This window comes from Tauraco erythrolophus, chromosome 6 (assembly GCF_009769465.1).
Source record: "Tauraco erythrolophus isolate bTauEry1 chromosome 6, bTauEry1.pri, whole genome shotgun sequence".
NCBI lineage: Eukaryota > Metazoa > Chordata > Aves > Musophagiformes > Musophagidae > Tauraco > Tauraco erythrolophus.
In genome coordinates this window covers 24,148,775-24,272,787 of record NC_141470.1, presented here as the reverse complement: position 1 = coordinate 24,272,787, position 124,013 = coordinate 24,148,775, and the positions used below count along the sequence as shown (strand labels likewise).

Sequence of the window (124,013 nt, the reverse complement as noted above, 5' to 3'; positions counted from 1 at the left end):
GGAGTTGGATTCGCTCTAAGATATTTCTAACTACCTCACTGTCTCGTATTTTTTCATGTCACAAATTGAGTTCAGATAATAAAACAGTTTGATCACTAATATTCACTTTATTTTTAAGATAGTCTGAAAAGAAGCTGATGTAAAAATGAATAAGGAATCAATGATAAAATTTTGTAGTTAAGTCTTCTGGAGAATTTGGAAATAAAATAGAATATACTTACCAAATAGTGTCTTAAACAGATTTCTGGTTCGGGTATGTCGGCAGATGACTGTCTCTTGATGTCAAGTATATTTAAAGACTACGGAATTGGTTTAGTGAACCTCTTAAATGTAACTTTAAAATAGAGCTTCTAAGTAACTTAGAAGCCCTTTTATTGTCTCAGTTGATGTCACTCTCAACACACACCCTCCTGACCCTCATGTACCCACCCTCAGATGCTTTTGTTAATTTGGCATTTACAAGGAAAAGAAAGGTCTCAGCAAAAAGGAAGTATCCTGGGTAGCTGTGAAGAAGTTTGACTTTTAAATTTGGATTCCCTATTACTTATAGATTTGTGCCCAAAATAACGTGATCTCTGAAGCTGTTAGAAGGATTTGCAGAAGAATCTTTTTGTTGTTAAATGCAGACAGATAAAACTTCAATTAGGCCGTGAGGTTAGTGATCTACAAATGTAAGATTAAAACAAAATATTGAAAAACTAGCTTCAATAATATTTATGGGAAATAAGAATAGTCACTCCAGGTCAGATACTAGGCTTCTTTGTGAAAGAATATACTGGAGAGTAGTAGAAGGTCCAAGATGATAGAGGATCGTGTTTTTAGTGGTGGTACTGAGAAGTTGTTAAATACGGTCTTAGACACTCACTGTTCAGTTATACCTATGAATATCCCTGAATCTCTCAAATACACTAGGTAAAATGGAGGCATTTGAAGAGGCTGCAATATAAATTAGTCCTTCATAAATTTTGGAAAAGAACTATACAACTCTCTGCCTACGTTCTAAGAAATGAAATATGTAAATCAGAAATACTTTCCCAAATGTATGAAGACAGATTATTTTTGCCTGCAAGATATTTTTCCTATGTTAGATGCCTCTTCTGGGTTCCATCATATTTCTTCAGAAAAAAAAAAAAAAAAGAAAAAAAAGAAAATGTTTACATCTGCACATTTTAACTCACCATTTGGAAGCTATTATTGCTTTTACCATGAATGCTTTTTCAGTGACACTATATACATGTTGTATTTCACAAAGAGGTAAAAAAGATATCTTTTAATATTGATTTAGATAGATGGTATTCTTATGGGGAAAGGAAGGAAAGAACCAGAACCTCCAAAAAGCTCTAAAGAGGTCTCATGGATCCCCTAGTAAATAGTAAACTGAAAAGTAAAGAAATAATCCACTTAGATCTGAGTTCAATAAACCAGGGTAGAGATGGCTTCCAATATTATACTGTTAGTCGTCAACATCATTCCACCGACACAAAAGGGAAGCACACAGAGGTTTATGGGGATGATGTTTTGTTAGGAGATTCGCATCTGATGTGGCCACGAGGGATACTAACCTGAAGGCATTAGTGACTGAAAATGTACAATGGACATGGCATGCCAGGAAAGGTTTTGAAAAATCTCTATGTTAAACAAGATGTAATTTTAACTGGATTATTTACTGCATACCTAGTCTTTAAAACAACTCTGAAATAGGATTTCTTATTCATTGTCATTTTTTATTCAAAGGTACTAAATAGGTTGTACCTAAAAGCTCAAACAAAGATTGCGGATCTCGATGCTTTAAAGACATTCATGTGGGAAAAAATACACAAGACAAATTAGCATTGCACTGTTAGCCTCAAAAGAGTGAAGATACAAAAATAATAACAAAATGTGAAATATATACCCCAAACAAACAGACCCTGTGATGGTAATTAAAGGAATTTTAAATTGCAGTTCAAAATTGGCAGTTTTATCTGTATATGCAGAAAAAAAACCTTATTTGTTTTGGATTATTATCCCTGATATCCAGAAATGATGTTATTTGAAAACATAGCTGCTAATAATTACCCCATGTCATCTATATTTGATAAACTTGACATATTAAATGTGGGAATGACAGATAATGGACCAAATGAATGTAGTTCTATTACAAAATACTCTAATTATGTACATTTTTGTTTGGACACAATGTATCCACTGTGTAATGATCAGCTCAAAATGGTATTGAGCTCTTCTAATGTTTCAGGAAGATGAAGATTCATGTTCAGATTCAAATTTTTCTCTTTCGTAAGCAACCCTTCAAAAAAATTGAGTCTCTTTTGGGCACTGCTTAACGGAAGACCTGAACCCAGGAAACCAGGGCTAACCTGCTAAAATGCTGTTCAGTAGGAGGTTTAAGACTACCTGAATTATAGACACTATGGTGAAAAACAGGTATATAAACTCTTGTGACAGAAAGAAAAAATGTTATCTCCTCAATGAAAAGGCATTTCATGATCCTTTGTAGGTATAAGACTGTGTATATAAATACAATAGCAAAATATGGGTGAAAAAAGCCCTAAGTTTCTGAGGAAATTACGTTCTACTAGTAGGGTACATTGCTAGTGCCTACAAAAGAGGACTGACCTACAGGAGATGATTTTTGCTTCTCTTGACATAAGAGGAAGAAAACCACAGGGAATTCTGAGTTTCCATATTGTGAAAACAGTGGGCTATGAATAAGCCAATGCATGAAACAGTGGGTACAACTGAATACAGCAGCCAAGAAACTATAAACCATTAAATGTTTCGGGTATCTACCAGACAAAGGCAACCGATTCAGAAACCGATTGCAAACAATTGCTGTATATGTTACATTATCAATACCAAAATTTATTTTCTTTTGGAAGAGGAATAAGTGAGAGTGGGTAATTTTTTATGAGACTTAGGCTGAAATACAATAATACTTAGAAGATTGTATTTCAAATTTGTGGTTATCTCTTCATGCACACCAGCAAACTGTCTCAGGCTAGATCTAAGCTTGAACTAAGTGTTCTCTTTTATCATCATCTGAAATCATAGAATGTTATACTGGAAATGAGACAATGTAGCAATATACTCCAGAGTTTATTACAGTTATGTCTTCTCTATACCATGAGGTATTATAGACATCAATCAAGAGCATGGCACTTCTGAAGAAGAGGGAGAGGGCTGAAGAGAAGATGCTGGAATCACAGGGTGTGAGGGAAGAGCTGACCACAGCCTTTTCCTCTCATAAGCCTTTTTCTTGATCAGTCAGAGATCTACCCTTCCCTGACCTTCCCTTATAGATTGTACAGATACTTGAATCAATTGTGCATGAAGAAATCTCTGTGTTGCTTTGTTTGCAGGTGGGGTGCCACTTACCTTGAATCTGTGCCATTGAATGTGATCAGACTCCAGAGTTGAAAACAAGTGAAAAGCAATCAGAGAGACTTTTTACAGCCAGGTAGGTGAACAATGGCCATATTCTAAAAATTCTGAATTCTTTATAATCTACTTTATATATTCTATTAATTTTGTCAGAGAAAAAGATTATACTGCATCTTGAAATTAAACATATCCTGAGGTATGTTACTGGAATGTGTCTAGAGGACACAAAGCTTTCTGGAATTATACTCTTAAGTGACTAAAGCATATTTTCACACATCAATTATGTAATCTGGTGTATTAATATTCCTACAGAATTCTTCATCCTCTAGATTTAAGACTTAAATACTACAGTCAGATTATTTCTGTGTTGTTTACAAAATCAGGCTTTTTCCACTTTGCTTGTTCCAGTGCCTAGTTCCAGATAAAATGCTTTCTAACTGCAACTATGGCTAAGAAAATAGTAGGAGATCATTGAGCAAGGGAACAAAGTAGTTGGGGACACACCAGATGACTGGTGAGGCAACCTTTCTAAATGTGTCCAAGGAATGTTTCTGCCTTGACACAATGAAAATCCAAAGTGACAGTCAGTAAACTCTTTAGAACTTCATTTGATTGACAAGATTTGTGGCTTTTCAAATACCACAGCAGCGTGTTTAGTAATTTATGTAAGCAATGTTGAGTATCTTCAGGTGCTTTTGGGGTTCTTGCAGCTAGATGAAGCTTCAACCACATGGCAGTTTCCAATTAGATAAAAAACAACACAGAGACTTATGTGAAAATCCAAAGGTGGCCTATTGCACTTTAAGTTTGTGTTCAATCTGCTTCATACAAAGTGTTTTTAGCAGCTACTGGCAAATATGAATTTGGGAATAGTTGCTTGCCAGTATATTTTTCTCCAGTTACATAAAATCTTTCATATGAGAACCAAGATGTTCCTGAATCTTCCTGATTTCTTTCTGAGGAGAGTATATACTTACGATGTTTGTTTCTAGGTTATGGTCGTTTAGGCAAAGACAAATTAAATGCAAACATCACTGAGAAAAAGATCAGAGAGAAAACAGAAGTTGGTAGATTCTAGTCCCGGTCACCTCGCTTCAAGCACATGTGCTTACCTAGGGGGACAAACTGGACAGTGTAATGATAATTGTGATCCAGATTATTTCTAGAATTTTCATCGATTAACTCAAACATACACAATGTCTGAATGGACACGTCCTTTTGCTCTCAATGTAACTAACTTAGCCATGTTATCTTAGAGAACTATCCAGTTTATCATGGAATTTCTCTGTTGACCTATCATGGATATGCCAGGTTTTGGTGATATGATCATGAATGTATGAGTGATTGCTCTTTGCATGCCACCCTATACCATGGCTGCATAGAATTTCACATAGCATTACATGGCTGTTTTGAAGCCTAAATGGAGAGCCCTGCTTACCTCATCTCTCTCTCATGAGAAGAATCTGAAGCTTGATGAAACAACCCAGAGCAGCCTGGAGGAATGCTAAAATGGCTGTTAAGGAAAGTCATGAAGATGAGGTACCTTTTGGTCTCTACCGAGACATATTGCAGTGGTCAGTAACAAAAATGCTATTATGCATCATGATCAATAAGAAAAGCCATGGTTAGTTTCAACACATACATATTGACACATTTTTAAAGTACCGTTAGTGAATTGTAAACTCAATATGGAAATATTTATAGAATTCTATGTGAAAGTATAGGATTTACTTTGTATTTAAAAGTTATGGTATATTATTTTACAGTCAATAATTTCTCAGTCAAAAGCTGTCATTGTTTTGCTGAATTAATTGCTATAATGAATAATACAGTACTTTATGACCTTTGTCAGTAGATAGGAAGCTGATACGGTACTCAAACTGCTGTTGGATTATCAGATTTTTGAGATCAATACTGAACTGAATTATGCATATGCATATGCACATGCACACACATATATAGCCATATATAGGCCAGAGTGTTTATTAGCCTCTTACTGGCTCTAAATACTTTGAGCAGGCTTGACTTCCCTTTTAATGACATGCAGTGTAGCTGGACCTTTAATGAGGGCTCGTGTTCTTTTTTTTGTCATCCTTGAAACCAACATGGCATCCCCGAAAAGCCACACATGGAGACTAGTTTTGAGAGCACAAGTTATTCCAGAGGGAAATGTATCTAACATTGAAACAGGCGTGAGTCTAAAATCCAGCCCCCCTTCTTTTCCAGTCTGAAGCACCTCACTCAAGACTTCAAGATTCAGGAACTCTCTCTTCAGCATACATCTGCACACACAGGCAGATACATGCACATTCTATAAAATCATAATTTAAAAAGCAGTTAAGACATCTACTAAAAAAAAAAAAGAGTAGTTAAATATTAATGTCCACTTGATCCTGAAAGCGGGAAATAGGGAGCAGCAGATTGCTACAAGTATCATGTTTGACCTAAAAAAAAGGTCATAAAAATGAATGTGCTAGCTCTGCATAAAATAACCATGAAGACTCAGAATGATACAGCATGGAACAATGAAGGTCTGCATGGTTTATGCAGGTAGCCACATATTTTTCTATCCTTTCTACTGCAAAGACATTTCAAGTTCATATTCTCATATTTTTTGCAGTCACTGCAGATGAGCAGATAGCATCCAAGTAAGCAATCTGGAGCTTGATGAAATCTCATGGGAATGATGAGTACAATTTACAAACGAATGATGACATTTCAGACCTTTCCTTCAATCTAGTGGATGTCCTGAAAAAAATCTTAGTCCACAGTTAGATGAAAAACTTGAAAACATAAAGAACTGGCAAAAAATAATTGTTTTGCTAGGGTTTTGAAAGAAACTACTGTGCTAGGTGCTATGAAAACATGCAAGAAGATGCAGACCCTCTAATAATGGTATTACTAAGGACAAAAAATGTGTTGTATTTTATAGGAAGCTTTTCATTCTTGGAGATATTAACTACAGCAAATAAAATGGTTTAAGTTATATATTAAAGACCTTATCCCAGAAATAAAGTCTTTTAGATGACAACTTCTAGAGACAAGATTTATTGAAGATTAACTCGGCAGTTAAATATTTTGATCTGAAGTTTCTTCAAGATTCTCTCTTAATATATTTGTATGTATATTTACGCTATTTTCTAAAGGGATAATTCTTTTTCTGTGTTTTCCTTGCTTTATTTAATGCATCTTTTTAACTAAATTATTGGCCAGATTATTAATAGTTGTCAAAATAAAAGTCTTGAATTAATAATTTTATTTTACAGAACTCAAAAGACATTTTAAATACATGCATTTTATTTGCATTACATGTGTATTTTAAATCCTTCTGTGTTGACCTGTAATTTTCTCAGAACTCATTCTTCTTCTTAGACCTTTCTGAAATATCAGTACTAATATGAAATTCTTATAGTAATTCTCATTATATTATGAGAGTTAAGTCAAGCACCTTACATGCATTTTGAGCATCAGTCACTTCCTGTTCTGCTTTTTACTTCATTCTTTTCTGTAGTTGGATTTGACAATGTAGTCTATGAGAAAATGCACTTTATGCTAAGATGTAGGAGTTCAGTGCTTAACAGTTATTTTCTTTTGGTTTTTTTTTGTTTCTCTATGTTTCAGTCTCTGTGTTGAGCCATTGAGATCCAAAAGAAGAAAAAATTGGAGTTTGACTTTACAGATTATCACTCTGGCCCTTTCTACCATGATCTTCAGTAGAAGAGAGTGTTATTATAAACTGTAGTGGTAGTTCCAGTGACTTAGGTCATACTTGTCGATATGTCTCTTTTAGATCTTCCTTGCTGACGCGCCTAGTTCTCCTCTCTCACAAAGCTATACAGACTATCTCAATTTACAATTTTTCTTGTTAAACTGTTTAGTTCTCTGTTTAGCCTCTGCTGAAATCTATTCCTAGGCTGCATCTCTCCCTCCATGTGAAATTCAGACTCCTCATCTTAATTTTCTGGGCTTTTTGTAAAAGTCCTAGATCCCCACTTTTGTGCACCGCACAATGTCATTTTAATCTATCCAGTTTGGGCTAGGATACGAACAAATCAACATTTGCTTAGCTTGCACTGTTCATAAATGACAATACAGAATGCTGAGTAGTGAAGGACGTAACCCTATATTTCTGCCCTCATTTTCTGCTACCCTTTGTTTTACATTGTCATCTTCCTGTCTCATAAGATAGGCTAGTGAAGGTGAGAATTAACTAATTCTGTCTTCGGCTATTCATCACTTGCCTAAGCAAGTCACTTTGTTTTCCTTGCTTCAGAGTCCTTATTAAAATGGTCACACTTATAGAGTCCTGTCCCTAACTAGATTTCTTCTGTGGTAACCCCTATGTTAGGAATAGTCTTTCCTCCACTAGCCTGATAGCTTTTCTCGTCTTATCTCCTTTGCCCTCTTCTTACCACTCACTACCAGAACAATTGACTGTTTTTTCAATATTTATGAAAAGGTAACAGTGACTATATATAGACAAATATATACATATAAAAAAGCAGAATCTATAAGAAGCAGCCCAAACTTACACTACCCTACTGCATACTGTTGCTTCCCTTTCTGTAAGTTGTCTAATTCTGCATGACCTCAAGATTGTGAACTCTTTGGGTATGGACCATATTTTTTCATTAATTCTTATGCGCATTTATCATCCTGTACCATTAACAATGGGCTTCATCGTTTTACAGTGACCCTACAAATGCATCTTAGAAAACAGAGTCATGTAAAGGAAGGATTCTGAGCCATCATCCCTAGCAGCCTTGTGAAATTGGCTAGAAGAATAATTTAGGCAATTCCTGCATAGTTTTCTCAAGATTAGTGCCCCTTCTCCTCTCCATACACTGGGAAGCTCCTTTAAAAGAAGTGTCTGCATGTCTCTGTAATGCAAATGACCTGAAAAACGGTACAAAGGCACAGTCAGAAGCTAAAAGAAAATAGGACATAATAATGTGCAACAGATGCTAAGGCAATAGTAGCATCCTAGACCCCAAAATCTCTTTGCATCTGAGAGATCTATAAACATTTGTGAGAGTATAAATTTACCAAGGCGCACAAAGGAGATGGCTTGAGCTAACAGTTTGTTTTGTTTCATGCTAGCATCTGTGCTGTAACTATAGGAACGGACTCTATAAATAGCCCAACCCAGTTACCTTTTTCAGAACTTCAGGGATGGCTGATCCCCAAAATAGATGAATTACATAACCCTGTTCTCTAAACATACTTGTTCACTCTGCAAATTGGGTTCTTTGTGCACCACTGTAAAATTAATGCTTCCCTCTAGCTTACATTCAATACTTACTGGAGCAGTTGTTCAGTTAACATAGTCATAGAATCATAGAACCATAGAACCATTTAGGTTGGAAAAGACCTTTAAGATCATTGAGTCCAACTGTAAACCTAGCACTGCCAAGTCCACCACTAAACCGTGTCCCTAAGCGCCACCTCTATGTCTTTTAAACACCTCCAGGGGTGGTGACTCAACCACTTCCCCGGGCAGCCTGTTCCAGTGTTTGATAACCCTTTCAGTAAAGAAATTTCTCCTAATATCCAATCTAAACCTCCCCTGGCGCAACTTGAGGCCATTTCCTCTTGTCCTTTCGCTTGTTACTTGGGAGAAGAGACTGACACCCACCTCGCTACAGCCTCCTTTCAGGTAGTTGTAGAGAGCAATAAGGTATCCCCTCAGCCTCCTTTTCTCCACGCTAAACAACCCTGGTTCCCTCAGCCGCTCCTCATAAGACTTGTGCTCTAGAGGAACAATGCTAGTTTTCAGCATCTGAGGATTTGGACTTGGGCTGCAGATTTGTGTTGAAATGCATTCAGAAAGAAGAGCAAATCTGAAATATCAGACTATAACACTGATTATAAAGTTAAATTAGGTAAGAGTCAAAAAGGCTTGTTTTTGACGCACCAGGCTGGATGCACACGGCTGTTGTATGAGGGGGAGCAAATGTTCAAACTGAATCGTGCACATTTGCAAGACTGTCCTTGAACTTAATGTTACAACAGAAGCCAGAGAAGTGCTTCTTCCTCTGGAAAACAACAATATTTAAGAAGTACCTTACATTAAAGGAAAGATCTCATTCTGGAGTTTTAACGTCTGGCCTTAAAGGAGCAACTGTACACAAATCTGGACCCAGTGTATTAAAAGTGGAAATGCTATTCTTGGATCAAATGCTAATGCTCCAAAACTCTAAGGGCCTTTTACAGTCAAGTTGTGTATTGGCAGTATTTGCAAACAGAATACCACAGGAGTCCTTAATGTATGCAATTTTATGCCCAGTTACTGCCTTCTCAAGCTGAACAATCACGTACATCACTGCTACAGTGGCCTAGCAGCCTAATAATGTGAAGAGAGGACACTGCACTGGAATGGGCAATCTGAAGACACGCATGCTCAAATATGACCTCGTAACATTAAGAATATACTTAGAGGCAGGAAAGAGTGCTCTACAGCAGTGTTATCACTAATGCCTGAACGGGTCTCTTGCTTATGGTAATTCTCATACCATCTTTGAGGGAAGAGTTACTTCACTGATTTTATGGATGAGCAAACAGAAATAGGAAAAACTATATGCACAAATCTCAGAGCTGAAATCCACCTAGAATGAGATGAAATACCAGCAAAAGGCCCCTGCATCACTGCATGTAAGTGGAGATACTTTCCCATAAAAGTGGTCCACACTGTGTCATGTTCCAGTTGCAGAGGCCAAAAGCTGAACAGGTTTGGTATGTGAAGTCCTGCATTCCAGGCAGCAGTGCAGACCACCGGCCTGCAGGTCTATTACTGCTCTATTATGTAATGGTTACAAGCACTCTTCACCACAAGTGATCTAACACCTGCAAGAGGCGCCTGTTTCCCACTCTACTAGGGTTGCAATCTCATCTTTTCTTCCCTATATTGATCTTCAAAGAAGTATAACACAAGGTATTGCAGTCTGGGTTTTTTTAAGCTTCTTGGGTGTTACTAGATTTTCTCTCTAAGTGTGTCTCATGTTTTGTGCTTTCCAAACATACTTATTTTCTTTCCATCAGTGTTTGCTATTTTATCCATTTCTGTTGTGGTTCTGTCCTGGGGTTTTATTCCCAATTTATAATCAGTCATATGGCATGCTACCTACCATATTTCTGAAGAAATACAAATACATGTTGTTCTGCTTAATTGATAGCTTTGTTCTGTTGAAGCATGAAGTAAAAGCTCTTTGCAAAAGTGTGAACACTGAATTGAATGATTGTCATTTTTTGGATTTCTGGGGAGGCTCACACTGACAGCTGTTATTGCTGGTGCGAGTCCCACCTCCATGTAATAAAACACTTCTCTGTATTATCTCACTGCACAAGTATGATAAATACTTTGTTACAGGCATTACTTACATCTTAGTCCTTCTGTGACGGTGAAACACAGGTGTTAACAAGTCACTCAGCTTTTGTGGCTGTATTGTAAATAGCATTAGACTAACCAGGTGATGATATCCCATCAATATTTTGCATTTCCAAAGAAATATCTTGCATTTTTATTTTTTGAGTACAGACCATGAAACAATACAAAGGGCTTTTCAAATTTCTCAATGTTCAGAAGAGACTACTATCCATGTAACTTTTCTAAAAGAAGAGGCTTCTAACTGTCTCCTGTTTCACAGAATCATTTAGATCATCAGAGGTCTTGTAGTCCAATTGCTTGCTCAAAGCAGAGACAACAATGAAATCAGATCAAGTTGCTCAGGGCTTTATCGAGTTGGGTCTTGAAAATCTGCAAAGATAAAGATGCTAGAAGCTCTCTGGGCAGCCTGTTCCAGTTTTTAATTACCTTTAAGGGGAAACTTTTTTCCCTTATTTAGAATCTCACATTATTTCACAGAATCATAGAATAGTTTGGGTTGGAAGGGACCTTAAAGATCATCTGGTTCCAACTCCCCTGCCATAGATAGGGACACCCTCCTCTAGACCAGGTTGCTCAGAGCCCCGTCCAACCTGTCCTTGAATGTTTCCAGGAATCGGGCATCTACCCAGCTCCCTGGGCAACCTGCTCCAGTGTTTCACTACCCTCGTTGTAAAAAATTTCTTCTTTATATCCTATATAGACTCTCTCTATATATACCTAATCTGAATATGTGCTCTTTTAGTTTAAAAGCATTACCCCTTGTCCTATCGCAATGTGTTTCCCTCTGATCGTTTTTGTGGCCCTTCTCTGGACCCACTCCAACAGGTCCATGTTCTTCCTGTGCTGAGGACTCCAGAGCTGAACACAGTACTCCAGGTGGTGTCTCACCAGAGTGGAATAGAGATGCAGAACCGCCTCCTGCAACCTGCTGACCACGCTTCTTTCAATGCAGCCCAGGACTGGCCTTCCGGGCTGTGAGCACACATTGCCAGCTCATGTCTAGCTTTTCATCCACCAATACCCCCGAGTCCTTCTCTGCAGGGCTGCTCTCAATCCCTTCATCCCTCAGCCTGTGTTGATCCCGGAGATTGCCCTGACCCATGTGCAGGACCTTGCACTTGGCCTTGTTGAAGCCCATGAGATTCACACAGGCTCACTTCTTGAGCTTGTCCAGGTCCCCCTGAATGACATCCCATCTCTCAGATGTGTCAACCACACCACTCAGCTTGGTGTTGTCTGCAAACGTGCTGAGGGTGCAGTTGATCCCACTATGTCACTGATGAAAATATTAAACAGTATTGGTTTCAATATAGACACCTGAGGAACACCACTTGTCACTGATTTTCATCTGGGCATTGAGCCATTGACCACTACCCTCTGGATGCCAATTCCTCATTCACCAAACAGTCCACTCATTGAATCATATCTCTCCAACTTAGAGAGAAGATTGTTGTAGGGGACCACATCAAAGGCGTTAGAGAAGTCCAGATAGATAAAATCCATAGCTCTTCCCTTGTCCACTGGTGTGGTCACTTCACCACAGAAGGCCACTAGGTTGGTCAAGCAGGACCTAACCATGAAGCCATGCTGGCTGTCTCGAGTCACCTCCAGGTCCTCCATGTGCCTTAGCATTTCAGTTTGTTATTATGCCCTCCTAAGCCTTCTCCTGGCTGAATAAGCTTTTATCAGCTTCTCTTCATAGGACAACTGCGTTGAGCCTGTGACCATCATGGTGGTCCTCTGCTGGATTTGCTCAGCTTGATCATCTTTTCTGTACTGGCGGCCCCAAAACTGGACACAGTGTTCTAGACACAGTCTAGTGTGTGCTGAGTAAGAGGAGATAATCACTTCTCTCAGTCTGCTGGCTCTGCTGCTGTTGATAGAGCCCAGTGTGCTGTTTGCCCTCATTGCTGCCAGGGCATACTGCTGAATCATGTTTACCTCATTTAGTACTTTTGTCACGCAATATCTTGGCTACCAGTTGGCTTTGGCAACTTTCATAGAAAATTATTGCCTCTCAAGGAGTTTGAGCAAGTACTGGCAAAACATTCAAATACAAAAGTTTTTGAAAATCCAATGCGTTTGCAGTATCTCAACAATATGAGCTCCATTATAATTAAAACTATACCATTAGTCATGAATATTTGTAATCAAGAGTGGATCAGCTGAGATGGGTGTATCACAAAGGTCATTCTTTGCCTAGCGTGCATTTTCCTTGACTCATGTTATCATTACATCTATACAGCTAAATGATTTATTCAGAGATCTTTCTTAAAACAAGAAAAACGAATCGAAGGCACAAAATATTATGTGAAAGGAGGTGTCATACTGTCTAAATCACACATACAACAAGATGAAGCAGCACTTTATAATGCTTTGCTGTTCAGTGTATGGACACATAGTGTTCAGTATTTTTGAATATATTCAGTATTTCTTCTGACCCAAAAGAGCTCTGAATACACTTTCAAGAGTTCAGTAGCAGTGGCTTCCTTCAGTGGAAATTAGACAGATGAAATTTTCTTAAGTGGCCCTTCAAGCCAGACTGCCAGGATGGTGTTTTTTTTTTATCATTGGCAGTTTCACAAGCACAGAACCTCCTGTAGGTTTCCTCAGAGAGCACTGCTCTTACATGCCTAACGTTCTTACTGGGGAAACTCCCTTCACCTGCACCAGTGATCCTAAAAGGAGAATTTGGCCTACAGATCACATTTCCTACCTCCCAGCTTTCTGTCCTGAGAGGCAACCAGGCATTCATTAGCAAGACCAGTTCTTTTACCATTGTAAAGGTAGGATGCACAGAATGAAATCCTAGTCTCAGTGAAGTCAATTTTGTATTAAATTCTGACGTATTGATATCGTCAATGGACTTAAGTTTTATTCAAAAACATGCAAATTTAAATTTAAAAAAGGATCTGTAAATTGTGCCCCTGCAGAGTTGGTAACGTTTTAGGGAGGCCATGGGTTTCTAAGAGCCTCCCTCCAACTCCTAGCATAGGGGTAAGTTCTGGAACTTAGAGTTTGACCTGGGAACCTTCTTTTCTATGGCTGTTTCCTTTAATAACATCCACAGTAGAAGGTTCAAGTGTCCCATGTACTGCCAGCAAGGATAGGGGTTTACTTGCTGAAAAAATGAGAAAAAATGGTAAGAAGCTTAGGGGGGAAATTGCTTATCATCTTTACATGGATATTCTTTAATTATTGCATATATTAGAAAGCTGAACAAGATCACTTTGTTTGTATATCAGGGACTAATTAGTTTCATATCGAACATGTTTTTTCCAGATTTTAGTACTAAAAGGGGACATGATAGATTGTAAAATACCTATAAAGAGAGAACATTTTCCTGTATATTTTATTTGAAAGATGTTTCTCTGTTACGCACACAAAAGCTGCAGAACAAATAGTTACCGAGTGCCACCTAAAAAAGCCGCAGAGTGCAGGCACAGCGCTGCAGCTGGGCATGCCGTTAGCACCGCTGCCCTCTCCTGGAGAGAAGGGAAAGGGTGTCCTTAACGGAGCTGTGCGGCCATCCATCCCATCATCGCCAAGAACGTAGAGAATGGGTTTGGTTTTGCGATGGAAACAAAAAACGTGGGGTTCCTTACTCATATTATTGAGAAGCGAATCTCTCATGTGTGAGAAGAAAACAGATAGCTAAAAGACCTACTCCTAAGGAAAAATATCTGAACAATTTGCTGTGCAAATAATACAGAATATGACAAAACCTTTCCATGGTCATTAACAAAGAGAAACTAGGCCAAGTTAACCCTGCAGTAATTCTGATGAAGTCAATGAACTGCAGTTGCACAAAGGTTGAATCTGGACTGTGATGTGGTTCATTTCTGTGCTCAGTTTAAGTGTTGACAGATGAACTCTTACAGATTTAAAAACAATGCTTTAGGATGTTACCACTTCACCTGTTGACCTCTTTTTCCAGCCAGATGCCACTTCCACAAATATTGAGCTGCATGAATTAGGCATATGAGCATTTCTAAGCAGCTGCAGAGCAAAGACTGTTAGATTTCTAGCTGGAATAAACCAACAGAAACCAGCCCTGTATGAACAAAATTTGCAGATATTTGAGATAAATCAAGTGTAAGTAACAAGTAGATGTAGCAATACTGAGTCACACAATATGTTATTCACACAATAGCACTTACGTCGGTATTCCAATGCGATAATACAATCTTAACCTCCAAAATCATCTATCTCCAAAGATCTGTTCATTACAAAACCAGACTGCTAAACTGTTCCTTATTCATAACTGTGGCGTGGTTTTCATGAAAATAGAACTTTAAATACTTTAAAACCACATAATTAAGAAACTTTTAAAACATTTATCTTTCACTTTTTTAGGACTTGGGCTATATCATGTGATCCAACATATAAGAATTGAGAACCATTGATCTATGTTAAAGTAATTTTCCACTACTTAGTTCCTCCAGTACAAAAAAAAAAAATACCCTCCAAACCAAAACATACAGAAACCAAATACTCTGACAGCTTTTTATTTTTCAATGAGAATAAATTTTACTTGTATATCATTTAGGTTGATTTCCCTAGGAAGATTCACATATATCCTCAAGGATATAATTTGATCCTTAGAATATACTTGGTTTCAGTTTCTTCTGGTATCATTAGACCTGGAATTATCCTTCGAGTAGATTTCAGCTGCAATCCCAGAAAATTCTTAACTCTCCTCTAACATCCAAAGCTAACTTTGTCCTCTGCTAGACTTACAAGGAGCGGACACAACTGAATTTTGTGACGTTTTGTCAAGTGACATTTGTTCCTAGCACAGGAGGCTGAATTCAGTCAAGCTGCACAGACAATATGCTATGTATTCAAGCCTCTGCAGGTGCTGTTTTCAGGCCACAGGATTTCCAGACATAAACCTAAAAGAAAAAGTAATCCCTGACCTCTTAGATTTTATTCTCATTAGCAAATGCTAAGGAAGCATTGAAAGTACAAAAATGTATTTTAATAATAAAACTAAGACCTTACCTACCCTAGGAAACTTCATGATGACAGAAAACGAGCTAGTGACATCCCAGAGAAGGAAAGAGGCTGAATAATTGGAAGAATTTTTTCACTAAAATGTCATTAAATTATTTATTTTTTTTAGCTCCTGTTTAACCACTGGAACCAATGAATCAACTGGAGAAGGAAACAATTGTTTGAGATTTGTCATCTCACTGCCCATATGTACAGTGCATGATCAAGAAAAGGGGACACACCTGTCTCCAGGAAGAGATTGTGCAAGACCTGATAAGGTTGGTAAAATTGAGGGGACAGGGAGGAGCACAGAAGGAGAAAGGAACTCTTTCACTTGGAAAAAAAAGGCCTTCTATTTTTCCTTTAGATAATGTAAAGTAACTAAAAAGAATAATTACAGTTTTGTCCTGGATTTGGCTGGAGTTAACTTTTTCACGGGAAGCTGAGAGGAACTCCTGCAAGCAACTGACCGAGTCTGGCCAATGGCTATTCCGTAGCATGTGACGTCATGCTCAGAGTATATATTGAGGGAGCAGCCAGGGAAGGGAGTCCACTTTGACGGTCAGGAGCGGGCTGAGCTCCGGGTTCCGCACGGTGAGCGATTGTAGCGGTCGGTTCAAATTGTTCTCAGGGTTGCACGTTTATGCTTGATTACCCTTTTCTTTCCTTTTTCCTGGGATTATTCTATTAAACTGGCCTTATCTCAACCCACTGATTTTGCCCCTTTCATCCCGATTTTCTCCTCCCATCCCACCGGAGGGAGGAGTGAGTGAGTGGTGGCATGGTAGCTTAGCCGCTGGCTAGGCTAAACCACGACAGTCCTTTTTGGCACCCAACGTGGGACACGAAGGGTTGGGATAACGACAGAATCACCTAAAGTGTGTTAAAACAAATTTGTTATACGTGTTTATCTTATTGTGTTCATCATCATGGATCATAACGTTGTTTTGTTTGCTCGTGCGGCGGTTTTCTGTAATTCCTTATATGCCCTATGTACTCTTTCCAATGTTGTTTGTCATCACTGGGAGAGGGCTCAGGGCCCTCATGGTGCTGCACTGTGTGACTATGGCTTATGACATGATCGTGGCGCTGCCATGTGGCTGGGCTGCTCCATGTACCCGGCGTTGGCATCATGCCCATCTCTCGGGTGCAACCTCTCGGAATTTGTTGGCAATTGCGCCCAACCAATGAGGGATGCAGGGGAGCATCCCGTCCGCCGGCTCTTCCCCCTGCCCTTCTTTTTCAATTACAACAGCCTTTGAGGATTTTGAATGTCCTGGAGGTGGCCTAGCCAGCATGGTCCTACTGCTGTGTGTCTTGAAGGTATTTCAGGTCCTGTCTGGGGTTAAAGAACTGTTCAAAAAACTCACAACGAGATCTGCCCCAAGGCAGGATAGTTACAAGTGACACAGTGTGTGTGAAAACTTGGGCAAATTCCTACAACAGTGGGCACCTTGAGTATTTTGAGATTTCACCCCTGAACAAGTACAGAGCCCTGACAAACTGATAGAGCAATTGGGAAAAGTATGATGTCACCCTGGCAATTCCAGGGAGACACAGCTCGCTGCAGTGTGCTGGAGCCTGGCCCACACCTACTGAGCGGCCGTGTCTAACACCACACACCGTCTCTCCTGGCCTGAAAGTCTGTCAGGACCAATGGAGCCCTGAAAATCATGGACTAAATGAACTCAATGGATATGTTAGAGGGATATCCCATAAATTAAGAGGATTAATTGGAAAATGTATAATCTGAGCATGATGTACATGGTATAGAATATCCTGGGTTTGGCTGGGAAAGAGTTAACATTTTTGCAGGAAGATGAGAGGAACACCTGCAGGCAGCTGACCCAGTCTGGCCAGTGACTATTCCATAGCATGTGACGTCATGCTCAGAGTATATATTGGGGGAGCAGCCAGGGAAGGGAGTCCACTCCAGGGGTCAGGAGTAGGCTGAGCTCCAGGTTCCGCACGGTGAGCAATTGTAGCGGTCGGTTCAAATTGTTCTCAGGGTTGTACGTTTATGCTTGATTACCCTTTTCTTTCCTTTTTCCTGGGATTGTTCTATTAAATGTAATTGTTCATTAAATTGCCCTTATCTCAACCCACTGGTTTCGCTTGCCCCTTTTGTCCCGATTTTCTCCTCCCATCCCACTGGGGAGAGGAGTGAGGGAGCGGCAGTATGGTAGCTTAGCCGCCAGCTGGGCTAAACCACGACAAGCTTTTAGAAAGTCCTTTGCTGGCCACCTTTAAATGTCCCTTACAGTAATTTACCCTTAATTAAGTATGGAGAGAGGTAGAAGGGAATAGAGTTACAGGAAGAGAAAGAGCAAGAAGTGGAAAGTACAAAGGCTGCAGAATCAGGGGGCTGCGTCACCCTGGTTTAGAGGAATCCTCATAACCACTGAGTATTGCTGTGGTATCAGTGGGACTACACTGAATTTATAAAGTAGACTGTAATGCCATAAAATGTCTATGTAGTGCCTATCTGCACAGCTGGGCGACGTTGCAAAAGCAATGTGGATAGGCACATTTGAGCTCTTGACAATCCAGCTACATAATACAGCAAGCATAATGAAGGCCTGGTGGCAGGAGCTTCATCATGGCGTGGCAGCACAAAAACAAGCTCTCTGGCGATGTTCTGATTGACGCTAGTGTGGCTGGAGCTAACTATAATATAGCTGGTGTGGATGTACCTATCAGGCCAAAATGACACTTTCTCTGGGCTAGATAGGCACAGGTGATTGGTCAATTGCAAATTTCATACAACAGTGTGATTGAGAGGGTTTGTTAATTTGGGAATGTTTATTAAAAGCATATTGAACATGACTGTGAAAGCACTTAGAATAGAATTCTGAAAGAAAAAATAATTACCTAAGGAACTGGTATGTAATTATACCTAAGGAAAACATGTATTATTAGGTAACAGCTATTTTATGAGGATTTTTCCAGTTTTTTAATGATATCTGAGCTTTATGCATTTCCTCCATACCTAAAGAAGAGTACCTTTGTGAAAATATCCTTAGCGGGTCTAGGATGCAGAACTGAACTCAAACATGATTTTTCCATGACAGAGATGTAGTCATACTTTGTGATACTACACAGCCCACACTAACTTAGGGATGCGGTCATCCTGATGCACTCAGAAACCATGTAGTTAGTACTATTGTCTGTGTCTAACTGGTCTTTCCATGACATCTGTGCATATTTTGGAATTGCTTTAGAATCTTACTGATGCATCTGACAGTTGTTAAGACAGCAGGCTCCTTGTCCTATCATATAAACCAAAAATATATAGACACAATTTTCCGCTCACTTATGTTGAATATTGCAGCATCTTGTGTTTCTTTTCACAAGGTGAAGATGACCCAAGATGTCTTGCAGTGAAAAATCAAAATCCTCTAAGGAATCACAAACATGTCCAGTCTTCCTAAACATGAAGTTCTGGACACAGGGGTTTTGCTTTATTTCTAATTCATTGCAGTTTAAACCAAGGTAGTCTACAATTTCAGTGGGATTACAAGTGGTTTGCCTGTGCAAAAGAGCTGTTAAGCCATGTAATACCTAGCCACTCCAGTAATGCTCTATCAGATATCAACTATATAAAGCACAACATCACAAATAATCAAAATAGAAACAAATGTTTTTTTACTATTGTGAAAGGATGTCTCAATGCACTCAGGTGCTAATGGCGGAGAACTCTAGTATGGACTGTTGCTGGAAGAAATCTTTGTATTAACACCTATCTCAGACTGGGGCAAACAAATATCATATGTTTCAGCATGTAGAGCAACTGTAATCATGCTTCCAGAGAACACCATTCTTCAACCATGAGTGTCATGAAATGACTGTACCTTTTTGACTATTGATTTCTCACATTCTTCTCTCTGCATAAGTCACTGGAGATTTCACACCGATTTGTTCCATTCACAATAATAATCAGTGTAGGAGAAAAAAAATATCCCTTAATACAGAGAATTTTGAGATTATTTTCTCAAAGCATTTTCAAATCAAATTCAAAAGCAATTTGTCAGTTTATTGCGATCTTGGTTGCACTTAGCCTGGTACAGGGCATGTTATTTGCCTCTAGATGGTGCTCCCACGTTGAGATTAAAGAGGTCCCTCAGCTTTTTTATTACAGCTTTCATAATTCTCTTAAAATCAACAAAAACCATTTCAAAGGAGCAAGGAATTGCTAGAATGCATAAAAGGGTATATTTGTTAGTTTCAGATAACTGATATCCCCCAGATTGTATGAAAAATGGATTTCAATTCTAGGAAAATCAGCACTGAAGCCACATAATACTCTTCTGTAATGTAAAGGTGCAAATTCTATAAACTTTAAACCATGTAATGAGCTGTCATGGTTCAACCCCAGCTGGCAACCAAGCCCAACACAGCCACTCACCCACCCTCTCCCCAGTGGGATGGGGGAGAGAATCAGAAGAGTAAAAGTGACAAAACTCTTGGGTTGAGATAAAAACAGTTTAATAGGGAAAGCAAAAGCCGCATATGCAAGCAAAGCAAAACAAGGAATTTGTTCACTGCTTCCTATGGGCAGGCAGGTGTGCAGCCATCTCCAGGAAAGCAGGGCTCCATCATGCATAACGGTTACTTGGGAAGACAAATGGCATCACTCCAAACGTGTCCCCCCCTTCCTTCTTCTTCTCCCAGCTTTATATACTGATCATGATGTTATATGGCATGGAATATCCCTTTGGTCAGTTGAGGTCAGCTGTCCCAGCTGTGTTCCCTTCCAACTTCTTGTGCACCCCCAGCCTACTTGCTGGTGGGGTGGTGTGAGAAGCAGAAAAGGCCTTGATTCTGTGCAAGTCCTGATCAGCGATAATGAAAACACCCCTGTGTTGTTAACAATGTTTTAAGCACAAATCCAAAACATAGCTCCATACTAGCTGGTGCAAAGAAAATTAACTCCATCTCAGCCAAAATCCAGGCACATTAGGATTAGTTAATTAATATCTTCATGGTTAAATAATATCAGTTCCAAACAGGCAATAGTCCAGCACTATGAACTGGAAAACAAAGGCAAAGGGATTACATGTTTTGCTGAATGTCTTGAAAATTGTGTGTGTAGGTCATTTAACACTTGCTCTTTTAGAGACCACAGCTATTGATTTCCATGTTGCTAAAGTGTCCTTCCTTGACATCTTTCTAGAGAGGAAGCATGACTGTGATCAGCTTTGCAGCAGAGAATAAACATAGTGTAAGAGCACAGCCAAGGGCCCCTCAGTTGAGAAGCCATATTTTTCCTAGGGAAGTAGGACAACTACATATTGTCACAGCAACACCAACTTGTACAGCTGTGCAACGTGTCCACATTTCACTCTTTTTGTTTCTACAACTGCTCTGGTGCTGGAATTGCTCCTTCACAATAACCACCACTACTGCCTGCACAAGTGCGATCTTTGCGTGTCTCAAACTAGTACAGGGCTTGGGTCATAACTTTGGCATTTTAGCAATGAAACTCAATACTTTCTTCTAAGAATGAATTCCACTGTTGGTTGTGTAGTTTGTGTGGATATGTACTTGCATATTTCTACTCAGCATTCTCCTTCAGATTGGTGCAAATATAGCAGAGGTGATTCATGTGTCTCAGAGATTACTGACAATGTTCATTGTCTTTGAGCAGAAAGCAAGTTTTTACATCGTTTATAAATGCTGTGCATTCTTTTGGGTTCTTTTTTTATTTTCAACAAGCAACTCATCTTAATCTTGCATGTTCTTTCCCAGAGAGGGCTCTAACTGAGGTGGTATTCTACAGTAAGAGGCTCTCTTGGTCCTAGTAGTTGCTTCCTATTTCTTCTGCCACATGCAGTTGTGACGCACAGGAAGATTCTGAAGGCAGCACTGTCTTGCTGATAAATCTGAAATTTAGATTTACCCTTAGGGAATGAGTAACTTTGCCTACTTTCTGTAGTAATTAATATCCATCCTGAACTTTTTTCTGTCCTCTCTCCCCTGTAGTGACAACTATGCAAGGTCCATCTTGTTCCTTTCATTCTAGGCTCACATTACAGTAAACACTATTGCGACATATCATTCTTTATCCTTTCCCTGCCTTTCCTTGAGGTTAAGTCTCTGCTTATATGAGCTGTTCCAGTTCTAAGTGAAGTGAAGCACCCAGGTCATGGTGAAGATCAGGATGTCAAATTCTTTTTTGGCAGAGTCAGTGTTCCCACACGTAAAGGATCTATTTATTTTCAGATAGCACAAGATTAGAGCTATAAATTATCCAAAGCTGGCATTTAGTGTGCCCTTTACCTTTAATATCCAAATGCATTGAAGAAAAGCAACTGAGAGTCTAGCTTGTGCTAACCCTGGTTAGCAAAGAAAATGAAGATGAAACTTGGATGTTGCAACAGGAGAGATTCTAGAAAATACTGTGTGAAGCGTTGTTTCATGACAGCTGGCTCAACAGCTGCTTTTCTAACCTTAATGTGACACCGTGAATAAAGCTATAGAGAGAATGCTTAATAATATTAGTTCACTGTGGTTCTAGTACTGGATTTTTTTGTCCTGTAAGACCTGATATTAGGAGTAACTTGGCTTCTGTTGTCTGCAATCTGCTCCATTAGCCACTTTTAAAACAGATCACTTTTGCTCTATGTTTTTCTGCCTGCAATACTTTAAAATACTAAATCATTTAAACATAGTAAAATTGTAAAAGAACTCTCAGTAAAGTCTCGAAGTTACTGATGCATTAAAAAGTGTATGCTTCTTGCGAGCATCATAGACATCTCCTTAACCCAACATATACAAATCTTTTTCATCTTTCAGGATTCAAACATGTCAGGAAATCAGTGCATATAGAACTGTTAAAGTCTATGCTCCAGTATTAATATTTCCTCCAGTAGTGACTTTGATGTCAGAGGAGATATTACTCTGAATTCTTTGTTTGAAAAGAAAAATCAAATGGAAAGTGCACATCTATTGAAGTATTTCCACCTCTCATAGTTTTATCTGTAGAATTACAGGTTTAGTTAACCAAGAAGTACTTTTTAGAAAACTTCATTAAGAGTAAGGGGTACAGATTAGACTATTTTTAACAGTAATATCTTTAGCATAACATCAATCTATTGCAGTATCCTCCATAACAGTAATTTTATTAATCACCTTTCAGAAATGCTTTAATAGTTTTCTCTAAATGAAAAACTAAGATGGCAGATGGCACTTATATGACTGAAATGCTTATGCCACTTCCTCAACATGCTGCTTCCCAGATTTGCCTCCAAACTGCTCCTCAGAATATTATCCCAGGGTATCCACTGGCATAAGCGTTCTTGTGTTCCAGGCTGGAGTTTGTCCAACATTATGGCTTCTCTAATGGTGGTTTCTGTTTTATTAACCCCACTGTTTTCTCTGTCTTAGTGTCCTCTCCATCCTCTCTGTCCTCCTACTTGCAGCAGAGAATCACACAGACGTTATGGGGTGAAAGGGTTAAATGCCAGTCACATATTTCTAATCTAGCAAGTAGACTGTGCAGAGGGAGGAAGTAGGAAGAAAGGGAGTAGAAGAGAGAAGTGAAATGACACTAGAAGGCTGACTGTGTACTGCTGCACCTGCACTCACCATCAAAACTGGTCGGTCAGAGTTCATCATACAGTAGCTGTAATCCATTTCCCTAGCTGGGAAAGAAAGCACAGGTCTGAGGCAAGTGTAAAGCTCATACATATAAGCCAGATGGACAGAGGCTAATTAATGAGGCTAATTAATGACTTTAAATTACAGTAAATGCAGACTCCTTGCGTCTCTCTGCCCACATATGAGCATAACGCATTAATGCATAAACTTCACACTAGAGTCGGTCCTCTAGCTTCTTATCTTAAGGTATCACCACCTTGTGCAAAATATATACATTTATCTAGGTAAAGGCAGCGTGGTTCATGTTGTCAGTGGCAGCTTCTCGCAGTGAACTGCTGTTCGGCTAACAAGTTGATTTAAAGTCAGTGGCAAAGAAGCAGCCGAGGTCTGTACACCATGTTAAGAGTTGCATGAATATACTTTATGATATGATATGCATAGCCATTTCTGAGTCATCTTTTTGAACAGAAAGACATTTCTTTTCTCCTTTCTAAGAATGAAAGTCATAATTTCCTTGAGAAATATACCATTAGTACTCAGCATTTAGCATGACTCATACAGATATTTAGGTAGCCATTTCATTGGGTTCCATTTTCCTATGATAGTATAGAGCATCATTAATTGTCATTAGTATTGAGTTTTGTCACCGGCAACAATCGACAACATAAACTTTGCTCTACTTGTGACTACCACATTCATGAATATGTAGTATAATATATATATTATATATGTATATATATACATATATTATATATGTATAATTTTATATTATATAATACATATATATTATATGTATAATTTTAGGGGCAGGTATGATAAAAAAAAATTAGGGTTTAAAGCTATCCCTGTAGATGCATCCATTTTGCTTACAGAGCTCCTTTAATGTAATTTGGACTACTGCTGGACCATGTGCTAACCCCAAATGTGGGAGAACTAAGATAAATGTAAAGCAAACTATGTCCACACAATCCCAGTTGTGCACCAGAAGAAATATAACTGAAAATATAGACCAATATTTCAATCGCAGGTGCACACTAACATCTGCAGGGCACAACAGAATGCACAACACCCAGAGTCACTTCATTTGGGAAGATTTGTAAGTATGCCATACGTATTTCTTTTTTCTACATGCATCTTCTCTCCAAGGCTATAGGACTTTGAGCAGCAGCCTTTCCATGTACTCGGCTTTTCCATAGTCATGGCTACATTTGATGAAGCCATTAGATAAACCTAATGCTACAATGTTTTGATACGTACGTAGGGAAGAGTTGGATGCAGTTTGGCTTAGAAAAAAAAAGAAACAACTGTGGATTTAGGAGATTGAATCTTATTCTTAACCTTGGCAGGCTGTTTAGCCTTCAGCAAGTCAGATAACGTTTCTGTGCCTCAGTTTCACTATCAGAAAAACTGAAGTACTTACCTAATTTCTTTATAAATGTTGCTGAGTCCAAGGAACCACAAAAACACTACAGGAGCCTGTAATTTTACAAGTCCAAGTAATTATCACCTATCTAGAGTATGGAGTCTCACTGAAACTACAGTCACTGCATGCTATTTACTTTTGTGCAGAATGGATGAGTTAACAGAATACAGTTTATAGCCCTGTTTCTGTGTCATTCTCTTTGTAACACCAATTTTCCCAATTTCTTTTTTTTTCTAATGCCTAGAAGAAATATTTCATCCTTCTACAAACATCCACAATGAAATGGCTTTGTTTAGACATCCACAACAAAACCAATGTTTGCAATGTATGCAAACCAACACACTCTAAAAAGGAATCTCATGCTTTTTCTCATATGTACTATTTAGTGAGTAGAGATGGCAAGTGTGGTTACACATAGACGCAAATACACACATATATCTGTGACTGTGGCCTTGTTTGTATAAGCCAGTGTCGTGGCACAGCAGAACTGGATCTGTAAAGTAAAGCAGTTGGTTCTGTGGGCTTGATTTCAGCCTGTATATGTCTTGGGTGGGGGTTACTCCAGACTAACTCTAGTGCTGTCAACTGCATTAGTTGTTGGGACACGTTAGGAAGGCTCCCAGACTAAATTCCTAGTTTCACATTTCTCCACTGCATGAACCAAAGCGTGGTAACTGGAGAGGATCAGGAGATTTACTTTGGAAGTACATGCTTAATCTGAAGTAAAATGCTAATGTAGCTGCACCCTAAATAATCACAATTCTTACTGCTTTTAAATGAACACCTGAAAGTGGAGCTGAACAAGATTTGTTTTGATCTACACTCTCCAGAGGAAACCTAAATGTCACATGCCATCATCCTTTGAGTTATAAAATTATGCCCTGAGCTCTTAATAAGAAAACAGGTTTCCAGATATCAGAAAGGTACATGCTGAGTTCTAACATACAGTAAGCAAATCTTACTCAGTGGAGTTGTTAACATGCAGTTGGCTTTCTCTGTTACTTTCAGTTTGGACTCCGGAAAATGGCTTTGGATATGGCATATAGGATCCTTTCTGATTCAGTTTTTATATTTATTTTTTTCCTCCTGGCAGAAGTAGTCAGCTTACTCTTATCTTCTTACATTTCAAGCCTACCACGAAAAATAAGAATGTGAGTCCTCCCTAACTTTGTCACTTCTTCCATCACAGAAGGATTTAAACAACTTTAGCTAAAGAGAAAACATTTTGTGAACCAAAAACCTCCTTATCCTCATGCAACAACTTGAATATCTAAGAAAACAACATTTTTTGGTAACTTTCTAGGCTCTTTTATTGTTTAGAGCTTCCTGTTTCAATTGTTCTCCATGGGGCACTCTGTGCCTAAGTTACATGTGTACACCTTCCTTTTGTAACTGACAACACCGAGAATTTCTCTGTGAGGGAGGAAGTTTTCCTTTCACTTAGAATTAGCCTGAACTTCTTTACGCTTCCCTCAGTGTGAACTATGCCAATTCCATCGCACAGCCATAAGCAAAAAAACATATACTGAACCATGACATTTTTATAACTTTCCAAAATGAAACGAAGGCACCAGATTACTGGATCTTTAGACTTCTCCAAAATGAGATCACAGCTCAAAATTATTTCTCAGTCCTTATGTTGGAGTAAGGACTATTGCATTTAGACTGATATTTTTAGGTTGGGGCTCTTTTGTCTGTGCCTGGATAGAAGTATATATCCATCTAGCGCTTAAATGGTGAGCCTGACACATTCAGGCTGCAGTAGACCACCTCTACGTATTCATCATGGGCAAATAAAGCATTTTCTCTAACTCCAACACACATGGAGTTCGCTGGATTTGTGGTGTGTTTGCAAACCATTGCTACAGTACATGCACATGAGATCTGAATCTTCTAGGAAGTGCTGTAACTACTATGTGTTTGTTACACTGTTTGGGATTTCTGAACATCCTGCTGTCTGCTTAGAACTGAATGGTGAGACAACCAGAAACCCTTGACAAATGTCCAATATCCTTAAATTCTGCTCAGTCAAAATACCTGTAGAATATTCCGCAAAAAAAGGCTGTATCCTCGGGAACCTGAAGACTGATATCTCGGCTTTAAGAGTCTGTTGGAGATTGCAGCAATATTGTAGCAATATTACAACTGCAATTAAATCATAGACTATAAATTCAAGTGTCTTAAAAAGAAATAATTTCATGGCAGCAAGTGTTACAACAGTGCATTTGGTGGAGTTTAAGTTTACTGTGCTGCCAATAATATAATTTTATGTTCTAATATGGCTAATGTTAAGGTGAAGGTTAAGCAGCTCTCTAGCATGTGGCTCAACTGACTGTAACTTATTTGAACAAAGCATTTTTCAGTGTTAGAATTCATATAGTTCATTGCTTGATAAGAAATTAATCTGAACAGAGGTGTCTCAGCATCAGTAGCATCTCGCAACCATGCACCATAAACTCAGATTACATTGCTCAACAGCTGTAAATCTGGTCAGTGGATATTAGTGAAGACAATGACTGCCAAACTGAGCCAATATTGTCTTCTCTCAATGTTACCCTAAGTATGGCCAGTAGCAGACACTTAAGGAAATAGAGTGTAAGAAACAAAGGCAGGGTTGCTGTCCTTGATATTCAATTTCTGTCTTCCAATGCTTCGTACATGTCACAAATAAATTCAGCCTGAAGAAGAGGTGGTTCCAGGAAGACCTCTGGCAGCCTTCCAGTACTTAAAGGGAGCCTGCAGGAAAGCTGGAGAGGGACTTTTTACAAGGGCATGTAGGGATAGGACAAGGGGCAATGGATTTAAACTGAAAGAGAGTAGATTTACATTAGATATAAGGAAGAAATTATTCAGTCTGAGGGTGGTGAGGCAATGGAACAGGTTGCCCAGAGAAGCTGTGGATGCCCAATCCTTAGAAATGTTCAAGGCAAGGTTGGACAGGGCTTTGAGCAACCTGATCTAGTGGAAGGTGTCCCGGCCCATGGCAGGGGGTTGGAACTAAATGATCTTTAAGGTCCCTTCCAACCTAAACCATTCTAGGATTCTATGATTCTATAAAACTATCAGGAAACTGCATATGGCATTGTGATGATGGCTTTAAATCAGTGTCAAATATTATATTAGAACCACAGTAGCGTCTTAAACCATGTATGGTTCCTGGTCTGTACAACTAACAGCATAAAGTAAAATTCAGACAAAAGAATATGTCACAGATGAGTTAATTGTAAATTCTAATCTTACACTCAGTGTTCATGAGCCCCCACTATCTTTTTTTTACTATTGCTGACTTGTGGCTCTACATAAATAAATAAATTTATTACTTCTGAATGCAATCTCTCTTCTGCTGCTACCACTATTTTTCTCATTTTTAATTTCTAAACATGTTCCAGGTCATATCACTCAATGACTCACAGGAGATTCTAGAGTCAGTCTTAGGCAGGTGGAAAAAAGTGAAAAATGTCAGAATGGGTACTGGCATCATGCCTAAGAGCCCAAAGATGAGCACATACTAGATTGATCCTTCCTTCCTTGTGCTGCTCTATCTGCTGCAGTATCATTTAGGGATAGTTTCCAGGCTCTGGCCAGAGATGCTGGCAGAGAAACCATTTCACAATAGCAATAGGAATCACTTCAACATAACATTTGCTTCATCATGATGTAGTTTCCTAAGGTAGGACTTGCATTTGTCCCCTACAGGCCCAGAAGTGCAGGATTTCCCTATTCTCTGTCACTTGAATTCCTCCAACAGTTTTAGCAAAGACTTTCTCTAGACATCCCTTCCCAGCTCTCTCCCCAATCCACATTCCCCTCCAGGGACCCATACCTGGAAACATTCAAGGTCAGGTGTGACTGGGCTCTGAGCAACCTGATCTAGTTGAAGATGTCCCTGCTCATTGCAGGGGGGTTGGGCTAGATGACCTTTAAAGGTCCATTCCCACCCAAACCGTTCTATGATTCTATGTGTTTTACAACCTGATATCTTCAGCAGGGATCTTGTTCTCAGTCATTTGTTGAAACTGTAATTTGCCATGAGTCTGAGGCTGTTCTTATGGGCTATTTGTGTTATACCAGCCTGAAAACCTTGATGAAGAATAACAAAACTTTGCTCAGCAGCATAACTACATCACATGAGTGCTGACAATGCAGCTGTGGGATAAGGCATGTATTTTCCCTCATCCCATTCAAGGATTCACACTTGAAATAAAGGAAAGTTTCCATGGTTCTTCATTTCCACGCCTGGCGACATTTCTAAACACCTTTGTCCACCTCTACTATCTGAAAAGTCAATGGCACATCACAAATCCATTCAAGATTCAAGTATCATGTCAACAACTCCATTTGCTGTTGATGGCCAGCCTTCCGGTCTTCCTCATCCATCTACACACCTTCATGCTTGAAATCATTTCGCCTGCCCTATTTCTGTTGCCATTCCCTCCTAGCTGATGCCCTTCTTTCTTTTATTACTTTTCTTTTTTTGCTCTTTATCTACTTCCTTCTGCCATGTCAACAGCTATCTTTCCAAGTTTAGAGAAACTTCAGAGAGGTGTAACCAGGAGCCTTAAGAAAGGCTTGTGAATCTGTGTCAAAAGCAAGCCACAGGTTTCTTGGATAGCAGGATTACCCCATGTCAGCATCAGAGGGTTGCTAACCTCATAACAACTGCTGGGTTTGAGGGGACTGTTGCCTCAATAACTTTACAGGAACAAAGGCTGTGTTCTTGAAGACTAAGAATGATGACTACACTTCGGGGCCACACAACTGATGGAGCACTGACAGAGAGCTTAAAGTGATCCTCAGGTGGGAACACCCTACCAAGCTGGCAGCTCATCGGGGCTTCTGTACCCTCAGTCCCAAGAGGGAGACACAGGACACAGTTTCTTAGGTCACCATCCTGGCAATGGCATTGAGGTAGCTTATCACTACTAGACAGATCATCGTCTTCATAACTTGACTTCACCCATCCCTCTCATCAGATAGTCAAGGTAGAAATAGCTCTGTCCCATTTCTTCCAAAACTGAAACCTGTTCTTGAGAAACTGAACCAGGACACTGTGGTGACAGAGACCACGGGCAACAGAACAGTGCCCTGTATTTGACAGGCTTGCTTTCCTCACCTCTGCATATTTCTTTGACGAAGAAGGGCCTCAGCATGGATTGCTTCAGTCTTCTGATCTCTCCCTGCCATGTCAAGTTGCAATGAATATAATGCAACATATCAATCAAAGGATAAAAGATCCAGTAAACACAAACTGCAAACTTCAGAAACAATGACTGACTGAGAAAGAGATACTGTTTTATATCACAGCTGAAAGCATGAAATGGCTTATTTTGTACAGTGTAAACATGGGAAATACATTAATTATTTTGAACCTACAAAATCAGAAACACTAAGCTAAAAATAAATCACTTTGGAGACAATAACATTGAGGGAGGGTGTTCTGCTTATATTAAAGGATATTATTAAACTGCTTAATAGAACAACGGCAAAAACTATGAAGTAATCATTGTGAGCAATAAGACAAAAACTTGTATAGTTTATATAATTATACAGATACAGAAATGACTGTTTTTGTTTATGTGAGCTAGATATTGATTGTGTGTAATCAGTCCTTGAGGACAAATTATGAATCTTATGCAAGAAAAGGATAACCGAAATAGAAGCAGAAGGTAGCACTGACCATGAATTCAAAAGTATCAAATCTCAGGGTATGTTAAGTAATTACTAAGCAAAAAAGAGTAAGCAGATTTCAACATTTTGATATGGAAAACTAATTAAGATACAGAGGAAAAGTGAAGCATGAAATGAGCTGACACAAAAGGAAAAGGCTACAAGTAACGTTTACATGTGGATACATGCTAATGACATTCACTGATAAAATGAACATCATGAACACAAATAATTAATAATGACCAATTAGAATTAATACTAAAAGAGCCTATAGCCCAGACTAATAGAAATGAGAAGAAATTTCATTTATATAGAAATGTGTAGTTTTGTGCTTGAGAACAAATAACACTATGTGCTGAAACCTCAACAGTTTTACATGACAGAAGAGGAAACCAAAATGTAGTCATCAAAGTCACACTTTTTATGAACTGCTGACTTGAGGTAGTTATGAGAAAAACAAATATAAGCTTAAGCTGCCATCCAGAGATCTGTTTTCAGTAGAGATATTAAAATATTTTTTCTGTATAAGATCTCAGTAAAACTTCATCTGGAATACTGTGTAAAATTATGAACTGATTCAGAACAAAATGCAAAGGTGGGCTCCTGGAATGATTAAGAAAGAGACCTCTCCACAAGAGAAAGCTTGCAGAATATGGCTACTCTAGCCCAATAAAATGAAAGCTGAAATGGGATAAGATTGCTCTCTACAAATGTATCACTGTGGGAATGGATCGGTGAATAAAAAGGCAAGTGCTGGCAGAGAAACAAAGGTGTATATTGGTAAATGCATTTAGACTGCAAATTAAAGGCGATTAAAAGAAGGTTAGAAGAAGCAAAGTAAAAGTGTGTTAAAAATGGAACACAATCATTTTACAAAGGGACTTTGTGACCCAGTGCCCGTGATAGCTGGGCATCAGAACTATGAGCCCATGAGGGTTTCTTTAATCCTGTGTTCGTAACAGGGCTACCTGTCTTATAACTTTTTTCAGCCGGTCTGCTGTTCCTAATCAAGCAACAACCTTCGTATCTTTAATATCTGGTTCCTTTCCACAAGTCTATCCTGTACAAAATTTGTTCTTTACTGAGCTGTTTTATTTTAGTCAGATGATCCAAACAGCCACATTTCTTAAATGGCATGATGACCTAAGCCTCACACGATCAAGTTGTAACTAAGCCTCTGTCCTTCCTCTTAAAGGATCAGTTCATGCTGCAGCACTCCTCACAGAGATCAGCCATTCCTAGCAACTGTTCCTACCACCCACAGGTTTACTGGTATACTCAGTGTACTAAAATGCAATTAAATGCATTGATGTGCCAAAATGCAATTCCATCAGAAAATTTCAATAACAAAGAAAATATCAAACATAAACATCACTAATATTGAGCTGCCAGGACTCAGCACGGTAGCTAGTAAAGAGATGTTTTAATCAGTTTTTTCAAAATAAGGAGTATGAAACTAAGCTTCATATTTTGGATCTCACAACAAGTATTTCTGCTGCTTTTAAGTGACGTGGCAAGAATACAAAAGGAGTAGTGATATTTGTGCGTAGTCATGCAGCAAAAGATAAGAATCAGCTGACAGGAACCTTGTAAAGTTCAACAAAGAGAAATACAAAGCCCTGCACTGGGGAGAAGAAACCCAATGCTCCAGTACAGACTGGGGACCAACCAGATGACAAGCAGCTTTGTAGAAAAGGCTGTGGGGATCCGAATGGACAGCACGTTGACCATAAGCCAGCAATGTGCCCTCATGGCAAAGAAGGCTTCTTGGACTGCATCAGGAAGAGCATTGCCAGCAGGTCGAGGGAGTTGAGCCTTCTCCTCTAGTCAGCACTGGTGAGACATTTCTGGAGTCCCAGTACAAGAGAGACTGGGACATACCAGAGCAAGTCCAGCATAGGACCATGAAGGTGATCCAGCGACAGGAGCATCTCTCGTGTGAGGACAGGCTGAGAGAGCTCAGACTGTTCAGCCTGCAGAACAGAAGGCTCAGCAGGATCTTATCAGTGTGTATAAGTACCTGGTTCAGGCAGTGAAGAAGATGGAGCAAGGCTCTTCTTAGTGGTGCCCAGTGGTAGGACAAGAGGCTACAAACAGAAATACAGGAAATTCCATTTAAACAAAAGAAAAAAAACTTTTTTTCTTCTTTACTGTGAAGGTGGTCAAACACTGGCACAGGTTGCCTAGAGAGGGTGTAGAATCTCTGTCCTTGAATACTCAAAACCCAACTGGACACAGCCCTGATGAACCTGCTCAAGGTGGCCCTGCCTTGAGCATGGGAGGTAGACTAGATGATCTCCACAGGTCCCTTCCATGCTGTGACTTACTGAATATACATATTAATTCTAACAGTTACTACCAAAAACTAAAGAACTAGCACATTAGCGTGAAAAACATACAGAAGGTAGCAGAATGTATTCAGTCACAAATAATATATTTGTTACCCATCCAATTTGTACCCTGATACCTAATATGTACTAAATATATTCAGGATTAAATTTTAAAAACACTCAGAACACTAAGTAAGTATGCTCAATCAGTTAATTCATCAGTAAAAGACAAAAGCAGCATTGGACCAAAAACTATGTTAGTTCTTTGGAGAGTAATATTCCCTCTCATGAGGTGTTTGCTCTGATTTGAATGCGAAGATATATTTAAATATTCTAACTAGCTTTAATACACAGCTGAAAATAAGTTCCTGGACTTTTCCTAAATTGGTTTAACTAGCTTTGATCAGCCCCTTATCTTTGAACCATAGTACCTCAAATTAGAAAACATAGTTTTAATTGTACTAGGTACTGCTCACACAAAGTCCCATTTTGACCTCCTGTAGAACTGTATCTTCATATCATATCACATACAGATATAAGTTTGCAAATTCCAGCCTATATTACTGTGACTGGAATGCACTATAGCTCGAGGATAAGAGCTGTTAATGCTTGTAACATCATAAATACACCCTTTACAAACACCTTCTCTAGGTATGGCTGTTAACTCCTATCAGCGTGAGCACAAATGAAATGTTACAAGAGTGTAAGTTTGCTGAACAGAAACTGCCTGTGCACACGCATACCTCTGACAGCACAGAAAGTAAGTTTTAGTTGACTAATCCTTTCCTTAAATGGGTTGCATCTACCAAGAAATAGAAGTCAGCATCCATATACCTCTCACAAATAGCTAGCCTATGGTAAATACATGCCTTAGGTTATGGAAAAAACTTCACCCTTCACAGTATGCCCACAGCCTACTGAAATAAAGATACGCGACTCTTCTTTGCATAAACCTAGTTCTGTTTCTGAGGTATGTAGTGACGAGTTTATGCACAGAGAAAGAAAGTTTCTGTATGAACACGGTGTTCCTGTAGCAGGGCAGTCATTTCTAGTGATACTTCATGGTTTTGGTCTGGCACGTGTCCTCTCTCAGTTCTGCTGGTGACACCTTTCTTGGTTTCCAAAGTAGGGAGACTGGTGAACCTAGTCCAGGCAGTGGATGCAAAATTAAAGATTTCTATGAGTTGGTCAATAAAAGGAACAAAGTTTTTACAACAGTTGGCCTTGCTTAAAATTGGAGAGACACAGTGAAGTAATCTCTGGAAGATTCTTCTGAATGAAATAACTTGCTAGTATTGCTTGGAAACATGGACCAATTTAAAGACATCATGAACTGGATCTGTTTGTTTGTGGTTGGTTTTTTTTTTTCTTTTTTGTGATTGTGAGTATGTAGGCATTTGTTTCTTACTCTCACAGATAACAAATCAAGATTTGGCCTTGCAGGTACTTATTTACCTATAGATTTCTATAACCTTGTGTCAGACTACCTCTTTGCGTTGGGTGTTAGAGATTCAAATGTTGCTCACCAACCTGGGCTGCAGCATCAAGGACACTGTTACATCCTCCACAGCCAGGAGGAAATGGCCTGCCTTTTATAGGCAGGATAGGTACCTTGAGTTGAGTAATTAGTTCATTATCTCAACTCAGTCCAGCTGGGTAAGAATGATTGGTGCCATAATTCCCCCTTTTTGTTTTAGTATTTTTTGTTTTCACAAAGGCTTTATAGGTGAGCAGAGACCCGGCCCATTCATCCAACTCCAGCACACTTCCCTCCCACGAATACCACGTCGGGGCTTGCAGCTTTACCTTCTTCTCCAAAGGACTCTCGCTCAAGCTCCCGGCTCCAGCTCTGGCTCTTTTGGCTCGGGCTCTCGGCTCGGCGAGGGAGTCGGGGCTTCCCAGCGTCTCACAGATGTATCACATTGGGGTCACCAGTTGTTGCTCACCAGCCTGGGCTGCAGCACTAAGGACACTGTTGCATCCTCTGCAGCCAGGAGGAAATGGCCTGCCTCTTGTAGGCAGGATAGGTACCTTGAGTTGAGTAGAGTAATTAGTTCATTATCTCAACTCAGTCCAGCTGGGTAAGAATGATTGGTGCCATATTCAAATACTTTTTTTTTTTTAATATTAGCTAATGCTAATTTATTCAGCATTCCCAGACTAGAGCACATTTGTGTTTGTATCTTCTCAGTTTTTCCTGGGATGAAAAATTCAACCATATGTTACTACATTAAAACACAAATGCATTTTGATACTATGTCACTATGATGTTTTTCTTCTGATAAATAATTTAGGAGGGATAAACTAAATGTGACTTTGAAAGAGCAATCTCTAAAAAAATCAGGTCGTTATGTCTCATGGTATCCCCATAATGTCTGAGGCTCTTGAGATCCTGGAGAAATTTTACAGCGTTGTGAACTCACGCCGTATCACTGCGATATTCTGCTTTATCAAGACATTTTGTCCTAGTGCAGTGTAAGACTGATTCAGACAGGTAGCAAGCAGTACATCGTGATATGTTGGTACTTCGAGTTCGCTGAACAGAACTGCATATTGCCATGATCATACACACAAACTGACAACACTGTGCTCCGAATACTCTATTTTTTTAATGTTCTGATGGCATCTGAAAGAATTTTGTTATACTGTGCTCTGCTACGTTGCCATTAAGTCATCTATGGCAATGCACACATTTGATGTATGATGATGGCATAGTGATCTTGTCATCAGAGATATGGAGGTCATAGAACCCACAAAAAGGAAGAAAATTCATGACTCTCATGCTACACTCTACCACTGAAGTTAGAGACCACACTGATTAAGTATTTTTGGCCTACGGAATACATGCTTGATAACTTTTACATGTATTCTTCTGGTGTTCCCCTATTCTGCCAAGAAACTGAGTGTAAAATTCTGACACAAAAATTGCTTAATTATTATAATAAACAATTTACATTGAGCGCATCAGTTAATGCACTGTCACTGCATTTTTACTTATTAATGAGCTATGATAATCATCAGATGGTATGGTATTTATTATAGATGAGGTTTATAGCCCTACCATTTTTTAGCTCTTTTCAAAACTGAGACTGGACAAAATAAACACATATTGAAATATTACTGGTATCTTCCCCATTGCTTCCATTTGGTGTCATGGACACATTTTACAAAATGACTTCTGAAAAATGTACCCAAATTTAACTTCTGTAATAATTTCAGAAACTTTAATTTGCATATATCCAATAGAGATTTTCTAAAAATAAGTTTTCTGAAGAGTTCATGGGCATTGACTGCAATTCTGCATCTGCATCTCTCTGCTGCAATGCACTCTTCCATACTGGGGAATCTGAAATGAAAGAGCTTCATCCCTATAGTCAGTAGGGCTGCCTACCGTATGTCAGGATTCCACTAGAACAAAAAAGGAAACACTGGTGCCACAATAGCATACAACAAAACTGTAAAACCTTTCAGCAGGAACGTGGGAGATTTGGACTCAAATCTTTGCACTGCCTGAGTTGGTTTTCCTTTACGGCAGATGATCAGATAAGGCGTCAGCTTCCACGAGCAGGTATTTTCTGAGGAACAGTGTCTTTGAAAAACTGTCCACTAACAGTTACGACAAAAAGTTTATACAGTTACGTGATTCTAAGTACTCTTTCAAGAGGTATGTAGGTGCAAGGTTTAACTAGCATGGAGCGGACAAACCATGAGAGTACACGTCTAACAATGAGGACAAAATCAGCATTGAATCGCTGCAGATTATGTGAGCACAGCTCCCGCTCTCATGGCCTGGATCCGGCAGAAGCCGTTCTGAAAAAGTATTGTGCAGTTGCATATGCACAGACTGTGTTTACAACTGTTCTCATATAATACTTTATATGCACCGTAATCTGAAATAATATGGGTTGTGCAAGCTTACATAGGGTGTTTCCTAACTTTTGAATGCTTGATTATTTTTTTTTAATCTGATACATGTCCACCTGTGCAATATTTAGTTGTGAAACAAATGGCATACGGTGACAGGGCATGGCATAACGGCGTGTTGCTTTGTAGCCCAGCAGTATTTGGCAAGAAACGGTGAGGCAAGTGGAGCGCAATGATTTTTGTAGCACAGGTACGTTGCCTGTCAATAATATGCTGATGAAATACTCACATTGTGCGGGTAACACTGCACAGGGTCCTCAAACATTTGGCATGCAGGTGCAAGCTGCTAAAGAATTCTGGTGCTGCTGCTGTGAGAACAGTCCACCTCTGCCCGAGGCGTTCTCCAACTCCCCAACAACTGGGATCGCTTTTATGGAGGCCGTGGTTGCTTCCTACAGCCTCAGTTGGTTTTGGACCTTTTGGCTGATTTCAACCAGAATTAACTTAGTTTCTCAATATTGCAAGTTTTAGAAACTGAACAGGCACAAGCGAGGTCACTGTGACAAGTGATGAGCTGCCGGGTACCCATCTCGGGTGTCCGACATACAGAGCAGCCGCGCACACACCCGTGCACATGGCAGCGTGACGGGCCCGCACCCCGCTCGTGTGTGGCGTGAAGCGTGGCAGAGCCTCTCCCGGGCACGGCGGGTTCCGCCGGCGGCGGCCTGCCGGGGGGTAGGGACGCGCCGCCACGCTGCGATGGAGCAGCTCCGCGGGGCGGGCGGGAGGTGGCGCCGGCACGGGCCTGGGGATAGCGGGCGGGCCGCTGCACAGCGCCGCCGGGCCCGGGCCGCGGGCGGGCGAGGGGCACAACGGCGGCGCCCCTCGGCGCGGGGCGCGCGGCCGCCCGCGAGCGCGGCGGAGGAGTGCGCGCTGACTCGAGGCGGCGGCGCAGCTCCCGGCACCCGCCGCCGCCCCTCCCCGCCCCGCGAGCCCCCTGCACGAGCCCAGCCGCCCCACCCGCCGACCCGCCGTACTGGGTGGGGCTCCTGGAAGCCGCCAACCCCCGGCGTCCTCGTCCCACCGAGCGGCGGAGCGGGCAGCCAATAGGCGGGCGGGTACCGTGTGCGCAACGGCCAACGGGAGCGGCCCTCTTAGGACCGCTGCCCGAGCCCCTCGGAGCGGCGGGGCACGGCGCGGGGGTGGGGCGGCGAGGCGCGGTGGCGAGGCGCGGTGCGGCGCGTCGGAGGACGCCACCCGGAGCAGGTAGCGGCTACCCGAGCTGCGGCGGGAAGTCGGAGCGAGCTGGCGCGGCTGGGGGCCGCGGGCCGCGCTGCTCTGCTCCATCCTCTCCTGCGGTCTGTGAGGGGGGCGCGGAGGTAGACGGCCGCCGTGGCGCGTTTCCGGGAGGCTGCCGAGAGGGAGGACGGCGGGTGCGGCGGGGGGACGACGGGAGGGAGGCGGGCAGGCACTGGGGACGGGGGAGCGCTGAGGTGCGCTGTGGCGGCGGGCAGGCGGCCAGGCCGGAGGCGCGTTACGGACGGAGGCGCGTTACGGACGGAGGAGCTCGGTTGCCGGGATTGATGCTTAGAAGAGGAAAGCGCAAACGGTTCTCCCGGCGGCTGTCTCGGTACTGCCGGGCTGCGCTCTCGCGTGGGCGAGGCCGAAAGCCCCGGGGTCCGTAGCGGCCCGCTCCACCTGCCGCTGGGCCCGGAGCCGGCGGGTACCACCCATCTCCCCGCGCTCTTCCTCGCCCGCCCGCCTCTTCGCCAGCTCTGTCCTCCCGTCGCTGGATGGGCCTCTTGCGAGCAGTGGCGCGCCGGCTCTTCCTGCGAAGCAGCTCCGGCTTCCCCCAGCTCCGGTCGTGCTGCCGCAGTAGTTCCCCTTTCTCAGAGCCCGTGTAGTTGCGGCTAGTGCAAAGAGTAGCCTTACAGGAAAAGGCCACAAGTTTTTCTTCCTCTTACAAGAATGTAGGGGAAAGAGAACCAAGATGGTCTGTTTCTTCAAACAGAGGTCCCAGTTCAATGGGTCCGTGCATCAGGAAATAGTGGATTGAGAGCCGTGCTAGTGCGTGCAGCAGCCCCTGACCTGGTAGAGCCTTGGAGTCCTTGTGGAGCAGGAGCTGCGTGTGTCTACAGAAAAGACTTTCTTGAGTGAGGTTTAAAGCGTGGCTAATTGCAGAGATACACCGATTGGTAGCAAACTTGTAATTGAAACCAGTTTGAGTCTCATGGAAATAGAAAACTTTGATTTCATTTAACCTACTTCACAGCTTTAGCAACTGGAAGTTTTTGATATCTGAATAGCTGTTTCAATAATAATTAAACCAGAAGTGGATGTGCAGGGGGGGATTTTTATTATCTGTGATATCCGTCTGTATTGTAGCAGGCTACAATTTCTTGACCCCCATCTTCCCCAATTTGTGTATCATGTCAGTGCTTCATAACTGAGATACTGTTATTTCAGCAATTTGAAGATTATGTATTAGGTATATTTTTCTAGGATCTCTACTCCTCAGCTTTTCTACCTTGTTTTTACACCCTCCTCTCCAACTGGATTAAAAATCAGCCCTTTCCCCATTCAAAACTGCCCACAAATGGATATGAAAGATTGACATTGCCACTTGTTTTTTTTTTTCCTTTCTAGCTGTTGCAGAACTATAAAGTACTTTGCAAGTCTAGATCTGTAACTTTTTACTACAAGTATTTGGTCTTTATTCATTTGCCGTATGCTGGACTGCCAGTCTAATGAAGCTTTATTAGAGACAATAATTTTAACAGTAAAAGCACAGTGGTGCAGCTGTTTTCCATTAAGTGTGACTGTCTAATGTAGAGTTATGTTTTGGACATGATAAATATTTTTCCTTCCTATAGTTACAAAAAACCTAACCTGTTGACATCTTAATCATCCTAAGCAATTAATACTTGTCAATAAAAAGTTAGCATCGAAGCAAAACTGTAACTTTTATAATAGAAAATAATTTATCCTCATTTGGTATTTAGTATTCCTCAGACTTTGAAAATATACACAATGTCTACTAGCCATATGTGAGCAGAGAGCAACACTAAGTGTCAGTACAACTCCTGACGGTATGCCATGATTCTGCTTAAGAGATTCGTCTTTGAAAGTTGGAGTAATAGATGTCTTGAAATACCTGTACTAACATTTCCCCTGCAAAGGGATAATCAGTCTGTCTGTAGAACCTCTTCATTCCTGAGAGGCCAAACTGAATCTCCTGACTACTGATAAGCAAAGGGTCTTTTGTCATCTTCCTGTTTTTGTGTTCTAGCTCTTGTGGGAACTCACGGTTCCTTACAAGCGCTGTGCTTCCAGTGCTTGGAAGGGGCGTATAACAAACTAAAATGATTGTACAGCGATTTGGAAAGTTTAAGCAAGTGCTAGAAAATGGATTAAATGATGAAGACACGGCTGTGTCACTGCAGTGAGTTTGGGTTTGGTTAGCTTCTTCAGCCAGAAATTATTGTGTGTGTTTTGAGTGTGTGTCTGTTTTTGGTTTGTTTTTTTTTTTTTTGTCACAAAATATTCAGTGTTGGGGGTGGTGGTGTCTTATGTTCAGTACAGCATGCCTGTTACTTGTCTGTAGGAAGCAGAGCTTATGGGTAACTTAAACAAATAAAAACTTCTGTAAAGGAACCAATATCATCAAAACCTGTACTTGGTTACTTTGATACTTTGTCTGTAGGGAAGGACTTAACTCATGTAATCATTTAATGGCTGGGCATGGTTATTACCTTCATGTACATCCATAGTGTTTCAGTTCTAATTCTGAGCCTTGCAGCAACTGGGCAGTAATACAGTCCTTCAGCTAGGCTTTATTTAGCCTCAACACTTCCAAAGTTTGCAAACAGTCCTAACAAATACAATCTCTGAATAGACTAGGTATTCCTGTTTGTTTGTTTCTTTGTTTGTTTTTCTGAGTGCCTCCAAGCTGGGGTTTGTATGGAGGCCCTTTTTTAAAACTCTTCTTCTTTGCCGTTGTTAAGCTTTTTCCAGACGTTCTCAAACAATGTGTGACTCCTTTGATGTACCCCTTACTTTCTTCCTTTGGGTGTGGTTAGAAAGACTGTGCTTAGTAGATCCTGCTAAGCTGCTGTTTGGTGTTGGTAGCTGTATAGTCACTATATCACGCCAGCCTTTCCATGTCACTTTTCAGCTTGATGTTTGTAAATCTGTAGAGTGTCTTGTGCAATAGACATAACTGATAGATCCAAATAACACATCCATTAGTGCAAACAGGACTTAAGATCGGAGGATTTAGTGTTCATGTGATCAGTATCAGCTATGGGAGTGGAGTAAATACCTCTTTTCTTCTGAGAAGGGAGAGGCTTCATGCATCTGATTTAATTGGTGTGCCCTTTTATTTGCTCTGTTTGTAGGACAAGTAGGCAATCTGTTAGCAGAACTTGCCTAGACTATGTATGTGTTTAAAAATAGCTTAAAGATAAGAAAGTTGTGAAAATAGGCTTTTAATTTTTTGACAGGGTTTTGTTCTACGTGTATTGGAAAAAAGGAAAGGTTAACTTGTGTGTTTCTTTTTTTAAAGAAGGTGATTAGGCTTCAGATATAACTTGATAGAGTAGTTGTCAGATACACAAATTATCTTTAAGTTTCACGGGAATTGTTGGGAATTTCTGCAGGAAGATAATGGGAGAGGAAATATCTTTATTGTTTTGCATTGGAAAGCCACTGAATTTCACCATGTTAAGATTTTAAATTATTTGGCTGTGGTTTTGTGTGAAGAATTTTGAAATGGCTTGCCTAAATATTAAGGAATTAAGTTTTTGGTTATAGTTATGGAGGACTTGACTGTAATTTTAACAAAGAGTTCAAAAATCTGAACTCTTTTTACAACTGTTCAACAATCAACTCAGCATTAAGTATGCTTACTGTGGATGTGCTTTACTACAAAGGCACTAGAAGTTGGGATTTAGTGAAACATGATCAAGGGCATTTGAGGATTTTTCTTAGAGAAGTATAGTTAGTGAATGAGTACTAAACATTCATGTGTATTTATCAAATAATGCATTATAGTGTGTTGGTTTCCACCCCCCCCCCTCCCGCCCCGGTAAATATTTCTTAAACTCCCTGAAACTCTTCAGTTGAGAGGAGGTGAGAAGATCAACAGGGTTGCTCATTTTCGATTTGTTTTCAATTGTAAAAGGTATGGGAAAGCGTGGAAGGAGTCTGGAAGTGTTGATACCTAGGATTTCGAATTCATTGTGTAATGTTTGCTGTAAATGTGACTCAAGCCTTCTAACTCTGTAATAATACATATAATTTAAAACAAGGGAGGAATAAGAGTTGGATGTTTTGTTCTTGATTAAGTATTCTGATTGTAAATGCTTTGTTAATAAATCTAATCATACATGCCAAGCCATTTGTAGTGACAGACTAGCTCAGCTTATCCTGTTCTTCTGATGTTTTGAACAGAATGTAATTGCAGGTACAGTTTTTGTGTAGTTACCTTGATCCTCTCAGATCAATATGATGAATGTGAGTCTGGGTTTTAATTACCTAGATTTGTCTCTCACCTGTGAAACTAGACAAACTGATGAGCCACTTGTTTGTTGTTTGTTTTTCCTCCCCCTGCCCCTTTTCCTCTTCTTGGTTTTTGGCTTTCCAAAATACTTGAAAGAGCCATAAACCTCCCCTCACATCCCTTCCCAGCGAAATGATGGTATCACAGTAACAACTAGAGCAATAATCCTGCTGCTGCTAAGGCTTTTCCTAGTGATAACCTGAACTGGGTATCTACATACACATATGAAGGCTAAATTGATGCCTTTGGCTAATTTTCTTAATGCAGTGAATAAGATTTGAGTAATCTTGTAGCTTTAGCAGTTTTCGTAGTAGTCAACTCTAAGTGTTACCCTGTTCATTGTGTTGTATGTAGGTTCTTCAGACAGGGTCTGTTCTCCATATAGGGTTAACTCAAGAGCCGTGATTTATGCAACTACCTTGATGAACAGTAAGGCTCTATCTTCTAATTCTTTCCTAACCAAAAGTGCAAGTGAGGCTTCTAAAGCAGATTTCTAGTTAACTTGGATACAATGATGGGAACTATGATCTTGTTCAGCAAATCTTGAATCTATCTGCCTCTTGTTTTCATAGAATTGTAGAATTATAGAATGGTTTGGGTTGGAAGAGACCTTAAAGATTATTTAGTTCCAACTCCCTGGCCACGGACAGGTACACCTTCTACTAGATCAGGTTGGTCAAAGCCTCATCCAGCCTGGCCTGGAACACTTCCAGGGATGGGGCAGCCACAACTTCTCTGGGCAAGCTGTTTCAGTGTTTCACCACACTCAGAGTGAAGAATTTCTGCCTTAGATCTAATCTGAATCTGCCCTCTTTCAGTTTAAAGCCATTGCCCCTTGTCCTATCCCTACATGCCCTTGTAAAAAGTCCCTTTCCAGCTTTCTTGTAGGCTCCCTTTACGTACTGGAAGGCTGCTATAAGGTCTCCCTGGGGCATTCTCTTCCCTAAAACTCATGTGAAAGCTCTCTGAATATAAGTGTTAAACGTGTTTCTACATGAACTGGTGGTGGAGTACAGTAAACGTTCTTGTGTGGTGTGTGCTTTACTGTAATAGCTTAGTTTCTGGACTGATCTATGACTTCTCTGCAACTTGGAAAAATTAGGTTAATTATACCAAAAGAAATGTTTTTTTTTTCCTTCAACATGCACTTGAAGACTAAGCTCAAACAGTAAACAATTCCTAAAACCATCAACTTATAATCTAATTATAAAGGGATAGTAAAAACCTTTTACTCAGCTGCGCTAAACCATTTCTTAAAAGAACTTTTGTTTTAATTCATTTTCAGAGGAGAGACTTACTACAAAAGAAATGTAATTACAGCAAAGCAAGGGGTCGATCTGGTACTTTGTGAACAAAGCACTTGCTACTCAAAAGTAACTTCAAAGTCAGCTAGTACAGAATCCCTCTGAGTAGAAGCATAAGAGAAAAGAAATTTCTAGTAAAATCAGAACTTTGGCTGAAAGAAGGTGCATGAACATGTGCATAAGAAGTATCTCTGTAACCACGTTTCAGATCCCTCTAATATTAGACAAAGTTGTACTGAGCTCAACTCAGCAGTGGCCCACATTGAGGTCAGGTTTCCCTCAGTGAGACTAAAGGATTAGAGGTGGTTCAAGACCCCACGATTTTAGGCACATCCCTGACTTCAAAGTGTCTTTCACAAGGGTGTCTTCAAATGGCAAATGAAATATTTTTGTGGATTGTGCTGAATTCTGCTAATAAATTAGTGGGCGGTTATGGGTTAGTTGGTCCAAATTCACTGCCTTGCTAAAGCAATTGAGTGAATACTCGGTGTTTGTCATTGTCTTAAAGGCGGTTACAGAACTACTTCAATGTTTGGTATCAATCTAGATTTTGCTATCAAAATGCTGTAGTGCTGTTAAATAGTTCATATGCAATATTAGTTCAGTCTCACCTAAACCGATGTAATAGTGCTGTTTACCTTGAATGTGTATACTGCCAGAGGTAGTATTATATTCAGGAGGAATGTAACTTGAGAAGCATACAGTCCAGGAAAATCTTTCAGTATCTAGCATATTTCTGTGGTTAGGAATAGTGAGGAGAAGAATTGGGTTTTTTTTAGAGCAGATCTACTTTATTTGTGGACATAAGGCTATACATTTAGTTATGTAAGCTTTGACCTAACTATGTTAGTTACTCTAACTGGTATAGTGTTTCAATAGATAAATGATTTAAAGTAGACAAATCTCTTCATGGGTAGCAGGTTAGTCTTTTTGAACATCTTCAGGGTTGAAGAATCTAACTAGTTTGACCTGTCTGTTTTTCAGAAATTCTCTAATATACTGTCAGCCACAAGTTTGCCATATTTCACATACAGCTTTGGGTCTTCTGGTGCCCTTTATACTGCAGTTGTGATGACTGAGGTATAGTCTTTCAGATTGATTTAGGTTTCTTGTGTTTCGCTTATTTGTAGAGATCATCAATAAAGGCATGTTGGTGTACATGAGAACTTACTGTCACCCTGAATCCACTCCTGTTACTTGTCTGGAAAGTGTGCAGGGAGGCACTTGCCATCTGCCATACTACCAGGCTTAAGGCAAAGCCTGGCTGCCAAATATTCAATTAGCAGACCCATTTTGATAGTTCCTCAAAACTTAGTTGTTCTAATTAGCTTCCAAACCTGGCAATGTGTTTTCCAGCTCCTGGAGATGTGTAAAACTTTCTTGGCAGGTTTATCCTGCTGGGGACTGTGGTGTACAGCTAGTAAAGAGAATGACCTTGCAGAGAGTAGATAAGAATGTTGATGAAGTTTAAAACATGGATAAGCTTGTCTTTCTGCTAGCTTAGTGGGAAGAATCCCAAATCTCCCACGTGATTGTGAAGTTTGGAATAGGTATGTTTTAAGGTTAACTTACACCAAAGCAGTCTACAACAGGAAATACTCTGTTCCATCATTCCAGTCTCTATTCATCTTCTAAAACAGTATCTTTCACAGATAAGGTTTCTCAATGGATATAACCTTGGACCGTGAAGACAAACAAACTATCATCCTGTGGTGATATGCTGGATAGGTATTGTCCAGACAGGGCAGATCATTGACCCTTGTGGCTGTTGAAAATGTGGATGTTCTGCTGATAACATTCATTGATTTACTCTTGTGGGAACAAGGCACCAGCTGAAATGAGACATGATAATGTGATATGACCCAGGCTTGTCTTGCTGGCAGTAACCTTGTTTAAATGAGTTAAATATTACTTCCTTTGTTGCCTGAATCTCTCCAATCTCTTCGGTTCTTAGTGGTTTTTGTTTTGGTTTTTTGTTTGCTATAGTGTCTTTCCAATGTAGCAGTTGAAGCTCTATATGAGGGACTTCTGTAGTGATTTTTGTCTGGGGTGGATGCGTGTGTGTGTGTAGTTTAAAAGTATTGATTCATTCAGATTTGAAGTCTAGATGGACTTCACCTCCTGAATATACATAAATAGAGTATTTTTTTCTACCTTACTTTTTGACCTTTTTTCTGTTGCACTACTACTAGGTTCAAGCTGCTGGAGGGAAAGGGGGAAATCAGTTTGTCAGGCTGTATTTTTGCAGAACTTTGTGGCTTGTTGCTGACATTTGAGAGATTGGAAAATGTGTTTCCTATTTCCTGTGAGTGATAATATGATTGAATTTGGAGGGAACATGTAGTTGACCTAATGTTTGTCAGTGATAAACTATAAAACACTATTTAGTCTCTAACAATGACATACGTGCACACTCTTTCTAGTTGCTGGATTTAGCATTTAAACATTCAGTGAAACTGCAGCAGACTTTCCTGGCACTTGGAAAGCAAATTCGTAAGCATCTCGATCTGTGTTTGGACAAATCTGAGAATTTATCTTTTTTTGTTAAAAACAGAATTGTCCTTGTTTTGAGAGTCATAGAGACTTCTGTTTGAAGCAATGAGTTAAATATTGCTGCAGTAGCTCTGAAGGCAAACAGAGCTGCTGTTGTTTGCTCCATAATAGCACTTGCTCAGCCTTAGACACTAGAATTTTTTACAAGATGGGGAATGTTGGCTAGGATCCTGCAGTGTGGGTTGTCTATTTTTTTTTTTTACTGACGTTCTTAGGAGCTCTTGATTTATCAAAGGACAGCACCCTTCAAATAAGCAGTATCTTCAAAGCGTCACCGTTGGCTTAGCCCTGAACCTGGGAATTCAGAAGTGTCCTAGCATCAGTTTCTCTGTAGCAGCTTAACAGAAGCTTCCTCTACCAAAGGCTGTTTATCCCTACAAGTCGTCTGGTGATTTTGATCATCCCTGTTCTAGAGCAAGAATCCTTTACAGAACTCTTACTAATTCTTTCAACTGTCAAGTGTTTTTTCTTGACTGTTGTTACTTATAGCTCAGAGTAGCTACGATACAGGGATTCAGGTATTCCAAAGTGTGCATTAGACAATTTTGTGTTTATAGGAGTTATCTGCATATTTGAAGAGGTAGGTGTTAACAAGTCATAGAATCATAGAATCGTTAGGGCTGGAAGGGACCTTCAAAGGTCATCTAGTCCAACCCCCCTGCAAGGAACAGGGATCTCTCCAACTAGATCAGGTTGCTCAGGGCCTCATCCAACCGGGCCTTGAACGTCTCCAGGGATGGAGCATCCACCACCTCTCTGGGCAACCTGTTCCAGTGTTCTACAACTCTCATGGTAAAAAATTTTTTCCTAATATCCAACCTGAATCTACCTCCCTCTATTTTAAAACCATTACCCCTTGTCCTATCACAACAGGCCCTCCTGAACAGCCTCTCCCCATCTTTCTTGTAGGCCCCCTTGAGGTACTGGAAGACCGCTATAAGGTCACCCCGGAGCCTCCTCTTCTCCAGGCTGAACAGCCCCAACTCTTTCAGCCTGTCCTCATAGGAAAGGTGCTCCAGCCCTTGTATCATCTTCGTGGCCCTCCTCTGGACCCTCTCCAACTGGTCCATGTCCTTCTTATGTTGGGGGCTCCAGAACTGGACGCAATACTCCAAGTGAGGTCTCACGAGGGCAGAGTAGAGGGGGAGAATCACCTCCCTCGACCTGCTGGCCACGCTGCTCTTGATGCAGCCCAGGACGCGGTTGGCCTTCTGGGCCGCAAGAGCACATTGCCGGCTCATATTGAGCTTCTCGTCCACCAGTACTCCCAAGTCCTTCTCCTCAGGGCTGCTCACAATCCATTCTCCGCCCAGTCTGTATTTGTGCCTGGGATTGCCATGACCCAGATGTAGGACCTTGCACTTGGCCTGGTTAAACTTCATGAGGTTGGTACGGGCCCACCTCTCCAGCCTGTCGAGGTCCCTCTGGATGGCATCCCTCCCTTCCAGCGTGTCGACGGCACCACACAGCTTGGTGTCATCGGCGAACTTGCTGAGGGTGCACTCCATGCCACTGTCCACGTCACCGACAAAGATGTTGAAGAGGGCCGGGCCCAACACGGACCCCTGAGGGACGCCACTCGTGACCGGTCTCCACTTGGACATCGAGCCATTGACCACTACTCTCTGAGTGCGGCCATTGAGCCAATTCCTTATCCACCGAGTGGTCCATCCATCAAACCACAAGTCCAGGTAGATGACATCCGTTGGTCGACCCTTGTCCACTGATACTGTCACCCCATCGTAAAAGGCCACCAAGTTGGTCAGGCACGATCTGCCTTTGGTGAAGCCATGTTGGCTGTCACCCACCACCTCCTTGCTCTCCATGTGCCTTAGCATGGTTCCCAGGAGAATCTGCTCCATGACCTTGCCAGGCACAGAGGTGAGGCTGACCGGCCTGTAGTTGCCCGGGTCCTCCTTGTTCCCCTTTTTAAAAATGGGGGTTATGTTCCCTCTCTTCCAGTCATCGGGGACCTCGCCAGACCGCCACGACTTCTGAAATACAATGGCCAGTGGCTTGGCAACTTCATCTGCCAGTTCCTTCAGGATCCGCGGATGGATCTTATCAGGTCCCATGGACTTGTGCACCTTCAAGTTCCTCAGATCTTCCCGAACCTGCTCTCTTTCACCAGTTGTTCAAGTCATTGAACAACTGGTGAAAACTCGTATTGCTGGTTAATAGCTATAATTCAGCTATTTCAAACATGCAAGTTGTTCTACTCTAAAGCTAGATAAAATAATTGGCGGCACTTAAATATCAACCTTAAAATGTTAAATTTGATTGTGCTGTGTTGTCTTGCATGGTAGGTATCTTTCTCTGAACCTGCTCTACCTGTTATGTGTTAGAAGTCAGACTAAATTTACACTATGTCTGTTTCTTAACAATTTGGGTTTAGGTTTGTTTGTTTTTTTTAAAAAAAAACAACCCACAATTATGATGGAGTTCTTCAGCAATTTGCTGCTATAAATAACTTCAAAGTAGCACAGTTAATACATTATATGTGTGACATAGGCCCTTCTGAGCTCGAAATTAGGAGTTGCCATCAGTGCTATGCTAACTGGCATGTGGAGATGCATTCTCAGACAAGGCAGAGAAAGGTAGGTGGAGAATGGAAACATTTCTCCCTTTTCCTGCAGCTGAGATAACCTTTCTTTCTAGTAGGGTAGAACATAGGCTGCTTTTTTCAGGCTTTCTTTGTTCACACCTAGATTTCATACTTTTTTTTTTTTTAAACCTTAATTCAAATTTGGTGCTTCTAGGCAGTTCCCTCACAGTCCCAGTATTTATTCTGTAACTTTGGCAGCAATGCATACTTCTGAAAAGGTCACCAATTGTTTTCTAGCAGGAATCTTCTAGAGAAATGGAAGTAGAAGGCAAACTTACTGTGGAAAAGTGCTATGAGTAAGTGTACCAGAGTCTAGGCTAGCTGTCAGAGAACAGAGTAAAGGGAAATGATGTTAAGAGTTTCTCGAAGGAAACAATTCTGTCAATCCTTAAAAAAAAAAAAAATATAATAGCCTACAAGCATAGAGGTGTTGCTGCCTCTCAAGTGTGAATGTGAGTATGTATGTTTGTGGTTTTTTAAGTGAACCCATTTCATCATTATACTTAATCATAGCTTTGGGTCTGGATGTTTTGTAGGTCTGGGATTCCATAAGAGTTTCAGGAGAATAATTATTTTTTATCTATTATCAACCTCAAAGGAGTATGGTCGGAAATAACTGAGGCAGGAAACCTTCAGATGTATTCTGGCTTCTAGTTTTCTTTACATCGTGTGACCCCACATATTGTCAGATTTTTTTCAGTTAGCTAAAAAGTTGGACCATAGCAACACAGATGGTTCCACTGGTAGCATAACTTTTTTTTGTTATTTTAGAAACAGATGTTGGCCTGTAGCCCAGGTACTGGGTGTTGTAGCAAGGGTCTTGTGTTTACGTAGCCAAAGACGGTCTCTGCCCATGTGAACAGGTTTACAGACTAGAGGGTACGGTGTGATGTATCAGAAGTAGTATTAAGCCTTCCTTTGTGGAAGGGCAAGTGAACTGATGGAATTAAAGTACTGTCACAGAGTCTTAAGGGGTAAAAGATACGAATTATGGCTAGGCAGGTAAATTAGTAACAAGATTATGTAGGAACAGTAATGAAACTGAATCTTGGTGACAAAATTACTATGGTAATGGTTGCATGAGTTTTCTCTTCCCTCTTTGAGGAAGCGTAAGTTTTATCCTATATGAGGGAGCAAACATGCAGATTTTTAGGAGGAAATGGAATTGAATGACATACGCAAAGACCAGGAAAATAAAAGTTACGGGGAGGACATACTTGGAAGTCACAATTAATGCTCTCTACTATTCAAGAGACACAGTGAAGACAATAGGCCTGTGTCCTATATTGAATGGGAGAAGATGACTCATAAGCATGCTCTATCTTGCTCTCCATGCCTCGTTGCAGGAAGCGTGCTTTGAAATTTGTATTAAAGTCTGTTAATTATGTGGCAAATGTGGTTTAATGTAAATAAGTTTTTCATTCCGTCCACATCTTTCAGTTTCATCAGCCTTCAAAGGAACAATTTAGGATAATGTACTGTGGCCAATGGAAATAGTGCTGCTTCTGTTCTAAACTTGTTATTGTATCCCACCAGCTGTTTTTTAGATGCTTCACTTAAAAATGCAGGAGCTAACCTTGTCAAAGAAGGGACTGTTGAAACTGGGGTTTGTGCAGGTGATAAGTCGGTTCTGGCAGGTAGTTGGTTTGGGCTTGTTCAGAGGCTTTGTCATGATATGAACATGTGAAAAGCACAGCACAATGCTTTAATATGACAGGTACCTGAGATGTAGACAAGCGTTCAGAAAATATTTACTTACTTTTCAGGCAAAATGCGCGAATTGAGTTTGTAGTTGTTCACTCCCAACATATCGTGTATTCCCTGGTAAGTTCCTGCTTGCAGTAGCATGCTGTTTCAAAAGAACTAAGCATATTTAGAAGTTGCATTCCTTTTCTTGGGTGGTAGGTGAAGAAAAGCTCTCATCCTGTGTAGGTATTGAGTGTTGTAATTCTTTCTTGCTTAAGAAAGACTCTTTGTCTGTTTTTAAAGAGGCTCGTTTTTCTTGATTTTTTGTTTTAGTACTGTGGTTTTATGGAGTCTGGCCCATTTGGTAGGTGTTTTGATTGTGATGGTTTGTGTGTAGATCTGCTACAGGAGTCTACAACTAGACTTTCACTACGTCAGCTTGTTATTTTTATAAGCCTGATTGGAAAGATTGGTACAGCGCAGTGGAACTGTATCCGTATGCTACAGTCTTCTACAGTAGAACTAAGCTGTTTAAGGGTTATGGCAAAGATATTGGTATATCTGACTTAGCAAAACGGTTTGAAGTTAGTCTGAGGCACCAGTTGAGTTCTAAAGGTCACGAAAGTCATGGTCCAAAGACCACATTAGGGTAAAAAATAGCAGTATATTTGTTCTTAAAGTCTTTCGTTTTCCACTATCTACTTTCATTTTCCACTGTCTAGAATTAGACATAATCTCCAAGTGGTTGATTAAAGGAGGGAAAAGAAATAATAATTCTCATAGTTAACTTTATAACTGAAGCAAAACCTACAAAAATTTTGAGCTTTTTGCTGGATTTGAGTAACAATTCCTTGCCGTTTGTTGCATTAGGAGGCATATTTGTGGCCAACTCAAATCTTTAGCTTGTGTGAGAATTCTAATCACTTATTTGGGGAAAAAAATACTCGATTGATAAAAAGGTTAGAAACTTGTATCACCTGTGAAACTGTGTGGGGGTTCTGTGAAACTGTGTGGGGTTTTTTTTGTAATCAATGTAAACCCAGCAGGTGGCATACAAAGAAACTAAGTATAGCTTCTGTCTGGCCTAGCAGTATTTGTAGGAAGGCTCAGCCTAACACTGACAGGGGACTTTACTGGCACAGGCAAAATACCAGGGCCAGCAATTGGCAGATGCCTGGCTCCCTCTCTTTTGTAAACATATTTGAAGTATCTACTTGTGATGATATTTTAATGATACAACCTTTAAATTACATGGAACAACCACTTAAAGTGGTGAAGGACCATGCACATAGAGATAAAAATAGACTAAAGTTGAGCTATTTTCCCAGACTGAATGGGTGCCTAATTCCTCAAGACACTGCTAACAGGGACAGTTTACAAGAAGATCTGGGATGACTGTAGTGATCCTGTGGGACTCTTGGAAAGTGGTGAAAAAATACATCTTTAAGTACTGGTTATAGATTAAAAAAAATGGCTGGTAAGCATTTCTTTCATGTATGAGGTTGAATGTTTGCATCTGTGCCATTTATTTATATCTTCTGCAAATCTGAACTTCTAGAAGTTCTTTAATGTACTTTTGTCTTTAACTTTTGTTAAGGTCATCATGGTTTCCATCCCTGAATACTATGAAGGAAAGAACATCCTCCTGACAGGAGCCACAGGCTTCATGGGAAAAGTGCTTCTGGAAAAGCTGCTCAGATCTTGTCCCAAAGTGAAAGCAGTGTATATATTGGTAAGGCACAAAGCAGGACAGACACCTGAAGCACGAGTAGAAGAAATTACCAGCTGTAAGGTATGTATTGTCTGCTCGCAAAGTACATTTTTGTCCTTTATAATGTTCCCACTTCATTTTGAGAACAACTTTGGTTTGTCTAAAGCAAGATACTTTTAAATGTTTCTCATTCTAAGAGAAATACAAAATCCAAGACCTGGCAGTGCTTCTGTGGCTGGTTTTCAAGCTGTTAGTCTCTAGTAAAGTCAGTAGTGGAAAACTATCCTGTGTTTAATTCAGGAGGAGGATGTTCAGCTGTAATGCGGAATTGAGAAGTAAAACACCTGAGTTAGAAATTCTTAAGAGAATCTATAATCAAGTGCAAGAGGCAGTGTGGACTGGAAGTTGTAAGATGCGATTGAGTCCCTTCTTTAGATCTCAAGCAAGTCACTTTTTCTTCTTTTGCCTTATTTTCTTTTCTGTAAGATGAGGCTAAGTATTTCCGTTTTCTTGCATGTGCTACTTGATCTACCAGAAAGCAAAAATATGTGATCTAACAGGTTGTTTAAGTAGCTTATGTTTGTAAATAGAACGTAAATATTTGTCTTAATAGATTCTATTGCAGATTTCTGTTAGTCATACAGATTACTATAAACCTATGACAACAAAGCAAAGGCACTGAAAGTCTGTGCTGTGGAAGTTTAAAAGTGGTTATCTAAAAGAATTTCTGCATGCTGAGTGGAATACTTTCCTCCTGAAAAGACTCATTACCTTAATATTCTGGTGAGCTAGGCTTACTACTGCGCATGCAGAACTATCCATCAGTTGTTGCCCATCTCTCTAATACAGAGTATCCTGTTTATGACAAGAAGGATGAACAGGAAGGGGACAGATTTCTAGCATGAACTTTGCTAAAGCAAAGTTGTCCAGTTGTAAGGGCCCCGCTGGTAATTTTTCACAATTTGGATGAGCTCGTTAAGTGTTCTACAGATGCTTGGACATCTCATTTCTTGAAGAATTTAAAATCTAGATGAGTGAATGTGATAATTAAAATAACTCAGGCTGCAAATAGCCAAAAAATGTTGAACTTCAGGTATCTAATTCCTCTCTTGCTTTGCTGTGTGTATTGCATGTGCTCTAGATGTTCTTCTTTGTGCTGGTGTCAGTGCAAGTATGAGGTTTGTAGGAGTAATGAATGGCTACGGATGTGAAAACAACGTCCGAACTAAAAGTACCAAACTGGTTCTTTAAGTGCTTATTCATGGGACTACTTTTCTGGTACAATACATACCGCACACTAATATGGTTAAAAGGTAGTTGCTTCAGTTCCCTGAAGGCAGACACCATAATTCGAACTTAAAACATAGCAGGTTTGTTTTCAAAATGACAAAAGGCTTCCTGCCCTTAGGTAAGCACTGTTTACTGTGCTGTGTAAGGTAGGAATTGCAGAGATTTTAAATGGTGTCTTGGCAGCTTTGTCCTTTCAAAGTGAATCTTTATGTTTGAGAAATCGATTCAAGACCTCTGTGACTGGAGATGTCCAACTGTAGCATTACCACTACTTCTTTAGGTGGCCACTCAGTGAGCTGCATTAGCTCACAGTTGAGCTGAAAAAATAGTCTACAAAGCCCCCTAGTTTTTCAGCTAGACCAGCAAGCTCGTATGCTCACACAGCCATCAGGCTACTTGCTACTGCCACTGCAGGAGAAGCAACACAGAAATGAACAAGTTAGGAGAGGGACCGATCTGTTTGTTAGCAGTACAAACTTATATTGCCTTAAAAGTCATGAAACTGCACCTTTAGATGACTTAATTTATAGTTGAAAACTAATTCACTTCTCTTCCTTCTGCAAGGAAATGCCTTTTAACTATTTGTATTCTAGTATAACTGCATGCTTGGAGGGGATGGGAAAAAAAAGTACTGCTGTGATTTTAATACATTTTAATCGACTTGTGTTGGAGCAGTTGCTAAGATATTGGCCTCTGTACAGTTAAGGAGAGAGGTCTACGCTGGTGCAACTTTCAAGTGTATTTTATTCCCACAGTACTATTTTGCTCAGAAAAACTTGCATGCTAATGAGTGTAAATAAGATGAGGCAAGAATTTTTATCTGTGTACGTTAAGCCATATGGTTAGAACTCAATTATGGAGAGAATATATGATGGAATATAGTATGAGTGAGAGATATTTCAGAGAGAATAGTTGAACACCAGTTTGGTAACACTTGAATGTTACCACATTCTAACACAGTACACAGCCTTTAACCCTGCCTTTTTCTTAACTAGCCAGAGAAATGATTTTTTTTAATCTGTAAGTTCCCCAAAACTGGCATAATTCCATTGTGGTGTTTCTTGAATCACTAGAAATTTTAAAAGCTTGATGAAAGCTTTCTAAACATAAAAAAACCAGTGTGACTTGTACAAGTCTACAGGAATTTGAATAGTTGTTATCAAGCTTGGGAAGTAGGCAAACTTCCCTTCTGTTGAAAGAAAGATTACAGTGTTTAGACTGTTACTTAAAAATTCTTTGAGTCCTAGTGTCTAATAGAGACTATTCTTTCTCTCTTCTGATATTGATAGAGATCTAGTTTTAAAGATAGGGATGAGTATTAAAAAAAAACTTGAGTGTAAATTGAAGTCTTACTAACTTTCTGTACAACACACGCAATAGTGCTTTCGCTGTATGGGATAAAGTGTGCCCAACTTCATCGCTGAATACGCTCATGGGAATTCAGTAACATGCTGTCATAATATTCCTAACGCACTTTTCTAACTTACAGATGATCTTGACAAGGGAAGAGGTGTAACTCTGTATAGGCAGAAAATACGGGTTTTTTCTTCACTTAAATGAAACATATATTTCTTGTCTTTACTGCCTATTAGTTTTGAATTTTTAGACTTGTTTTTTTGACAGCTCTTTGACAGGTTGAGAGATGAGCAGCCAGACTTCAGAGCAAAAATAATAGTAATTACAAGTGAACTTACACAGCCGGAACTGGACCTTAGTGAACCAACCAAGGGAGAACTCATAGAATGCATTAATATTATATTTCATTGTGCTGCTACAGTCAGATTCAATGAACCACTGAGGTAAGTCTAAAATTCTACATAGTCTGGCCTGATAAACCAATGGTACTCAAAGGGAGGAGGGTAAATCAGGTGTCTGCACAATCTTGCAGATATTCAGCCTGTCAGGCTTCTTCATGTACTGTCATGTTTGCTTGGTCAATTACTTAAGGTAATAATCTTTTCCCCAAAACTGATCTTAAGCTGTTGAGTTTTCGTTTACTCTTCTTACAAAGATGGAGGCATATTAAACCTGCTTTGCCAGAGTTTAGAATTGCACTATTCAACATGGAAAAGTTCCTATCTTTTTAAAGCTTTAGGCAAAAAGAAAAATCCATTATTAGCACTTAGAAACTAAATAAACTATTTTTGTACTTTTGCTATAGGCCCCTCAGATTTTTGTGTGTTTGGGATTTGTGTGGTGTTTTGTTGGTGTACTTTGGTTTTTTTTTTTAAAAAAAACCCTAAATCTCTATGCCTGAATTTCAAAGTGTTTTTGAAGGGAAGCGCTTGAAGAGACCAAGGAACTACTGTTGTTGCTATAGTGTTGCTATTCTGAGTCTTTCTAACATCAGGTGTTGCTCTGACCTGTGGGATGGGTAGAAAGGATATGAATAAGCTGTAACTGTATGTACTGTACTCATTAGTAATGTTAGAGCTTTTCGTAGTGTGTGAAAGAGAACACAAACTATTCCTTTAGCTTTCCTTGTTAGAAGGGGAACACGCATTTTCAGAGGATAACTTTTTGGCAAAACTGTTATATGGGGAAAGTTCTAGCACTTTTGCTCTACCTGATAAACAAATAGGAAATAAATACTGCTTAGCTTTTTCCATGTCTTCAGAAAGTCCTTCATGAAGAAGAACTAAGGAAAAGTAGATGCACAGGGAGAAAGGTGAAAACTAAAAGTTGAAGACTTCTATGTTGTGTAAAGAAATCTATTAAGGAAATACTAGAGAAAGGGGTACCAGAAACAAGAAGAGATTATATTTGCCTTTTGGCAAAAACAATGACTTGATTTAGTGTTGAAACACTTGAATAAATATGCAATTTGGGTAAATGACTTTGTGTGGAATAGCTCAAATTTTTATGGGGAGAGGAGTAAAGCAACTTTGAGATAAAACGATTCTCAACTCATATTTTCATTGAGTTGTTGTTACAGAGATTGGCACTACCTCTCTAAGAATGTTACACTGTATGCTGAAACATAAGGTAGCCTGTGTTTGTCAGTGTTTCATGGTCTTGCAGTAATAAAAAACTTCCAACCTGACAAAAGTCCAGAGGGACTTTAAAACAATTTGAAAGACTGGTGGAATGGGGTCTGAGTACAAAAAGCCTCTGGCAGTTTCCGCTTTCTTGGCAGGCAGAGTATGTTGTTTAGCAAAATAGAAATTGCAGGCATTTCTTAGGTGCTATGGCGTTAACTCTTTCAGAACAGGCGTACTGGAATGATTGGAGGAACCTTACAAATCTGAAGACCACCTAGAGCAGCCTTCATCAGATATTTAACAGGAATAACTAGAGTACAGTTTAAAATACTTGGCTAGGAGCCAGTGGTAGGAATAAAGTCAGGAAAGCAAAATACTTGGGCTTCTTTTGGAACTTTTCCTAATTTGTATTTGCTGTTCACTTATGTATATTAAAGTGGTGCATACAGCTCTGATTATGAACTCCTTCCTTTTGACTTCTTGAATGAGGCAGTGAAGGCTGAAAATAATAGCTTTAAAAAAAATATTGAGAAGTAACATTTTCCATTGATGTTAATTTTGCTGGGGTAGTGGTTCCTCCCCTCCTGTCCCGTCAACACTTCAGTAATATCGTGTTATAAAGCAGTCTTAAAGTGCTTGTTTGAGGGGACCAAGATTTTTTTTTTCTTAATGTAACACTTTATTGCAAAGACTTTGATAAAGCTTGATTCAGCTGTATACTCGAAACTTAATTGATTAGTACACTGTTCAGGAAAACTAGTGCCCATAGTAAGCTTTATAGGCTGGAGAGAATATCTGAATTGTATAAAATAATCATAGTAGCTAGTCAGTAAGCTGTGTTCTGATGGGAATTGTAGAGATATATGTACTCTCTTACAGCGTCCTTAAGGACTCTCTTTTAATGAGAAGCAGTGAAGTTGGAGGATGAAAGTGTGGTTCTTGGTGGATTTCCTTCTCCCTCCCTTCCTATAATCCTGTTGTGCTATTGAACCTTGTGCTATCTTACAAGAAGATGCCAGTCTCCAACTTACTAGCCCTCTGAGCCATCTGAGTTGTTGACCTAACTCAACTTGAACTAGGAAGTTCAGAGATGCTGTTAAAACTGACACACAGCTCATGAGGCAGCTAGGTGTTGTGTTAGATTATTTCCTTCACGCTTGATTAAAAATGTAGGCTTGAAATTTTGCTTGAGGAGATCAAAGGTATGCTGACTTTCTCACTGTAGTGATGGAGCGTGAGGATAACAAGAAGAACAGGGTAAAACTTAGGAAAATTATCCTGGACATTGAGAGATGTTCTAGATCAAAACTATGGCGTATTGTTCTAAGTGGAAAGTTAGGACACTCTGTGATGTTTTTTTGGGGAGGGTGCGGTGCTTAGGAATACTTTATATACCCACCACTGAGCCATGTAGAAGTGAATTGACTAGTTACTAATTTTTTCTTGTTTTTGTCTTGCTTTCTACTAATCAAATTTCTTTTTAATCGACAGAGATGCTGTTCAGTTAAATGTGACTGCCACACAACAGCTCCTCTTCTTGGCACAGCGAATGAAGAATCTGGAAGTGTTCGTGCATGTTTCGACTGCCTATGCATATTGCAATCAAAAACAGATTGAAGAAATAGTTTATCCACCTCCTGTTGATCCCAAGAAACTGATCGATTCTCTCGAGTATGTGTTATATTTTGTGAAGCTACTTCAGTAATCTGTAATCACTTGTTTCCTAGTAATGAAGTAGCAAAAAATGGTTAGGAATCTGAAAGTAGCTGTCAAACCCTAACTGAAATAGGTGGTGAATATGGGATAAGTCAAGTGTAATGTAATAAATAATAATCTTATCTCTAAATCAGTCTCTCCCGTCTTCCCTGTCATACAAAATACCACCCTTTGTAAGAGAAGCAGGAAAATGAAAATAACTGATTAAAAAGTGAAATATCTTCTTTAACTTGTTATTATAGATGGAAGAATACTAACATTAAAAGTAAATGAGCTACTACCTAGCATGCACATTGAGCCAAACTTTTTTATAATGATGACTTTAAATACACTTTCAAATCAGATATTCTGAAATAGTCATATTTTTGTGTGTCTTTTCACAAACAGGATAACTAAAACTGTTTGGTTTGGGCTTGGACAGCTGTCTCTGTTTTAGAACTCATGTCAATGAGGGAAGGCTTTTGTAAACTTGTACAAGAGTGATCTCTTTAGCCAACAGCTGAGACACGTAGAAACAGATCTGTGTCCTTTTCTGGGCTTTTCTACTGCTCTTCCTGCCCCAGTTTGTATCATGAAGGCAGTCTGATTCATGTCAGTTTTGATTGTAACAGAACAGTGGTGAGTAAGAATAACAATGCTGGCTAAATTCCATTTAGAGGTTGGGTGGCGGAGACAAATAAAATCCGAGTCCTGTTTTGAAGTGGAGAACACCAAAGTAGCAATAATTGAAGAGGCACACCTCTATTGTGCTTGTGTGCTATGACTGAAGGTTATTACAATTTTAAGTACATACTGCTAATGAATTGGGAAGCAAGATGAAATTGCAAGACTTAACTAAATTAAGGGGAGAATCATGGTGACCCAACTTGCTTCAGAGGTGTTGGATTGCTTAACACCACAGAGGTGGAGGTGATGCTTGTAATGCAGCTGGGACTCCTCCCTAGTGGCATCATTTTCACTTAATACTAGCTGAGAAGCAGAGTGCCTGTGTCCCAAAGACTCGCTTGCTGTGTCTGCACTTCATGTTTGAGAACTTAGTAGATAGAATTAGGATTATTGTAAAGGAATGTACTACTCGCTGTATATATTTGGTGTGTATTAAATGAATTACTTGGGCAAAAAAGTAAATAGCAGTATACTACTTTCAGTGGACACTGAAAATGCAACCCTCTTCTCTTTTATTGAGAAACTTGTTTTTATCTCGGTCTGTATCCCTTTTACTTTAAAGGAGACAAAAATTCATGGTAACTTTAACAACAAAAGGAAAAGAAAGATTAATATATGAAATTCGTAATATACTTACTTTCTACAGTACACCATATGAAATATTCCAAAACACTTTTGGAACTGGGCACATGTTCTGGTGAAACATATTTACGCTTTATGGTTTAATTTGAAACAAAGTGAGCACGAAGTCAGTATAAATAGTTTTCTGTAAGTTGCTAGTAACATCCTTAAACAAAACAGCCTGACTATACTGCTGTTGTGGGGTCTCAAATATAACACTCTTCCTTAAGATCCATTTTCAGAAGGGTTCTACGTATGCAATTGCCACCTTAATTTAAATGGCAGTGTATAATCAAAATGAGTAATAGACAAGGCTCTATTAAACTTGATTTTTTTTATGGCCTTTGGGATTAGCATTCAGTTTAAATATGCAGAAAACCTTAAGTCTTACGTTTTGATGAATGGTGTTTTAGGAGACTACGTGATTTTAAAGTTAAGCGCAGTATAAGCTGTCTGTAGATATTTATTGTTTGATATGCAAATACTTAGGGAAATGTTTTACAACTTCTAACTGTTTAAAGTAGAAAGAAGTATATGACATGCTAACTTCAGTGGGAGTTGGTGTTAAATTCTAAAAATCAAGCTGAGATTTGAAGTGTACTAATTTAGTGTTAGATACTGGGGTCATTGCAGAAATATGAAATACAGAACTGAGTTTTTAATTATTGCCTGCATATCTTCACACAATTTCTTTTTCCTCTGTGCTTAAGCATCTTCTAGGGGAATGCTAATTCTTTGCTGGTTTTGGTTTGGGTTTTTGTTGAGAGTTGTTTTTTTTTTTTTTGCCGTGGATGGTGCTCTGAAGAAGAGATGAGATTTTGATTTTACTTTCTGAAGTATTTTTGATTTATTTGGTTATCCTTTTTACATACCGCTTTCACCGTGCGCACCCTCCCTTCCCCCCGCCCCCGTCTTCCCCCAGCCCAGTGAAGCAGCATGCAGTAATTTACACTTGCTTCTTATTTTGTTTCTTTAGGTGGATGGATGATGACCTAGTGAATGATATTACTCCTAAATTGATAGGTGACAGACCGAATACTTACATATATACAAAAGCCTTAGCCGAATATATAGTACAACAAGAAGGTGCGAAATTAAACATAGCCATTATAAGGCCATCTATTGTTGGTGCTAGCTGGAAGGAGCCTTTTCCTGTAAGTCATTGAGTTTTTACCTGACCATCTTGCCTGTAAACTGTGGTACATACTGACAGCCTGTTTATCAAGTGACCTTTGTAGAGGAAAATCTTTTAGACTGAAGTTGTGGCTCGGTTGCTTCTGGATAACAAGCCTGATACAAAAGCTGCCAAATACAGTGTTCTTGTGTGGGAAATTTAAGGGTAAACTACTGCTAGTCATAGAAAAAAATACTTCTATCACAGTGGGTAATAATGTTTCACACATGAAATAAATAGCCAACTTTTACTTTGTGATTATCTTCATCTGCTTTGTCCCTCTGTGAGATGCTTTGGTATGTCAGTAGCTGCCAAGAATGGCTAAGAAAACTGGGGACTGCAGGACATTATGTTTTGTCTCTGCTTGTTTCAGTCAAACCCTGTAAGCTTTGCAGGGGATGGCATAAGTTCTGTGTGCTGTAACCTATATTGGTGTATAGCATATATGCTGTATGCCCCCTTCTGTATAGGAGATTGGTATTGGAATAGCTTCTCCAGTTCAAGACGGAATGCCTCACAAGCTCTTAAAATCTCTGTAATTGACTTCACATGTCTTTTTGAGTAGGTACAACGTACGTGTCAAGTCAAGAAGTATATAGTGTCTAAACCCTGTTGCTGAAGATGAGCAGGAGTGTCTTTGATAGCAAAACTGCTTATCTGTTTTCTCTGAATTGCTAGAAGCTAGCCTAAAAATACTCAAACTTGAATACTTTCAACATAAACATATTTATACAGACAATGCCCTTCAGTTTATTCACCAAGAGATAAACAAGCTAGCATCTCACTTAGAAGGACCAGTGAATCTATCAGTAGATGTCTTGTCTGAGTCATAGCAACTCATTACTTCAACAGATTTTGCTATGGGAGAACTTCAGTTAGAGACATGGAAATTAGTATCTTTCTCCTCTTTATTCTCTTTTCCCTCCACCCCTTATGCTTATAGAAACTTCTCGAATTTTCACTTGAAACTGCTGACATCAGTATATTCTAACCAAATCCTTTCCCTCCCCCCTGTTCATAATAGGGATGGATTGATAACTTCAATGGACCTAGTGGTGTCTTCATTGCTGTAAGTAATGAATATACTTAATTTTTTTCCTTTTGGACAGCAAAGCTTCATATGTTTTACTGGTGGGTCTTCTGTCTCTTTTTTTTTTTTCTGTTGTTCTTTTGTTCTTTAAGGCAGGAAAAGGAATTCTTCGAACAATGAGAGCTTCCAACAGTGCAGTAGCAGATCTTGTTCCAGTAGATGTTGTTGTCAATGCGACACTGGCTGCAGCCTGGTATTCTGGAGTTAATAGGTATAACAGGTGACAACAGAGTACTAAGTATTTTGAAATGTTGTGTATTTTAATAAATCAGTCTTCCGTTGAACTTCTAATCAATGTCCTGCTAGTCTCCCAGAACAAAGAAATCTGAGGTTCTAACAGCATTAGTCCCTCAAAGTGTAACTTTCTTATGCCAAAGAGGAAGACGTCACCTGCTGATACTGTTGTACAAGCTATATCTGAAAATTCTTTTCTGAGCCTTGTTGTAATTAATACAGTCTATAGTAATGTAGGTGACGCCTTCTCTGAAAGAAAAGAAATACGGTAGTTAAAGAAGGAGGAAAATACTGGAAGATGATATAGGAAGCAAAACATCTAACATAAGACTGACTCTTTCTGCTTTATATAAATGATGTTGTTGAGGGCAAGGATAACTGGTTATGTCTTTTGTCTGTGTTCTCAAAAGGTTGTTTATCTTCTAACTTGCTCTTTTGTCTTTTTCCCCCCAGACCAAGAACTATCATGGTATATAACTGTACAACAGGTGGCACCAATCCTTTCCACTGGGGTGAAGTTGGTATGTCATGTTTCTCTTTTTTATAAGCTTTAAGAGGAAAAATAATAAAAGCACAGGCTATAACCAGTAGTTCATATTGCATTTTTATTGTTGAAACTAGTATAATAGCCATACCTCTTAATTTTGCAGTGTATGTGCTTTTTCATTATCTTCTGTTGTTAATTCTCTCCCCTTGTAGCGTTGTCACTGTTTCATTTTGCTCATGTCTTTTTTATTCTGTTACAAGTTAAACTATGGGAGAGCTGAGTTTTCTGTTTGCTGCTGCCGTGACCTCATCTTCAGAGCGTGGGTAGGGTGCAAAAAAAAGCCTTGCTCAGAGGAGCAGTAGCAAGATGTTGGATTTAAAGCCAACTTTACTAAATATGTATGGATAAACAGCCCACAATTAGATGTTTTATACATCTGCATAATTGAGAGGTATGATAATAGTTTTACACTTGTGTAGGTCTTTGTTGTGTTTGGCTTAACTGTTGGTCGAGGTGGCATTTTTAATCTTCAGATAGCTACATAAGACTTCAACTATTCACATACAGGGAAAAGTTGTCTTTAAGAAAGTGCGGCCACCTATTTTCGACTCTTAGGTAACCTAGCTAGATTGTAACCGATATGCCAAAAGCTTTGTAGTAGTTTTTGTTATAAAAAAGCAATGCAAGCTGACCAGCATGGTGAAGCTGTTTGTTTCTAAAAAACTGAAAGCTAATAGAGTTCTTAAGCTCAGATAATTTTTTTCTTTCAGTTTACTTAAATCTGTTTTATTTCTCTTGACTGCTTTCTTCATGCTTTTTACTTGCTTTTGCCCATTTTATAGGTATCTGTGTATATAAACTTTATTGCTTCAACCAAACTTGGAAAATTGCTGACTTTGTTTATATCCTGGTTTGAATTAGGATATTTAAACACTGTCTATAACAACAGCATGAAGTTAGAAGAGATGATTACAAAGATGATGTGAATTTCTGTGTAACTTTTTGAGACACCGATTGTGCATATCTGTCATGTACAGAATTTTCAGGTGTTAGTAGGAGTTTATTATGGAGTCCCATCCTAATAGCTTTTTTCTTAATGCTTAAATATGGAGAAGTTGTTTAAAGATGTCATTGGAAATGCTCTTCAGATGCTTGCAAAGTCCTCAGTCTGTTTTTAAATTATTCTTCACACAGGAGATTAAAATAGCCTTCTTCATGAAATACAGATGACTATTTAAATAGATTTACATGCTATATAAACTAAAATTGCTGTGGATTTTTGAAATCAACAACTTCTAAGGTAGGGAAGAACAGAAAGAAAGAAGCTACAATAAAATATGATACTGAAGATGAAGTCATAAAAGACCTCTTGATTATAATAAGAATCAGTTTAACAGTATTTTAGGTTAAAAGCTTATGCCTGTTACTTTTTGTGGATTGTAGAAGAGTTATGGTGGCTATTTAAATAGCATACTGAGGTAAATACGCTGTAATGTACTTTTAAAACCATTAAATTTTACATGGTTGTTATTAAAGCTGTTAACGCAACTTTTCTTTCTCAGAGTACCATGTAATTTCTAGTTTCAAGAGGAATCCTCTCGAACAGGCCTTCAGACGGCCTAATGTAAATCTGACTTCCAATCACCTTTTATATAATTACTGGATTGCTGTAAGCCATAAGGCCCCAGCATTCCTGTATGATCTCTACCTCAGGATTACTGGAAGAAGCCCAAGGTAATGGTGACTAGCTCTTTCTTGTCTGTTCCTCTGACTTTTAAACAAAACTATGTTTACAGTATGATATATATTGATTTTTTGTTCTTCCCCTGAATGTTTTGTGTCTAAAACTCAGCCTCTTTTTCCTGAGAACAGATCCTTGAATTCAAAGTGGCTTTGAACTTTCTAGCAAAAATGAGGATGCTTTTGTTGGATATTTTGGAGGTTTGAGTAGTCAATGTAAACAGAATTGGAAAGTCTAGCAAGTGATGTTTATTCTTCAATAATAATAATCAAAATATGTTGATGCTTATTTTTTTTCCTACGGGATACCGTGTTACGTTGAATTTCAAGAAAAATCCTTTAGAAAGTGCAGTAAGGAAATCTAACCTCATTTTACAATCCAGTCCTCTCTTGTGTCAATATTGGACTGCAGTCAGCCATACAGTGCCTGCATTTTTGCGCCATCTTTTGCTCAGATCGACAGGTCATAAACCATGGTAAGAAGGACAGGGCTGAAAATATCTTACTAGTAAGGTGGTGGAGGCTTGCGAAGAAGACATGGCATCTAGGTTCACTAACTATAAACAGTAACAATCCAGTGGTGGTGTTTCTAAGAGATTAATGACTGGCTCAGCAATATTGTACAGGATGTTTCTTGGATCAGAATCCTAGTCAGTCCTTAAACTCTAGGAAGTGGCTTACGTTAAGATTGTTGTTGCTATTCTAAACTGAAAATGGAATGGGTGATGGAGTTAAAAACTGCGGGTTATACCCGTAGATACAACTTGATCTGGTGTGTTGGTTTGTATTATCTCAACATTCCATTTGGTTTATAATATTTATACTAGCATCTGACTAACTTATTAAGTGGTGAAAATGGCGTAGCTCTGCTAAATAGGCTAAACTAAATTATGTAGAAGGAATATAAGATGTCACTTCAATTTGTTTCAGATTTGCCAAACCATGTGATCTTAACTCACTGCATATGTTATATTTTCAAAAGTATTTGTTTTCAGACTCTATAAAATCTCCACTGTGGTGACAGTATATTAACACAAGTGAGTATTCATTTATTGTCCTGTAGTCTAGGTCTGTCTTGAGGGGAAAAGTTAAGTAATAGACTTGGCACTGGATCAGTAGAAGGAAGCCATGGAAGTGGTTTGTAGGAGAAAACTTGTAAACTGCCTTGGGTTCTGTTGTTCCAAGCCTACTCAATAGTGTAATGCAGCAACAGTAGTGGCAGGAGGCTGTGCCTGTGTAGTAATCTTCCTGCATTACAAAGATGTGGGGGCTTCAGATCAAAAAAAGGTATGGAACGTACAAGTTCCTAGCTTTTAGGTTCTTTTGCAATTTTAAGTTGTTGTTATTAATCAAAATTGATAGAAATTCCCTGACATGTGAAGGCTTCATAACTACTATAGATGCCAACCTACTATCTTTCAAAAGATTGGGAAGTAGTACTGCCAGGTTCTTGTCAGCTAATCATGTTATTTAGAGCATTTTTACAGAATCATAGAATCACAGAATGTCAGGGATTGGAAGGGACCTCAAAGGATCATCTAGTCCAATCCCCCTGCCGGAGCAGGACCACCTAGATCAGATCACACAAGAACGCATCCAGGCGGGTTTTGATCATCTCCAGAGAAGGAGACCCACAAACTCTCTGGGCAGCCTGTTCCTGTGTTTTAGCAGTTTTATATTATAACACTGGGAATATTGAATCTTGTTTTTGCTTTTCCTGGCGTTCTTACTTGATATTCAATCAGAACTAGTACAATTGCTGACATTACATATGTATTTTCTAGCCTGTGAAGTAGTACTGATATGAGTATTCCTAATTAGTTTAATACAGCAGTGGTGGGTGAGTTTCCTATCATGAACAAAATTTCCAATTTGGAGGAAAGATGGGAGATGGAACTAAAACAAGCTATTTTTCAGTCAGTAAGGTTACTCAAATGCACTTGAAAGAAAAGCTTTTAAATTTGATACTAAGCCCACTTACAGGAATATAGCTTTCATTATATAATGTTTTTTTTTTTTAAACATTTAAAGAATGGGAGCCCGCAATAGGAGCAATAGAAGCAAGTGAATATATAGATGCAAGCAAGACTTGCAGTGTTAAATCCTAATGGGCTCCATGTGGTGTTTAATAATAGAAGAAACTTGAGACAGATCTTTACTCTTGTACTTTTTTCTAGTCTTCTGGCTGAAAGTACTTTGAAAGTTGCTTTAACTGATGGACTGGAGGCAATCATGATATAGGGATGTACTACTGTTCTGTGGTCATTCTGGCCAGTTGACAGAATGGTTTTATTACTAGGTAGCATGTACTAGGAAACTTCTAAAGCCTTGGAAACATTAGGAGATTCTTAAACTCGATATAATGCTATTATTCTGAGTGAAGAATGGCTGGCTTAATATAAAATGTGACTTTTTCCACAACAATTTAGCAGAAAAAATTGAGCAGTATAGTAAAAACGTAGTAGAATTGGCACAAGAAAATTCAAATACTGTGCTAACTTGACTTGACATGGTCAATGGTCTGTGTTCTCTGTGCTGAGTCTGAATACACTTCTGAGGTGTTTATTGTGTACAATATAGAAAAACTCTAAGTAGTGAAATTATTGTGTAGGTTTAACTGCACTGTTGTCTTACTGTCAGGCTATTGTACAGCAACTGAATGAGAAATTTTTAACAAGTGGAAGAAATAGATCAGGCCTATAACCCTTCAGAACTAAAGGATTATGTTCATAATAATAAAAATCTTCCTGTTCAGGGTTCTTTGAAAACTTACCTGTTGAAATCTTTCTGCAATATGAAATAATTCTTTTACACCTCACTTGTGGAAGCAATGTTTTTAGTGAGATGGAAATCTTTTTGCTGTTTATGCATCTAGTTGAAGGTTCTTGAATTTTACGGTTTTCTGATAATATTAACAGTTAAGAAAAGAGAAGGAAGAAATAATGAATATAGTATTTCTTCCAGTTTTTACAGAAAGAACATGTACAGTAAGGATTGGCATAATGAAGATTTAGTATTTTATAGTAAATACTTAAGACTGTTATAGCATTGTGCAATTACATAAATAGTGGTGATAATCCTTAGCATCCAAGTTTAAGGATAATGTTGTCAGTAGCTTGCCATACTTAGTTGTGTAGCAAAGCTTATTAGTTGTCTAATTAATTTTAATGTAAGGCATAGTTCTCTCCTGTAACTTTGCATAATGCTTAGCACAACAGAACCATATGTTACTTAAAAACAATTCGGTATATTTGAAATCTTAAAGCCTTTAAAAATACAAACCCAATAGATCTTCCCAGTTACTCTGGAAGGACAGAATGTGACATGAAATATTTAAAGTTGTAATTTGGGGATTTCTGCAGCAATTCATTTCCTGTTACTGCTTCTTAGAAAGGTGAAGGGAAGGTATGGTCGATATATGTAGGGAGGTGTAAAAACCATAATTTCATATCTATCATTTCAATTTAAAGCTGCTTAAAACTTAACATGAAGCACCTTTCGCATAGTTAACTGTCTTACAAAGCAGAAATGAATAAAGAGTACACGTTGAGTGGATTAATATGGCTTTTCCTCTTGGAAACACTTGTGCACTTAGAGGAACCAAAGAGCTACTGGAAAGATAAGAACTCTAGTAGTATGTCTTACACTTCAGAATTTACAGCCAAATGAAAATCTGAACAAAGACAAATCTGAAAACTTGTTTTATGTATTTTAAAGGAATCATTAAAAAAGAATATTTTTAGTGCTTATGCAGAGACTTGCAGATTGGCTGCCTGTAGATCTTCTGAAGGATCAGTCTGTATTTTATCATCAGAACTGTTTTTAGCCTGGAGGCAAAAGGTTGTGTGTAAGACTTCTTTGCAATGCAGTCATAGCCTTAAGCCGAGTTGCTTCCAATTGTCTAATAGAAACTTCAGGATAATTGAATTAACTATTGCTTAAAACTTAGTTCCTGTGATGAGCTCCTCAAACCGTTGTAATGTATTTCGTGTTAATGGCAGTAAGGACTGCCTAGTAGAGGCAAAATTCTGCTTAGTATCTAGGTGAAGGTCTTGCATGCTGTCACACTGACTTGCTGACTGCTGCTAGAGTTTGGTTCTTTATGGTGATCAGCAGGTCTGACTTTTTTTCTGTCTTCAGTTTATGAAGAAGGTGTGATGCAATACTTGACATCATACTAGCTGGCTTATATATGGCTTTGATATTTATGACTTGTATCTAATGGCTATCTCTGGAACAACCTGTGAATTATGTATTTCAAAACTTCAGGTTGAGAGATAAAGTTCCATTATGTGCATTTATGCTCCTTTTTGGGTTGTGCGTGTATTCCCATTTGCAGGAGGAATATGATGCTATTGAAGTTATAGAACTTAGTCTACCAGAGCTACTCAAGTGTCCACTAAATGATGCTTATTGCTGACATCTCTGAATATGCGAGGCTGTCACCTTCTTCTCAAAAAAAAGTGTATTTCATGTTGATGTAGTGCAAACTAACAAGCTGTCACCAAGAAAGTTGGGACTCTTCTGCCAACTTGGTAATGGATCTAGCAGTTGAGAGAACGTGGAGACATTTGATCCTTTTGGCTGATATATCAAGGAACTAACCCTACAAAGAAAAAACAATTTTCCACTGATGGTTTGAATCAACTGGCTCTGTGACCAGTCACTAAATCCGAGTTGGAGGCAGGGGGAAGAATCTGCAGCTGAGGTAGAACAACTTTTTTTAGCCACTTAATGTATCTTTTTTAATCACCTTAGCTGTGCCCTAAAACCATGTCCATAAGCAGAGACAGCAAGATTCCTAGCAGAAGTTAGTCTTCACATTAGTTTAAATTTAGCTTTTGCTTACAGAAAAGAGCAAAAAAAACAATGTCAGTGACCAGTAACAAGCTCAAATTCTACACTTGTCTAATCAGATATTCATTTGCGCCATTTAGTATTTTGCAGGGCCACTAGTTTTTGTGAGCTGTAGCACTGTAAGCATTCTAACTAAAACTCGGCTGGTCTTCTAGCTTAGCGTAAGAACACAAATTGAGAGGCACAAACAGGCAAGTCAACTAAGTTAAATTATCTTAAGACTGTCAGTGATCAGACCTATGCAAAAAGTCCAAGGACTTAGCTGCCATGTCCTGTTTGGCACTATTTTTATCCAGACCATTTAGCTATGAGGTCTTTCTGGCTTGTCTGATCAGTGATATCTTTGCTTTCTGGGTTTTGAGTTCTTTTTCAGAGGTGGTTTGTTTTTTTTTTTTTACTTAACTATTATGTGTTTTTTAATGTTCAGGTCAGTCTTGTTAGCACAAGATATGTTTTGGATGTATAGTCTATATTCCTACTTATTTTTGAATTGGAGAAACTCTGGTACAGATGTTTGAAAGTTTCTAGAAATGTCTACTAATAAAATTAGCTGGTGGTCTAAAATTTGAATACAACTCTGAATTTTACTCTGTAGATAGGATCTTATGGGATTTAAGGAAAAATACTTGTGCTTTTTGTTCTTTAGAGATATTCTACTTGTTTAGTGGTCTCTGCAATTTGTATTATTTCATTTCATGAGAAGGAGACGATTTTGATATTCCCTTAGATACTGAGATGTCAGCCGTTAGTGACAGCAGGGGACACTAATGTGATGCAAAATACTTTCTTTAGAAGAGTTTCTGGGACAATGTACTATATCCCTTCTACAAGTATGAATGCATCAAGGCAGCTTTCAGAGAAAAATCAGTGGTTTTTATTGCTTCTATGAACTTTATTGAGCAAAACTTACATTTCCTGTTAGTACTGAGTTGTTCTGTTTTCTTTACCCCCCCCTTGCCCCTGCATGCTTAAATTATCACTGTGTCCTGCTATAAGGATCAACTTGGAAGCTGTTGTGTGAGATGGAAATACCTTGAGCACCCAAAGCAGGAATTTAATAGCATTAGGTTATGTGGTACTAGTTAATACTTATTAAAATTGAGAGACCATCTCTAGCACTGTAACACTTGAAACAATTTCCGTGTCATAAATGTGAGAACTTTGCATCTGAGAGACTGGATGACTCATGCTTTTTGAGTCCACTTCAGATAGTCTGATGAAAGAGAATTGCCCAAATTGATCCTTCAATTTCTCTGTGCTCTGAGTGATGGTTTTGTAGAGTTGCTTTCTCTACATAGTGAAGGATGATGGAAGGTATTTCTGCATATTTTGAAGTAGCATAGAACTGATCACCTAACTAGGAGGATCTGCTATGGTCAATCTGTGCTCTTTAATGTTTTCTTGCCCTTTGCAGCAGAAGCAGCAGGGTTAAGGGGCTAAGCTATATTTCTGGTGGTTTTAAACCTTGATCTCTTAGTGACCCTTTAGAAAAAAAATTATTTTGTTATAGAGATCTGGTCTTGCACCAGATGTGTGGGAAGATCAGGGAAACTTACTCTTTTGCTTAAAGTCGTCAGTCATATTCTTATGTTCTGCACTGTGCAATTTGACTCTTTCATCAAGTCAAATTGTTCAGCACAGCTAGATATTCTGGCATGCTGAAGTGAAAACTGTTTTGTGTCCTAAAATAAGAGTCAACAACAGAAGACAACATTTTACTATCTCTTTTTTTTTTTTTTTTTTGAGGGAGCTGGGGAGGTTAAGAAACTTACTATTGCACTGGAAAGTAGGATTAAGAAAAAAGGACTGTCCTACAATTTGATGCTATATAAGATTGAAGAGCCAAAGTCCACTTGAAGAACATGCAGAAATATCCTGTTGATCTAATATAACATGCTTTGGGTACAGAGCAAGATGGGATATGTTACCATAGGAGTGTGGGGTTGGAGGGTAAAAAATTTACTATCTTACTGTCTGTTTTTCTTGTTTGAACTAATCTTTACCACTATAATCGGTACGTTCCATGCCTTGGACTGTAGGATGATGAAAACAATAACACGTCTTCATAAGGCCATGGTGTTATTAGAATACTTCACAAGCAATTCTTGGATCTGGAATACTGAAAATATGACTATGCTAATGAACCAGCTGAACCCCCAAGACAAAAAGGCAAGTATCTTTGTGATGTGGGCATGGGGACTGCAAGTGAAATATAAGCTCATTGATTTTAAGATTGAATAAGGACATGAAGTGGAAATGCTGCTTGCTCTAATGTAGAGCTAACCCTACCACTAACTCAGTGCTGGAGATTGCTGTCACATCCTTTCGGTTGTGCCAGGGCTGTGTGTTGAGCTCGATCAATGATGTGGTCAGAGGTGAGAAAGCGCAGGAAGCCCCTTGAAGGAGGCCTGGCATAAAAGAGGGAGTGGCCTGATCATGCGATCTGGTGTTGCCCATATATCAATCAAGTGGCCAAACTGTTATGAATAAAACAAGGCTTTACTTCTTGACCACTGTTTCTTTTCTGAGGAACAGAAGGTGGGTTTTGAGGGACTATTTTCTTGTTTTTAAACTAGTAACAACAATCATGTACCTTTTTCATGCTTTGGCCAGAGAGCCCATATATTCAAAGAAATGTAAGCGTAAGTTCTTGCTTCTTTCTGAAGCACACTCTTGCTGTGTGACTAAAACTGCCCTATGCAAGGGGAAAAGTGTAACAAAAGCAGGATGACAGGAAAGTCCTGAAGATTGTTGAGGAAGAAGAAGAACTGTTGAGTTCAGGGTCTGAGTAAGAGTCAACGAAAGAGCTCAAAGAAAAGTCTTAGTTTTCCCACTGTGTGTGGTTGTTGACCATCTATGTGAGTCTATTTGTGTGCTTTATTTTTGTGTTTACCAATCTCAAACTAACAACTGCCTGGATGTGGCTAGCTGATTCACCCTTGTGACTAGTATTGATGAAAGCTGCCTTCCATTCCTGCATGCATGCCTGTACTTTCAGATTCCCACCTCCTCACCCCTCATGGCTGAGAAGTTATGCAGATTTTACTGGATTAATTCCAAGTTATCAAAAATGTATTTATGCAAAAGTGAAACTGTATTGGACTTGTTGCCTTTCCCCAACCCCCCGCCACCCCCATTATGTCTCAGGAAGATACATGTGCATGTTAAAATATTATTGCAACTGAGACAAATTTCTGCTCCCCCTCCCATTTAGCTGAGTTCAAACTTCTTTCTGCTATAATTTTGTTGGTTAATACTCAGCAGGACAAAAATAATCAGTTATAGTTTTGAAAACCCAAATTCTCTTATGCATTTGGAACAGTTTTGTCATCTTTTAAGATGTCTTTCCTGTGCAAGTGTTCTCCAGAATCTATTGTTGAAGAAAAGCTGCCAAACTTCTAAATAAACTGTCTGAAAGTAGGAAATAAAATAGCTTTTGGTGGTTCTTACGTGGAGAGGATTTCTACCCCTTCCCCTTGCTCTCACCTCCCCCCAGCAACTTGAGTTCAGGAAAAGTAAGTTTTAAAAACTGAAATAACCCCAGAGCTTTGGTCTGTTAGTATTTTCCAATTACTTAATTTTCAATAAAATGTGCATACAGCAATAAAGAACTAGTTAAAATATCAGCTGAAACTTTACTTCCTTTACTTTTACATTCTTGCTATGATGATATATTGTGGAAAATAATTTGGTTTAGTTTAATTGAGAGATTCTGATAACTTACCAGTACTAGTAGGCTTTTTAGCTTGTATGTGTTACATCGTGACTAGAACTACGTGCTGATGTTTAATTTACAACAATGCTAAATTACAAAGACTCACGGTAAGGGATGGTCTTCAGTACTGTAATGAGTTTATTTTTCATCATACCTTACAACACACCTGCCTTGCTGCTAAGCAGCTCGTTTGGAAGAATGGACTTTGGGATTTAGTGTATGTGTTAACAACTTCTAAAGCTAAATAGAGTTTCACTGCACAAAACTGTTTACTTATCTCTTGTTCCTATACCGATCTTGCTTTTTACCTGAAACAAAATCAGCAGAGTTAAACCTGCTAGGAAAAGATATTTATTGAGACTTAAACAGCTGTTATTGTAGCATCTTGGGATGAGGAAATCAATACATCAGTGAAAAACTTCAGTTGTGAATTTACTGTAGTAACTTCCTCTCCTGAGGAAGATACTCACATGGTTCTTTTAAAATATAGCTGTACAACTGTAAGCACAGCTAAAAACCTCTGTTTATCAAACAGTGAACTCTACACAGAGCAGTGTTTATTCGATAGCATATTAGAATTATTTTGTTGCTTGAAAGGAAACAATGTAATAGAAAATAGTTATTTCTAGAGTGGTGTTCCTTACAGAGAGATGAAATGAGACAGCAATGCACTTGGAAGCGGAGGGAAGAATGTTAGTGCTGAGGAGGAAAAGTAAGGCATGAACTGGTTGAAGTTTGGAAGAGATGGTCTAAGAAGCTGTTGGTTGAGTCAGAAATGGGATATAAATCTGGATCGTTCTTATGATTTAAGGACAACATAACTTTCTTGCATCAAAGACAAATTGCAATTTTCTGGTATAAAGGCATTTATTCTTTTCCTTTATGTATAGCAGGTGAATTTCTAGGCAACTAACAGTGAAAGCTTTTATTTTATGTAGACTTTTAATTTTGATGTTCGACAACTACATTGGGCGGAATACATGGAAAATTACTGCATGGGAACGAAGAAATATGTGCTGAATGAAGAAATGTCTGGCCTCCCTGCAGCTAGGAAACACTTGAACAAGTAAGTGTAAATTTTTATTTTCCTCTGTTTATATTTTCTGTGTTTTCCTGCCCTTGTCAAGTTTTACTTTTCCATATTATGACATAATTGTTCTTTATAGCACCCTCCAGAGTTCTTCTGTTCCAGTCCAGAGGTCGAAGCATTTTCTTAAAAAGTCAGATGTCATTTTTCTTGTTCTGTTTGTTGCTCCTGAGTTGTTCTTGGTATTAATAGTTAAAATATTAGTCTGGGATTATGGTTGTAGTTCTGATCATCAGTGTGTACTGTAATCCAAGTTTCTGATTTTACCCAAGTATCTTTTGGAAGGTAAAAAGGTACACAGTAACAGAAGGTCGGAATGGCTTGTTCAGTTAAGGACATTTAGTAGAACAATAGTTGTTTCTTCTGGGAATGTGTTCTTTTGACGAAGGCGAGTAAACAGGCGTGGACTCTCCACCTCAGAGCAGGAAGCTTTGATGTTGGTGCTCTAGGATGACTTCCCTTAGCCTTTTATCTGTATCTTAACTTCTGTGACTTGAATGCATTGTTACTGTCCAGAATTTTAATGGCACAGTTGCCCTTGTTTTGTTCTTGGCTGATTCGTAATGAAGCTGCAGACTTTTTGACTTGCCTCTTTAAAGAGTAAAATAAATGTGATTAATCTTGTTCTGCAGTACTACCTCACATCTGCTATCCTGATAGCACAAAGATAAGTGGACTGGGTCAGTACTTGTGTCCTTCTTCTAAAGACAAGGATTTGCAGTTTGGATTGGCATGGTGTATTACAATCTCAAATATACTTTTGAAAAACGATAATCTTTGATAATGCTGGGGATAGCTGAAGAGGTGTACACTTCCGATTTTTTGTAATTTAGATGCTGTCAAAAAATGCATAGGAGTTGTTACACAGTTGCTGTTCTTTGTACAAAGAATTGTTCCTAAACTAGTTGTATTGGAACAGCATCTGGTTGCCCCCAGCTCTCTGTCTTTAAGTGGATTATTTTGCAAGAGGTTTAGATTCTAATATATATTTACTATGAGGTATTAAGTTGGTCTCTCATGTTACCATCTAGCTCTTAACTCTCACTAATCTGAACTTGAGGAGTCCATTGCTTCAAAATTAACTGGATGTGGCAGCCTAGGAGACTGTCTTCTCTAGGACACTTCTGAATAGAATTTTTCCTCAAACAGAAAAGTGAGCTTTACTTTTTTTAATACGGAAGTTTAGACTGTTTTTTCTACAAGTAAGATAGGTAGAGGAAGGTCTGGCTATAGTAAGACCCAGCCTACCTGTAAAATAGGATAAGGGCAGTGGCTATTTCCATTAAAAGAGCTGTGCTTAAAATACAAGTTGTCATGATCTACTGAACCAAAGAAATTGCTCTAACAAATCTGAGCAAATTCTGGTTGCTGTTTGTCTTGAAGTTTCCATCTTTACATGTGAGAAGATTGCTAAAAGTCGCAGTTGCCCTAAAAGAACGCTTAGTTTCTCCTAATCTTTAAATATTGCTCCAGAGAAGGAGTGAGTTTAAAGTTGCAGCGAGAACTCTGGGCTCTGTGGCTGGAAAATCCTGTGATAGTTTGCAGATTTTTGTTGGTAGCAGTTGGAGTTACTTCTACATATATGAAGTTTTAAATATATGGAGGGGAGTTCATAGTGTTAAATTATTTCCTTGATTTTGGGGTGGATGGCAGCCTTCAGTAGGTAAGTTACCATGTATGTGACTTTGGCTTTAAGAGGTTTTTATCAAGCAGCTATAAAGCAGAAGTGCATGTGGTTAGCTACAGGGCCAGCTCTGATCTGTAGTTTTCATGTGTTCCCATCTTCAGCAGTGAACTATAGAAAAGCCTTCTCTGTTTGGTCCTTCACTGACCAGCGTAACTCCATCATTCACTTAATACCACTCATCATGTATCTTGAGATGTATAGATGAACAAATTAAATTCTACATTAGAAGTTAATTTTTAGCATGTTCTTTTTCCTGTAAGTCTTGGTACTTTGGCTTTTAATTACTTCTCTTGTTTTTCCTTAGGTTAAGGAATATACGCTATGGCTTCAATACACTTCTTGTGATCCTGATCTGGCGTATCTTTGTTGCAAGATCACAAATGGCGAGAAATATCTGGTACTTTGTGGTTAGTCTGTGTTACAAGTTCCTCTCCTACTTCAGAGCCTCCAGCACTATGAGATACTGAAGAAGATAATTTAGCATTAGGACATCTATGCATATGGTGGTCTAACTGCACAAAGCCTGTAACATGTAGTCATCTCACATTTTGTAAAAGCATAATTTCATCTTAAATTGGAGTGCGAAATACACGGTATGGTATATGTAACGTTAGTTGTGTATCTTCCTGGAAACAGAGAAAATAAAATGCTCAAGTGCCAGGTTGAATTGGCATTAGACAAGCATTTAAATAAATTTAACTCTTTGACCACTGACCAACATAACTGTGCAATTTGGAACATGTTTGATTGAAATCTGCCTTAACATGATTTTTTTTTCTTTTCAGTTTTATTCCGCATTGAGCAAGATAAATATTGGCTTAGTAGTTGCTAGTTGGTATAGACCTATTTATTTGAAATTCTTCTAAATTACAAATGGTTTTACAAGTTGCAAAAGTGTATAAATGTCTCCTAAAAAAAAATATTTGAGGACTTTTGTAATTTGTCTTTGCCATTTCTTCCCTTCTCAAAGTAGGGATGCAACAATGGTGCCTACTTTGCTTTAAAATAAAAAAGGAAAAAAAAAAAACAACCACCAACCTTCCTTTATTACTGAAAGGCCTTTTGTCCGATCTGGTCTTCATAATGCACTTAGTGATTCAGTTCTGTGCTCAAAACTGGCTGCATCCAACTTGCATTTATGTCAGCATGAACAACTTGCTTTTCTGGAAGCAAAACTGATCCTATCATTGAGTAGATAAAAGGAAATGTAACTCTAAGGGGGGCAAAAATAAAGTCGTCTTTGGACCGTCCTCTTTTTTTAATGATTTTTATTGAGAGCACAGAGCCAGCACTTGATTGTTAAGCTTTTGACTTCAAAAGGTTAATGTATTTAAAGAGTTTATTATGCTTAGTTGCTGTTTATATTGCTGGTAATAGTAGTTGGACAAACTTTAGGCTTTCTTTGAGATATACCTGTTTTTAAATTCTAAGCAATGTTAGCAAATACTTCATGAATTAATAATTTTTTTAATCTGAGCTGTGAAATTTGGTGCATGGACAACACCAATGCGTAAGCACACTTTCTCATCTCTGCCCCAGTAGTGCCTCACGTTTCGCTGGTCAAGCAGAGCAAGATGCACCTTGCTTCAAAATGAAAGTTTGTGAACAAATCTTCCACCTGTCTTTTTAACTTACTAGGTTTAAATCTGAAGAAATCTGTTTTTTCTGCATGTTACTTTGTTTCAGAAGGGAAAATATTTGTAAAAACAGCAAGTTGTAAGAAGAGATTGAATCCTCGTTTACGGCAATACATGAAGATCCCTTTAAATTTTGGTTGCACAGAATTCTGAGAACACTGTAATGTTCCTCTAATTGATGCACTGACCAGCACCCTTGCCCAGTGTTTGTTCATTAAAATCAGTTTGTTCTGATGAATATGTTCTTGAATCTTCTTGGAAAGGCAAATAATGACTTAATTACACAAGAGCTACATTATACTTGCCCTTGGTAGTTTTTGTCCTATTTGAATTAAGTGTGTAAATAACTTCCTTTGGTATTCTTGTGAAAACACTTACTTTAAAGAGAACACCTTTCATGCAGCTGTTTATCTCATTTTTGAAGAGACGATGGCTTCCTTGCTGAAGCTAAATATGCTGTAGTAAGTAGTTAATCTGTAATTCATTTTTAAATTACCTGTGTATATATAAAGCTAGTGATGAAAAGCTTAAATGTTCTAGGACCACACCTTGTGTGAGAGACCTCTGACTGTGGCTGAGAATAAATTATGGCTTCTGTGATTGGAGATGTTACACTTTAACAAATACATTAGCTGTATTGCATTTTTGGTTGCCTCTCCGAGTACCTTACTAGACCCGGAAGTATGCTTAAGCATTCCTGTGTTGTAGACGTGTTTTTTCCAGAGGTGCCTACTATCCAGTGACACCCCTTGTCCCATGTTGCCATGTGACTGAAGTTTGCAAAAGGCAAATACATCACATTCTGAAAATGATTCTGTGAAGCAAATCGCTTATGAATTTTGATTGTTTATAACTGTTATACATGATAGTTTTCATGTTGATTTGTTAATACTGAGAATGATGAAGACAATGAACCGATTATTTCTGGTCCAAAACACTGCTTAAAAATCTATTCTTTTAAAGAAATAACGAAGAAAAGGATTACTGTAAACAGAAGGATATTTAACCTCTACTCTTTGCCAATTTAGAAACTCAAATATTTTCCCTCTGTGGAGACCATGGTTCTGTTCACTATTGGTGTCTTACACAAATTTATCAGTCATCCTATTTAACTGACAGTAGATTCAGTGTCACATTTATTACATCAGTTTTGTCACTTCCTGTGGTCAGTCTGTGAAATTCTGAAACTACTGGGTTTTTTTCCATATCAGAACCCTGCTCTTGTGCAGTTCTTCATACCAGTGTTTGCACATAATGGATGTTGATCAAAAATGTACTGGAACTATATTTTGATACAGTAAGCTAGACTCGCTGTACTGACTAGCAAGTTGCAGGATGTGTTCCAGTTGGTTAAATAGGAAGAGCAGTCTGAAACAACATGATCACTTAATTGTTACTGGTATTTAAATTTGGGACCAGGAAAAAAATGACGTTTTCCTATAATGTTTTTCTCTGCCTAGGAACAGATGTTTGGAAACAAATGCTAAATCCATGGGCTTTTATAAGACATAAAGAGAAATATTGGGTGTCTTTGTTTGTAAACAAAACCCGAACAAATCCCTTGGAAGTGTTGTTATAGTGTTTCTTGTATTTTTGCATGTTTTTAGTCTAATTTGTGGAACATAACTGGGTAGTGTAAATGCGCTATTAGTATACATGAACATGCTGTGTTTTTTTTGTGAGAAACTTTGAAAATGAAGTTAATGACTAACACTGCATTTTAAAAAGTTAAACAGAAAACCCTTCACAATCACAAGATTGAAAAAAAACATGAACAAACCCCCAACAATCTAAACCTTCATGAGGTGATACCAAAACACATGGTGAGGTGTCCTTGGTCATGGTGACTTTCTTGTATGTCAGCTAGTTTTCTCCTCGCTGTCATTGCCTGTTCATTTGTAGCATTAGTTTCAAGTTTACTGAAGTAGATGGGTGCTTTTTCATGTGATTTAAAAGGGGTACTGTGGGTTTGCTGTAGCTTTTGGATTAACACCTCAAGGAACTGCAAGCAACAACAGCTATTTGTAGCATCTACGTTTCGCGGTGAGGGAGGAAAAGGTAGCATTAAGTTAGTGCAACACCAAAATCGATTGGGTGGTTTTGGCTTTTAACCTTAACTTTTTGCAATCTCCAGATTTCATGGATTTCTCCTTTTATTAAGAGCACAATTCCAGGGATGATGCATGATCTGTAAGCTGTAGTTTGGGGTCTACCAGCTTTAAAGCATAACCTTTCCTTTACTTGACTTTAAGATTTAAACTACCAAACATAGATGGTTTTTGTTGGTCTCTTTAGTTGATTCAAAATTGGAAGCAAGGAACAAAAAAAAGTGTTAAGATGTTATCCCTTACATGTCTCGTGCTGTTAAACATCTTGCCCTTTCTTCATAGTACAGTATTACATCATGCATTGTTCGAAAACAAAGACCAGATTTACAGAGATAACTTGGATCTGAGAAGTACCCTGCACAGAGCTGGGAAGTATAAGTTTCCATAATATTTTTACATATTTCACAATCTGCTAAGCAGACCTTAAAACAGAAATGAAGAAAAGTTGCCAAAGAATGGCTGCTCTGGAGAAATGTAAGTGAATTGCTTTAAGGTGTGTTCTTGCTGTTTGTCAGTTTTTGTGTGCTGGAGTATGTGCAATTTATTTTGTCTAGCCTGGTGACATTCGCTGGATGTTTGAGTGTATCTCTTCAAACTGTAAAATAGTCCAGTGGAGCTGATATGAATTATCTGCTCTTAATTTTTAAGATGTGCTGTACGATCATAAATTTAGAAGCAAAGGTTGACAGGTTTCACCATGTTAAACTCTATGTTTTCTTGCTCTCTTTCTAGAACATTCTTCAGAGGTGCTTCAGACAACTTTGTCCTCCCTTCTGTCTGCAGATGACTGCAAGTTAAAGGTTACTTAACCAAAGTCTGAGCTGCTTGTCTGCAACTAAATTTAACCCTGCTTCCACTTTCAAGATATTTATAAATGCTTTACTCCTTAATATTATCTTAGTACTTTTCTTCAGTGCAGAGTTGACATTCACTTTGGCTTTCCCTGCTCTGCCACAAATGTGACTCACTGATAGTAATTATGCAACTGTCCTTTCTGGAATAAGGAACAATGACAGCTTTGAGCAGCTTTTATTCTTACTATGAGAAGCAAGAGAAGCTGTGACTAATTGGTGAAAGTGAAAGTTCCAACACATTAATGCACTGAATAAAACTGGAATGCTTAGAGCTGTGGGCTCGAGGTAGGGTGAATGGAACTTTTTTTACTTTTGATTCAGTTATATCCGTTAACTGCAAGTGTAGTGATTATTACCAGAAACCTTTAATTCCATTCTGATTGAATTGTTACAGCTTTCAGGATGGTAATTCTGTAGCTACTGTCACTTCTGAAAAATTAATTTCCTGACATGTAGAAGCAAGGCCTCTCTTGCTTCTTTATGAGCATGTGAAAAAAGTATCAACTTACTATAAGATTCTTTGAAATGAAAAAATTAAAACCACCACTTGGTTAAAATTTTCTGGTATGTAGAACGAACAGTAAATCTTGAATTGCTCTTGCCTCATGGTAGGAATTTCTGCTACATCCTCTGTGTATATCCTGTCTCTACTGTAAAAACAGCGATTAAATCTACTGCCAGGAGTGTCAGAAAGTAGTTGTGGTGGTCTTGTTTTAATCAACAAACATCTGATTTACCACTGAAGTGAAAATGATTCAGTACTTAGCTACTGCTAACTTTTATGTATCGTGCCAGCCTTAATCCAAATTGAAGACAGCATCATCTTGTTGAATTATTTTTATCCTACGAAAGTCAGTATCTCATCTCTTCCTTCATTCCTGATGAAATTATCCCAGAACTGGATGTCTAGGGACACAAATAACTACACTTACTGTTTTCGGAACCTAACTTTGGGTGGAATTCAAGAATCTAAAGTTGGGAGGCTTGCTTTCTTCTAGTTAGTTTTCTCGGTATGATTCAGAATCATAAGGCAAGTGCTTAAAATAAGCAGAGACTTCCCAAAAGCAGTCACATGGTGGAGTGGAGAGAGAAAGACCTGTGGAAATGAAAGGAAATGATTAAATTATGGGGGCATGCTGAATATTGTTAATATTTGTTCTTATATTGGTATCTATGTGGAATTGAGGCTGTATTGACACTGTATTGTGTCATGTGACTCATGATCTGCATTGTATATAAAACTTGTGGTCCAAACACATCAGACAAAGTTAACTTTTGAGTCTAAGTGAGCAAGTCTGTCATCTAGCACTTCTCACTTAAGCGCTGTCCTAGGAGAGTTCGTTATTCCGCTTAAAGATTCAGATTCAGTTTGGAGAGGGACAGCAGCTTTTTTGCTGCAGGATGTTTGGAATATTGATGACAGTGTGTGAAAGTTTGTAGAGTGTGCGGAAGATGAGTTTTTTCTGCAATTTACAGAGTAGAAATCTTCTTGCAATTTAAGTTATTTACATGGCATAAAGTGCAGCAGTGTGGCCCACAAATACACGTTAATCACTGCCATGATTAGACTCCCATGAACAGACTCTGTTCAAAAAGGCTTTAGAAAAAATTTTGTACTTCAAGGAGGTAATTAATTTTGAAAAAATTGCATGGGCTAGAACAAGAGGACTTGATAGATACTGTAAGTCCTTAGCAGGAAGAATGGAAATTTCCTGATCCACTTGCTGTGCTGTAAAATTTCTTGCTTTGTGTTCCTTGAAGGACTCTTTATTTGATAAGCTGAATTTTTAAGTTGTACCTTGTAGTTAACTATAATTCTCCAATTGTGTGAAGTTACTCCTAATTTGAGAGACTAGTTGTTTTTTTGTTTGCCTTTGTCTTTCAAATCTGTCTTATCTTTCCTGTTTCATAAAGGCTCTCCCAATTTAGGTCAGAGACCTGCTATTTGTTGCATAAAGCACACAGCGCAAACTTTCAGAATCTTGTGTCTAGTAACTAGGGCAAGGACTCCAGTCTACTTCAGGCCAGAGCAGCACAGTCTTTCTGAAGCTGTGGAGCTTTCACTGAGTAACTGTGAATTAACAACATACACTGTTCTGACGGTTAACACAACCTTCTACCAGCCTGCAAGTGAAAGAGGTCTCTTCCAAATACAACAGTGGAGGACCTGTAAACTGATTTCCCCTGGCGTTCTGTTTGATTGCTGGCAGAGCTCCTGTCTATAATCAGCTGCTTAACGTGATCCAATGTGGGACTCATATTAATCACCTTTTTCCTCTGTATCATGTTGCAAGAATGACAATCCTGTAGGCTGCTTCACTAAGATATGGTATGTTTGGAGTATTTGATGGCAGGTTGGTTTGCACTGAACAAACTCTTAAAGACTGTTGGCTCTTTTCTTTTCCTCTCCCACCCAGATGCTCCCATTGGTTCCTCTACTCTTGCCACCCGCTCAGCTGACTGTAGTTGCAGTGCTAGGCCTCTTGAAATGAAAAAACTGTATGCTTTTGGTTGTAAACGCTTTATTAATGCCAGGCGCTGTAATATTCTTAAAAAACCCAAATGGCTGTTTCCCTGACACCTAAATTCGGATTCTTGGAAACAAATGAAAGGCTTCTAATTTTCCACTGTCAAGGAATATCAGTCTAAATTATGTACTCGTAAAGGTTACTTAGAGAGTGGAGCATATCTCGCTACTTCTCTATCTGTGTGTGGTTTTAAGCCACAACTAATCGTTCCTTGTCAGTGACACCTGTGGTTTTCCCTGTTAAATATTTGATTTGGAAAGAAAAACATGCAGGGTAACTTGTTTGTGACTCTAATTTAAAAGCAAGTCTATCTATTTTTAATAGGAATGAGCTGCACTTAGGCCAGTGTCATGGTTCAGCCCCAATGGCAGCTGAGCTTCCACGTGGCCGCTTGGTCACTCCTCTCCTCAGGGAGGTAGAGAGGAGAAACATGGAACGAAAGGTCTGAGGGTGAAGATAAGAACAGGGGGGATCACCCACTGACCATGGTCCCAGGCAAAACAGTCTTGGCTTGGAGACAAATCAATTCAATTTATTAACAGTTACTTGAGAAGATAAAGAAAAACAAAGCCAGATCTTAAAAACAACACCTTCTCCCCTCCCGGCTTTCCTTTCTTCCCAGCTCTGCCTCTCCCTGAGTGGCGCAGGGAGACGGGGAATGGGGAGATACAGGTCAGTTCCTCACACGTTGTTTCTTCTGCTCCTTTTCTTAGAGGAGGAGGACTCCTTACACTCTTTTCCTCTGCTCCAGTGGATCCCCTACTCATGGGACAGTCCACAGACTTCTCCAATGTGAGTCCTTCCTGCAGGATGCAGTCCTTACCCATCAGATTGCTCCAGTGCAGCCTGTTACCGCAGTCATGGCTTCTGAGCGAGCTGCCACCCGCTCTGGCGCGGGTCTTTCCACAGACTTCAGATGCGTCTCTGCGTCGTTGTGAGTCTCATTCTCTATGACATCCCTCAGGCTCAGCATCTCTGCTCCCGCATGGGCTTTTCCACGGGCTGCTGCCCCACCGAGTCTGTCATGGCTGCAGGAGGCTACTGCTGCCTCACCACGGGCTGTGGGGGAATCCACTCCAGCACCTCCTCCTGCTCTATCCGCACTGACCCGGTGTCTGTGTGGCTGTTTCTCTCAGATCTCAGTCCTCTCTGGATGAAGTTGGTCCAGCGGCACCCCGTGAGCAAGGCGGTCCCAAGCTCTCCAAGTGTTGCTGCCACAGCCATCTTCCGCGGGCAGCCGCTGCCTCCCCCTTCTCCTCACTGCCGGACGAAGCACATTTTTGGGCTCTTTTGCCCCCAACTTAAACTGGGCATTGGCAGAGGTGCGGATCAGCTCAACATGGGCCTGAGAGGATGGGAGTCCGACCTGGCCAGAGACTGGTCTGACTGGTTTTGGAGCTCGGGAAGTTGCAGGGGGTGAAGCCCCTCTCCCGCTACCAGAACCCTTTCATGTAAACCCCGCACAGCTCATAAGTCACCTTCTGGATGAATTGGCCACTTCTGTGCATTCCGTGTGATTTCTGCTTTTCAGAGCCAATAGGTGCTTAGCACCTATGTATGAGTTCAAAGAGCATGAAATTTGACTTGAAATTCTGCAGAACATTAGGTGGCTGAAGACATTTTAGGGATTTACACTCCAACAGTATTCTGTCAAGGCTTTCCTTGTAGCAATCGCCTCTTGTTAGAGACAAAGAACAGTTCCATTTTTTTTAAAATGTTAAGCGATATCACTGTTATATCGTTCTCCACTATTACTGTAAAGAAAAAGGAAAGTACTGATGCAAGTTAAACCACTAGTAGGAAATAATAGCTATGTCTGAATTAATGAGCTAAAATATTTTTTAATCAGACTTAAATGAAAGAAAAGTATTGGAAAAACTCAGAGCCACGGAATATAGAAGCAGTCAGTGCTTTCCTCTTAGAAGATTGTGCTAATACCCATCGAATAACCTTGCTTCCAATTAGAACTTTACCGTGACTTTTGTAAGCAAAAAATGCTAAGACCAGAAAGCAAGTGTGGAAAAAAAAAAAAAAATCAGCCAGTTCTTCTTGGCACTTCTGTGTGTCTTTGTTTTAGAATTAAATGCAGTCTTGTCATTTTAGTAATTCTGTTGGAAACGCTTGGGTTTTGTGCTTCTTGTTTGTCTTTTGTAGAAACATCAGGAGTTACTTCCCTGGGTGCCAGCAGTGATCAGTATAACTGGCATAAAAGCTGAATGAGGAATCTGTAAACAGATGCTCCCTTCACTCATGGTAGCTTTACAGGTGCTTGGCGTGCTGGTTTAGTAATTTAACCTTTTTAAGTCAGGCATGTTTTAGGGTAAGTTGGATATGTGGTGGTATGGTAAGATAGCTTGCCTGTCTCTTCAGACACTTAAAAAACCCTCAAAAACCAAAAACACACACAAAAAACCCTCCAAAACCAAAAACCAACACCCCCAAAAAAATCCAGAAAAAACATTCTAAGTGGAAAGCCAATGTCAGCTGTGTACTTAGAGTAATACCCTCCCTAAATCCTGGGTTATTGTCACCATGTTAAAATGTTTTTTGCTTTTTTTTTTAGAAAGCTATTAAAACATGCCAAGTGAAGGTGATGACTTGTGTCTTGATGAATGATTATAATCTTTAAAGCATGAAATCTGCCTACAGGTCGTCTTTCCCTACAGGTTCCTCTTCCCACCTATGAAACATTGGGTGGCTCCTATTTTAAGATCACCTTCTTAGAAACCCAGGTTGGAGGGTTTAGAACTGGTAGATATTAGCATGTTAGGTGCAAAAAACCACAGGTGCTTCACATTAGCTGCCTGGGGCTTTGGAGCAGAACAACAAGCTCACTTGGGCCTCAAGTGATGGTGAAGGAATGGGCTGGCACCACTTTGAACTGAGAGACCATTAGTCTTCTTGCTGGATCTGCCTTTAGTTCTTTTTGTGGGATCTTCAGGGTTGCTTGCTGCTGCATCTTCTCAATCACTCTTATAGAAGCTTTTGCTTGCTCTCTTCATCATCAGCAGTTTCATAGGATTCCTTAGGAAGTTGGTCAGGAGATGGACACAGACCTCAGGTAAGAGAAAAGCACAAATGAGCAGTTTCCGTAAAGAGAGAGTAGTGGCTTGTTGGAACTGACCCACAGTGAACTTGCTGCTCTACTTGTTCATCTTCTCTTCGTTGTCTGTGTGGCCCTCCATGCTGACTTGTAAACACTTGCTTCCAGAGGGACCGCTTGCTTCCTCCACTTCACAGCATTTAATTACAGCATTTGTTCTCAACCGCAGGCCTTTTGCAGCTGCGGCTCTTTTGATCTCAAGCAGTAATTTTTCTTTTTTTCTATTGGAGCATATATAGTGTATTAGCAGGTGTTCAAATGTGTTTCAGGGCTTCTGAGTTTTGTAGAACTTCTTGAATGTCTTGAATGTCCTCCTGTGCTGCAAATGGCTTCCTTTGTGTGGTGCTTTGACTCCTCAGTACTTCAATATCCTTAGCCAGGGTGCTGTGAGGGGGCTGGTGCAAATTCCTAGACATAGCTCACCAGGAAAACACTGATGTAATATCATATGCACATAGTCAGCCCTCCAACTTGTAAGGTAAAAAAATTAGTTGTTTTTTTTTTTAAAGTAAAATGAAGTGTGAAGTGAAAAATTACTGATGTTCTTAATTTTTTTTTTTTCTTCCAGCTATCAGTAATACTATACTGTCTTTTAATTGTTGGATTTTATAGGACTTCTCAAACTATGTATGCAGTGCATATGGCTTCTGTTGTTCAGCCTTCTGGTTTATTGCTGGTTTTATGTTCCCTGGAAAATACTTTTTTTTTGACAGAATTCTATTTAGAACAGACATATCCACAGCAGATTTGAGTCCTGATGTTTCTTTAAAGTATTATTCAGTTGCGTTAATCACATTACGAAAAAACATAGTAATTTGCAAGCATTGTATAATAATTTGAAAACTTTCCAATGTTTAATATCTCATAATCTCCATAAACATATACATATGTATAAAGAGTTTTTCCCCTTCTCTTCTGCTTTTGTTCATGACTTCTGATTTGCTGTTCTATCTGCGGCTCCTTTTGGAACTGAGGGAGGAAACAGCCATTACTATTTTCAAAACATAACTGCTTTACAAGAAGGCTAAATATAGAATGCCTGTGCTAACTTGTGCCATCTGTTGGGTGCTTGGCCTGCATCAAAACCACTAGTCTAGTGCCTTCGTAAGTCCTTTTTGCTGTGTTGATGCCATGGCTTTATGCTGGCTATATGAAAGAGCACAGTTTGGTGTGAGGAGAAGACATGAAGCTAGTCTGTATACAGCATTATTTGAAATTTTTTGGGGCTGCTGACTGATGCTATGCTATAGAATTAAAAACTCTTAAGCTTGTGTCTGCTGGTGAATTTCTAAAGGCGGCTTTCGAAGTGTACAGCAATGATAAACGCTAAAATGTTAGTAGATTTGACAAGCTTATGATCTATTGGGGGCACCAAACTCAAGTGGAGGAGCACAAGTTGTCACCAATGTCTCAACATAGATGTGGAAGATGGGAAGAAACGTTTCATCCTTATTGCAGCAATTACTTCTTGAGACTCATCTAAAGCCTTCTGCCCTGCTGCCTTGTGAAAACAAGAAGCATGCATGCATAAAAGAAATGGGAAAGTGGTAAAAAAAAGTGTCAGATTTTATAAAACTAGATTAAATAAAACGTGCACAGTTTGTGATAATATTTGCACTTGTCTGAAAGAGAAGTGGAAAATGAGAGTTGAAATGGAAGGTGGATGATGAATCACTGCTCTTAGGGCAACAGTAGAAATATTTTTTTAGGGTGGAAAGTAGAACTGCTTCAGATATTGTGTTTCGAAAGTAAACACTCACTAAGTTATTGCAAACACTGATTTTTTTGCTCCTGCAGGAATTAGTTATAGTTTGCTGATAAAACTGCTGTAGGGTGACGTTTCTTGGGCTGTTTAATTCTGTTCTGCCAAAATGAAGTATCTGAGGAAAGACAGAAGGTACAAAGTTAGCTGAAATGTTGATTGTATTGCAGCTTTTGAACAACAGACTGCTGGCTGCTGGCTGGGATGTCTTGGAGCTAAAGTAAGCTGAATGCATGCGATGTTAATTGGTAAGCTCTGCTCAGATTTAACTGCACTGTCACTTTGAACTGAGTGCATTAGCTCACTAGAAAAGCAATATTCAGTGTTCTGAAGAAGTGACAGACAATTACTCTCTTTATGTACTCAGACTGGAACATTATTATAGCAGATTTTCTGACACTCGTGTTCTTTCACCTCTTTTTCTTTAGAAAAGAAAGACTGAAGATTAGGTGTTTGTTGGAAACTAAGAAACACAGAGCCCAGATCACTCTTACCTGGCAATTAACTTCTTTAGGGAAGAGGCTTGCCTCAGGAGACTGTTAGTAAGTGGTGCATGTCTACCAATAGTGTTTTAAAAAGTACTGAAGTAATGAATCTACACAGTCAATACTTTCCAAATCAATTGAATTTTAACACTGTACAGACAATACCTGCTATATTGTGATATTTAGGCAGACAGTTCTGATTGTAATAGAATCGGACGTTTTCCATGTCATTATTGAATAGATTAAAATACTAGCTCCAACTTAAGTACTTATTTCCAAATAAAAATTCTTCTCTAAATTACATGATTTGCTTGTTTTTTGTGTAAACTCTGCACACGAATGTGTGAATGGCTTTTCAATTTCAATCTTTACAGCAAAAGCTTAAATGCTCGCAGTGCAGGTGAACGAGAGGATTTTCACTGCTTTACAGAACTAAAACGTTTATCATAGGTATATTAAATGTAGTATGCAGTTTGGAGTCTTATAGTTCTTTTTTTAAGTTAATAACTGCACACAGAGAAGGTAGTGCATGTATTGTTGGTAAGTTCTGCTCCAGAGCAGTTGAGTTTTGAATAGAAAGGATTAATAAAGAGACTGAAAAATAAAGAACTATGTAATAAGAACTATTTTTGTGACTGCATGAAGATGTGTAGGCTCTAGTTTGTTTACTGGGGGGTTTGAAAGCTGGAGGACGGGTAGATGAACTTGAAAGAGACCGTATCAGTCTTAGATAGCAGTGAATGGAAGGGTGAGAGAAGAGGAGCAAGTTCAGTTGTTTTACCTGAAAGGCACTTTTCTCCTGCTAATTAATGAAAACAACCTGGGAGCTTGTAACTGCACACATTTGGGGGGGTGTGTGTGTGTGTGTGTAAATTCTAAGTTTGCTTTCTCTCCAGCTTTGTAGGAGCTGTATTCTAGAGTTAATTTTTAGAGCAAACTTGAATGCACAGCTAAGCAGCGTTTGAGTGAAAGTGCTGATACACCGTTAATAACAATATTGCAGATGCTGTTGCTTCGGAGAGTTCATGGACTGACAATTGGTACAAATAGAGAGCGTAAGCCAAAAGAGGAGGTTTTATAAACGGGGATCGTACAGTGGACTGTTGTTGCACGCAGACTGTTAGGTAAGCAGTGATAAATAAACGAAGAGTGCATGTTGATAGTAATTGTGTGCTCTGTTTTGAAGACTTAATTGTGCCTTCGGACAAGTACAGCGTTGCGAAGGCAGGGGCTGCCGTTAGCCTGTTTATCTAACGTGACTTGTGTAATACAGTTGCGGTTAGATGCCTTCGGAGAGATAGCTAATCTTTTGTTTCACACATCTCTTTGTCTCTCTTGTTACATGGTAGTGCTGCACACTGGTGCTGTTGGCACTGCCCAGAATGCTCTGCGTGCACAGATAGGAAATAAAGGAAGTTCTGACGACCAGCTCTGAGTTGCTCACATTCCTGCAACATTGCTCAGAGCCCCTGTTGTTATGAGACTGTCGGTGTTTCCATAGTAAACTGTCGGTCTGCAGCCTGAAGCCCTTCAGGGTGGAACTTGGCAAACAGGCCGGGCCTGATTTTGCTGCTGTTGGTCTCAACTGCAGAATTGCAGACTGAAAGGGCAAAGTGAGTCTCGGACACACACACACTCACACGCAGTTTTTGTTGGGAAGAGGATTGTTCTGATTAAAGGGATCTTTCCTGAGGGGGGAAAAACGACTAAACAGGCAAATGACCTAGCTCAGATGCTATTTGAGGTGGCTACACTGCAGCAGGTGATTTTGTACACAGCAGAACTTTAATTCTGAAAGCAGTGGGTTTTTTTTAACTTCAGTGGTTTTTCAACTTCAAGAATTGTTAGCTCTCTATAGTAGAGAACTTTACACTAGGGAAGACTGCAGTGCTTGCTGGGAAGTTTGGGTGCCAGTAGCAATCTAGCTATGGGAAAACGGAGCTTCCTCTGGGCTCAATTGCTCTGCCAAGAAGTCAAGATTATTAGCCTTAACTGAACTCAAGGAGTGTCAGATACTGAAGTTTCTGGGTGTCCAAATGGTCAGAAATGTGTAAAATGTGTAACACAACAGTGGCACTACAGAGGTTCTGAAGTGTTTTTGGTTTTTTCTTCTCTCTGTTTTTAAGTTAATCATTCTGCTGTTCTATCCTTTGCAGTGGTCACTCATGCAATGTTAACATAGATGAAATTCTGGTTTTGTTTGTTTAATTGTATCACTTAATAATAGACTTTTGTGCAGCAAACTAGGTATTTCAGAGTGATGAATGAATGAGGGGAAAAAAAATTTTAAAAAAAAGAATTTGAAGAAGTTTTAGGTCAAAGTGTGCCCAAATTCTGTTGTCAAGGTTTTTGCACATTTATGAAGCCTAGACGGTTGCTTTGTGCCTGTCAACTTTATTTTTAACTTAATCAGGAAGTCAGAGAAACTTGGCTAAACACAGCTTACAAGTGATAAAGGCTGTGAAAGCACAGAAAATCAGACTAAGCAGAAGCTGCTTGTGCTCAGTGTGTTGAATCCAGGTCCATAGGATAGGCTTTGTGGCAGTGCAGTGTTAAACTCTCCAGTTTTTCTGGTGTATAAAAATGACTCAGCCTGAACACACCTATTAAGTAACCAATAACTTCTTGCATGATTGATTCCTGCCTGTAACAATGAAAATATTGGAGATTACTTGTATTATTAACTCTTTGTAGTCCTATATCTGGCATCCTTCCTGCAAGTTGAGAGCGGGTCTGAATCTGCAGCAGCCTTTAGGTTTGCTTTTTTGCTATCTGGGGGCAGTTCAGGATTCCAAAGGCTATACTAGGCCCATTGAGGACGTGTAGCATCACAGGTAGAAATGCAGTACAGAAAGAAACTGGCTCTGTTCGTCTTGGTGGAGCGTGCAGAAGCTGCTAAGCTGAAGGAGTTGCCTGTTGGTAAGATCTTGAATGTCAATGGAAGTGCTTCTGTAGGCTGGCTTGTAATGTTAGTCCACAGCCCTGTGAAGTGTCCTGTTCTCGACACCACACGACTTCAGCCTCTGGAAGCTTTTTTTTTAATAGGTTATTTGGGAAGTTAAGATGTGTTTCACTGAAGTCTGTTGTACTTAAGTTGCAGATTTATCTATCCCACCTCCTTTCCTTTCATCCATCTGTTCATACACACATGTAAGACTCAAGCTTAATCTGTTGGGGAGCTTTTTTTTTTTTACATTAAAAGATACCAAAAACTACAGTTTACCTCTGACCTCTGCTGTGGAGAAAGTAGAGAGTTCCTAAATCATGAATTAGTGATGTAACCCCATGCATATTGCATTAGGGCAAGGAACAGTGCAGCAAGTGATGTGTAGTAATTCAATATAAACTAGCACAGGGTGGCACAAAACTACAGTATTCTGCAGTATTTGTGAGCTGCAGTGTTCTGAGGGCTTGACATGGCACTTTACTACATAAAAAGGATTGCATTGTGCACAAAGTTGTGAAAGAATCACTGCTATTCAGTATGTTTCAGCTGTTTATCTGTAGGGAGTTAGCATTGGCTGTCTAGTTTTGGGTTTTGTTTTTTTAAACTGGCTGGAGGTCTTGCACGATCAGCACAGTGCAGCTCACAAATATGTAGCCTGACCTTATGGCATTGAAGTCTTAAGTGTGTACGGAATTTGTAGGTGATTTAGGTCTACCTCCTGTTTACATCAACTTAAGAATAATACTTGTTCATTTTAATTTAACACTGTGTGTGTAAGGGTTGAATTCACGTGTCTTTGAGCCATGAATAAACGTACTGACCAGTCTCCCAGTGCCACATACCACTACGCTAGAAATCGCTGTCTTGAAGGAAGGGAACTGACATTAGAACTTGCCTGCTTAGCTTAGGTGGACTGTATTGCAATTGTTCTGAGTGGATAGAATTTAGCAGCTTCCACTAACACTGATTGTGTGGAATATCATGCATCTGCTGATGGAAGGCAAAAGCCACTTCCTGTCTTTGACCATAATGTGATTTCTACAGTATTCTGTGACATTTATTAAAGACCTCTAATTTCTGACTGTATTGCTGCAAGAGAATTGACCAGTGGCATAGTTCAGTTTTCTGCCTACTAAAGTTTCATGTTGGCCCTGCAACCCCTTTAAATTAATTTTTGTAAGCAATTAAGACTCTTCTATGATCATTTTGTTGCAATGTGCTGCTTGGAGCTTGCTCTGGCATGTCATTGCAGATGTGATAGTAGTAACCTAAACCCTCAAACTGGCAACTTTGACAAATCTTGCAGTTAGGTGACGTTTATCCCTTCCAAAGCAAATGTGTGATGGAATGGCTGTACATTGATGTCTCTTCTTTGCGATATGCGTGGCCACATTACAACAATGTTTTTTGAGCAGATCCATTATTTAGCTTTTTTGCTTTGACTCTTTTTGCCTCTTCTCATCACAATTATTTTTGCAAAGACTTCAGTTCTATTTGCACACTCAAAGTACTGAATATTTTGTAAGGCAGACTTCTCATACCCTACTTGGTATTTAGAGCTACATCTACTGTTGCAGAGATGGGGAATCCCCTCAATTTCAACAGGAGTTTTCTGCTTCCCCTGTTTTATCCTACCGTGTGGTATTTACTGTAGCACAATGTATATTACCTCTCCCTAAAGGAGAGAACTAGTAGTTTCATTGCTGGCTGGTAGCACCCAAGCAGTGAGTCCCCTGTAGCTGAAGATACTGCAAAGTGGTTGCATTGATAGGAGCTGCTTGCTAGGTCTTTGCTGCTTGGAAGCAGGAGGCTAGTTATGAAAGTGAGAAAACAGGTGTACTAATTCAACTTGAGGAATCTAAGCTAGCTAAAGCTTAAACCCACATGATTTTGTGTCAGTGCATATACCTGTACTAGGATGACTCCTACTTAGGTTTGCTGTGGGGCAGAAGGGGCTTGCAAATTACTCTCCCTTGTACACACAGCATGGAGAGTGAGATACAAAAGTGGAAAATGCTCACAAAAATCATGCAGCAAGATCTATGCTGACTGTGGGTCACTGTTACTCATAATGCAATTCCGTATTAAAACAACATTGCAGATTTCTTGGTTTTCTTTAAGCTTTCTCTGCAATCATGAAAACAGTTTAAAGTTTTTTCTACGAAGTCTATTAAGAGGACTGTGAACTAAAATTTCTGGTATGACTTTAAATATCTTACTGGGTTTGAATGAGGCTTGTCTTGCAGCACAGAGCAGAAAGAATTGTTTTTTATTTCTACAGCTACTTGCATGGCTGCATGTTTACTAAACCAGGCACTATCAAACTGTGAGGTGTGGAGCAACTGCCTCCACGACAGAAATGGTGTTGCTCTGCCATCTTATGGCAGAGCTGAAAACAACACACCCCTTCCTGCTTCAGTTTCCGTGAAGATTACTGTGTGCATATTAATGTGGAGCAGCTCTAAGAATAAATATGAACGCAGTTGGTTCTGCTATTGGCTGTATTTTTATTATAAATAAAGAAAATATCGCATCTTTGTTCAGTAGTCCCGTTTGGTTTAGCTTTCCCCATCTCTCTGAAATGGCTTTCTCTTTGGGCTTGGGCTGACTTTGCTTTTGCTTTCTGCACTCCTACGTTACTCTGGTAGTGTAAGATAGACAAAAGACTAAGTTCTGGTTTTAACTTTGTTGCAGGCTTCCTCTCTGGCTCTGTTTTTTAATCTGTGCCTCCCTTTCCATACTTAAAGGTGGGTACTGTGAGTCTTGCAACCTTTCAAAAAGAAACAAAACTCACTGCCCAGATTTCAGCCTGAAACGTGCCCCAAAGATTTTTAAATCCACCTTTCTACAGTTCTGGCACAACATAAATAGCTCTGTGAGCATGCTGCTTTGTCACTGTTCTCGCCTCTTTTCTGGCTCGGCCTTGCAATCTAAATCAGTAGCTGAGGGCTGTGAACCTGCCCTCTGATGCTCCCTGTGCTGACTGCATTTTTCCCGAGTCCTGGAAATAAGTTGTTTAGCCATGGAGACCAAGCCTGGCCAAGAGCAAACAGACCACGGTCATGTGCCAGTTTTCTGTAACAGCGGAGGCTGGTCTCTTGACTGATCAAGAGCAAATACCTGGGTTACTTTTGGACTTCCTTCTTCTGGATTTTTAAGCTGATTTGACAAATCGTTCCTCACTAATCACTTACCATTTGGACTCAGTTCCATCTCCTTGTAAGGCAGTGGTACCTCTGTGAAATAGGCTGTGCAATGATACCAAGAGTTTTGGACCAGTGCTGAACTAGGCAGGCACCTGGAGTGCTGTCCTTTATGTCCTGTTCATGATGTGACGTGATGTACAGCTGCCATTGTAACATCATACACTTTTATCTTAAGTATGTTTCTGAAAAAGCATCCAGGAATTCATCTTACTGCTGTTTACTTGAGATGGCATATTTATGTTTTTGAGCATATTCTTTAAGCACTGTAAAACTGTAAAAGTTTTTCCCATGTTAAAATCAGACGTTCAGCCCAGAGAAGAGAAGGCTCTGGGAAGACCTTCTAGCAGCTTTCCAGTACTTGAAGGGAGACTACAAGGAAGTTGGAGAGGGACTTTTGACAAGGGCATGGAGTGATAGGATGAGGAGCAGTGGTTTTAAACTGAAAGAAGGTAAATTTCAATTAGATCTAAGGAAGAAATTCTTTGCTCTTAGGGTAGCGAGGCACTTCAACGGGTTGCCCAGAGAAGTTGTGGATGCCCTGTCCCTGGAAATGTTCAGGGCCAGGTTGGATGAGGCTTTGAGCAAGCTGGTCTAGTGGGAGGTGTCCCTGCCCATGGCAGAGGTGTTGGAACTAGATGATCTTTATGGTCCCTTCCAACTCAAACCATTCTATGAATAAACTGTATTCACTGTGTTCTCCAACAATCAAGTAATTTCTTGGATTTATTTTGGACCATGTGTCTGTTATGCATCAATTTAATAAGAGATATGCAGTTGATTCAATGTACATATTATGAATATCTTCTATGTAGAAGACAAATTCTCCTTTTATACCTTACTCTATTATGTTTAGAATCTTGTTGGAAGATAGTATATAATCAGAGCTTGCTGGTTATATACTATCAATGTGTATGTACAAATGTGTATCTGGGGCAAGGGTACCTAAAGTTGGGGAGGAGAGACAGGACTGTAGTCTCGTTCATATTTGTTTCACACCAATGACAGGGAAGAGGTTGTATGGTCTCTTCTATCTGGTGTTACTGTTGCACCTGTCATTTATCAGTATATATCTCATTTATGGTGCCAGGTATAAAAAAAAAATAGAGTAGCCATCAAAGACTATGCCAAAGGTGATTCTTTATGTTCACGTCTTATGTTCAGGAGCTGGTTTTGTGTCATGATAAAATGCTAAAGCCATCGTAGAAATGGTTGATTGGAATGGACGTTTAGACATTGAAAATCTGGTGTGTCCAATTATGATTTCCTAGTATCAGGGCCAAAGATGAGAGAAGCAGTAAGCAGAGCGTGAGCTGATACTTGTATAGGTGAGCTGAAGATTTATTCCTACGAGATGGTCAATATAAACATATTGGGATGATTCCTATCAAGAGGACAATGAGGGAACAAATGATAAATCTTAATAGAGGTATATATTTTTTTAAGTGACTTAACTAGTTCTACTGGAAAGCATTCTATTCTTTATCATTGATCAGACTGAGAGAAGAAATTACACTCTTGGAAAAAAAAAAAATACTGTCTCCTAACCTACAAAGCCTGCTTGATGAAAATTTGTTAAGCCAAATCATGCCAGATTGCACTAGGAATTAATTTCAAGGGTCCTTGTCAAAGTGTGGTATGATCTAAAAATGCGCTTGTTAATTTGGTGTACTTGTCTCGGAGCAGTTAGCTGTATGAGGTGTCCTAAGAGTTCTTCTCCATATGCACAGCACCGACAGTGGGAGGGAGATTGAAGAGGAAGGGAGGGCTGGATGGACTCCGTTGTCTGTACACAAAGCAGTGCCGAGCAGCTGAGACAGCAGGCAGCAATGGAGGGCCTGCCTCTCCGGTGCCTTACATCTCGCCTCGTCAGGGTGCCTGCTGAGTGAGGAGAGCCAGGACCTCACACCCTTTGTAATAACTTCTCTGTGGTACAATGCCTTGTGAGCTCAGGTGTGTTGCATTTCAGGCTTTGTTCTTCTGGATGTGAGAGGCTGCTAAATATAGGGTCTAGGTACCTGCAGAACAAAACCAGTAATTGCTAGTATGTTAGTTCATTATAAACCAGTACAGTTACATGAAACTAATGCCTTAATGTACCTCTATATTTTTATTTATGTTTACATTGATGAGCTGCCACTGCGCTAAAGACTATGTATTTCATTAGCAACAAACCATTTCTGAGGGGATGCTCTATGTTTGGGAGCTAAGCAACCAGCATACTTCTGACTGTTGCTGATCTGCTTAATCCATATGCCAGATTTTCCTTAGCTGAAAAGTTAGTGTTGATCTTCCTTTACAAAGCATTTTGAGATATCCAGGTCAAATGCTTGATGTAAGCACAATTTTTTTCCCTTTCTCTTCCCTTGTTTGTCTTTTCCCAGTTAATCAGTTATGCTGTAGATGTAAGGCTGAACCCTATCAAAGCAGAAGCTTTGGCCTGTATCTTAGCACACTGTGCTTTTCGTAGCCTGCAATATTTTTGCATTTGTTGACATTGTTCTTGTTTGGTTTTGGTCTCGTTTACCTTGAAAGGTAAAAATCTCTGTCTATGAAAAGACTTAGCTACAAAAGGAAAATGTATGTCATAGCATTACGTGTCGTAGGTGCAAGTAACAGCCTGTACCTACATTTCTCATATATTGGTGAGCTCTGAAAGCAGGAAAAACTGAGCTGTTGCGAAAAGTGGGAAAAGGTCAGCAGGCGTTGTTTCTTTTAGTTCCTAGTTACCAGTTACTTTTGCAGTTTACCTTGCATAATGAAAAAGAGCTTGGTGCATTTTCCCCTAAAGTTACCCTCCTTTTTTTTTTGCACAGGAGACTCAAATAGATCTTGATGCATATCCAAAAGCCTGAATTAAAGACCAAATGTTCTGGGAAATGATGTCTTGGGGGGTTTCTGTGGGTTCTTATTCCACCAAGTACTCTTTTGAACATTCTTGCTATTGTACACTTTGTTCTGTGCCTTGACAGGTCAACTGAAGAATTTAGGAGGATGTAGCAAGTTGAAGTAAAAACATTATCAAAAGCCAACCTTTCTTGTTTTACTGCTCCCTCTGAGTCCTTGCTCTAGTTAATTAGAAGCAATAAAACATAACTAAATGTCTCTCTGTGAGGCAAGAATACTGGCCCTCTCTGTTAAGCAGAGGGCTGTAATGGGAACACAGTGGTAGCGGGGGAGGAAATGTTAAAAGCACAAAGTAATTTGCATCCAAGGGAGTCTGGTATATTAGGCTGACTAATACTTGGGAGGATGTGGGGTGGACGTAAGTTGTGCAGGCGTGGTAGCAACTTTCCTGTTTGAGCTATGGAGTCACTAGGTGACTGTATCTTTTCACTTCCACTATGCTGCTAAAAGCCTATAAAGATATTTTGCCCTTTCAGGGGTCTTTACACCTTAAGAACAGGGACTTCATAATCCCCAGAGTGTGACAGTTGATACTTTGATGTTGCAGAACATCTCGCTGAGACATATTTACTAACCGGAACCCGACAGGAGGTCGTAACAAAGCTTGGAATAGAACTGAAAACTCTGGGTCTGTTTTTAGGACAATGTTGTGTCTAAAACCTAGTCTGGCTGAAGTTTCATGATCACTTTAGATATTTTAAATTGTGAATGGAGGTTGCAATCAAAAGGAATGGACTGATCTGTCTAGTGCATGGCTTCATTCTTCCTCCTTTGCTTTGGCACTTGCATTCAATTTTTGAGTAACAGCTTTGATTAAGAAACCAATCCAGCTATGAAAGCCAATCCACATAAAAAAGAAGCGTATTCAGCTCTCCACACAGCCTGACCAGAACTGGGGTTAGCACAAGGGGAATGGCAGCAACAGGCACTTTCATGGGAGATGGGTTGCAACTACCTTCTTGATAGCAGCCTAAACTTGGGTTGGTTTAAAGCTATCAACCTACAAGCACTGTAGGAACATACATCAGATTTTTGGATCAGTTGTGAAGTATTTGGCTTGTGTGTTTTTCACAGTTACTGTTTGTCCTTGGTATGGTAGCAATCAGTTGTCAGCACTGTTAAGCAAATGGTGCTGGCTCAAAACCTTTGACTCTTGATGGTTTTATAAATATTTATTTGTTTAATTTTCAGGCAAACATTTTGCTTCCCAAAAAATGTCTCAGTGACTGAAAAATCACGGATATGAATCTTTCTGGAAAATGAATTGATAGCATTTTGAGCGTTATTACTGCAAAATTCCAGTTTGCCGTTCTTTTTTGCAAAGTTTACTCAAACCAAGTTACAATCCTAAACTATGAAACTAGCTTAACTAGGGTTCATGTGGAAATGTTGAGGTGAAATTCTGCGATTTGTCTTTTGCAGGAGATCAAGCAAATTTATCAGTGATCTCTGCTGGCCTAAAAAAGTACACAAATCCCAACCACATGGTGAATCCCAGTTGAAAGCGTAACATGGCAGAACAGCATGGTTCTGCTCCGAGATGAGACTGTATTTGTGGAGAAGGAAAAACATGTTTGTGAGTCATAGAGTTATTTAATGTTTTGATTCTAGGAATGGAGAATTTTGAGGGGGTAATTCCCTCAACTTTTCAATACATTGATCTTTGAAGTAACATGAGGGCTTTGACTGAAAAAAGGGAATGAAAAGTTAACCTTTCTCAATGTGTGGGTGGATAGTGGTGGTGGTGTTTTCTAAAGCAAATTAAAATCGAAGTGAGTTTTGTGCTGGTGCTATTCAAGATCTTAAGCATCTTAATGTCCTCTTTCATTTTGGGGAAATGGTAGGCAGTAATGGACATATCTTGAGAACTTGATTTTCTTGTTACATCAAACTCAAGCATAATTTGCATCAAGTCATTGGAATTATGGTAGGCTAAAACTGGTGAAAAATAAGTTTGTTGGAAAATCAAAATTCATGCACAACTATCAAAACATAAATACATTTATTTAATCCCTGTTAAAACTAAATGTACTGCATTCATAAATGTAATACGTGAATGATACAATTTATGAAGTTTAATATTTCAAGACGTTAAATCTTGTTTAAAATACAAAACTGTTAATTTTATTGAGCTGATAGGTTTTCCAGCAGTGACCTTGCAAATGGTTTGGATGTGATCAGTGACCCTTTAAAGCACAGCTCGTTGCGTTTAAAAAAAACATACCCAACACTAACCCACAACTAAACCCAACGAAACCCACTCAAATTTAAATGTCTCTTTTCTTCTGATATTCTAACAGGTTAATTACTAACCAGCATTTGCAGCTTGTTTTACTGTCCCCACTTTCGGTCCTTCACTCCTCATTCCCTCTTCTCTTAAATGTCACGTTGTCACTAGGTGAATAAATTTTCCACCTTTCTTCCTCCCTGGACAGGAGGAGCAACATGAAGCAACTTTTCTAGCAAGAATAGAAAGTGGCTTTTTATGTCTTGCAGTCTGGCCATCTCAGTCCACTAACCTTCACCGAAAAGCAAACTGTTCCTTCACACCAGCCCCTGACCCCCTTTAGAAACCGCTCAAAACCAGAAAAACAGAGCAACCATTCTGGAACGTTGTGATGATGAATATTATCTATATTCTTTGCTTTGTCTTGGTCTTAAACTTATTTGTATGTGTGCATGTTTGTTTTTTTAATAATGTCATAGGAAGGAGCAGCTATGTACGTTTCTACAGCATTAAGCATACTTTGATTTACAAGCATTTTATCTCCAAACGCACAGCAAAAGAAGGGACAGGCCAGACTGACTAGCATCAATTAGCACTGTTATTTTGGGGCTAAGGACTGGCTCTACCTGCTAAAATATGGATCAGGCCATTTTGGACATTTACTGATTTAATGGCTGTGTTTTTCTTACTACAAAGGTGCAGGACACTAACAGGATCCGAAGCCAGTTCTGCATTGAGGTCCAGAGCACGTGTGTGGATGGAGATCAAGTTGTTAAGATTTGACCTTTGCCTACCTTTGAGGAACGATGCTGGCAGTGGGAATGATGCTGGCAGTGTTGCCTGCCAAAGCTATCCAGTGGGGGAAGGAGGTGAAGTCATTAGTGCCTCTGTCTGCCCACAGGATGAAGAGAACAGCTTCAGGAGAAAGATAAATAGGTAGCAAAATAAGAGAACAAAGAGTAGTAGGACGAGAAAGCCTATACTTCTGTTTTGCCATCCCAGACAAGGAGCAGGTTGTACAGAACGTGCCCTTCGATGCTTTTCCTTTCTGACCTCTTTGGCTGCTGCACAGCAAGTGTTGCCTCTCTGTCATGAATTTAAAATGAGCTGATTGTTTCTTCATTTGCCAGTGGGCTGGATGTTTTTGTTTCTCATCGGTGATGACACAGATGTGTTTTGCACAGTGTCACAACTGCAGAGATTCTTTATTCTTGTTTTTTATATCATCCTGTTGGATGGCATCATTCCAAAGGATGTCATTGTGGGGTTGATCAGAGTGCTCTGCTGGTGTACATGGAATTGATTTTTCAGGGGCTGGGGTTTTTGTTTTGTCCCTGCAAAATACAAATTAATTAATGAAGGTAAGCAACCTTCAGAGTTGTTGATTAGAGCTGGAATGATATTGGTGATGCAGGTTTCAGAAGTTGCAGAATTAGGGATCTCCACAGGACCAGTAAAACTGCAGTCTTAAGTTCTGTATATTACTAACAGAAAAAACAACTGCAACTCAGATTTTCTAGGACAGCGTTTGTATTCAGTTGTTTGTTACAAAATTGCATATTCAGATTAAAAGCTGTTTTTCGTTATCTGCTGACAGAAGAAAAGGAACAGCAAAAACCTAGAATTGAATAAATATACAAATGATTGTTGGTATATTGATTGATGGTGAATTGAGGGAGTATTGTGAAATCCTCGAGCAAATAATAGAACATATTCAATAGACTGGGGCTAATGGGTCAAGATTGTTCTCTTTGGGAGCCTGAGCAGAATTACAGAACATAAGTCTTGTCCATTGTGATGGTAACCACAAAAAGGGGAACTGTTTAATTGCTGTTGCAACTTTTAAAAGAATATATATTTTGCATTTACGTGTTGGGACCTTGAAAAAAATGTAACTTTGGTAAGTTATGACTGTGAAGGTGTTCAAGACTGAAATTTATATTAATATGCATGTATTGTTTACCCCAAGTTTCAGTCTTCAAAGTTTGATGCGTTTCCCAGGTGAAAATTACAGGTTTTGCGGGAATATTGAAGGTGGAAATACTGAATTATTTTTTACAAAGAGAGAGGAAGCTGAGGATCTCAACAACTTAAGCCAAGAAAAAAGAACCACAAGCAAACAATGTTTTTCCCTGTCTTGTGTAAATATTTCTTTGCTCCTAGGTATAAATATCCTGTGCCTTTTCTGGTACAAATGAGGCTTGTGGCTTCTGTCATGCAGAGGAAATCTGTTGCTTCTTTTGATGACTCTAATGTCTTGGTGCTTATATATTTCATATGAATTTAAGGTAGTTTGGATAGTATTTTAATTGTTATTTACCACCATGTTCGGTCATTTCCAAGTCAGGCAATACTTGCTAAAACTGATGAGATGGAAGCTTTAAGTGGTGAATTTGGAAGGTAATTTAACTTATGCTTTCCATTTTGTGAAATCTTTTAATTTAGCTGCTGATGTGTTCCTTATTTAGGATTTGAGTAGCCTTCTAAGAGACTTACACTTAAATTGCTATTAAAAGTGCAGCTTAGCCATCAAAGTGACTCAGAATTGGCACTGCTGATTGGAACAATACTGAAATATTTTTAAAAAACTGAGTCCTGTCCTTAGTTGCCTTTCGAATATGGGATGTAAACACTGACATTTTGATGCAGAGACCTGTCTTTGTCTTGTACAACACTGAGCATGCTGCCAACAAAAAGATGAACTTTTGGTGTGTTTCTCAGGCCTGTAAAATTGACTAAATATAAAGTGTGTAGGAAATATAAAGTATTGCCTCTTCAAAAGCTGTAGAAACTGTAGGGGTAAATAGCATTTGATGTTCTGTGCGTGTGTATTTTCTTTGATGTGCAGATCAGCCTGGGTAAGAGTTGCTAGCAAAGCAAGCAATGGTAACTTTGTTTTGTCATTTTGCCTGAAAAAAATAGTTTTAGGGAGGATTTTAGCTAGTGTTTTACAGCAAAAATTTCAGTCGTGTATAAAAGAATCCTGCTCCATTAAATTTGGAAAATTTATTTGTGCAGGTAAGTGCTTAATGACTAGATTAATGAGTAACTTCTACTTCAATTAGTTGCTGTTCTCCAGCAGTGTAGTATTTGGTCGTCTTTTTCCCTATTAAAACTATCTTGTTTTCACTCAGTCATTTGGCACCCCAAGATGCACACTGCCCCCAGTAAGCTGCAGTTACTCCTGATCGGAATTGTTTGTATTACAGAGTTTCGTGCTGTACCTTCTGCTCTTCAGAAAGGTAGGATGAAAATTTCACATCTAAGCACTAACAGATTTGTTCTTAGGCAGTGACAAGCATGGGAGTCAGTGCTGAAATGAAGAAGCTGCACTAGTTTCATCTCATAAGATTTTGACCCTAAGAGCTCGTAGACTGGTCTAGTTTTCTTTCTTTGCTTTATTCCAATCCAAGTCTGTAACTGAAAGTTATCTTTTAATGAGTAATTCTTATTAAATTTTTGGCTGATTCTTTGATGATTTAGAATGAATAACATTAAATAAACATGATTTATAATTATAAAAATAAATACTCTCAGATACGTAGCAAGGTAATGAAGATCTTGGTTTAGCCATAGGCTGCAAACAACATATAGTGAGCCCTCTCTTCCATCGTCTTCCTTCTTAAAATTCAGAGTATTATTTTTTTTTTTTGAACAATATATGATGCAATTGTTCCTGTTTCCTTCATGAAGATTTACTGATTTATAGCGAACTGAAATGGAAATCAGATCTTGACTGTTTGCATAACTGTTTTGCTTCCATTTTAAATTTACAGTAGTAAAGAAGGGAAATTCACAGCTTGATTTCCTAAGTTCTGCAAATGACTTGTTTTCACTGTAGAAACTCTTATTTTGGCTGTCAAAACAGATGTGGTATCTAAATCATCATAGTAAGCTGCTCATTTAAGCAGTCCAAAGCACAGTTTTCTGTAGAATGGTTTTCTATTCCTTCAGCGTCCTGCCATGCAGACGGGTGTGATGGAGTTTGCATAGGAATCTCTCATCTGACCAGTGAACAACAGTGGTCCTGAAGAAGTCTGTACATCAGGCAGGAATCTCTTAGACTTACAAATGCCATGGCGCAGAAGATTTTAGTTTGTCAAAATGCAGATAATACAAGTTTGGTATAATATTAATATTAATATCAATATTGACTTGTAACTTTTAAACTAATCTTACATGTGTTAGGAGAATAGACTTTTTCCTTTTTTCTTTCAGCATTGAATGTTTTAGTTTGTGGATCTGGTTTCTGAATTTTATTTTTGTATATTTTTTTGTCCACTTACCCAGTACCAAATTTCTTTTGGTAAAACCTAAATCCTATTTTTTTAAATTTTATCTATGTTTTCTCTTTCTCCTCTCCTCACTGTATCTTTGCACATGGGAGAAAGGTGGGTGCAGTGACAACTAGGAAAGAATGGAAAAAATCAGATAAATTAACCAGATCATTTCTATATAAAGCCTTTTTTAATTAAAAGCTAGGGTAAATAGCATTGTGTGAGCATTATTGTGATGCTGTAATCACTTGCAGCAGCCATGCTGATCTTGGGGATGATTACAAACCCCTTTTTATAGGTGTTATAAGCTGCATTTTATGGTTTGGAGGACTCCATATTATCCAGACAGTGTATACAAGCGTATCCATCCTTTCACTACAGCCAGCTGCCAGAACAACAACAAAATGTTCCAAGTTTATGGATGATGAATTTTTCCCAATGTAGTGTTTAACAGAATTTGTAGTAAAATGTCTTAGAGATGTGTATGGCTTCAATGAGTTTTCATATAGCTTTAAGAAAATATTAATTGTGGCTGCTGTTGGGTTTGGGAAGTACGCTGCAAAGAACTCCTCTGTTAAAATGTGCTGCTTGGCAAAATTGGTTGCTTTGCTTCTATCTCTCTTAAAATAGTACCAAATCAGTAGTTATCACAAAAAAAATATTTGTTTCTATAAATATACTCCTTTACAAATACATAAATATTGTCATCTTCACTTAGCCATAGTAGATGATAATAACAGTGAGTCAAGAAGAAATTAAGTTGGCCCAGTAATAGATGTTCTGGAGAAATTCAGCCACTGTTGTTGGCCATCAAGGTCTGTATATTTTGTGTTTTGAACCCGTTTGTCCAAAATATTTCAAATACAAATGCTAGATGTAAAGAGATTTCTGAAAGCAATAATGAAAACAGCGATTTAGTCCCAAAGTAATTCCAAAACCTTGCTTGGAAGAGAATGTTAACATTCAGAAAGTTGAAGTAAGCATGGACTTAACAAGAATAATATATACAGACACACACGCATTTGCTTATGGAAAGCAAAATTTAATATTTGTGATACAGGTAAACCAAAAAGTGCTCATTTGGAGAACTTCTGCAAAATAAAGTGCATTGCCTTTTCCTTAGCCCAATTTAGCCTTAGTCTGGACAGTTTGTATTAGGAATTACAAGAAGGTTCCTGTTGTGGCAGAGAGACTGCACTGACCCCTGTGCCAGGCCATGCCTTCCAATTCTGTGTTTCTAGAAACCAGAAAAAATTAAACTCAGACTAAATCTTTACTTTTTTCCCCCCTTTTACTCATCAGATGCTAAGTGTGGGCAGAAAGTTGAAGAGACAAAACCATGGAATTATTTTAACCTTTTCACTCGGATTGTTGGAGGAAACCAGGTGAAACAAGGCTCACACCCATGGCAGGTTTGCACAAGCAAATGTGATTCTATCTTCAGAACAAAGTCCTGACTTTTCATAGAAATGACAGAAAAAGAAAACGGGTGTATTTTCTGCTTACTGACACTTACTTATGAAAAGCAGTGAAGCAGGTGGAGAGGACATGGACAATGACCTGCTCTCTAAGAAACCTTTGCTTATAATTTATGATTTCATTTATCATTCTTTCTGAAAGAGCATCTGTAGAGATTAGTCTGTTGTAAAGAAGCACGGGTGAAACTGCTCAAAAATGGAAGGACAGCGAACGACACCACCCCCAGCCCTCAACTGTTGTCAGGCGTCATGGATTTGCAGTGCTCCCAGTGACCTGCAAAGGAAAAATTCTCAACTAACTAGTAACCTTTGCAGTGTGCCAAGTACCTTGGTGACTTGGCATTTATTACACATATGTTGCTTTTATCCAAGGACCAATCACAGCTGAGGGGAACAGCAAGGTTTAGGATGCCTTAGATTCAAGGACCGTAAGAACGCCGTGAAAGTGCGTGTGCTTGATGATAAATGCAGCATGTACTTTAGCTGTGTGAATCTTCAGAGGGTACCTGTATATACTCTCTCCTTTCTTCCTCAAATGCAATCAGAGCAGATAAAAAGATTTTCTCTTTTTTTGACATGTCTTCTGTATGTGATGCAGGTTTCCTTGAAACGACGGCAAAAGCATTTCTGTGGAGGCACCATTGTTTCTGCTCAGTGGGTGGTCACGGCAGCTCACTGCATCTTAGACAGGTATGGATGTGGTATTTCAGGAGCAGGCTGCAGGTGCAGAAAAATGTTGATTGTAAATGTGTGTGTGTGGTTTTTGTAGCAATTACTTACAGGTGCTACCCTTTCATTTGTAACCAGCATTTTCCATGTTTTAACAGAAATGGAGAAAAAACTAAACCTTTAAACATCTCAAAAATAAATAAGAATAAAATAAACTTACAGGGAATTGGTGGAGACTGATTTTTGGAAGTGTAGGTTAAAATCTGTACCCAGCTATAATTATCAGATGACTACAATTTTTTTTTTTTCCCAGAGGTAGCAACTGGCAGAGTACGTGCAATTAAATGTTGAGCGGATGTGGTACTGACCTCTTGCATGCTGAAGATTTTTGGCCTTAGTGCCCAAAAAAAAAAAGAGGTCTGTGAATGTTGTACAGAAGGTTTCAGTTCTGATTCTGTGGTGGCTTCACCGAGATTCTAATTGCCTTATAGTTAATACTGAATCTTTGTACTAATGGATTACCTGGAATTATAAATTTGACCTGTGTCTGGCATTGTATGTGACCACGTCTTTGTCAAATTAGCCAATAACTGCAGAGTTTAGATTAACTACAGAAAGATAGGTGATATCTAAATCAACATAAAGCCTCCTGACATGAAAGTAAGTCTTCAGGTCTGGTGAATAAATTTGAAGCAGAATAAAGAGTTTATAATGATTTGCTTTTGTGTATGTGCTGCACATCTGATCTGGTAGTAGGAGCCCTCAAGCAGCATTCACTATGTTTTTAAGGTGTAAACTGAGAATGCTAGAGGAAGTGGTCTTATTTTTTTCTGTACTTTCCTCCTCCTTCAAAAAGCAGTATAATTGAACGTTTTTTAAACACAGTAGGAGAACCTGATTCCTTAGTGGACCATCAAACTACATTCAGGAGTGTAGCTAAATGATCTTTCTTCTCAGTTCTTTTATTTCCCATTTCTACTGCGGGGCATACTCAGCTCTTGCTGACTGTACATATTAAGTGTAAATCTGAAGATCAAAGGTATTAGGTATAAGTATTAATAACTTTTCTGCTTAAGAGCAACTATATTTTTTTCTTTCATTTTGAAGATTCTGTAGCTGAACTTTTATTTTTCTATCCTATAGAAACCTACTCCAGTACTTGAATGTCACTGCAGGAGAGCATGATTTGAGGATCAGAGAGAATGGCGAGCAGACACTCCCTGTTAAATACATTATTAAGCATCCAAATTTTGACCCCAGAAGGCCGATGAACTATGACATTGCCCTTCTGAAGCTGGATGGAGCCTTCAACTTCAGTAAGACCGTAGTTATTTGTGATCTTTTTCGGTGGGGAAGGTAAGGCCTTTGTTTCTCCCACATGCTGTGAAAAGTCTTGAAACCCGTTTAAACCCATTTCCCAGCTGTCAGATCATACCACTAAAAAATCTCCAGAGTATTTAGCAACCGAGGTTTTTGAAATAACCAGAGGTAAGTCTGATATTCTTCTTACATAAGAAAAATGTATCAGTTGAATTAAAGGTCTTCTTCAGACCTAATACTCCCTTGAAGAGAAAGGTATTGTTCTTTGTATGCAGGAGATTAACATTTGACCAGATAGGTGGTTTTATTTTTTTATCTATGGTGTAGGTGGAGATTTCTGCCTCTGGTGAACAGTAAAGCTAGTCAAAGGCAGACCAGAGCTCAGCGTGTACCGCAGTACTGTCTGTACCTTACTCACGCCCACTCTGCTATTTGCCCTCCTTCCTCTTCCTGGAGGCTGCAGAAAGGAGCATGGGATTATCTTTAGTAGTGGTAGAGGGGTCTCTCTGGGGGCTGTAAGGGAAAGGGGAAAGTGAGGGGAGGACAGCTGTTGCTTCCTTGTTTCTTGGCTTGTGAGACAGTCATTTCTCAGCTGTACGCCAGCTTTGTCTGACGGTCAGGTTTTCTGGAAGGCTACATCACATCAGTTTTACATAATATTGAGATGCATAGGAGAGTCCACCTGATCCTTTGCTCTTCCAAAGACTCTAGCTCTTATCATTAGGTTGCTTTTTCTTTGCCTCCACAAAGGTGAGCAACTATTTTTTTTCTAATGGAAGTTTGGATCATGATAGCAGCTGAGTTTAAGTGAAATGGCAAAGCCTGGGCTGGAGCTTGTGGTGCTCATGGCTTTCTGTTTCCATTGCAAAACACTATGATGTGGACGCACAAATAAATTGTCAAATGCCAGATTCATTTTTCAGATGCCATAAAAATAACAATGCTTTTTAGTTTTAAAAAGACTAACTCAGAAACGAAGCTTATTGTTGTTCTTTCAAATACTTACCAATAAATTTCATGTCTGTGTGTGGCAGGTTCATCAGTTTTGCCAGCATGTCTTCCTGATCCCGGTGAAAAATTTGAAGCAGGATATATCTGCACTGCTTGCGGTTGGGGCCGTTTAAATGAGAGTAAGCCACTCAAATTGTTTTTTGACATTCAGATTTCTCAGTGTCTTATTTCTGAAGCTAAGAGCTTGACTTCATAGGTCATAGACCAGAAAAAAAACATCATGTGATCATAAGAATTGTAATCTCAAAATGGGATCTTTGCTAGCTTCTATGCCTACCTGTGAATTATCTCAAAATGGATCACTACAGTATATAGACTTGTATTTCAATTTTGAAACATTTTGAAATTTATTCAAGTAAAACTGCTTATGTACACAAAACTGGATGTTTATATAACCATAAAATGGCTTGGAGGAAGTTTACAACTCTTTTTTTTTTGTGTGTATGTATATGTATTAGCAGCGACATTAAGTTCGCATTTCAGCATTTCTTATGAACAATTTCTTTTGTATTTCAGATGGAGTACTCCCTCAGGTCTTATATGAAGTCAATCTGCCAATCCTAAACAGTAGGGAGTGTTCAAGAGCATTATCAACTTTAAAGAAACCCATCCCAGGTGACACTGTAATGTGTGCTGGATTTCCAGATGGAGGGAAAGATGCCTGCCAGGTCAGCCGAACAGAGGGGCCTTGTGTACTTAGAAGAGTTTCTAAGAAGCTCAAGGCGCTCTGTGCCTAAACGAATGAACACTCTGTAAGATGCGATATTTGGAGTGTATTTATTTTGGTGTGTGAATTCTTTCAAAGGTTCTCTATGGGGCAATGCACTTAATTACGTGATTCCATTTTAATTATTGTGTGAGTTGTATGACAGGTTCCTGAGAGTAATTTGGCAACGTGTCCTAGTGCAATAATGCTTGGGGCTTTCTAACTTCAAACACTTAACATAAATTAATAAGTTTATGTTGCTAAGATGCTAAGGAGGAAAGTAGAAAGTATTGCCTCAGATTACAGGAAGGAAAGGAGGGAGATAAAGGTTAAGTGCTTGTTCCTTGTCGTGAAGGTAACAAAAAAAGCTCCTCACTCCTTTTTGTGTGATAAACCACAATAGATGTGCACCTGTGAGTGGATTAGTCTCTGCCTCTTGACAATCCTGACTAAACACAATAAAACAGAAAGTGTGTGTCTTCACAGTTTTTTAAAAAATATTATTCGTTATTTTGCAGGTTTGTAAGTATGGCACAAAAGAGAACTCAATAAATTCTTTAAGGCTTGCTTAGTGATATGCTTATGCTTTTGTAAGCTGTGGGTTGTGGGCTTTTGCTTGTTTTTTACAGGGAGACTCAGGAGGCCCTCTTTTGTGCCGACGTAAGCATGGTGCCTGGACTCTTGCTGGTGTGATCTCCTGGGGGATGGGATGTGCTCGTGGCTGGATAAGTAATGAGAAGAAGAAACATTACGACAGAGGATCTCCAGGAATATTCACAGACCTCAGTGCAGTGCTTTCCTGGATTCAAGAGAACATGGGTGCTGGTATTAAGTCTCCACAGTAATGTGTCCCTCACTTTTGACAACTCTTCTGTCTCATCATGATGTTTCATTTAATTTTACCTTTTTCAACATATAGCACTTAGGTTTTCCCCATTTTTCCTGGCAAAGCACTATAGCATTTCACAATGCCTTTAAGTATATGGTACTGATTGGCAGTTGCCAAAACCAAACTGAGAGCATTGTAAATGTTTGCTTCTCTTCCATTTTGCCTCCTACTTGGACTATATATGTGTGTGTGTGTGTGTACTTTTTTTTTTTAAGAATGGTCTTTTTATCCAGCTAGCCAGTTAGCCTGGTACTTTTGGTTTTAAGTAGAAATTCACCAGTTGAAAGTGTCTGAAATTCCATACACAACTCTTCGAAGTCACTTGTCATTTTTCTCAGCTAAAATGTGTTGGATCGGATGTTTGATTACAGGGGGAAAAGTCATACTCTCAGAAGTGTTTTTGCTTACTCTGCTCAAAAAGCTACATATGCCCTCTATTTAAGATGTTTTGCTAGTCAATGATAAGAAAAAAATTGTGAGAGGAAAAAAAACAACTTTCCCATTAGAAACCAGCTTCAACTGGTGATTGGAAAAATAAACCCTCATAATATCAGAGAAAAATGAAAAGGGTTTAACTTCTGAAAAATATTTTGGTTTTCAATTTTAAAAAGAAAATAAAAGGGAGCGACTGGGTCTTTTTATTAAAAATTTACTAGTTGACCCGTTTTATTATCAGGGAAAAACAATATGATTAGCTATTGTGGTAATTAAATTAAATTAAAGTGCGTTGGCTCCAGCGGAGAGAAAAAGCGATTCGGTAGGTAAAGTGAAAATGCAGTTCTCAACGGTGTTGCACTAGGTTTTGCGTGCTCGCTCTCTTACCCTGGTGCAAAAGATCTTAACTGTGATTGCTGTGAGGCTTAATGTCTCTGTGTCCCTGCTGTGCTGCTGGCAGTTGGCTTCTGCTACCCTAACCTGAAACGTACAGTATTTACTCAGCAAGTACATAGAAGGAGAGTGCTCCAGTGCTCAGGCTGAGCAGTGGCCTATCAATGTACCGTTAATTGTAGAAGTGACTACTCCAGAATTGTTTATTCCAAAGTCAGCATTTCCTGAACTTGAAATTTTGTTTTAATTCTAAGCCTAGTTTATTGTAGGCATTATGGCCCCAAGGAGCATTTGAATTTGCCTCGGTGCTAGCTGTATAAAATTACCATTTCACACGGATAAAAATAAAGCCTACATCGTGAATACAAAACTACAGTAATTTACTCTTCTTTTTCCACCCCTTTCCCTATCCCTCCTTTATTAGATCTGAAAATGAAAAGCTCCACAGGTGAGTACAGTATTTTTTCAGTATCTTCTATCTGTGTTAGACTGTAAAAAGACCCCCAAAATAGTCTGATGTATAATCTATGAAGGAAGAAATGTGAATAAGCTTGACTCACCAAAGCACTTTCAAATGTATACTTTAAATATAAAAAAAATAAAAATACTTATGTAGGATTGTACTTATGTACTGGTGACTTCAAAAAGGAGTTTTCCTTAAGACAACTACATAGATAAAGCCATATTTTTATTGAAATGCAAATAAAATTAATGGGGAAAATGTAGAACAGAACCTCAAGCAATGCATGAAATCTAGTTAGTGAAGTTGATTCCGTATAAAAATATGGATTCTAAGCAGAAGGTATGAGGTAAATTAGTAGTACTTTTGTGCAGTGTATGATGAATCTATCTACTTGTCTGATGTCAATTTCTATGAATAAACTGCAAACACTATGACCCCCCCACCCCGTTAAACCCAGCTCAGAATGTAACATGTTTTAAATTTGAAGTCTTACATTGATTCTGCATGTTTATGTTTTTGTTGGACATTCTGTTCATGTAGGTACAAGTTCACATAAAGATACTAGAAACAATGCTTGTAAATTAGATCTTAAAATTTTAATTTTAATAGTCTAGAGTGAGATTTCTCAGATGATAAGCAAGCTTGAGCACACAGTCAGTTTGTATAGACTTGCTGTGTCCAATGAGTATTGGGTATTTAAGTGCTGTTTCTGTCTTTTTGAAATTTTTAACTGGTCTTTCTAGGATGCTCCAGGTAAGATAATCTTGTAAGTACAGGACTCCTTAAACTTTTTTTCATACACATAGTTGTTGATAAGTGTCTTAATGGCTTACCTTGCCAGGAGAGGGAAAGGCAAGAGGAGATAATTTTTGTAAGTAATTGTGTTTCTAGCAACACTTATCTGAAGAGGAGAGCTTCTGCTGCTTCTATTAAAGTGTTTTTAATACCGTATTTTACTGTTGCAAAAGTCTCCTGTAAAATAGCCATTACAATATATTATTACAAATGAAGTGCAATGAACGTTCTTCTTATGTCCTGAGGTTTGCATTTCTCCTCCCTGAAAAATATTTATACTGAAATCCTCATTAAATAAATAGTTTCTTTAAGGTAAAAAGCAAGCGCTGCCATTTTTACAATAAAATGCGTTAGCAGTGCTTCATTTTTGCTCCCAAATTATGTGTTTTAAGACTGACTTACTGTAATTCCGAATAAAATAGAGAAGACCCAGCATCAGTCTGCCAGCAAAAGCAAGGTACAGTTAAGCCATCTTTAGTCTCACCATATTCTCTAGGTGTTTGAGCTTTTTGGTGGAACGGATGATTGCATATGTGTGAAACCTGATTCCTTCTATTTTGTTTTAACTACAATGCAGTGTTTTGTAGTGTTCAGGATGGCAAACTCCCTGACAGTGAAGGAGAATTGAATTTTCCTGGAAGTCCTGAACAGTTCTATCAAAACTACCAGTAAGTAGACAAAACAGTTTTTCTCTAGAAACTATTCCCCGTCCAGGTGTAGTTGTGTTTTTTGTTGCCATTTTGTGAACGGGAACTAATCTGTTGTTCCAGATTGTGTGTATGGACTCTATCTGTACCAGAAGGGAATTATATGTTGCTTCGTTTTTCCCATTTTGATATAGAGCCAGAAACATTTTGTGACTATGATTCTTTATCAGTCTATTCCAAAGACGACAGACTTGTTGGTGAGTTGCTGTCCCATTATTCTTTGAAGTAATCTCTCAGTGTGCTCTTTTTGCTCTAAGAGCAAGTACACCCAATGAGGACATTGCGGTTAATTATGTTTTACTTACGCTTTCATGATGAATACATTGTGACATATGATCTAAAATAAAAGACAAAGAGTGTGGGAGGAGAAAAGAATGGAAAATGCCTGGTAGGGAACAGTGTCGGCATGCGACTTTCTGGTGTCAAGGATTTGCAATTTTTAATAGTGTGTATCTATTTGGGCTAATGGATTAATAGGGAATGTAGAGGAATGAATAGGCAATTTCCTTTTCATCCTAATATTTTTATAGCTAAGAACTAAAAAAGGTACATGCAAGTTTTCTCAAGTGACTAAAGACTTCAAACAGTGACTATTCTCTACTATTAGTTTTCCTTGACCTCAGAAAAGCCTTTGATACAGTCTCTCATAGTGTTCTGGTTGCGAAACTGGTAACTGCTGGCCTGGATAGGCACACCCTCCTTTGGGTTAAAAACTGGCTAGATGGCCGGGCCCAAAGAGTGGTGGTAAATGGGGCTAAATCCGGCTGGAGGCCGGTCACCAGTGGGGTTCCCCAGGGCTCAGTGCTGGGTCCAGTTCTGTTTAACATCTTTATCAATGGCCTGGATGAGGGGATTGAATGTACCCTCAGTAAGTTTGCGGACGACACCAAGCTGGGAGGCTGTGTCGATCTGCTCGAGGGTAGGGAGGCCCTTCAGAGGGATTTGAACAGACTGGATCGTTGGGCTGAGGCCAATGGCATGAGCTTTAATAAGGCCAAGCGCAGAGTCCTTCACTTGGTGTACAAAAACCCCAAGCATCGCTATAGGCTCGGGGAGGAGTGGCTGGAGAGCTGCCTGGCGGAGAAGGACCTGGGGGTGCTGGTTGACTACCGGCTTGATATGAGCCAGCAGTGTGCCCAGGTGGCCAAAAAGGCCAATGGGATACTGGCGTGTATCAAGAATAGTGTGACCAGCAGGAGCAGGGAAGTGATCCTGCCCCTGTACTCGGCACTGGTGAGGCCGCACCTGGAATATTGTGTCCAGTTTTGGGCCCCTCGCTTTAAGAGAGATATTGAGCTCCTGGAGTGGGTCCAAAGAAGGGCGACCAAACTGGTCAAGGGGCTGGAAAATAAAACTTATGAGGAGCGGCTGAGGGAGTTGGGGCTGTTTAGCCTGGAGAAGAGGAGACTGAGGGGAGACGTGATTACAGCCTACAAATACTTGAGAAAGGATGGTGGGGAGGTGGGGGAAGGGCTCTTTACATTAGTGATGGGTGACAGGACAAGAGGAAATGGGTATAAGCTTAGTCAGGGGAGGTTCAGGTTGGATGTTAAAAATAATTTCTTCTCTGAAAGGGTTGTCAGCCACTGGAATAGGCTGCCCAGGGAGGTGGTTGAGTCCCCATCCCTGGATGTGTTTAAGAAAAGGGGGGATGAACTGCTTAGGGACATGGTTTAATGGGGGATTAGAGACGGTTGGACTGGATGATCTCTAAGGTCTTTTCCAACCTAGAAAATTCTATGATTCTATTCTATGATTCTATGATTATATTTCAGGGAAATTCTGTGGAGGAGATATTCCATTACCTATTTTGATTGGCTCCAATGGTATAAGGCTGAAATTTGTTTCTGACAACAAGGATTATGGAACTGGTTTTTCCATGACCTACAAAGCTCTTACACCAGATATTCTTCCTGGTAAGTCCAAGTCTAGTAGCATGCCTGTCACCACTCTTGTGTGGTGACCTGAAAAACATTTTCAGGGAAAAAAAAAAATCACAGGAAGCTTCTATGATATTTCTATGTGGATGATGTTATGAACAAGGTAAGTGTGGTTAGGCTGCCGTGTGACATTGTGGAGAAACTGGGATGCCAGAAAGAGAGAGGATAGATGCTGTTGAGTGAAGCTCTCCTTTAATTTTGCCTCTTTTCCATCCACTTTATACAAAGATCTCATTTCCTTCCCTACTTTCAGAATATTTTAAATTAATAGCTGCTTTGCCAGTCCCAGGCATGCTTTCTTGGAGGGGCCCTGAGAGAGGCAGCTTATGCTAAAATATATATCGTGGAGAATTGCGTAGAGTTTTGCTTTGCAGAGCAGTTCACCAGCACTAGGGAGCAAGGCCCAACGGCCATCTGCTGAGCCTGGACAATCTAGTTACAGGCAGACACCTGTTGTTCCTGTTTCTGCAGCTTTTCCAGCTAGTTTCTTTCCTTGGCAGAGTGTAAGGGCAGAACATAGTGAGGAATCTCCTCTGAGGGGCATTGCCACTGCACAGCCCATCAGGAAGACATGTCCTCTGGTTGTGTTTTATGTCCCAGCTTTCCTCTCCAAAGAAAGTTGTCAAATGTTCTTCTGATACGCGTGTGTCACGCAGGTACCTGTGCCCGCACTGCATTGCCTGTAGCCAAAGGGGAGTGCTATATTCATGGGTTGAATTACTCTTCTACCTGGGCACAGATTAAAAATTTTCTTTGCATCTTTTTCAAACAGAAGGATTTGGCTTGCTGCTCGTGTCCTGCTCTCTTTCTTAGCTATGTGAAAGCACCCCAAAACTTTTTCTGGATTTAAATTTTTGTGTGTGTGTGAATGATTTAGTAGGAAATCACAGTGCCTCCATTTTTGTTTTCCTGGATTTCCAGACTCTGGCTGTGAGTCCTTAGCTGTCCTTTTTGAAGAAGGAGTGTTGCAAAGTATGCACTATCCGGAGCACTACAGCAACATGGCGTACTGTCAATGGATTATTTGTGCCCCAGAAGACTATGTAGTCAAGGTATAATATGAGCCCTTCTTGTGTCTACAGAATGGAAGTGAGCACCATTGAGTTAATAAGAAATTATGCGGCTAAGAACAAGCAAGATCAAGCAACATAAGCTTGATTAATGCTGCTGGTTGCAGTTGAGAGAAATCAATTTCCATCCCAAAAGCCAGATAGGTTTTGATTTCTCCTTTAGGTTATAGTAAAATAGGCTTTCCTGGTTTAAGTTTTATCATGATAGATTCTTCTGGCAAATACAATATGCTATGTATCACCTGTGAGAGGTCTGAATGTCACAAAACCCAAACCCTAAAGGAATCATTGACAATGCCAAAGACCCTATTATAGATCTTTGAATTTTTTCTGTGTGAATTTAACAAGGTTCACTTTTTCTTTTTTTTTTTTTTTTGTTTAAAGCTTACATACCAGTCTTTTGAGGTAGAGGAGAGTGAAGATTGCTCTTATGATGCTGTAACTGTGTATGAAGATGTGGGAAAAGAAGAGGAAATTGGTTTGACTTGTGATTTTTGACTATTTTGGGGTTGACTTATTTCTTTTATGACTTTCACTAACCCTATTTTACAGTCTAAAATCAAGTTCGCCTCTAGAGTGTCAGGTGATGTTACAAGCACTAGTTTCAGTACCTTGACAAGTACGTGCAGGTATTGCTGCTTCTGTTCCACTTAGAGGCAAAACCACATTTAACAGAATAGTTTTGTGTATTTAAATTCTATATGAAATGCAGTTCTGAATTCATGTAAATGAAGAAAAGGGCATAATGCAATAATTTGTTTTTGTAGTAATGACCAGTCACAGAAAGCACCCAAGAGGTCTCCTCCTCAGAGTCTGGTTGTTCTTTGCACCAGATGAGCATTCATCTAATTCTTGCCACCTTACTGGAGATTCCTGTGGCTTGCATTGAATAAAAGGAAGACTTGTCCCAGTCAACTGATTTCAGCACTGGCTTGATGCTGGTGCTTAGATTAGCACTAGCAGATGCAAGAGTTGAAATGCCAACAAGGGGAAATCAAGTTTCCAGTGAGTTCTATATGTATTTGCAACATATGAGCATGAGTGCTGAAATAGTCTCTTGTGAAATAATGCAAGAGTCTCCTTGTTCTTATGAGATGATTACTGAGCAAGGACAGACTGACAGGAATAACAGAACAGTCCTTTAGCCTCAGTCTGCTTATCTCTACTTTTGTGCATAGTTATTTTTTTACCCTCTTGTGTGAGAGCTGGAATACACAGAATATTGGGTACCCACTTTTGAAAGAGGTAAGTGTGATAAAGTACACGTTAATCTGCAGTGAACCTTTACTTTCTCATCTTTTAGCCAAGTCTTGTGGATTTGCCCTACCAGCACCTGTTCTAAGCTCTTCTGCTGTGATGCTGATTGTCTTTCATTCTGATGAAACAGAGGCCTTTGGAGGATTCAGAGCTACAATCTCTTTTGTTCATGGAACAGGTAGTAGAAGTAACTTGGGAGACTGCCTCTTTGGGCAGGCACAGAGGGCTCTTCAGTGAATCTAGCTGTTTAGAATTATTTTGGTCTATGAGATTCTCATCTCAGAAATTGTTTAATTGAAAAAACTCTATTGTGAACCTATTGAGGTGTTAAACAAAGGGCCTATTGAGTAGGTGAAGAGAAACAATGAATCTTCCCAAAACCTGAGAGTTTTGTTTTGCGTAAGAGTATTTTGGTGCATTTTAAATGGCACTTTACAACTATGTGAAGATGTAATAGCACAGATCCCTACTGTAGAAATCTATTCCTTCTACAAAAATAGTAATAAAGGAAATAAAAGGGATTTTTGTAATGAAAATATCGCTCAAGACAGCCTGCTAACACATTTGCTATTCTCATTTGCTAGATTTAGATACTTTGGGTTCAACTAGTGAAGAAGAATTTGAAGATACAGATATAACTGAAGAAGAAATACAGGTTACAACAGGTAAGCTAACTCTAGTTATATTTTCTTCATGGGAATAGGAAGTACCTTTTGGACTATAACTTAAACGATGTTTTCTCCAGATATTTAATGGATATGGTCTGAGTTGTCCCAGAATTTTTCATTAAGATGTTTTGAGGAAATAAAAGTTGAATAGTAACACTTCTAAGCTTTGACTTTAGAATAGCAGAACCTAATTTTTCTTGTTTCCTTTATCTTTTTAAGTTGCTTACAATGACATGCTTGTATATTAGTTTCGGTGAAAATAATTGCAAAGAGTACAGAGTAGTTGAAAATAACAACCAGCATTTTAGAACTTCCCTTTTTCACTCCAGTACTTCATGAAGAATGAGATGAGTCCATATTCATTGTAGGTTTGAGGCTAAAACTTTTGAAGGTAAGCATTTGCTTTCATTTTGGTGAAGCTGTTTTTGCTAAGATCATCTCATGCTGTCTCAAAACCTTCAGACCCTTTATAATGAGAGAAGTAGAAAGATTTAGCACACAAAGGGAGAGGAGAAGCCTGAGAAGTTGTGAGGTAGCTCTTAAATGGGCTGTTCGTACCTTCTTCAAATCTTAACCTCGAAAGACTTCTTGAGACATTGGTGCTTCCTTTTTCAGATGATATTTGTGGAATGCCTTCAAATCAGCCCAGGTTCATCTTCAGTAGGATAATTGGAGGTGAAGAAGCTGTACCATACTCGTGGCCTTGGCAGGTCAGTGTACAAATTTCAGATGAGCATGTCTGTGGAGGAGCAGTTCTTGCCAAAGAATGGGTTGTCACAGCTGCTCACTGCTTTAATTCTAAGTAAGTACACTGGGAGGAACCCTTCCTTGAGAACGTCTGTAACTGCATGGTGCGTCTCTGCAGCATGGTGGTTCTGCCCAGAGTGGCTGGTGCAGTTTTGTTTACCACCTACTCGCGGCTCACACTGGCATAGGATTCTTTTGCTCCACATGCATGTACTAGGATTAGAGTGGCTATTAAGGAAGTAGCCTACTTCTGTAAGCTTGGATTTCATTGAGATCATTTTTCAGACGAGTGTGACAAGATACTAAGTTCCTTGTCATCCATCACTTACTCTTAGGTACCTTCTTTGTGTTTGGGTCGTTTACAGAGCATGTTTTCATCCAGGTAGAGTCAACCTATCAACAAATTTTAAAATTACTGAATTTGTGTAGATTTTGGGGGACATATGGTAGGCTTTTGTGCACAGGGTTGATGCCGTTCCCTTATTAAGAACCTATCAATCTGTTAAATCAGATTATATGGAAATGTTTCTGTGTTAATCGAGAGGAGACAAAAGGATAGTCTGTGTGACTTTCAGACACTTTAAAATACTTTTTAAAATGCCGTTTGTTTATTCGTGTCTTAGGCTGAACACTACCTGTTTTGACGTTCAAATTAATCACAAGTGATTAATTTAAAGTTCACATACATTGGGTCATTAAAATGATTGTTAAAAATCCTCCCAAGACTGCTGATAATTAGCTATTCTGACCTGTTTTCAAATAAAGTTGCAATTACTTGAGAAGGAGGGTAAGCTTTCAAAAGCCAAGGATGCTTAGACATCTATGTTCTCCATTTCTTTGAATTCTTTTCCCCACCTCCACAAAACTGGGGATCTGAAATGCAAGAGCTATTTTGAATTTTAGACTTTGGCTTTTAAGTTTCTAAATACTAGTTTGCAAAATTTTATGTCGGGAGCATTGTTGCGCTGTGCCGAAGGTACTGCTTTAAGAGCCGTGCAGAGGGGGAAGCCTATTGCACGTTGCCATCGCATCTGAATTTGCGTACGTGGCTTAATGACTCTGCGCAACTAATTTCATCAGGGAGTTATGACAAGTTTTCAGGCAGTGGGAGGGTTCGGTTAAGAAACCAAAGGGTGAAATGAAATGTTTCTGTTGCGTTTCTTTGTATCATTTGATAGGTAGTGATGTTTTAGAGGTCACCTGTTTTTTCGTTAAGAAGGTAGGGACCAGCACAGTCTCTGAATAACGTGGACCATGCAGACCTTGTGTTCTGCATCAGGCACCCTCAGCCCTTATAAAAGTGACCTTTCTCTCAGTTTGCTGTGTGCTTGAGAGATCCTACTGCCTCACCATGAGAATATTTCATGCTTTCCTAGAAGTCAGTGGGAAGATTTCCATAGATTTGTATGGGAGTTTGGGCCTCAGGAACTGCTGGCCCAGGAATATGTAGGGCCCTACTGTCTATTTTGAGTGGAGAAGGTTTTGAGATTCACAAGTTTCAAGAATGCTTATTCCACCCTTAGAATGTACTTACCTTTTTTTGACTTTTTTTTTTTTTTTTAATTTTAGGGAGCTATACAAAGATTCATGGATGGTAGTAATGGGACTTCATGATCTTGCAGAGCAAGAATACAGACAAGTACTATAAGTTCTGCTTAATAATAAAATATAAATCAGTCTTGCAAAATAGTTTTTAATTTAAATGCACGTTCACAGCTTTTGAACTCCAAAGTAATTACTCCACAGTAATGAACTCCAAAGCTCAGTATCCTGGGGGATGTGTGAGTGAGGAGTGTATTGCCTCTAAATTCCCTGCTGGCTATTACCAAGACAGAAGTAATTGGGGCACAGCTTTCCACTTTGCTCAGACTGGACAAATGTTTTTCCAAGACCCTCTTCCTATTCTTGCTGAGTGGAGTTTCCTGCATGTTCCCTGATCCATGTCCAAGAGGCATAATCTTGACTCGTTAATATAAGAAAGCTGGTGAATTCAGCAGCTGCTTTTAAATGTTTCCTCCTCTTAAGTCTTCTTGCATATAGCCTGAAATTCATAAAACCAAAGTAACTTAAAGACTCGAATTCCCAAGTCGTTTAGAAAATGTCCATGTGCTTGCTTTTCTAGAAGAGGTCAGTAAAGCAGTACATTATACATCCAAGTTTTAACAAGACCAGTATGGACTCTGATATTGCCTTACTGCAACTGGCTGAGCCCTTAGAATTCAACCACTACGTGCGCCCAGTGTGCCTCCCTGCCAAGGAGGAGACAGTTCAGCCCTCAAGGGTGTGCGTTGTCACAGGATGGGGTGCCCATGAAGAAGGTATGCAGTCTTCACTGTTTCAAAGGTTGAGCAGGCTGTAGCAGTGTTTTAAATACCATGTTTTGTGTTGTAACGTTCATCCTGTTTATATGTTAGTTCCTGGAGAACAGACATGTTAAAAAGTTTTCACTTGTGTAAGCTCAGCTGGACATGCGGGGAAATGAAAGAAATTAGATAATTTAGACTGAGACCATTTGAAAAGGGGAGGAGTAAAGCTTCTTTCTGGAATTGCTAATTCATGCCTCTACTGATTTCTGATACGTCTTTTTCTTCAAGACGGAGAAAAAGGGAAAAAACTGCATCAGCTGGAAGTCCCCATCCTGGCGCTTGACACATGTCAGAGCTACTATGTAAATCTTCCCAGTAAAGTGACCCAGAGAATGATCTGTGCTGGATTCCCTCTGGAAGAAGGCAAGGACTCATGCACAGTAAGTTGCGCACATCACCTTTGCCTCTGACAGCTGGAGCGTGACCAGATGGGTTCTGAAAAGGGGAGCGTTAAACCTCACTAAGAGCTGTTTTCTCGCAAACAGGCTGTAGGTGATTTACAGCGAAAAGACTCTTTAGTAGGAGGATTTTAATTACTCGTATTGCAGAAGCACGTACTTCCCTTGAACAAAGGCTGTTTCCTTTTCTCCCTTTTAAAAACAGAAACAAACCCCCAAACACGTGAGCAGCTGGGACCTCTCGTAGCTAAACTGGTATTTTAAAAACATAAGGAGCAAGGTTGGCTCTTAACAAGATCCCTTTGTCTTTGTGCAGGGTGATTCTGGTGGCCCGTTAGTTTGTCCTTCAGAAGATAACTTGGGATTTTACACCCTTCATGGAATCACTAGCTGGGGCTTGGGCTGTGGAAGGAAGAGCTACCCAGGAGTATACACGGATGTTGGTGTTTTTGTTGACTGGATCGAGCAGAGTGTTAATAGTAGTGGTATGTATGAAGACAGCAATTAAATGAATACTTTTGCTATTGTTAGATGCTTAATTTGAGGTCTTTTCCAGGGTGTTGTGGTTTTTTTAATATTTGAGTGTCCAGTACTTCCTGAAATCTTGGCTGTTTAAAATACCCCTGGCTGAATGCCCAGAAACAGATGAATCTAAATCAGTAGTTACTTCTGAAAATCTAATTTCTTCTGGATGTGTTATTATTCCTCTCGCTATTGCATTTTTCTTGTTGCTGAATAGTGTTTTCCTTACTGCTGCTTTGCTACCTTGTTTCTCAGGGTTGGGAGGAGTTATGGAGGTATGAACTGACACATGACAGCCAAATCCACTTCGACAAGTTTACAGACTGCCTTTGCTGATGATCTTTGCAAAGTTTACCCTGTTGTTGTTTTCTTCTTTTTTGTAGATCTCCCTGTTTTCATGGTGTGACTGTCAAAAGTGCGGTTCTGATGGAGCACATTGTAAAACGCTTCCAAACACAAATGTCATTGAAAGCAAAATTTGGTGAGAGCATGTTCATGACTGGTGAACTCGGTGAACTATTTGGTTCCAAAGTAATGATGCTATTTAATGATAATTACCCTGGTGAATTTACTGCTGATTTACCTGAATTGAGACTTTGGCCTTACACACATGTGCTTGGGGCACACACAAGTTATTCCCAGGCTTCTGACACTCTATTAATAATCTATATTAGAAAGAAGGAGAGGGAAAATAAGATTGTATGTCAGGGATGTCCTTGAATGTAGTACCAGAGAGCATAAAAGTACTGCAGAAATGAGATTAGATAAGTGCCTGTGTAAAACAACTGAAGGGACAGTCAGTCATCTTTCCATTAAAGTCACTGAGAGTGTCACCTCTGGCTCTGAGAGGACCTAGGCAGTGGCAGTAGTACTGCACCACTGAGGAGCAGAACACTGTCTAGCCATTAGTGATGTGATTCAATCCCATTGCAGGGAAAAGGATATTTTTAATATAGTGGTTTCTGTTTTAACAAACTGCACGTTGTTTGAACAGACAGACATGTTTGAAAAGACACGTGTTGCAGGCCAGCAGCCGTTGGCACCATACAAGAGCTGACAGCTGTCCTAATTAATCTATACATGCAGTTAAAGAGGTACTGTGTAATCCACACACTGCAAGCTGAGCACGTTTACTTGTAAACAGCAGTTTGTTTTATGCCCAAATGGCTGCTTACACAAGAAACAGTGATGACAGGCTCCTGTTAGCTTTGCAGACTGTTCTGTGCACAATCTTAGTGTTTAGAAACTAGATCGGTATCATAGTACAATAGGTAACAGAAGTATAATCCTTCTTTGACCCACTGGTCTGGAAAATAACTAAAAAGGAAGATATCTCATTTTATTTCTGTTGATATTAAGGGCAAAAATCTTTAGAGATGTATTTCCATACATGCATTTGGTGCCAGTAACCCTACTTTTTTGATGATGATATTAGTTTAGAGCTTCTGATTATTTTAAAGATATAATTTTTTTTCTGTAGCTGAGGAAAAAAAAACAATCTTTCTACCTTTATTCCCAAATGAACACAGTAAACATTTTTTACCAGCTTCTTCTCTTCCCTGTAAAGTTTTAGGCAAAAGCCCACAAAGTAATCTGGAGCATGAGCTTTCTGTGAATCTGTGAAAATACTTCATGGTGGAAGGACTATGGGCAAATTCAGTTTAAGTGTAAGGCACAGCTGTATTATATTATTGGTAAAGTATGCTCGTTCGATCTTTGATAAGCTCTTTGAAGAGGTGTTTGGAGAGCAATGGAGGGAAAATATCCGTTGTAATTTTTCATTATGGAAGCCTGTTAATGTTCAGTTATAAACTATATCAGTTTAACTATGCTGGGAGCAGATGTGTCTAATCACTTGGTTAGTATTGTGTTTTGTTTAACAGGAACAAGATGACTTAGAACACCTGTAAAGTTTTTATCCGCTAATTAATCTAATACAAGGAAATCAAGTGGGTGTGTTCAGAAAAATAAAAAAGTGGGGAAAGAACTACAGGTGGTATCAGCTGTGCTGGCTGTATTGAGTGCAGAGGTTATATGCTGATAAATTGATATCGCTTTAAAAAATTCCTTTATACATTAGGAGTGCTATCTTTGAATATTTGTATTTTATTTGATTGTTAGGGTACTTTTTGCTTGACCACATGATGTGACCTTTTTTGTTTCTCCTAGTATGGTTTTACAAGTGCTCTAGTTTTGCTTTTATTTGTTGTATCTTTTTAGCCTACTGTAAGCTGCCAGTATATTTTGGCAATAATGTGAACTGTTTTGTGATGCAAATAAAATCTGATTTAAAAAAAAATAAAAATAAAAAATTACTTTCAATGGAGCTCATGTAATGGAATTGTATTTTAGTTTTTACAAAAATTGTATGAAGTCCACTTTAATTCTTAACAGTTATACGAGGCTTTCCTGAACCCTACAGTCAAAAGGTAGGATCCTAGTAGCCTACCTGAATACAGAGGTAGGCTCTGGTTCCCTGTGTGCTTAAAATCTAGATATAAACCTTCTTCTGTTGGTATGTAAGTAAAAATATCTTCTTTGTAATGTTATATGGAAGCAAGTGAAGGCTCATCATGTTGTTCATTGGCACTGTGCTAAACATTTCAAATAAATGTCTATGTCCAAAGATACCTTGTTCTGACCTTTGCTTAACATAAGCATCTGTGGCCATAAGTCTTCCTGCTTAGCTCTGGAATGGCAGTCCTGCTCTGTACATGCGCACAGGCATGCACAG

The 124,013-nt window shown here is 39.2% G+C and overlaps 2 protein-coding genes across 11 annotated transcripts; both read left to right on the top strand.

Moving 5' to 3' along the window:
* The first annotated feature begins 51,954 nt into the window (after window positions 1-51,954).
* On the top strand, window positions 51,955-76,645 carry FAR1 (fatty acyl-CoA reductase 1). 10 transcript variants are annotated; one of them, XM_086612759.1, is made up of 12 exons: window positions 51,955-52,143; window positions 54,976-55,151; window positions 57,825-58,004; window positions 60,313-60,490; window positions 61,535-61,579; window positions 61,693-61,811; window positions 62,288-62,355; window positions 62,423-62,435; window positions 64,379-64,537; window positions 70,958-71,087; window positions 73,572-73,699; window positions 75,712-76,645. In XM_086612759.1, the coding sequence occupies exons 1-12, from the start codon at window positions 51,955-51,957 to the stop codon at window positions 75,872-75,874; spliced, it is 1,548 nt and encodes a 515-aa protein (XP_086468885.1). In that variant the 3' UTR covers window positions 75,875-76,645. The 10 variants fall into 10 exon arrangements, with proteins under 10 accessions (XP_086468885.1, XP_086468884.1, XP_009989723.1 ...); XM_086612758.1 differs by lacking the exon at window positions 62,423-62,435 and having other exon boundaries at window positions 62,288-62,353; window positions 64,364-64,537; XM_009991421.2 differs by lacking the exons at window positions 62,423-62,435; window positions 64,379-64,537 and adding an exon at window positions 63,884-64,055.
* Window positions 76,646-102,319: 25,674 nt separating this feature from the next.
* Window positions 102,320-121,685, top strand: OVCH2 (ovochymase 2). The gene is made up of 21 exons (XM_086613705.1): window positions 102,320-102,410; window positions 104,748-104,857; window positions 105,522-105,613; window positions 106,736-106,908; window positions 107,947-108,042; window positions 108,440-108,591; window positions 109,259-109,454; window positions 110,771-110,794; window positions 112,182-112,272; window positions 112,375-112,508; window positions 114,087-114,227; window positions 115,173-115,303; window positions 115,706-115,799; window positions 116,625-116,756; window positions 117,163-117,243; window positions 117,862-118,048; window positions 119,563-119,632; window positions 120,116-120,311; window positions 120,588-120,739; window positions 121,074-121,242; window positions 121,663-121,685. The coding sequence occupies exons 1-21, from the start codon at window positions 102,320-102,322 to the stop codon at window positions 121,683-121,685; spliced, it is 2,535 nt and encodes an 844-aa protein (XP_086469831.1).
* Window positions 121,686-124,013: the final 2,328 nt, after the last annotated feature.

Excerpts from the sequence above, each read along its gene's own strand:
- OVCH2 (XM_086613705.1), top strand. The coding sequence starts at position 102,320 with ATGCACACTGCCCCCAGTAAGCTGCAGTTACTCCTGATCGGAATTGTT. Across the intron at positions 112,273-112,374 it reads CAGTTCTATCAAAACTACCA|ATTGTGTGTATGGACTCTAT; the intron begins GTAAGTAGACAA and ends CTGTTGTTCCAG. Across the intron at positions 112,509-114,086 it reads CAAAGACGACAGACTTGTTG|GGAAATTCTGTGGAGGAGAT; the intron begins GTGAGTTGCTGT and ends ATTATATTTCAG.
- FAR1 (XM_086612757.1), top strand. The coding sequence starts at position 51,955 with ATGGTTTCCATCCCTGAATACTATGAAGGAAAGAACATCCTCCTGACA. Across the intron at positions 61,580-61,692 it reads CTAGTGGTGTCTTCATTGCT|GCAGGAAAAGGAATTCTTCG; the intron begins GTAAGTAATGAA and ends TTGTTCTTTAAG. Across the intron at positions 73,700-75,711 it reads GCTAGGAAACACTTGAACAA|GTTAAGGAATATACGCTATG; the intron begins GTAAGTGTAAAT and ends GTTTTTCCTTAG.